Source organism: Anguilla rostrata, chromosome 5, assembly GCF_018555375.3.
Source record: "Anguilla rostrata isolate EN2019 chromosome 5, ASM1855537v3, whole genome shotgun sequence".
In the NCBI taxonomy this organism is placed as follows: Eukaryota; Metazoa; Chordata; class Actinopteri; order Anguilliformes; family Anguillidae; genus Anguilla; species Anguilla rostrata.
The window spans coordinates 49,541,446-49,685,624 of NC_057937.1; the positions used below are offsets into that span (position 1 = coordinate 49,541,446).

At 40.9% G+C, this 144,179-nt stretch overlaps 5 protein-coding genes and 2 long non-coding RNA genes across 18 annotated transcripts; 2 read left to right on the forward strand and 5 right to left on the reverse strand.

The window, feature by feature from the left end:
* Nucleotides 1-1,365: 1,365 nt before the first annotated feature.
* On the reverse strand, nucleotides 1,366-9,643 carry LOC135255543 (uncharacterized). Its single transcript, XR_010330183.1, has 3 exons — nucleotides 9,509-9,643; nucleotides 9,232-9,297; nucleotides 1,366-1,505 (listed from the first exon to the last, which is right to left on the reverse strand). It is a non-coding gene; the product is annotated as an uncharacterized LOC135255543 (long non-coding RNA).
* A 12,839-nt stretch (nucleotides 9,644-22,482) lies between these two features.
* Nucleotides 22,483-40,877, forward strand: LOC135255544 (basic helix-loop-helix ARNT-like protein 1). 8 transcript variants are annotated; one of them, XM_064336861.1, is made up of 20 exons: nucleotides 22,483-22,635; nucleotides 26,092-26,233; nucleotides 29,043-29,117; nucleotides 29,519-29,666; nucleotides 29,952-29,972; nucleotides 31,298-31,336; nucleotides 31,841-31,876; nucleotides 32,415-32,572; nucleotides 33,068-33,147; nucleotides 33,361-33,453; nucleotides 33,605-33,722; nucleotides 34,392-34,541; nucleotides 35,299-35,545; nucleotides 36,830-36,936; nucleotides 37,403-37,553; nucleotides 38,387-38,475; nucleotides 38,943-39,051; nucleotides 39,411-39,504; nucleotides 39,990-40,083; nucleotides 40,186-40,877. In XM_064336861.1, the coding sequence occupies exons 4-20, from the start codon at nucleotides 29,527-29,529 to the stop codon at nucleotides 40,341-40,343; spliced, it is 1,884 nt and encodes a 627-aa protein (XP_064192931.1). In that variant the 5' UTR covers nucleotides 22,483-22,635; nucleotides 26,092-26,233; nucleotides 29,043-29,117; nucleotides 29,519-29,526; the 3' UTR covers nucleotides 40,344-40,877. The 8 variants fall into 8 exon arrangements, with proteins under 8 accessions (XP_064192931.1, XP_064192934.1, XP_064192937.1 ...); XM_064336864.1 differs by having other exon boundaries at nucleotides 26,092-26,166; XM_064336860.1 differs by lacking the exon at nucleotides 22,483-22,635 and adding an exon at nucleotides 22,740-22,888.
* A 1,392-nt stretch (nucleotides 40,878-42,269) lies between these two features.
* Nucleotides 42,270-57,228, reverse strand: btbd10b (BTB (POZ) domain containing 10b). 5 transcript variants are annotated; one of them, XM_064336871.1, is made up of 9 exons: nucleotides 57,061-57,228; nucleotides 56,165-56,312; nucleotides 49,766-49,962; nucleotides 46,586-46,892; nucleotides 46,337-46,439; nucleotides 44,721-44,841; nucleotides 44,102-44,299; nucleotides 43,799-43,909; nucleotides 42,270-43,330 (listed from the first exon to the last, which is right to left on the reverse strand). In XM_064336871.1, the coding sequence occupies exons 2-9, from the start codon at nucleotides 56,263-56,265 to the stop codon at nucleotides 43,005-43,007; spliced, it is 1,464 nt and encodes a 487-aa protein (XP_064192941.1). In that variant the 5' UTR covers nucleotides 56,266-56,312; nucleotides 57,061-57,228; the 3' UTR covers nucleotides 42,270-43,004. The 5 variants fall into 5 exon arrangements, with proteins under 5 accessions (XP_064192941.1, XP_064192940.1, XP_064192942.1 ...); XM_064336870.1 differs by having other exon boundaries at nucleotides 56,165-56,317; XM_064336872.1 differs by lacking the exons at nucleotides 56,165-56,312; nucleotides 57,061-57,228 and adding an exon at nucleotides 55,043-55,627.
* Nucleotides 57,229-58,631: 1,403 nt separating this feature from the next.
* LOC135255546 (uncharacterized) lies at nucleotides 58,632-59,487 on the reverse strand. Its single transcript, XR_010330184.1, has 3 exons — nucleotides 59,349-59,487; nucleotides 58,983-59,083; nucleotides 58,632-58,771 (listed from the first exon to the last, which is right to left on the reverse strand). It is a non-coding gene; the product is annotated as an uncharacterized LOC135255546 (long non-coding RNA).
* A 6,520-nt stretch (nucleotides 59,488-66,007) lies between these two features.
* On the forward strand, nucleotides 66,008-68,968 carry si:ch211-176l24.4 (uncharacterized). Its single transcript, XM_064336874.1, has 3 exons — nucleotides 66,008-66,258; nucleotides 66,973-67,052; nucleotides 67,220-68,968. Exons 2-3 carry the CDS (start codon nucleotides 66,978-66,980, stop codon nucleotides 68,621-68,623), a joined length of 1,479 nt encoding a protein of 492 aa, XP_064192944.1. The 5' UTR covers nucleotides 66,008-66,258; nucleotides 66,973-66,977; the 3' UTR covers nucleotides 68,624-68,968.
* A 687-nt stretch (nucleotides 68,969-69,655) lies between these two features.
* Nucleotides 69,656-69,940, reverse strand: LOC135255549 (phosphatidylinositol N-acetylglucosaminyltransferase subunit Y). Its single transcript, XM_064336876.1, has one exon. It carries the CDS (start codon nucleotides 69,938-69,940, stop codon nucleotides 69,725-69,727), a length of 216 nt encoding a protein of 71 aa, XP_064192946.1. The 3' UTR covers nucleotides 69,656-69,724.
* Nucleotides 69,941-70,015: 75 nt separating this feature from the next.
* Nucleotides 70,016-70,883, reverse strand: LOC135255548 (protein preY, mitochondrial-like). The gene is made up of 2 exons (XM_064336875.1): nucleotides 70,561-70,883; nucleotides 70,016-70,160 (listed from the first exon to the last, which is right to left on the reverse strand). The coding sequence occupies exons 1-2, from the start codon at nucleotides 70,776-70,778 to the stop codon at nucleotides 70,016-70,018; spliced, it is 363 nt and encodes a 120-aa protein (XP_064192945.1). The 5' UTR covers nucleotides 70,779-70,883.
* Nucleotides 70,884-144,179: the final 73,296 nt, after the last annotated feature.

Sequence of the window (144,179 nt, forward strand, 5' to 3'; positions counted from 1 at the left end):
GACTATCTTTCTAGTACGAATGTGAGTATAAAGCAGCTAAGTGAAGTAGGAAGTGGTTAGTAGAAATGTGTGTGAATATATGTGCGCATGTGTGTGCACACACGTGTGTACATTTGTGTGTGTACACGTGTAGATTCAGTAACATGCGTGTGTACATTTGTATGTGTACATGTGTGGATTCAGTGATGAGTCATATTTAAATATTAAAATATTACAGCCAGACATTGATTCCCACATATAGATGCAGGAATGGGTGGGAAAACAGCAGGGAGCAAAGAACTATCTGGAATTTCAGCACTCTCACAGAGAATTCAATCTCCTGTGCTCTACAATTTGGCACTTTAAGTCGGTAAACAGAAAAGCCCAATTCCCACATGCCCAAATGTATATGTCTTGAGCCTGAATAGCAGTGTGAAAAATAGCCTTCCATTCTGAAATCTCAGAAGGGTCTGCCAGAAAATCCTTCTCGTGTCATTCCATGAGTCATTCTTTGAAAGCAAGTCGCAACCGTAAACCAGGCGGTGATGTCAGTGAAGAAGTAAAATCAAACTGCAGGTCTTGTGTTCGAACAGGCAAGAGAAGGCTACCAAACATTCTGAAAGTATACAGTCTGCTTTTTATCAAGCTCTGCAATCTCTAGAATGCTCTTCCTGTTGTTTAGTCAGTAGCTGTTTTCAATCCAAACATTAAACACCACTGTGTCAGCCATGCATTAAATATCTCAAAATGGAAAATGATCACTCTGGAAAAGCCCCCCGGGGAATGTGTCAACATCTGTTAATCCAGAATTGCTAATAAAGTCAGTACAGTGGTGTCGAAGATAGTATAGGTGGTGAAGGTGATGTAAGTGATTGTGGAGGCGATTGTGTGTGTGTGATGGTGCAGATTGTGGTGTAGGGGATGCAAGTGTTTGTGTAGGATAGTGTAGGGAATTGTGTAGGTGATCAAACACAGTGTTCCTACTGTTCGATGTCCACTGTCCACTGATAATCTGCTGAAGAAACACAAGCCGGGTAAAGGAAAAGGCATTTGCTTCTTCTTTACTGTCTTAATTTCACTGAATGCAAAGACTGTCTGCAGTAGGCAAGTAGAAGATTTTCATTCACAAACAGGAAAAATGCAATTGCCTAGCAGAGCAGCAAAAAAAAAAAAAGATTTAAAAAATCAGGTTTTAAACTCCTCGTTATCACAAACCATTGCATTTATACATGTAAGCAGGAAGCCATTGTGAAGTAAGCATGTGCAGCCAGAGGGAGATATCTCCAGCATTCACTCATGAAATATACAAACCCAATGCTATCTCCCATCTGTAATCTACATATGGAGAGGAAGAATGGGACTTTTGTTTTATGATAATGCCTCTGTTTACACAGCTGGGGTGGGGGGGGGGGGGGTTTGGGGGGTTTGCTTTCCTCTCATTAAACTTTTTTCTGGTTGAGTTCTTGTCCAGTGGCAGCAGTTTCATCTGCATGCAGCGGTCACCACCAGCTTTCTCCCCAGGGCCTCTGCTCAAACACAAGAGCCACAAGAGTTTTTGTTTTCTCTCACGACACACAGTCATCTTTCATGCTAGGCCACACAACTCTTGCATTGCATTGTCTTGACTGGACAAATAATCCTGAAGATGATTTAATGAGAGGCCAGATTTATGAGGGCATTACCTATGACAGAATTAGCCAATCTAGCTTTTACAGAAGGACATTTACTCTGTGTGCTGCCAGCTTTCTCTCCACAGGTAGCGATGTGTTTTATCAGTTAAGGATCCCTCAGAAGACTAGTCCTGAATGTGTCACATCATATGAACAATGTGTTTTCCTGGTTCATTTTGCCCAACACACTCCACTGTGTTTCCCTATTTTACCTGCCTGACACACTCCAGGTATTTAAATCCATTATTGTGCTCAAAAAATCTGCTTTTTTTCTTGTTTTCCCCCTGCCTGGTTGATGCCTGCATCTCTGCTAATTTTGGTTCTGTAATGTTGGCATTTATGCACTTAGTACTTGTCTCTCTGGAATAAGACTTGGCTAACAGTCACTTGACAAGACGCTATGTCAACGCAACAAGTGTTAACAATAATCCTCATAAAGATCAGGTGTCCTCTACACTGTTTCAAGCCAATGCTAAAGGGATAATACTGTAGCTTCCAAACTCAGTCTAAAAACCACCCATTACTGAAGCCAGCATACCGAGTCTGTGTGCAGATTTATTTTTAAAAGGAAATGAATAACTGGCTTCAAAAAGTGCTTCCAGCAGTTCAGCTCATCCAATGAAATATAAAAGAATTTTCTAGAAACTCCTAAATCCGGCTTTGGAAAGACTTCCTTCCTTGTTGACATTCAGCGTGTCTCCAGGCGTGCACATTAAACTTTTTACGGAGTTGCCATTAGACTTCCGCGGGGATCAGCGCTGTTGAAAAGCAGGGCATAGGGGAGGTATGCTGATGGAGCAGGACGCGGGAGACCACTCACTGCCACCCGCTCCACGGATCAGGAGCCAAACAGATTAGCAGTCAGTGCAAAATGAGGGTTTACCTGGGAGTGTAATGCAATAATGACAGCGCTGGCGTTTTTGAGGGATGACGGATAATCCGGTGATGACAGGGTTGATTTCATTTATATTCAGCAGGAGAGAGAGGCCGGCTTTGTAGTGGAAGCCGGCATTAAATCTTTTTGGTCGTGTACACACAACCTAATCTGAGCCAGTGCTTACGTCAGTTCTTATTTAGGTGTTCAACTGCCCACTCAAACTGTGCGTTTAATACTTAAAGCCAGAAAGTTTGATCGTTTTTACAAGCACTGCAGTATGAGAAGTTCTAATAAAAGACTGAAGCCTGGAAGCTTCACAGATTTACACCTTACAAAGCTCATTCTTTCAGACTGAGAACTCATATTCTCCTGAACAATGATCCTGTTAAATTTTATGAGCCTGACAGTACTACTAGCCACAGCCAGCACTGGCATGGCAAACAAGTGTGGACTGTACCAGTGCAGGATGTGGTTGGTAGCCCATAAGCGCAGCGTATAATAGCACTCCTCGAGGAAAGGGGGACTCTCTCTTGAAAGCACCACCAACCCACTCTGCTAATTTGGGTTCAGATTCCCTGTTATTTTCTGTACATCAAAAGGCTGGGGAGACAGTCACAGCACAGCATTCAACTGCCCAAATCACACAGCAGTGAGAGCCAACATAGGAGTTTCCACCGGTGAAAATGAAGTGTGTCACAGGAGGCTTCAGTAACCACATCACAGGCACACTGTGCTTTTGAGTGTCCAATCACTACTTTTCTCCATATCTCACTTTTATCACGGGCGATAACATATGACAGTATGCACATTAGCTCTAATGATTGACTGCTGAAAGTTAACTGAGGTGAGCCAATGTTGCAATGTTGTACACAGATAAAATGGATGCTCTTAAAGGCTTTGCATGATAACAGCTAATGAATGCACATAGTAGAGGCTGGTCATAACAGATCAGCGCCTACTTCACAACCTTCCTTCACCCTCTGAATGACATGAGAGCTTTTGTTCAAGGCAGACAGGAACAAAACATTAGCGTGGCAGGCCAACTGTTGCGGCATCTGAGGACAGGAACTGTGCGAGGCAGAGATTACATGAAATGGGTCCTTGGTCTGAGTCCAAAAAAGACACTCATCCACCCATCCAGCTCAGCATTTACTCCAGCTGCAAGTTTCATTTCACAAGCCCAGCACTTTACAGCGAAGAAGGAAAGAGTGGTCTGGCCATCGCGTAGCCTGGTTACAAACAGGAAAGAGTTTCCATTTCAGGATTGGTGAATATGCTGATGCAGGCAGGGTAGGGCATTTGAAAGCTTTTAAAATCCACCCTGTTGGGGTCACCTTTTGGGAATTATATCGATTTTGGTTATTAAAGATATTAAATGGAAGCACTTGAGAAACTTCATGGACAGGGTGCACTATGGGATATGTCATGTGCGCTGAAGCCACCAACACTTACAGGTTATTTTTAACTGAGTGATATTGTACCCTGGAAACACCTAAATCCATGTATATCCACTGGAAGTAAGTAACATGCTTTATCATTAGCAGTTGGAAGTCAACTGATACCTAGACTGACTTTGAATGAACGATGCAGTATTATGGGGGATAACTCTTTCACCGACACTGTAGGTTTGGCACAGATTGATTGAAGCAATAAATGCAGATCTAGTATTGTGTGCTGAACACTGTACTGTGTGTAGCTCTTTAAAAGTGTCCATAGAAAAATCTTTGCTCCTTTCTGGCTGAGTGAGAACTATCCCAAACAAGACACCACACAGTGAGAACTGACATTCTAGGAGGCATGGGTAGTGTTCAAAAGTAAGTTTCATTGTGTTTAAACACTGTATAGGTGTAAAACAGGATAACAGGATAATCCCAGAGTTCAGCACTTGAGCTCAAAACAAGAAGACAATACGAAATGCTACTCTGTGCTGCCCAGTGTGATTTGTCACCGTAGTCCTGTGCCAGACAGAAGATCTAAATCACAGGGTATCACTGCCACCATTCACCGGGCTCTCAACAAAAGCACACAGGGAACTGCCAGCCTTACTGAATAAAATCCCAATTATATGATTTCTAATATAACAGCAGCAATGATACAGTCTCTCAGTGAAGGGAGGAAACAATAGTGAATGTGCGAGCTTCAGGTCAGCACGCAGGATACAGCATCAGTGTCAGAGACAGCCTGTAGTGCAGGGTTAACCATTTCAGCCCCACCCTCCTTGTTCAGCAGCATTGAGTTCCACCGGCAGGAAGTGGCTTCCAGTGAGCTACGATACCTCAGCTGCCCTCTTCATCTGATAGGGGGAACAGCAGAGCTCCAAGGGGGCAGACGCCATGTTACCAAAGCTGCCATTAAAGAGACAACATATTACCTGTTACCATTGCCTGGACAAGCAGCATTAAATCACTCTATGCTGAAACACTGGCTAATCCGCAGCATATCCGCAAACCAGAGTTAATTCAGCACATGGTAAACAGGTGTGCAGGCAGTGAGGATGTGCTGGTCACCAGGGTAACTTGGCACACGGGCTCTGTGGGAACCTGCATCCCCCCTTATCTCAGCCACTCATCACTTGCAGCTAACAACAGCTTCTTTCAGACAGTCTGCGCATTGCGGATCACAACTGCGCAGATCGCCCTCTGTCTCACTGTTCACCCACAACGAGGACAATAAAGAGGACAAAACCGCACCACAAACGCCTGTACCCACTCCTGAAGTGACTCTGGAAAAGCGTTCATTCGAGATAGGGGTCGAAAAAAAAAACCTGGTTTCAGATTTGGGCTTGTTTGCCCGCAGTGTAATCAGACCTAAAGGTGTGTTGTTTGACAGCATAAGTTGTGTTGACATAGCATGCATGGGGGAAGGAGATGGAACTGATAAAAGTAGAGTATATAAAGCTGTATGAAATTACAGATGAAATTTAGAGTTACACAACATGCTCGTTGCCAGCTCAGTATTAGACTGAACAATGAATAGCACAATGGGAGCTCACTATAGTGGCTGCTGTTGAACAATCTGGGAGTCAATGAGTCTGGGAGCAGGGTGGATATTAGCCAGCAAATCAGAAAGCTGTATAAGTTGTAGGCGGGACTTGGACCCCAACAACCAGCCAGAGAAATGTGCAAAAGTACGTAGTTGTTGTAATCACTTATATATCTATTTAAATCTGAATTAACTGCAACTATTGCTGGGAATGGACTGATTTTTCAAAAGCTAAATCCTGCTCCCCTTTATATCAGTTATCTCACAGGCAAGACGTCCACGTGGAGGGAACGTCCTCTCCATTGTTCTCAGTTTAAAAAGTAACCACCTTCACAGACAGAACCGTCACTCAAATGTAAAAAATGTGAGAGGATTTCTGTGCATCTTAGTTCCTCTACCATCAGTGCTCTGTTAGAAAGCCTGAACCTTCTGTTTGGATGGAACATTTTTAAGCTTCCTGAATTAGAGACCCTCAATTGCTGTAGTATAGAACATTATGAATAATCAGACCTTTATTACTGATTGCTGATTTTCAGTGAGCTGATGGGTTCTAGCATACACAAAGAAGCAGAAATGACCGAGTGAAAGACACACACACACACACACACACACACACACACACACACACTTAAGGGGACCTTCTGAAAGCATGCTGGAGCATGTGGACTCTCTCCCACCTGTCCATAATTTCATGGATGGGTGCTTCCTGTATTTGCAACATGTGTGAGGGTAAAGCACAGACCAGACTGGATAAGTCACTACCATGGCTTTCTTTGCTTTTGACTTAAGTCCTAATTGCAGCCTTGATGCTCGATTGTACCATACGCTGATCCCCCACTCTGTGAAACGTTACAGCGGGAACAGGTGCAAAGACCACACAGGTACCTGGGGCATGACATTTAATTTAAAAATGTGATATGCCAAATGTATTTGGCTAGTAGTTAAAACAAGGTCTTCTGTGCCAGGATATTGTGACTATCAATCATAATAATTATGATGAATTCTTGATAAATTTGGGTTTTGGGTGTCAAAATCCAAATAGATTCCTCATCATTTATAATACTTGACACCAATTAGCTGCCCTGTGTGTGAGAGATGGTCTCATTTTGCATTGCTCTGCACTGTATGGGTGTTTTCCCCCTGTGGCACTAGACCTCATTTGCAAAAGAGAGAGACAGGATGGTGCTTATGGAAGTGCAATTTCATTCCTCAGTATGCAGTGCTATTCTTAAACTCCTAATTGTGAGTCAGGAGATATACTGTAAATTATGCTGAAGGTTATGAGAAATCATAATTTATAACTATATTCTATCAACAAATGCCTGAGTATAGCATAACATCCATTGGTTAAGGCTTGGAAGACAAGAAGGGCAAAAACATCTGAGGTATGTCATTAGTCACTAACAAAGAGCAATGAAGAGCACAGATATATAATTTTTCTGTTTATTGTATACTAATAAAAATTTTATGAAGATATTTAAATCTTAAATCGGATTTATATTAGGATGGATTCATTTTCATTTGTATGCTCAACAATAGTCCAGATTGAATGCAATCGTATGACTCATAATCCTGCTTTTGAATGATGTTTCAAATTAAACTGGCAAACTGAAGAAAAATGACTCTTACCTCATTTAACCTATACTTCATATACTACTTCAAAATATATAATATCTCTAAATATTAACTTTACTGACTTGATGTTTATGGCAGCTGAAAGTACACTGAAAGGGCATCCAACTCAAAGTCATTAAAACAGAGAGAAGAATGAAACATAAAAAATAACTGCATTGCTCCCAGATGACCCATTTTAGTGCAGCCTCAGCAACCTAAAATGTTTTTTTATATGGCTGCTGTTTATATTACTGTAAGATGGAAGTTTAACTGCTCTGAAATGTGCCACTGAGCAGAACTCATGCTCAATAAAGTATTAGCAGCCTCCAAACATTCTCACTCTTGCAGTTCTGGTCGAGATGTGGCTGGAAACACATTAAGCTCAGGGCTGAATGGGCCTTGTCTTTGACAGTTTGTGTTCCTCTTGCTGGGGGAGTCCTCCTTCTAGAACAACAGGCTTGCCAGGGGGCACTGATGACTCAATGGGAGACCCCTCCCCATCAGCCCCCCCCCCCTTTGTGTCCTTTCTCCTTGGCTCCTCATCAATCAATCACGGCTGCAGCGTCTTCAACTGATGACTAGCTATCAGCTGTCTGGCTCAGAGGGAAAAGATCGATCACTAGGGCTGGGAAATAGAAACTCCTCCTAGAACTCAGTTTCCCAGAATCCCATCATGCTCTGGTCTGCATTCATACTGTCGTTCACCAAGAAAGTGATTAGATGGGATTTGACATTCATGCTATCTGATGATACCCAAGCGCTGTGTGAGCAAAGTAAAATGAATCTACCTGGCCTTTAGCAATACGTACATGCTTCAATGTAGACAACTGGGCAAATAAACAATACTGTTGATAGATATCCACTCTGTCGGATGCTGTCATTAAGATGTGGTGGTCTTTTTCAAAATCTCCCGGGGAACTAGGAGCCAAATGTCATCTTAGAAAGACTAAATGTCTGAATCTAAAGAAAATTTAGTTCCATATTCTACTGTACATAAACACTCTTATACTGCTTCTTTTTTGCTCTAAGGAGGCTGCCTCTACACTCTAGTCACCAGTTTCATTGTCATTGGAGATTAAAAGTTGTAGCACGTCTCCTGGGCACTGGCTCATGATTACATAACACCTCATAAGTCCATTAATCATAGTGATGAGATCGGGGGTACACTGAAGTCCTCTCCAGAGGACAGCACTATAATCAAGCCTTAGTATCAAGCTGCTCACACTTCCAATGCACACAGATCCAAAGTCAAGCCTTATTAGCACATTATAAAATGGGGAGATGAAAATGGCAGCAAAAGACACAATGTAGGCAATGACAGAAAAAGGTTTGGTAGCCATGGTGCTGCATCCTATGCAGCACCCAGAGAGAGAGATATGAAAGTAAAATCAGCTAAATTTGCACACAGTAATTTGCCAGGTAACATAACAGAATCATTCTTTTTTCCTACCATTTTCAGGAATTTTCAGTGTTATCACTGACGTCTTTGTTACCATCATCATGAACATAGTTGTGACCAGGTTGCCCATAGAAATGAATCCTATGATTGTTAAATGAATCATTTTGGAAACACAAAATGACACCCTGAAAAGAACTTCTATTTGACAAACATTTCAGACCTTATTTACCATGCCAGCCAAACTGCACATTTGATGCAAAATGCTGGTAAATTTCAACAAATGACCCCTCATTTGACTGAACAGTGTAGTCATGTGAGGACCCGTATGGGGGAGTATGAACTGACTGCCATCATAGGATTGTTGAAGTCGATACATGTCCGCTCCTATTTCAGAGTGCCATTCACCCATGTCTTAAAGTTCCCCCAGACCCACCTGGGAACCGCATAGATAATTCTTCTGTTGTGGAATTTCCCCTTTCTGACATTATCCTGACTAAGACTCAGACTAAACCCATTCTCTCATCACTTGTTTATCCTGGGCTAACATTTACTGAGTTTGTGAGAACCATAGTCAACCTTCAATTTAGCACAATAAACCTAAAATGTCAAACTACGAAAAAAGACCTCTTTACTGCATTTGTCTAGATAAATGAGACAGCAAATGCAGCTTCAAGCAAAACCAACAAGCTCCAGCTAAGAAAGGAACTCACAGGAACTCTTGGCGCTGGAAGCCCTTCCTTTGGTGACAGAGATACACACCAGCGGTACAATCCCAGCTGTGGAGCAGGAAAGTTAAAGGGAATAGTGAGCTCTGTGATCAGCATTCCTTCATCTCATCTTACAATTCAAACGCAAGCTCAACAAATCAAACTGCCTTTCACTCTATAGGCAAGGGCCACACCTATCTCAAGGTAATAGGGGAAAAACAACTGCACATTTGATTATCCACGGATGAAAAAGATTCAGAGTCCTCAAGCAGTTGCTTACCTGAATGGGGTGGGGGTCAGCACATTCCAGTGCGCCATTTCAACCATGGCAATTTAACGGGATACAACTGGCATGCGTTCAAGTCTGATACGTGTCCCGGGGACTTATCAAAGCAAGCCCAGTGCGCTGCACCTGCATAGCTCTTAAGGCCGATAAGCGCATTTTGATCTCAGCCACAGCGTCAACAATGAAGGCCCCTTGTGCAAAGCTCTTTGATAATGTCACGTTTCAAAGAAAAAAAGAAGAAGAAAAAAAAGAGACGTCGGCGTCGCATAAAAGGCCTTCGGGTGCGTCCGTGCGTTCCGTCAGGCTCGGCTGTGCAATGCGGGAATGCGAGCGCGGGCCCCCATAATGCACCAGGCTTTTGCTTTGGCCTCACTGTGGGGTCACCCTTTGGGTTTTGGCCCTTGAGGGAGTGTCCATTACACCCCTCTGCAGCATGTGCAGCCAGGCAGTAAGGTCACCAAGGACACCGAAGGACAGGTAAAAGGACACAGCAAAGGTCATATCCTGTATGGCATCTGTGTACGGTGGGGTACAATGAATGGCTGGAATGGGTGGGTTGAAAAGGTAGCATGCTGTAGTAGCATTCTCTCTGTTGTACAGACAAAGACCATCTGCCTCTGGGGATTTCTTGAGCACAGAGAAATTTGTGCGGTAGTGCACTAGAAGTGAAAAACTCAACTTTTTCTACCAGGACTGGAGCAGTTGTTGTGGCATTGTGTTGTGGTTGGTTTTTGTAATGTTCAGTGTGAACATATGGCTACTTCTGGGTTTTTTTGTGTGAAAATTGATGTCTGTAGGGGCCCTAAGTCTCACCACCTCCATCTTAAAGACAAGGCCTTACAAATTCCAAGACTGAGGAATAGACCTTTCAGTTCATCCATAGACCTGTCTGAGAATATTTTTTAATGAGTGCTTTTAATGAGTGACAAATTTAATTTCAACAACTGGTACAACAAGCCAATGGTGAAGTGTGATGCTGTCACAGAAACGTGTGGCACTGCAGAATTCTCACCAAGGCTTTCCTTGTGATGATGATGAAAACAGAAAATATATTGTAGCAAGGCGTGCTGGGAGAACTCATTACCCATAATCACATTTGAGGACAAGGGAGCCCCTACGCATCTAACCTCTGACCTGGTCAGGGCTGTTTAAATCTCCTGGGGTCAGTTAATGCACCAGCTCTCAGAGGGAACAGAGCAGAAATCAGAGATGACGGGAGAGGGAGAACACCTTATCTAATTAGTCTGTACTCGTCTTCTGATGGTGTGGAGACGGGGCTCCCGGGTGAGTTGCTGTACCTGTATTTTGTGCCTTTGAGAGTGGAACTTGACCTGAAGTAAATATATACCCGTATAAATGGATAATGCATAAAACACAATACACAGAAACAATATAAGCTATGTAAGTTACAACAGCACCAGCGCTTAAAAAGAAAGGATGGCACAGTCAGACTATGTGGGCTGGGTGTTGAATGATTTCAGAGTCTGTATATATAGACAAGTAAACAATTGTGCAGGGCTTCAACACTGTCTGTACAGGCATCGATTTACTACCCCCCCCCCCCCAGTTTCCCCAACCAACAGATTCCTATTGCTCTGTTGCCATGGGCCAGACAGTCTAAGAAGATGACTCATGAGCCAGTCTGAGGAGAGTCTCATTGAGAAACATGCTGCTGTGCCCCCCCCCCCCACCCCCACTCCAATATGTCCACACTGATGAGACTCTAACCTTCCCCCTCAGCCTCCCCACCCCCTGCACTTCCATGGAGCCTTCCTGATAGTTTTGATTTGTTATGATGCCTGTGACTCATGTGAACAGTGCGTTTGATATTTCATCATGTCTTCATTAAAGATTAAGCCATGGGGAATTTGGGTTAAATATTCAGTAACAAAAATGTCTGTGTGTGTGTGTGTGTGTGTGTGTGTGTGTTGGGGGGGGCAGGGGTGAGTTCAGCAAAACATTCTCTCTCTCTGGAAAAACCCAGACGCACAGCAAAGAAAGTGAGATCTAAGGATGGTCTTTCAGATCTGTCACTGGTACATGCACAGGACACAGAGCGTTACATAACACCGCTGTTCATTGTTCAGGAAGAGAAGGATTTCTTTCATTGGGAGAATCAATACTTTAAGTGCTTGAGACAATGCCAAGAAGGCTACAGTATGGTTCTGTAAGGGAATACCTCAGGTTTTTAATATGGAAGGGAGAAAAGTTCAAACAAAGAGACATTTCCCACAGGTCTGGCCTAGTTCCGCCCTCTTTTTCTTTAACCCTAGTGTTTTCCTCAGTTTGTAATGCTCACACATAGTAGTATTAGAAGACATTTTTCATTTCTTCAATGTGCTCCATTAAATCAGGAGTGTACAGAAAATTCACATGCTCAGATCTGCCACCTATTTACACTCTGTAGTCCACTAGTTGAGCTGCACAGGTATTCTGCTGGCACAGAAAGATAGCAGTCACCTGCCCAATCAAAGGAATCCAGAGGTGCAGGATGAAGTAGAAAACCCCATTGACAGAAAGCCTCCCTGCTTGGGCAGTCCTACAGCCCCAGTGCAGTCCTGTGATGCTGCCAGACACAATCAGCACTGGCATGATTCAGAATTCTATAAAAGAGTGCGTGGCACATCCACACACTGAGCATATTAACAGGATGAGCCTCCCACCAGCTTCAAGTGTAGTCATCATCATTAACAACCTACACATTGTGTTCTAATGTCTGATCCCTTTACTCTAGGGCTTGTACCACGTGGTCAGCAAAGGGGGACAGTAGACAGAGTTTTGAGCTGCTGTAGATGACCCAGAAAAGTACTGTTATCCAAAGACCACTATAGTTGCTTTCATTGATTTGCAATCCAACCAATGAAAGCAACTATAAAATTTTATTTTATTTTATTTAATTTTTTTTAACCAATTGTTATTTATTGTCTGTGGTATCTTGTAATCTTGTAATGGAGGCCTTATTCACTGCATTGCTTTCTTGTTGAACTTCCTGCCATCTTTTATCAAGCCCCTCTTGTTAAAGAGATTATTATATCTCCAGGGGGCAATTTGGTTAAATAAACAAATCATAAATACATGCACCCTGCCCTTGCCAATGAACCAATGGGATAAATGAGATCAATAAAAACATCAGAAAGGAGTTCTCTTGATATGGAGGAGGTTTAGGGCTGGTCCCAGCCAATAGGGACAGATTTGCAGGGCACTGATGCCAGCTCACTCGGCTGGCAAGACGGGCATCAGAGATGGGGCAGCCGAAAGGAAGAAAAGGCTCATTGTCGCTAAGCAGCTGAACAGCAGATTCAGTGAAATTCAATCTTCCCCTTGAAAGTCCTGAGGGGTCAGATCCATTGACGCCTTGTTTGCATCTAACTGGACTCAATGTTTCTTAATTTCCATGGGCTGCAGAGGCTGTGGAAGGTGTGTTGCTGCAGACAGTTTACTGTCACCGATACTAACACACACATACTATGCTAATACAATGCTAATACAATCACAGACACACATGTGCTATATTCATGCAAACATAAATATGTACACACACGAAAATAAACACATGTACAAGAATGATACACGCACACACGCACACACACACAATCACAAATACCACAAGATAAGAACAGGTTTGGGAATATTGTGAGCACTGAAGGAAATATACCTGACCATGTGACCAAAAGGCAGCAGAGAGCAGGGTCATAGATACAACATCATCCCTGGGGTCCACACAAGGAATAGAGAGTCAGCATTATGACATCATCCCTGAGGTTCATTCAGTTCAGTGGAGTTTCCTATGGTCACTAGATGCTGATATGCAATCTCTTGATAACAAAAGAGTTATCTACACATTCTACGGAAACCTTTTTCCTAGAAAACATAATCATATGCAGATTATAGGTGTCATAAATAAGGTACCAACCAAAGAAGGCTGCACCTCTCCCCACCCCTCCCTAGCCTCTAGTTTAGCTCAATGTACATAGTTAGGCTAATGCGATCATGTTAGTTTTGTATTTGGCAGGACTGTTTTGTCTGATTCTGATTAGGCAAATGTGATTTCAGTGCTAGTTTTGTTCTTGGCAGGATTGTTTGCTTGTTTGCTGAACAGGTTACCCTACAGGGTGGGAGTCCTGATCTGTGGTCACTTCTGGCACTACGATCTTTACTTCACTCTAGTGTGTTTTTCTGCACCTCTGCACCTTGAACTAATGCACTTGTTGTACATCGCTCTGGATAAGAGGGTCTGCTAAATGCCTGTAATGTAATGCAATAAAGAAGGCAGACCCTCATTCCCCATTCGACTCATTTATACATCTATAATTGAACAGTTTGTTTTCACATTTGAAAAAGGACTGAAAATATATACAGTACTTGTGTCCAGAATATAAAGTCAGTGTCGGCAGTGTGCCATTCACATAATGCTAAGATTTAGCATGTATAAATGTCAGAAATGGGCCCAGTTTTAGACCCTTACCATTCCTGTCCTTTTCCGCCTTCAATACAGACAGGCAGGTAAAAGAAAAAGAGCGAAAAACAATTATGGCTCCATTTTCAGTAATAAGCTCAGTCCTTAAAGATTGGGCCCATAATGGGAGCTGAATGAAAGGGGGTATTGAGGCCCCTGCGCTCTACATGCGGCCATTCAGATGTCCCGTCGTATCGAGGGGCGCCCTCACACGAGGGGAGCGCTGCACTGGGACGGGTAAGAATGGGAAGAATGGCACAGAGGATGAGTGCGGAAGACCAGACCCCCTTTTCTCCGAGCTGCATCCAATGGTGACACTCAAAGCAAACAATCCCTCTTTTCTTTTGATTGACTTGTTTTGTAAACCTCAAACTCCCTTTTAAATAAACTAAAATAAAACCCAGCCAGGCTTCAGAGGATCTGAGTGCCCAACAGACCGATAGTGCTATAGGGTATGCTGGGGGTACAGTAGTATAGAGAGCTGAAGCACCACATTTTACTGTAACCACTGTCAATTTAAATTTTTTATTATAAAAAACATGTGATGGGAAACATGGCCATAATCAGGCTCTGAACTGAAATATCACACTGTAAAGATAAGGTCAGAAAAACAGTATCATGTAAAATCACATCTAATTGAAACTATAGCATAGATGCCCGTTGCAGGAAGCGCTACCGTATCGACTCTTTGGCTGTCACCAAACAAAAATGGGTCCTTTTACAGAAGGACTGTCAGAGCAAAGTAGCAGGCAGTTAACAAATGAGCTGTCAACTCTTCAAGCAAAGTGGTGAGGCTGTGGGGGGGTGGGTGGTGGTGGTGGGGTGGGGGGGGGGTGGCAAGCAGAGGGAGGCCTCGTCCTTCAGAATCCCAGCATTGTAGTGAAAAACAGGCACAACCCACACTGCTGACAACTGCTGAAAAGCTACACTTTCATGCACAAGAAAGAGATACTGAGGAAAAATAGAGCAACCAGAGGGGCACAAAAGTTCTTAATCAGCTCGCTAAATCAAGGTGCTTCACTTTTCCCCTCAGTCTAAATACTGGATCTCGAGAAATAAGAGCTTGTCCCGATGCAGGTTGTGGGAAAGACACAAATATAAATAATATGTATGTGTAGCATCTAAGCGAGTTCATTTAGTTTCTACAGGTCATGCTTCCTCTAGGACAAAGTCTTGTGAAATTGCCGAACACCTATCCAGGCCATTCATTCCTCTCAGAGAAATCACTGTTTGGTCTCAGCTGAGAGAAGAGGGGCATGCCCGACTCAATGTGCCACCAGTACTGCTTTTAAAATTCCAGTGATCAACTGGATTAGGGCGAGAAAGGACAAGGCAAAGAGGTTATCCTTTATGGGTTTGCGGATTTCAACAGCAAACCGTGATAAAAGCACTGCTTACACAAGATAAAGGGGGGCTGAAAGCTGCTCAGTTTAGAACGTTCAATGTGAGGAGAAGGACAGGAGGATTTATGGCTTTGATCACTTCTTTTTAAAGGAGAACAGAGCGAGGCTACAGATAGAGATGGGACCACAATCGAAGACCAGGCCGCACAGTGGATTTGTATAAGGGTTATATGCATTATGCTTTACGCATTTACCAGATTCTGTTCTTCAGAGCAACTTGCACAGCCTCTTTACACACATTATACCATTGTACAGGTGGATATTTTCTAATGTCATTCAGGTTGAGTACATTGCTCCAGGTTACAATGGCATTGCCCCAGCCAGGAACCAGTCCTACAGCCTCGAAGTTACAAGCCCAGGCCTTTAACCATGGTTTTACACTGGTTAGAGCCACACATTCTCCCCCTTCTTGGTAAGATCTAAGGACGGTGATTTAAAAAAAATGTTAAAGGACTTCAGGAACACCACAGGGTCATGTCATATAATAACTGCATTATCCCTGGGATCTTCCCTGCACTTTCCAGGGAAGGGAAGATTTGATGCGTGGTGAGCATTCTAGCACAAAATGGCAGCTGTCCATCGACCAGGTAGGTGCTACACAGTGGTGGTGGTTGAGGACAGTTTCCCCCTCATCATTGTAACATGCATTGAGTGTGAGAAAAGTGCTATATTATTGTTATTAACTGCAGTGTCCAATCGGGAATTTGATGCTACAACCACTTGATCCAGAGCCAAGATATACCACAGGAGTCTCACCTCCAAGCATGGTCCTCAAGAACGGAATTATATATTGAGGTTCTTATCTTTAAAACTGCTACCCAGACAGTATAAAATACACAAAGATATTGACAGGCTTGAATTCATCCAAGAAGATCCAGGAAGAAAATTGCATCTGGTCCTAGGGGGCTATTAATGTTTTTGCGTCTTTAAATATATTGTTTTCATTAAATTTGTGAATCATTGTGAAAATATAGATTGTAACATCTGAGTATAAATACAGTTCCTACATCAGCCACTGAAGGGTTACTCCAACACTTAGGCTTAGACCTTGGTTACCATTTCTGTGACGTGTAAAACAGTGCTTTTCATTTGTCCTTGTACATGAGAGCCATGTGTGAGCACAAATGTGCGCATGAGATGCATCTCTGAATATATGTGACGTTACATTTTAAAATGGTGTTGTGCAACATCTCTGTCCTTCCATGAGACAGTGCCTGTGCTTGTACAGTATGTTCATTTGGGGTTAATTATACATCTTAGCTTACTTTGAAGACACCTAAGGATGCTCTAAAAAATAAAATAAAAAGATTATAATCAGCAAAAATGAAATTTCTTTCTCAGAAGCCAGGCTGAGTCACAGAGTTGCCCAGATGGCAATCTGGCCAGCACCTAACCTGGCTTCTGGCTTCATTCTCCAGGCTAACCTGGGATAGCAACAAGGTGTACCCACTGATTACAGATCACATGGGGTGGGAACAAACGATATCGATAGCCTACATAATCTTAGCTCTGCAGCACAGAGGTGATGTCAGATGGGGCGGGGTTTAGGATATGAGGCGGGGTCAAAAGTCATGTTGGACTCATTGTCCAAGAAGAGTTGTTTAATTTCTTTGGAAGAGGGCACCTTTCTTTAATTCCTGCACCGTGGAGTCACGCAGGGTGCTCGCCGGAGCAGAAGGGTCAACAGGGGTGTAATCAGTGAAAGGCAGGACGTCCTCTCATACGGCTTTATATGTGACCCCCAGGGCATGCCCCACAATGGGGGAGCATGGCACTGTTGCCGTAGCAACTTGCTGAGCCCCAAACCACAAAAACACCAGATTGGAAAGCACTTCTTTAACACAAACACAGAGCGACTTTGACACACAGGGACGGTGATGAGAAGAACTCCCCCGTGACTACCATAAACCCTCAAAAATGGCTCTGAAGCATTCAAAACTTTTTCATAAATAAACTTTAAATTACCTCATGAATAACTACAAGAGTGGTGATATAAAAAAAATGAAAACGGTAAATGAGAATAAAAACAGATTTTTGGGCAATTCTGCATGAGAAAACTCCCTCTATTCCAGTTGGGATGGTAACAGGAATAAATAAAAATTGCCCACTTTGCATCAGACTGACATTGTTTAACTTTTCTCACATTTTAGTACCCATGTTTGAGGGTGGCTTACAGACAGGTGGACCATTAATCTCTACAGTACAACAGTGTAAAACAAGGGGGTAACCTGATAAGACACTGTCAAACAGTGATAGGACAGTCAGTAATGGTTCTTAGTTGGAACAATTGTGGTGGCATATGACAGACACAACCTCGTGTCAGTAACACATGAGCTGCCTCAGCAAGTGCTGAAATATTTACCACAGTTTTACCGCCGCACGTCCTCCTCTGCCCTCAGTTGATCCCCTTAGGGAAGGTGGTGAGCTCATGCTTAGCTTCAATTCAAGTATAAAAAAGGATGGTGAGATTTTAATGAGCCAAAGTGCTGGGCCAGGCTCGCCACACATTGACTGGTTTAGGTCCCACCACACACGTTCCAGGCTGCTCTCTTGTACTGTATGTACGTCATTACATGTTTTTGAAGGCATGTTTAATTATCCATCCATCTCCTATGATTATGTGCATGACGTGGTTTTGTTTCAGACTTTCATGATTCAGAGGGGCTCAGACTGATCTCAGTGCTATTCACTGCACACTGATAACCATATCCATTACTCTGGCTTTTTTCTATTTGACTATGAGTTCGTTAAAAAAAAAAAAAAGATTAAAAAAATGGAAAAGAACAAATAAAACTACATTGGGAGATTTTTTCATGTTCCAAAATAACAACAACAACAACAACAACAACAACAGCAACAATAATAATAATACACTTTTAAAAACAGACATATATATACTATCATGTTTAAGTGACTCATCTGCCATGAGCCCTAGTGACAGAGGTAGGATTCCCCCAGATGCTGCTGATGATCCTTCCATGGGTCATTTTTCTTGCACCCTATAAGACCACAGTGAGTGGGAAGTCAAACACATAGACCCCACTTAGAGGCACCCCACAAAGAGAGGCCGTCACCCTGCCAGACCCCTGCCTCAATGGGGGGGATGATTGATAGAAAATGGGAGAGCAGTCTATCGGGGTGATTGGCCCACTGGTGTGTGACAGGCCTGTCTTTGGGGCCCATTGTACTAAAGGTCTGGATCAATAATCTTTTGTTGTAAGACTGTCCTTTCACCAGCACTTCCTGCAGGACCTGTTCTCAAGATGAATGGCATTGGGAACGACCATGGAGCGAGAACGGATACCTCAGTATCTCTAGTACTCCAGCTCCAGGCCACAGGCATCCACTGTGTCCATTTTCCAATTGGAGGCACATAGGTTAGGTTATATGATTAAGTGCCATAATCCCTGGTGGAAATGAATCCTCACCACAAAGAGAGAGGCTAGCCCCACCTGACCCACTTAACCTGCTTAACCCTACCCCTCCCTCCAGTCCTAACCCCAACCCAGCTCCAACCATAACTCTATCCCCTCCCAGATCTAACCTCAGCCACTGACACCGTGTGAAAAAGAGTCTTCCTACATTTCCACTCATCCTGACTTGAGGAAGAAACAGCGTAGCACACAAGTGGTATAAGCACCAGTGTGTGCCGCTTTATTTTTTTAAGTTTCATTTATGTTTGTTTAATTTCATTGTCAGTCAACAACATTCCACCAGTTACTCTACAATGCTTTCATTTCTAACATCTTATGTTAACAAATATGGCACCCATCGCTATGCGTGTATGTTCTGTACAATATTACTGCTTTGTTTCTGTAAATTAGCAAACGTTTGGTAGGGACAACTTCCGACTTCCATTGTGGTCAGGGGCACACAGAAGCGCATGTCTGCTCCTCCCTCAGTTTAGAATGTGGAGCGGGTATAGCTGTGGAGGGATGTGGGGAATGCAGGGGGGCAATGCTATGGCAGAATCTTTTATATCTTTTTTCATACCGTGTAGATGTCAGGCTATAGAGATATAAATATTTTCTTTGTATTTATTTTATATGTTTGGTATTCACATGGAAACTTTGCTATTGATATATCAGCACATTTCCCCTCCTGTCTGAATGGGTTAGCCCAGGTATGGGTGGTGTTGCAGGTATATAAGGACACCAGTTACGTTTAGCAGATCAGATTTATGTGTTTACTTATTTATTTCTTGAGCGAGAGGATAGTCAGTTGCAAGGCCGAAGTTAGATGCAGCTGTTTTTTCCTTTTCTGTTTGATTGCTTGGTGAGCATAGTTTTTGCAAATGAAATCCACCCTTGCTTCGGAACTGCAGGTATCATGCATGTTTTGGTTTTTTAAATTCACATTTAGATCCTGGATCATGCTAAAATCATACCTGTGGGCCGTCAGCACCTTGCGACAATTTCCTTTTTCCAAAGCGGGAAATAACATGGAACGATGATCAAGATTGAAGCAGGAAATGTGACCATATACGGGTCTGCCAAATAAATCCACCAATCATGCTTCTGTTGCACTGTGTCTATTTCAAACAATTAAATCAAAGCAGTGAAGGTGCTGATCATAATACCTAACATGGGACATTAACATAGTGAGCATAATCCACTATAGCCTGTTTTAGCCAGTGAAGCCTCATGTCAGGGCTCTGCTGAGGGCAGATAAACCATGGTAATACACAATGATGTGCTACAAACAGGGGGGGTGGAGTGAGAATACAGCCTCAGACAAGGCCCCATGGGTGGACAACATGCACATTCCTAATGCACGAATCAGGCTCAGGGTGCTGTCTGGGCTAAAGTAGCAATGTCTGTCCAAAGCAGGCACTCTCCAGCTCGTCTAGGTTCTCCTTCCCTGTGCCATAGGTTCCAGTAACAAAGCCTTCACCGTTAGTCAAGCCAGGCAATTATCTTTTATACATAAGAGTGCTAAGGAATAGGGAGATAATTATTTTTGAATCAAGGAACAGGTGGGTCTTCTGTCTCCATGGGAAGATGGGAGATTGCGTTTCTCTCTTTTTTCAGCTGAGATGTTAGGTAGGATTGCTAAAATTGTTCTAGCCCGCTAGGCTTCTATTACAACTCATGGAAAGTCTAGGTTCAGCAACAGTGTTTGGCTAGTATGATCAGGGAGTGCCTTGAGCCACATCATTGGCTGAAATGCTAAAAGGCATTTTGCAGAACTGTTGGTTAATAAGACCTTAGTTTCTTTGAACTTGTACTGCACTTGTAACCAGACATATCCACTTAGACTATCCTTTGTCAAGCTGCCCATGAAAAGCAATCACTTCAATAGTTGCATATGAAGCTATGTGCAATCATCCATTTCATTATCAGAGGATTATTACTCATTGTATAATGTTCTAGACATTGTTCACTCTGCAGATACCGCTACAACAGGTATGAAACAATATAAGAGGTCACTATAATACAAAAAGGAATTTATCCCATTTCAGGTATCTCAGACTATGATTAAATTACGAACAGCCCAGGGTAAAGCCGAATAGAAAGAAAAAAATTAACCACTGCTGCCCTCTTGTGGTCCCTCTATACACATGTCAAAAATTGGAACGTCCAATTCAACCCTTCATCCACACATGGACAGTAGCGGAGAATAATTTCAATTACCTTTCAAACAATAATTCGCTGAATTGTGGCAAATACGACCAGATAAACTTATTGTATGAGCATCACTCCTCTTCTTGAATAAATAAAGCATTTCTTCATTAAAAAAAAAAAAAAAACATTAATTTAAAACATTCTTCTAGTAGATACTTTCCACTGAATTGCATTTATCGGTAGCTGTTTCAGGGTTGCCTGGCATTCACAGTTCAATTTTAAAACACCTTGGAAAATCAATGGCAATTAAATGTGGCTGCAGTTTAATTAGCATAAGATGTAACAGTGGCTGCGTATGTGTCTTGATTATCAATACAGTGATTAATTCAAGAAATACTTAATACCATCAGATATAGCCAATTCTCAATTGGACTGTTCGATGAGTAGATCTAGTAGGTTAAGGCCATTGATCAGTAGGAAATTTTTCTACCCCACCAATTTTTAGCTTACCAACTATAGCCTTGTCATAGACTATAACTTTATTTTAACAATACTGTAGTTTTTGATTCGATGAGTAGGCCTAGCCTAGTCGCACACTCAAGAACAAACCTCTTGTTACATCTAAGCCGGCGCTTTTTCTGTGAATAGCTTCTTATGAAGTTATAAGGCCTACCACATTGGCCTACATATAAATACAATTGAATTTGATATTGGTGTGGCTTATAAAACATTAAGAAATGGTCAATGCAATGCTATTTGCCAAAAATAAAATAAAAATGTTGATTTACCTTGGATTTCTACATTGAATCCAATTGGCAGAAAGCTCAGTAGCGACTTGTTCCAATTACTTCCTAGTCTTCTCTGCCTGGCCCCTGCTACCCTCTCCAATTCCTAGGTATACTCTGTGGTCGCTATCATCATTGTGCCCATTGCTGTGACTGAATTTGTATTGAACTTTGACCGCATCACTGACTCAATTGTCATGACAATATTTATATAGTCAAGAACATTCTCATCTCCTGCAATTTTGCAGTGAAGTGTATCAACTTGCCTAACCAAGAACTTGGTTGAGAATCAAGGGTGACTGTTCCTTTACAGTCAGGGCCCTGTGGCCCTGACCTTATTATTATTAAGAAGAAGAATCCTAGCAGAAAAAATACAGGTCCTATATTGGACTTTTGGTGAATTATGATTTCATTTTACTTTATTGTGTATTTCAATATTCTCATCTTTTTCAGTGCAGTCTATGTTTTGGTGTAATTTTACCATCATGTGTTATTTTGGTTTTTGTTATCCTCTTTTTTGTATTTGTTTTGGAAAGCGCTTTGAGCACTATATAAATGAAGTTATTATAATTTTTACTTCGCATACTTGACCCCCTAACTATGCTCAGCACAATATAAAAACCTTTGTACGTCTGATCTTTTCAGGAATGTGAGAAAGGTTTTTGTATAATCATCGAAGTGAATGTTCATTCAACATTCCACTTAAGTCAGTAAAATAAGCATAACCGGGTCACACGGTTTCGTAACTAAGATGTCCGTTGAGTTTGGGTGTGCACCGCAGGCTATATAAAGGACTCGTATTTAGTCATAGCGATTCGAGGAGTAGCCTATCGTTGCGCAACCACGAGGGCTTCTTCATTAGTCTTTCTATATTGCCATTGGATGGAGGCGTGTTCAACTACGGAGTCAGCAAGTACGCACACAGTGAATTTCATTGGATTTTTTGTTTTGACCGTCGCTATTTCCACTGGTTACTTGGTTCCGGTGTGTGTGTGTCTGATTGGCTATCAGATTTACGTAGGCTGTTCCAGAGACGCAATTGGCTGAAAAAGTAGGTTAGTGGTGCGATAGACAACACAGAACAGAAAAAAGTAGGTCATAACCTGCAGCTGTAAATCACATTATTTATTAGATAGGGTTTACACGTGGTTTCCCACCTTTCCCGCGTAAGTAGGCTTTTCTGAATTGTGTTTGTCAATGGTAGCCTTTAACTGTAAATTGTTTTAAGATGTTGTGTTATATTTTGTCGTGCTTTCAGTAACTCCCTAGCTACAAACCTTTACTGCCGTCTTTTGCTCGAGAGGAGGGGCAGCCCATGACTGTACTACATAACTTTTAAAGGCGTAGGGCAGGATTTAATGTCAATAAATAATCGGGTTTGGAATTTTATCCCGATCAAGACCACGCACCAGGATAGTCGGTAGGCTACTGTCTTTTTTTTTTTACAACGATTTGACAGTGTCACTGTAAAGTAATGTTGATGTTCGAAATGGTCTGTGTAAATCGTGTAAAGCGGCTGTTTTCAGCAAGGTTAAGTGTTGCTTAAACAAATAAGGAAGTATTATTCTAATTTCAGTGTAGTCTATATTTAGCTAGATTTCTGTTTCAGTTAATGATATTTTGCTAGTTTACAAATGTCGTAGGTATTTGACAGCTGTCAGTTTAACTGGATGAAACGGTGTATCATGGTGTATTGAAACCTTAATCGTTCACAACCTCTTGCCAAGGCAATACGCTGTCCTTGGTGTTAAAGCTATTATTCTTCATGGGATGATTTTTTTTTTCTTCAAGTGTTTTACTCAGACGTCTCGTGTAGGCTACAATGAGAATTTCGGAGAACCAGAAATCGCTGGCTATACTAAAATAATCTGTAAGGCAATGCGCAGAAAATTGTATTCCAGTCGTAAATTATATGCATGACACGTTCTGGTGCAGATGTGGGTATACCAGTCTGAGGAACAGAAAACACAGCTGTTATTTAAAGACGAATGTGCCAACATACACAGACTCTTAAATGAAAACAGAAGCCTGAAGTCGGTAGCTTAGTGCTGATTCGCTGCTCTGCATGAAACAAGGATAATAAGAATACAAAGTTCATGGAGATGGACGCATTTTTAAACCATCTTACTAGCGATTCTGACACATGTAACGTAATTTTGTTTTTAGAAAGAGATGCAGGAAATGAAACATCCACATATGTAGCCTACTTTTTGCTACCTCTCTAACAAAAGTCACGTTTCAAAAATGTAATTGATAATAATCTATACAAAAATGTAAAAGTAGATCTCACTTCATATAATGGTTAGACTGCATGTTCCAAAGTAGGCCTACAAGACACCAAACATTTTGTCACATTTTCCTGAAATACTGCAATTTTACAACATGCACACTAGACCGTGTTGTGTTTTAATTTTATTTGAAGGGTCTGTAAATGTTGGCTAGTTAACCAGTTGTGGTAAAAGGCCAATGTACACGAACAAGTAGGGTAGAGAAATTAAGAAATGCTTTCCCCTATACGTAATAGTTTCAGTTTTAGTCTGAAATGTTACATGTGTGCCTTTGGGGATTCTTGTGCCTTGTACATAGCCTAATTGCCAAAATGGCTTCAGGTAGTTATTTATTTTTGTCCAGGTTAATCTCCCAGAGTACTAGCCTACCTTGTCAGGCTCAGCAGGAAATTTTAAGGCACATATACATTTGCTGGCGTGTTGGCCAGCCGGGACCTTGTGCAGATTTCTGCTCCCTCACTGTGTGCGCATCATCATCCCCTTAGCCATTAGTCATTGGAGGAACTGAATCTCTCTCTCCTCTCTCTCTCTCTTTTTACATAACGTTTGAATTTTCTGCCCAGAAATGCAGCCCGACGTGCCAAGTGGTTCAAATTTCTTAGAGAAAATCTAAAATGGAGTGGATTTTTTTTGGAAAATTAATTTTGTTCATAGGCTGAAGAGCAATCCTCTCTTGTTCTGTTATGTGCTTGTGGTCAGTTTGTAAAGAAAAATCAAGACATGACATAGTAGAGTGTGTCTCAGCTAAAGCAAATGTGTTGACTAGTTTCCAGTGCACTCATCTATATTTTAATCACACTAAAAGGTGAAACTGCGGAACTCGCTGCAGAATGAGGGTACTGGCGCCGGAAAGGTTGACCCAGTTTGAAGTTTGGTGTATTGCTGCGCAGTACAAGGCTCTGTTTCTCCCCCGGCACTCCCCTGGTTTTGAGTCCCACTCTCTTAATGAATCGGAAAAAACGAGGTTAGAAATTTTGAGGAATGATTCCAGGCTAGCGGTGAATAGTGTTTCCATACGGAAAGCTTTCATGGAATAACAAAAAGAGAAGGATTGATGTCCATGCACTCAAACCATATTTAAAGATAGAAATGAAGAACGCCACAGAGAAATCTGATCCTGTTATGCGTTTGACATGGAATACGGTGCTTATGTATTGTATGGATTACCTGTTTTCCTTGTGACATGTATGGGTGCTGCCTCTCCTCTGAGGTTTTCACATTGTGAGCCCTGGTTATCACCATGCAGGCTGACACTGTGACCACCAGTCCTTCCTGTTGGCCTGCCTTAAACCAACAAATCACCTGTTAATCTTAACTGCTACCCTACTTCACATCAACATTTAAACTTTCCCGTTAGCCTACTTCAGATCCGCACGTTAACTGCCAATCTCTCGTTAGCCTACCTCAATCCGACCCATCAGCATTTCATCTTTCCTTTTTGCCTACCTTTATTCTTTATACTTTTTTTTGTTAGCCATGATAGTACAACCCCAAGCAGGCCAGTGACTCTAAATCAGTTGGCTCCAAATTTTTATTGGATTCAAGTCGGCAGTTTTGTCAAGAATGGTCTGTTAAAAACTCTACACAGCAGGATTCCTGAGTCGGGTTGCTGTGCCCAAACTGCTCATTACATGTGCATGTTCAGTGAGCATGGTGGTCCAAAGGGCATCTGTAATAGACTACCATGCAATGGAGAAATATGATATACAGTGTTATGAAATGAAATAATAATTTTAAAAATGTGCTTTGTGACAAACGTGCAATAATAGAGGAAAAAAGGAAGGGGCTGTTGTGGGACTGTAGTCAGATGAATCATCCTTTGCCATGTTATTGACAAAGGGACACTTAGAAATGGCACACACACCTAATGACGCCTACAGTTCTGAATGCTTTGTTGCAATAATCAAGGTGCAGCCAGGTTTGTAATGATGAGAGATATATTTTGCTGACTTGCATTGGGTGCAAGGTCAGTGTTGTTGGTTCAGTGGTGTTAGGGGTGATACTGATGGTGGACACAACAAGGCAGTAGGCTACTGCTTGTCATTCGAGCTTCACGTGTCCATCACTACTTGTCTCCCCAGATCCCTGCCTGTCTTCTCATCCCAGAAGAAAACTCTGGATCAAAAACAGGAACACTGCCTTTCTGGTTTCTACAGGTGTGTGCCACAAGCCATAAGAACATTCTTCCCACACCCTGCCACTGTTCTGCTACAACTGGGAAAGGTGATGATAAACAGTCTTGTATTCCCTGTGTTTGCACTCTGGAGTGTAAGAGAAAGCCCAGTTGGCTAGTAGGTTGTTTGGTATCTAGGTGAACGTTCTAAAGATTGCACAGTCACATTGTAATTTTTAAAAATAAGTATAAAGAAGCATTTGTGCTTTTTGCTGTCTGCGTAATCTCTCTAGGTATTTGTCTCTTTAAGTAAAATTCAGTAACAGTCATGTACAGGCCTACGCAAAGTTCAAAGCTACTCTCTGTGCTAGTGACGTTTACTACTTATCACACACACATTCGCTGGCACACATTATTGAGGCAAGGGCACTGACATGTTCAAAAAGGAAATCTCAGCTGCACCTTTAAGAAGCGAGCATTTTGCATCCTGTAGGCATAGGGAGAGATTGCCAGGTCTGATCCACAAATGAACACCCTATAGAAGATGCAGTACAGATGTGGTGCAAATCTGTGGCACGAAAGTTTACCACATGAGATAACTCTGAGGCAGAAGGGATAACAGAGCGTTGCGTGTGTTGTGTCTTTGATCAAAGGTGTAGCTTCCTGTAGTCAGAAACACCCTGAGGTTTGTTTGAAGCACCGTTATCTCAAAGCATTGAAGACATTGGTTTCGTACTTCCTGAGTTTAAAGAATAAAAATGAAATTAACAGCATCCAAGCAAACTGTTTTTGGGGTGGCAGAATATTAGGTGCTGTTCAGTGGGCAAGGATTCGGCTGACCTACTTTCACCCTGACCTGAATTCTCTCTCTCGCTCTTTCTCTCTCGCTCTCTCTCTCTCTCTCTCTCTCTCTCTCTCTCTCTTCTCTCTCTCTCTCTCACACACACACACACACAGACACGCACACAAAGTGAGGCTCAAGTGGTGAAGACAGTGGCTGGGTGTGTGACTGTACAGAGAAAGGGAATGAGCAGTGGCATGCTTTTGCATGTGGTATATGGGCAGAGCCAGTGTTGTGTTGTAGCTGAGTAAGTGGCCTAGTGGTAGGGAAGAGGGGTGGTAGTTGGTGAAATGGGGGTACTCTGGGTAAGTGCAGGTGCTTGCCCTCTACATTACACTGCAGGACTCATTTTCAGCCGGGGGGGGGACATGGGCTTGGCATCCTGAAGACCAGAGCACCACTAATTAGCTGATCAGACCGCCCAATTGTTTTGTGTGTGTGTGTGCTTGTGTATATGTATTCTCCTGCTTCTGTGTACCCCACGATATGTATCCCATTGGGAATGTTTATATTCAAGTGGATGTGTGCACAATTAGTATAGTTATGAGAATATCAATAAAAACCAAGAGATATGTCTGCCTGGGTATCTGCATTATGGTTCAGGTTATTACAGTTAATGAACCAAACCACACGGGCACGTAGACTGTGTTTAGGCTACTGCATTAAGCTTCCATGATTCACCTTTGTTCAGACATGTGATTGCGCATGAATATAGTGATGTCATATAGCCTAGACCTAAGCAGGGGAGGAAGGAGCAGCATAAAAACAGACCCATGTAGAACCATGGAAGGAATTAGTTCTGGTTTGGTTGGAGAATCGGGGATGCCACCGTCATTTTTAATGGTAGTGGTGATTCTTAAGGGTATTTTTTGAGGTTCAAATAAAAGATAAGAAAGTGACTGTTTACTTTGATTCACTCATCTATTGATTCCTTTTTGAAAAGCACTTTATGGAGCCAGTGTAAATGTGGCATCCAGAAGGACCTCTCGTAAGACAGAGAAATTGAGAAGGACATTGTTTTTCGGCATTTGGTGAAAGGTTTCCCATAGAAACGCGATTTTTGAGTAAAATGAGGTTCAGAGAACATGATCTGGGAGCGAGAGACCCTTTCAAAAACAAGGCAACTTGGCCTTATCACTGCAAAACCAGAGTCTTGTTTTTAGTAACAGGACTGAAAATACATGTTTAGCTAAAGCCTTTTTCCTGCTGATTCAGTTTCATTAAATGAAGTAGGTAACCCAATCCTTTGAACATATGGCTTTTCAGCAGCTTTTATCCCATTGCCTTCAGATGGGCAGAAGGCCACACTTATCCTTAGCTTTGGCCTAATAAATAGGCCTATAGCAAATAGAAAATCATTGGTATATTTTTTAAAAATGTGTATGTTCTTTTTTTTTTTTATCATTGCAGTGTTGTAAAGTTCTTGTGCAGCTACATATTGTAAAAGATTTATAACCCAACGACTAATAAAGTTGACTCAGTCCTCCACACAATTAAACCATAAAGCTGTGTTGGTAAATCAGAAAAACAATTTTCCCTGTTCCTTTTTCCGGTTCCCATTCTTGTGGATTTTTGGAGATGTGAGGTTTTTTTTTGTGACACCAACTTTTAAATTTTAGTTAGAATTTGGGCCCGCTTAACTTGCCAAATTGTGTAAGGTGGAGAAAATAAAAGGCATGTATTTGTATGTTGATGTTAAGTACGAATGTTGGTGGAATCCAGGCCTTCCACGTCTCCTTGATGTGTTTGCTTCCTGTAAATCTTCAGCAAACTGAGCACTGACACATCGAGCTGCAGAAATAATGCATGAGTCACAGCATGACAACCTGATCCACAGTCCTCCCTGCAGCCCCAGCTGGGAGGCCAATATCTCCCATGTAGGTAGAATTGCTTATGCAAGATCCGTTTAGGTAGCTTCTTTATGCAAGACCAGTTAATGTTACCGGTAGATGTATTCTTGGATCATATTGCAGAGTAGGAAATCGGCAGTATTTGCTGGGTTACGACATGCTGGTTACCTAAGCAGGCCATTAAGGTTCAGGCTAAAAGCCTGACCCGTGCCCTGGCTTCCTTTCCAGACTGGAGAACCTGGGAACAGACGGACTGTTCTCAAAGAGATGCTTTGAGAAGAACCGCCTGAACGAACATTTGTGGTGAGTGTCCAAACCTGCAGGCTCTCAGTTTAGTGATATCTGAAAAGCATAGTGTAGATTTTATTAATTGCATAATTTATGATGATGATGACACTGGTGATCATGGTTATTACGATGGTTTCTGTTAGCATAAACTGTTTGTTTCTACAGTTACTGCTATAGACAGCACTGCAGCAAATAATTTTGCATTTCAGGGAAAAATACACTAGTTATTATATATGTAAACTATCACATATGTCTACAGTATAGTTACTGTATGCTGTACATAAACTACTATGTAAAGCTACGGTATAGCTACTAGACGCTAATATATGTAGGCTATGTATACCTAATGGCTTTATATTTTCAGTAACTCAGTGGACCAGGATATATACAGTATTGTATGTTCCTTGCTGCCGTAGGTGAACTGATGGCAGACCAAAGAATGGACATTTCTTCAACGATGAATGAGTTCATGTCCCCCGGAGCCACCAGCCTGATCAGCAGCTCCATCAGCGCTTCAGGCATCGATTACACGCGCAAGAGGAAGGGCAGCTCCACAGACTATCAGTAAGCCCCCTGCCCTACTGACACAGCCTTTCAGATACCGATCTTCACAGAGGGATGCCACAATGCATGACTTCCTTTAATATGACATCCATCATTACAGCAAATATTTTCTTACCCTGTATTCTTGAACATAATGCCATAATCAGCTTTTGATTATTGCACAATTATGACCTGAATGGAATATGTGTTCTATTACATGGCAATTAGGATTTACATTGCTGTTGACACATTGACCTCTACGTGCCTGCTGAAACCATTAACCAGTCAATGTCCTTGCTTTTTCAGAATTGATGGATTTCCTTTTGAGTGAGTATTAAGAAAAGTGTTTATTCATTTTAGAAATTTTTAATGTAAGCAATGTATCACTTTCCAGACTCTAGAGTATTAAAGCAAAAAACATTTCCTTATATCTTTCTTTCCTTACAATAACCAACATGGCCAAAGACTTTGAAAACGCCTTCATTTTTGTGCTTTTACATGCTATAGTACCTTTTTAGTTATGCTGCAGAGAATCTCAGAAGATATTGGAATTAAAGCATCATTCGATTATACCTGCAACTACAATTTTATAAGTCACCTATTCCTTCAATGTAAATAGAATTATGATTCCTACTGAATATTAATTAGGTTTTTGAACTTTATTTTTGACCCCGAGGTCCGCAGATCCTGTTTGTTACTGTAAGATAAATTTGTAATTATATGTTTGTTCCTTGCTAATATACCAGTACACGTGAGTCACTGTGAAAGAGAGCTTTGTCAGGGTTTGATATGAATACACCTACACTAACTGCTGGTCAGGTCCCTGGGTAGCATAGTCAAGTGCCCTAAGGAAATGTATTGTATAAGATAATCTTAAATCAGATTTTTATATTTACTGCAGTAAGCGATGGAATCCCCAGCAGGCATGAACAGGGTCCCACTAAAGTTATATGTTATTCATATATATGAAGCAGGAGGTCTCATTGATGTTATCTCTTTCGCAAGTGAGAGCTGGGGGAAAAATTGACTGAATATTCAGTCTGAAATGAGGTCAATTCCCTTCTGTACCTGTGTTGCTGCTTTGCCTTGTATCCTTTTTAGCTCCCCTGGAGTCTTAACACGATATCACATTGCAGTAATTGGCGCAAACCCAGAATGAGTTAGATATCACACACATAAATGCTTTTTTATGTGGGATGCATAGAGCAGAAGCACTACACAGAAGGGTAACTGACTTAACTGTTTAATAAGTGCTTGGGTCAAATGAGTTGTTAGTATATTAGTAATGATAGTTTGATCAGCTTACCACCAGCTTAAGATCGGTGTCTATCTGCTTTGTTACAACATGCTAGGTATTGACTTTCCTCAGAGCAGGTGGAATTGCTTGCCTGGTTCCATTCTTTTCAGGACACTGGCTTATCATTGTCATTGTCAGTTTTATTTGACGGCAGTTTATGGTGTGCCGATTTTTATTTCAAAATGTGCAGGATTTTACATGCTTATAGTGATAGGTAGTGATTGTGCTACTGTAACATGCTTCGTCTTGCCCTGGATATAAATTATTAACTGTAATGTGCGTTGGTTTTAAAAATTGCATTCTGTGTTATCTTTACATTTCTTGCAAGTAACTCGTTATTTTTCTTCTTTTGAAGGGATAGCATGGACACAGATAAGGATAAACAACTTGGAAGGTAAACTCAAAAACTGAATATGGATCAGTGCGATTGCAGTAGATCTGCACATTATAGCTGGCATTAAATACCAGAAATGAGTCTTTAATTCTGATGCGTGGTTGTGTAAGAACTTATTAAACCAACAGTGAAAAACTGATGGCTGCGATGCAATGGGTTGTATAAGGAAGAATTTTCTTTACATAAGACGTGTCCTTATCTTAAATCAGAAACCAGTTTCTGTTGGATGTTTGTGTTTCAGCATTGTTATTTTGCTTCAGGATCAGTGTTCCTGGCTGTTCTGTTCTCATGCCCTTGTTGCTCTTGTTATATCCAGTTCATGTATCTTGTAGTTGCCCTGTTAGGTTTCTCTGGATAAGAACATTCTCTGAATAAATAATATTGCAACAACAATCTACCGTATACAAACCCTGTCTTACTTGAAGTACCTCTTTCCTAAAGTCTTATGCACTGTATGGGAAAGACTTTTGCCCCTGAACATCTCTCTCTCCCCCCTCTCCACAGGGACTGTGACCAGCCTGGCCGGATTAAGAATGCCAGGTATTGGACACTTTTCTCTCAGGGAATATCGGGTCTCTTCCTCTACTTTTTTATAATTTCTCCCCTTTTTCCCCTTCTTATTTTGGATTTTAAATCATGCTTCTGGAATCAGAGCATGTGCCACAAATCAGTGACTACTGTCCACACCCCAGGCCACACAGTCCTACAGGAGAAAGTTAGCACTGACAGGAGGAGAGACATATCTCTCACTCATGGCTATTAGCACCTGCTGAGTAGCAGGGGTGCTCATGTAGACTCAAATTCACCATATCCCTATATCTTAAGCAAAATATTTCCATAGTTACAGAATTTGTGTATCTCCTCTACGGATGTGGTACTCTTTCACTATGGGTCACCTACTTGCAGGATTCTTTACTTTGGTCTTTATGGCTGTGAGTTTTCATTCTCAGTAATGGAAGTGTCTTGTTTACACTGGGACTGGGAAACACTTGTTCTTGTGTGCATTCTCTGCAAACGCATCAGCTGCACATTTGGAGGGTAGGGTTCAGTCCCATTTTCGCTATTTGTTTTGCGACAGGGAGGCCCACAGCCAGATCGAGAAGCGGAGGCGGGACAAGATGAACAGCTTCATCGATGAGCTGGCGTCGCTGGTGCCCACCTGCAATGCCATGTCCCGCAAGCTGGACAAGCTGACCGTGCTGCGCATGGCTGTGCAGCACATGAAGACGCTACGAGGTGAGAGTCGGCCGTCGGTATCCTAGCAACAACCCAGGGTGCCTACGGACAGGAAAATGTATCCGGCAGAAGGCTTACACCTCACTGCGTATGCGTACGGTGGGGGTATAGTGAGTGGGCAGCACAGAGGGTGGGAAGATAGCCTGTGAGCTATATTAGTCGCTTTCATTTTGTTCTGTAGGAAAACCCACCTACCTCAGGGGACTGGTTAAGCTTGAAGGCTCTGTGGTTTTTCAGCTCGGACTACAGCAACTGGATCTAGCTGTGCTGTGTTCTTATGGTCATCACTGCCATTTGCCATTGGATTGCCCCCACTGAAACTCATGATATCTGCTGATTTTTTTAGTGTTCATGAATGTGTCTGTGTGTAGGGTCCCTAAAAACTCATTTCTGTGTTTTTCATGTTTGTGTAGGAAATTAAACATTTTTGAAAGTAATAGGATTGCAGCTGACGTGTTTAAGCTGGAGTAAGAAATGCACAATTTATTTTCTCAGGAGCTGCAAACCCATACACAGAGGCAAACTACAAACCAGCTTTCCTTTCAGACGATGAGCTGAAGCATTTAATATTAAGGGTAGGTTTGCTGTAATGGCTTTGTGTGTGTGCGTGTGCATGTGTGTGTGCATGCATGTGTGTGCATGCGTGTGTGTGCATGCGTTCGTGTGCGTGTGTATGTGTGTGTGCGTGTGTATTAAGTGTATATGTGTATATTTAACCCTGCTTCATGGCTTGGCAGGAAGTTAAGATAACGCATGTGTACATGACACCCTCTCTCTTCTCCCAACAGGCTGCTGACGGCTTTCTGTTTGTCGTTGGCTGCGACCGTGGGAAGATTCTCTTCGTGTCGGAGTCGGTCTATAAAATCCTCAACTACAGCCAAGTACGCCCCGTCCCAAGGCTACAAACACCCGTTTTTATGTTCTCATAATTAGTTTCTCAAATAATAGTGAAAACATATAATGTACAGAAGTGTGAATTATGTCATTTTTTTATTATGTTATTTATACTTCTCTCTCACTCTCTCTCTCCAGAATGATTTGATTGGACAGAGTCTGTTTGACTATCTGCATCCGAAAGACATTGCCAAAGTCAAGGAGCAGTTGTCCTCATCAGACACAGCACCACGAGAACGACTCATTGATGCCAAAAGTAAAGGCCCCTTAGAGTAGTAATGCCAGTAATTATGCAACTGTGGTAATAGAGTAAGAGTGTAAGAGTAGTGAGCAATAATGTAACAGTGTAAGAGAAGTAGCGGCAGTGAAGATATTAAGGGTATAACCGTAATATGGACAATAATTTAACAGTGGTAAAACATATTTTAAAAACTGAATTGTGGATTAGCTTGGTTGAAGAATATCCATAAATGTGTGGTTGAACATTCCAACACAGCACTGTTCCCTTTTCATCAGTTTGTCATCAGTGAGGATTTTTTTCTTAGTTTTCAATGACAATTTAAGTACTGTTATTATGAAAATAAGTGGTGCAGTTTTACTCTGTCCTAAATATGGTCAGTAAATGTTCTTCATGTATTAAATTACAACTGATTTAAAAAACATAAAGGAACACATGTTTTTGCTTTTAGCTTTTCCCTTCTGTCCCCCCAAAAATCCAAAGCTATCAACAGCTTAGAAATGAAGGTTTTCACTGAACGATGGATTTGGAGAACTATTACACCCCTAGTAACAATACAACAGTAGTAATGGTGGTAATAATATGAGTGTAGGCATGGCAGTGGCTGTGTAAAGGCGATAGTGGTGTAACAGTGATAATGGAAGCTGCAGTGCATGGTGATAACGGCGTGCTGTACTTTGTCTGAAGCTGGTCTTCCCGTGAAGACGGACATCGCCCCCAGCCCGTCCAGGCTGTGCTCGGGGGCCCGGCGCTCCTTCTTCTGCAGGATGAAGTGCAACAAGCCCTCCGTGAAGGTGGAGGACAAGGAGTTCCCCTCCACCTGCTCCAAAAAGAAAGGTACCTACCCCTCTCCCCCCCCCCCCCATGCTGTTTATGCTGCTTGACCCATATCGCAGCTTGGAGATTTTATTACAAGTGTACTACTGGAGACTTATTCCTATAGCAGTACATGCAGTACATATACATAATTCCTAATGTGTGACATGAGTGACACATCTAATATAGCTATGTACACCTGATATTTACATCATTTATAATGTGACACAAGTGACACATCTAATATAGCTATGTACACCTGCTATTTACATCATTTATAATGTGACACAAGTGACACATCTAATATAGCTATGTACACCTGCTATTTACATCATTTATAATGTGACACAAGTGACGCATCAAATATAGCTATGTAATGTACTTCATCCCTAATGTGTGAGACTAGTGACACATTAAATATAAGCCATCTTTTGCATTGAGAATCTGAGCTCAACAGATCATTAAAAGCAGCAGTTTATTATTTATTATTGTATGATTTAGCAAGTTCATATGAATTTCAATGCACATTTAAATCATGTGATGGCCTATGACCTATGAAGCGTAGTTTTACTTGGGGACTTGTGAAGTGTGTACATGTTTGTGAAAGGGTTAATAATGAATAATTTTGTTGGGAACAGAACTATTCATCATTAAATAATTTTTACTAGTCTGGCGGATGTTAAGTGGTGGCGGACATTTGCTGTGATGCGCAGGCCTTTTGCTGACAGTGGGGGAACGTGTGTGTGTTTTTGTTTTTTTTCCCCCTCCAAAATGATAGCTGACCGCAAGAGCTTCTGCACCATCCACAGCACAGGATACCTGAAGAGCTGGCCGCCCACCAAGATGGGGCTGGACGAGGACAGCGAGCCCGACAACGAGGGCTGCAACCTCAGCTGCCTGGTGGCCATCGGCCGGCTCCACCCCCACATCCTCCCCCAGCCCACCCACGGCGACATCCGCGTCAAGCCCACCGAGTACGTCTCGCGGCACGCCATCGACGGCAAGTTCGTCTTCGTCGATCAGAGGTGAGGGGACTCGTCGAACAGTGCTTCTCTCTGAATTTATGGGAAGACCCATTTTTGGTGGCTTTCTTGGCACCTTCAGAGATCTGGTGTATTGTTTTGTATATTGTATTTATGTAGTGCTTCATATATGTGATTGGAAAGCAGTCTGTTGGTAAAGTATTGGGTAGCCTTATCATATATCAGTTAAGTTTGGAACATACACCCCAATGATGAGTTGCAGTGGAGCATTGGACTAAACAAATGAGGAATGAGCTTTACGCAAGCACAGTCTTAACACCAAAGTTATATATGGATTAGCAAACCGACATTTTGACTGGGATAACGATTGGGGAGATCATGAGAGCAACATAAACTTAAGCATCGCACCAGCAGGCGCATACTGTCTCCCCCTGATGCTCTGTGACCTGGCCCCAGCTAAGGGTGGTTTGAGTCGTGGCCTCTCAGCGGAATTAACAGGCTTAGTTTTGAGACCCGTGGATATAGCGGTGCGAGTGGATGAGCCTGGAACCTGGAGAGAATCTAGGCTTTGGCCTGGGCACCATCCTCAGCCTCCTTAGCCGTCTGGCTTTGGAATTAGAGCCGCAGCTTGTGTGTGGGAGAGATCTTCCAATTTTAGCCCTGGCCCAAGCTCCCCGTCGTGGGTCCAAGTGGAGCCCCAGCATGAGATTGAATGGGACACACAGGCTAAAAATACCGGGTTACAAAAGCACTCTGCTCCTGTAACACCCCCCCCCCCCCCCCCCCGGGCTGTTCCAGTTAATTCAGCGGGTGGATGTGACACATTTTCGATGAGTCTTTGTAATAACTGTTGATTCAAAGCTTCTAAAAATGAATTATTTTTTTTGAATTCATTCATACCTCTGTGTTTTGGCAAAGCTAAGTCACTTGAATTCCTTGCTCTTGAGTGTTAATCGATTTTTGGTATAGTGGAACTTTTTGGTTTCCCTCCAGACCATCATCTCTCTCTAGCTCAGTGCCAAAACACCTGATTTCATGACCAGTATAAAAGGACTTGGTTGAAGACCATGATTCATTTAAGGCCTTTTCCTCTAGAGCCAAGTGAAGAATTGGTTGTCTTTTTTGAGGGCACTGAGGCTTAGAGTGCTGAGCTAAGTGTCTCTTGTCAAGGAGCTGTGTTGTGAGGTCACGGAGTACGTGGACTGCACCAGCAAAATCATGGAAAAATGTACAAAAATGGAGCTTGTTGCTTTTAATTGTGTCTCATAATGGATTTCCACTCCTCTTGTTTTCTAAAACAACACATGCTTGTGTCTCCACGTTCAGAGCAACTGCGATCCTGGCCTATTTACCCCAAGAGCTGTTGGGGACGTCGTTCTACGAATATTTCCACCAGGATGACATCGGCCACCTGGCTGAATGCCACAGACAAGGTACAGGACCGGAAGAGATCTGTTGGGCTGTTTATGGCATGTGCCGTTCGATAGGACAGTTCCCTTTCCGTTTAACAGCCTTGAGTGGAATATGTGAAATTAGACTAACACACAGGGATACAGTCGAACAAGAAGTGGTTCAAAACGAGAAGAATATTGTTGATGATATCCAAGTATTTGACACAACTAGTGAGAAAGTTACTGAACCAGAAGAGATCAAGATCGGTCGTTAATGTTTCCCTAATTTCTTAGTGGTAAAGCTGATCACTTATGACCCCGAACAGTTCACCTGAACTTCTTCATTAAGCAGTCCTCTGTAAAAAGTGGAGTTTATAAAAATGTACACTATTTAAGCAGGTGGCCTAGCATGAGGGCATTCGTTGGGAAAATTTCATTTTTATTTCACTAAATAAAAGTATGTATGCACACATAGATCTTGTGTGAGCTCACAGCCTGAAATTCTCAGTTCTGCAGATGAGGGAGAAGATCAGCACCAGCTGTTACAAGTTCAAGGTGAAGGATGGCTCCTTCATCACCCTCAGGAGTCGCTGGTTCAGCTTCATGAACCCCTGGACCAAAGAGGTGGAGTACATCGTCTCCACCAACACCGTCGTCTCGTAAGTGTCCTCGTTCCCGCCTCCCAGGGTGGTTCATAGACCTGCTCTCTCTTTCTGGACCAAGCTGAAAAAACTGCTGTAGGACAGGCTGTCTTTCACAGGACTATGAACTTGAGCTCCTGACTCTCTGTGGTCATTTCAGGTCCCATAGCACTTAACTTAACTTCCCAGCCTGGCTCTCTCAGTCTATTCCACCAAATAACTGAGTCAGTAATCGTTCCTCTCCAGCTCTGATGCATGGTGAAGGGCCAGCAGAGGATTTTTACCGCCTTTTTTCCTTTTTATTGCAAGTTACAATTTCTCACAGCTGTATTGCACTGATAAGGGCTATACTTTTCTTAATACAATTTTTCTTCCTCCATAACCTTTTCTTACATTTTTATTTCTCAGTCTTGGTGAGAGTAGCTACCTGTGGCTCACTTGTAGAGCATTGTGCTATCAATTCAAGGGGGACTATATGTACTGAAAAATGTATATATCCGTATACCATATGTTGCTTTGGATAAAAGCGTCTGAAGAAGCGTATATGCTGTACAGGATGAGTGTCAGGAGAAATACTGCAGACCTTTCACTGTACACAAATCACTGTACCGCATTGGTGATTATTATATTCTGGCTGCAGGGTTGTAAAATCAGTATGTATGTGATTTATTGTAGTTCTTTTTTGTTTTATTTTGGTTCCCCCTGCATTATGCATGGGGGGGCTCCCTGTTAACTGTGGCTACAGGGACATGGCTGAGTGGCTGTGAGCTGAATGCTTATTGAGGTGTGAACTAAAGTACACTTTCCTCTCCCCCTCCCTCCCTCCGTCTCTCTCTCTCTCTCTCCTGCAGAGGCAGTGCGCTTGACGGCACTGAGCCGAGCTATCCTCAGCTGACCGCGTCCCCGCAAAGCATGGACAGCGTGCTGACTGCAGGGGACGGTGAGCCGTCCCCCCGAAATCTGTTTCAAACGACTCCGCGCCTGATACGTGTGTGTTGTGACAGCGCATTAGTGCGCTGGTAGTCATTAATGTTTCATACAAAGATGTGAAAGATGGCTGCAACCTTTACCTCAATGGGCATCTTTCACATCTTCGTATAAAACATTAATGACTACCAGGTGCATTAACCTCAATAGGGCTGTGGGGGTTTTTTGTGCGAACTGTCCAATTAAAGAACACTTTCCCTTGAATTACCGGTCGACAGGAAGTGATGCAAAATGACCCACGGCACCAAGGCTATCAGGAGCATAGCTGATGTCATGTTCTACTAAAAACAGGCAGCTGCATATGCTTTGTTAAACAGCATTTACATAAAAAATGCATTTCATTAAAACAGCCAGCTAAATGGCTTCCTAGCTACCTGCAGTTAATTTATGCTCAGGATGACGGGCGTTCTTTTGGCACAGGCACCGGGAAACGGGCTCTCCAGACTGTGCCTGGCATCCCCGGGGGCACACGGGCAGGGGCGGGCAAGATCGGCCGCATGATCGCTGAGGAAGTGATGGAGATCCAGAGGTACGAGAAGCATAGTCCATCCTGCGTCCATCTTAATTACTCTGCTGTCTGTTTATAGTATATTACCTTATTTATCTTTATTTAATCTCAAGATTACCAGTTTAATTCAATATTTAATAACATTTATTATGTTATTGTTGTAAATCTTCTTCACATTATTGTAAATAGTTTAACTTCTTCCTCGGTGATAAGCTGTGTATTCATACTTGGTCAGTAATTCTGCTAGCTAGTAAGTCAACAGTAATCCTGGCCTACATTGATATAGTACATACTGATTAAGTTCAATGTAATAATCGAGCCAGGTGTATATTTGTAAAATGTGAAGCGTAACTGTTTTCAACGGGGTCTCTACCTGGCAGGATTCGGGGTTCATCGCCCTCTAGCTGTGGCTCTAGCCCTCTCAACATCACCAGCACCCCCCCACCAGACACATCCTCCCCAGGGGGCAAGAAGGTGAGGAGCACCTGTCTGTGTGTGTTTGTGTGTGTGTGTGCGTGTGTAATTGCACACACACAGGGTGCATTCATTATTTGATTAACTGTTTTTGATGTCGCTTGGTTCACAGTAGCACCTCTAATGTAACTATCCATTTCTTATGTAGAAGTCTGGTTAAATCAATTAAATTGGTCAATTAATCTATCAACTCAGTCCAAAATGTGTATTTGCTTCATTGTAATATTGGTTTTATTTTGTGTGAAATGTTACGTTATAGTAAGGCTGTCTGGGTGGATTATCATGTACATCACTGTTTTTGCACCAAAAAAAAATATTGCTGTTTGTATTTGCAGAGCCTTATGGTTAGTCACATGGGGGTTTTGAAATGGTTTTAATGAGTTCAGATCGCAAAACTAAATTAAGTTTTTAAATAATTAAGTGAATGACAGATTTCTGTGTGACGTCAGTGACATACTGACCCACTGCCCTGCTTGACCTCACAGATTCAGAATGGTGGAACTCCAGACCTTCCATCTGCAGGCATGATCCCTGGGCCTGACTCCATCGGGTACCCCTACTCCAACAACTCCCTCACCAGTAAGCCTGCCGCCCCGTTTCCTGTTTATAACACAGCTAATGTCCAGCTTTCTTCCCCGCCTGCAAGTCTGAGTTTAAATAATTGTTTTTCTCACGCTGCAGGTGAGAACTCTCACCTGAGCATCAGCATCATGGACGAGCCCGGGTCCAGCAGCCCCAGTCACGACGAGGCCGCCATGGCGGTCATCATGAGCCTGCTGGAGGCTGACGCGGGGCTGGGGGGCCCCGTGGACTTCAGCGACCTGCCCTGGCCCCTGTGAGAGCCCGCCACGCTCTGCCCTGCCAACAGAGGGCGCGCTGGAGAGACCGGACTCAATGGGCTGGGGTGGGAGTCTTGGGATAGGCCGGAGGAAGGACTGGACGCTCTTATTGTGAGAATGAGCAGGACCTGTCCCGGCCTCACAACGGCACTGCCAGCCAAACGAGGAAACTGATAAGCTCTTTAACAGGACTCGCAAAGGATTCTGGGATGGATCGTTTGGCATTTACAGCCCCCTCACAGGCCGGGAGCAGCCAAGCGTCACCGCTTCCGTTACTGACCCAGTTCTCCAGGCTCTCTGGGCAGTTAACGTGCAGCAGGATCACCTGCGGGATGTCATTTTCTTTCACGCGTGCTGTTCTAGTGTTTGAGGTTTTACACACTACACGTCTCCATGTTGAACATTTCCTTCTGAGACTTGTATCATAACACGTTTATTCAATCATGTAAGAAATCTTTTCTCGAAATATATGGTTATTAGTGTATTGTATCGCCACTGAGATATTTTTAAAATAAAATGTACGTTTGTCTCTTATCTACTGTAGTATGTACTTTCAGTGGGTGATTTGGTTTGGCGAAGGGAAGAGCTCAAAAGAGAAATTTTACAGTTGAAGGAGCAGAGCATCATTTAATTAGTTTCGCTCAGTTTCCTCAGCTTGTGTGTGAATCAGGGATTTTTGTGTTCTACTGCCCTCCAGTGGCTGCTTGGTAGACATTTGGAGAGGCAAATGGTAGGCAGTTTCAGAAGCGGCACCAAGAAAATATTTTCAAACATAAGCTAAATGCACCATACTGCCAAATTACATGAAGTATATAGCCTTTTAATGCTTTAGCACCACATATCCGATTTATGATTATTATAAATTTGTATATATTTTTTTTTGGTCGGGTGGGGGTGGGGGCAGGAACCCAGCATGACTACAAAGTAAGTTATAAAATCTCAGGCTACATTTGCACTCTTGAACCTAAAGACATCAGTGTAGCCTGCAGCTATAGTGTCTCATTAAAACAGCCAGCTAATTAGCTTCCAGTAGTGCATTTATATTTGAAGAACCCACAGGGCCAAGTTACTTGAACAGGGCCCTGTTTCACAAAGCAGGATTTAGCTGGATAACTGCACCGAGTAAAACCTGGGACACTCCCAAATCTGGAACATGAACTGCAGTAAAAAAGAAAGGGCTGCTCTGGGTTTTTCTCAGCCCAGTTAACCAGCAATCTCAGTATTCCTGCTTCGTGACATAACCTCCATGGAAAAGGCTACAATGACTCAAAGACAGCTAAGAGGGGAAGAAAGCCCTCACTGAGCTATACTGGAGGCCATATCCCCTATTCTCCCCACCCCCCTCATTTCAACAAGGACTGTTTTCTAATCTGGCCAATCCCAGGGGACAGAGGTGGCTTCCTGTACAGCGGTTGCTAGGAGACAGCACAGTGGGAACACAGCGTTGTGTCATCTTCAGGGTGAAATCTCTCCACGTACGCAATCTGCCATTGCGTCAGTCCCGCTTGCAAAACAAAAACCGCCTCCACACAGGATGTCCAAACAGGAGAGGCTTGTGTCTCCTTGGTTGCCCCCCAAAATCATGTGGTGAGAGGGGCAGCCACAGGTAATGGAAGCCCGGAGTGTCGTTCAAGCTGTGCCTCCATCTAATCCTAACAGCCTGTATTCAAGATCAGATCAAAGGCTGCTTCCAAAGCTTTCAGACGGTCGGTCCTGTGGCCGGCATTCCCCCTGGTCATCAGCCGGGCCTGACGACAGCACGTACTCCACACAAAACCACGCCACCACTCAGACAGCCCATGGTGACTGGATCCTTTTACCGAGAAGAAACGAAGACACAATGAGGAACACACTGAGCTCTTCCCTGTACAAGCGCTACAACCGGAATGACAATGCGGTGTAAAAAAAAAAGCTGAACACGGTGGCTGTGATTTGAAAATCTTTATTAAAATAACGGTTCTCGAGCTCCGAGCGGAGCGGGTCGAGGCGAGAGGAACTACAGCGGTCCGGTGTGAACGCGGCTCGGCCGGAGAACGCGCCATCGCCGCAGGCCGGGCGGGGTCGTTTCAGAGTGAGAGCGAAAAAACAACACAGTGCGACAACCCAAACTCATCCAATGAGAAACAATACAATGATAGTAGCAATAATAATAACAACAATAATAATAAGCACGATTTCAAAAAGAAGTGACTTCCCTAAAATTCCTTTTCAAATACCTGATAAAAAATTAATTTCCTTTGGTTAAGTAAAAAAAAAAAAAAAAAAAATACAATGTAAAAGGAAAAGGGGGGGGGGCGTGTCCACCCTTGCCAGTGTCCTGCATCCCCCTTCAGGCCATCAGTAGACCAGGTCCTTCAGAGGCTCACAGTAGACCAGACCATTCACAGGTGGGCACAGAAGACCAGGCTCTTCAGGTGGTGACAGTAGACCAGGTCCTTGAGGCTTTTACAGTAGGCCAGGTCTTTCAGGTGGTTACAGCAGGCCGGGTTCCCCAGGCCGGTGGGAGGAACGGGTCGTTTGAGGCCATCGGTAGACTGGGTCTGTGTGGCTCTAAGGCAAGGAGGAGGGGCCAAGGCAATGCGGTCGCGGTGCCACTCTCGCTCCTGGATGCAGCATGCTGTGTGGGGGGGAGGGGGCGGCGCGTGGGGGCGGGGCCTCGTCTCAGATGGCCGGGGAGGGGGCGTCGGGGTCGGGCTCCTGGTTGCCGCTGTAGCTGTGGCCGGGCGGGGGGTGGTTGGGCAGGATGTCCAGCTCGTCCACCTGGGGGCCCGGGTGCAGCACCACCAGCTGGTCCTGAGGAATGTCGGCGGCGGCGGCCGCCAGGTTGGTGATGGACTTGCTCTTGACGCACTGGAAGTCCACGTGCCGGCTCTTGCCCTCCTCCTTCTCCCAGGACATGCGGATGAAGGGCCGCTGCACGTAGTTATAGATCACCTCCGGCCGGCCGCCCGGACGCTTCTTCACCTTCTCTTTGTACGTGGGGTAGCCTGCAGGGGGCGACGGCGAGAGAGCGAGGTACTTCAAAACACCATTCAGCTCAATGTGTTTTACAAGGTAATTTAAACACTCCATTCCTAATTCCTAACCCAGCTGAACCATTAGTTTATTAATATAAAATTAATTAAAACTAGACCCTGCTGTACCAAATCAATTCATGAATCTGGGTGCCGTTTTTGGTTGAATATCCTGATTTTGGGTTGATAATCCAGTCTCACTTTTATGGCAATTCAACTCTTTACATTTGTAAGAAGGAAATATTCAGCAATGGGCCAGGATTCTTTTGTTAATGTATAAGATTGAAATATAAAAACATACCTTCCATTAAATATATGACTTTTTAGGAACATATATACAAATATTACGTGTCTTTTTAGAAAAGTTTAAAAGAAAATGTTTTTCATACATGCTTTATTGTAAATATGTAAAGAAAATAATTTTGGTCAAGAATAACTCACCTTCAATACCTAATCTGATTTTCTTCAAACCCCTGTCCTTTAAAACCGATTTGGCAACATCTCGATTTTCTATGTACTTGAAGAAACGGTATAATTTTGTGCTGTAGATAACTGCACAGAAAAGGAAGAAAATGAGTCAGACAATAAAAAATAAAAATGAATAGGAAAATGCCACTTTGAGCAAACCAAAGAATTCATATTCAGTTCCAGTCTATTAAAAGCTGCCCCAGACTCAATGAAGCATGGAGAGAGAAGCTGTCGATGCGTTGGGGCAGGGAAAGGCTGGCGGGTTTTGGCGCTCACTCTGCGAGTACTCCTCGCCCATCTGCGGCGGGTACTCCTCGTCCCAGTCCACCACGTCGTCGTCCGTCAGCACCACGATGTGGCACTCCCTCTCCCCGCTCTGCGCGCTGGCCACCATCAGCGGCAGGATCATCTCCTCCAGGTAGAACTCAAACTGCTGCCGCGCCCCGTCGTTGGACAGCTCGTGCATGAGCGCGCCTGCGGGGGAGAGGGGAGGGGAGAAGGGAGGGGGGCAGAGCAGGGTCAGCGAGCTCCAACGCCACCTACTGGACACGCGTCGTCGTTCCACCAGACACTTATTCATAAGCAATGTCCTGCTCACAAGCAAACAGATTTCTTATTGAGCATTTAAGAGGGCAGCGTTTTTGACTCCACAATCCATGATCAGGAAAACAGAATCAAAGTAACCACTTTTTAAAAATCTTAGATCTTACAAATAATAACAGACATGCTTACTGTCTATCAAGCAACAAACCTCTCAACATGCAATGTCACAGCCTGAAGATCACAAATACCCAGCAAACGGTAATATGCAGAGTTCTGAACCCTGACATTCCCAGCATGCACTCAGCCGGTGCAGCTGCGCGCTGGGCTCAGAGGGAGAGGGGCCCATACTCACTGAGGTCCCTGCACTTGATGGTGCTGTAGTCGAAGGAGATGCAGAGATAGTCGCACGCCTCTCTCAGCTCCGGGATGGAGATGCCATCAGGGCAGCGGATCATCCCAGATTTGTAGTAATCCTGTCAGTCGATTCAGAGGCACACAGGAGAGAGGGCACCGGCCATTACGGATCCCAGCTCAGCCACCGTCCCTGCCTCCACAAGCAAACGGCAGCTCTGCCGAGGATCTACTGATCCGTCAGCAACACACGGGGGCTGCAGACAGCAGGCTTTTCTTTTAGTCGCCTTTGGAACTTTAGATACCGTGGACGCTGTTTTAAATGGCCGTTCTGTTGTTAAGGCCACACTCATTTGTGACAAACCCTGTGCTTTCCATCTCTTGCACACCCTTTCACATCTGTGACTTCCAGCTGTTCGCTGTGACTCAATCACAGTGGTGCGAGAGGATGAGGCAGCCCATGCCTGTTCTGCTATGTAAAAAGTTGTGTAAGTCGCTCTGGATAAGCACATCTGCTAAATGCCTGTAATGTGATGTAATGTAATGCCTGTGCCTGGTTTCTACCTTAAGGCTACATCATCTTTTTTAACCCACAGGGGTACATATGAGTCACGTTTTTTAAAAGTATTAATCTACACCTCATTTTCCTACACAACAGCCTACACACAGATGTGTCAATTCCAGACCAATCCTTAAAAGCACAGCCACATTCTCCACAAGAGTGACAAAAATATTTTATAAACTGCAGTGCGCCATGTTCGTAAATAGCAGAAACAATATAAAGATTATTACCCAGCTATCCGTTTAGTCTCAATGGAGCGCCATGTCGCACTGGCACACACTGAGGCAGAAATGAAAGCCTGGTCTTACAGTACATCACATTATCTCCCAACAGGCCTGTTACATCGCACAGCACGGGTAATCCACAGCATATCCCCCCGTTTTCACACACAGCCAAACGCCAGCAAGACGCTTATATTGGAATCTTGTCCGGATAAACAAATACGAAGAATGAAACTTATTAAACGGAGATTTAGAGGATTTATTCACTGGGATTCAGTATCCAATATAAGAATTAATACAGGGACTATAAACAGAAGAACACTTGAATCAGGCAGACAGGTGGAGTGAGAAAACACTCATACCCGAGCGCTCTCATAATGCTCCTGAGTTTGCACCCCACACATATTTAGCACAGGTGATAAATGCATATTACACAGCTTAGGTGCAAAATGAAAGTCTCCTGGCCAACATCTCAGAAAAGAAGTAGCCATGACTGAATTTTTCACATTTGCACAAGCTTCAAAAACCAACTGGAAAACTGCAAAAATATGACGCAAGTGTGCGTGATTCAATCTTACTACAAATAGCACTTCCTTGACAGTTCGTGAACAAAATTTTGCTTCATTTCAAGCAGAAATAATGACAGACTGAAGCATGAAATGCAGTAGCTAACCCTGCGTAAAATATGTTACATAAAGCAAAGCTCAAGCCGCTATGTAGCAGAAACAAATCCATCTAAAACAGCGCCCGGAGGGCATGGTTAAAGATGCAGGGAGCTCAGTCAGCGTGTGTGGAATGGTATGTTAATGCGGGTAAAACGGATAGCAACATTACCAGGATGGCTCTGAATACTGTAGAGCTGATTCCCTCGGCAACCTCAAATTCTCCTTTCTCATTGGGCCGTGTGAAATTGTGCTCCCTTCCAGACCCAAACATTCTGCAGGAAACCAGAAAAGTCTTTAATGTCCCATACAAATTAAAATTAAAGTAGCAGTAAACACACGCGCGTGCACACGAACACGCACGCACGCACGCACGCACGCACGCACGCACGCACGCACACACACACACACGGTGCAGTACCTGCCCAGCATGGTGTTGGGCTGTGCGGTGAAGATGGACGGGTCCACTATGAAGCGCGTGTTGTCCACGATGAGCGTCACCCTCTCGGAGGTCCTGAGGCTGCGGGCGCCCTCCTTGGCCCCCTCGTAGACGAACACCATCTCCCCCACGGCCACGCCCTTGCAGGGGCCCTCGCCGCTGGACAGGCTGCTGGTGCGGCTGCTGGACACCCCGCTGCTGCTGCCAGAGCCGCCGAAGCCCATGGGCCACGCCCGCTGGGGCCGGGGGCTGCTGGGCCGGGACGACGAGCTGGGGTCCCGCTCACGGTCTGTGGGGGAGAGGGGGGAAGCGGGAGGGTCATGAGAAGGGACGCACCTGGCAACCCTACGCTATCTCTGCTCCGCTGAGCCGATCTCCCTACAGCAGCATGGCTGTGTGTCTAAGCTCTGGGACAGAGAACACTCTGCTGTGCTGTTGTTCCCTCATCCCTAGACTGGAACGCCCAGCCAAGGAGCGTCTGGAGTGCACCCTTAATCCCACTTTGGACACCTCTTTTTAAATAGGCTCATAATGATCTGTCATAAATTCATAAATTAATTATTTTAACTTATTTAGCTTCAATTGTATGAGGTTATTGTTTTGGCGTGTATGAACATCTTTCATTTTTATGGTGTCTGTATAGCTTTCACAGCAACTTTTAGTAGCGTTTATGATTATGTTTCTTTAATAATTCTGTCCCCCTTTTTCTCTGTGCACAGTGCCGTGGGTATGAGAAAAGCACTTCATAAATAAAATGTACGATTATTATTATGCTAGCTACACTATGCTGGCTATTACTCCAATTCAGAGGCACAAATCTGCCAGGCTTCAGCTCCCAGCTCAGGAAACACAAAGCAACAGCAGTCACAATGCAAATGAGCGGCTTAGCCCGGCTCATGAGCTGAAGCTAAGACGCACGGCAGTCGGCACGGCACGCATAACGGTAGGACAGTGAAGGACATGTGCAAAGCCCATGCAGTCCTAGTCTAGATGAATAAAAACATGGTCTTTTTTCATTAAATGAGCCTTGTTTAAAATTATTAGTATAAGATGGCACAAAACTGCCCAGGGTTCTCTTTGTTTTAAAAGTTGTTGACAAATGTTCATACTAGGCAGTAACAGCGTGCGTGGAGTCGTGTCTTGAGACATGAGGACCCATCTCATGAGAAGACCCATCCCTAGAGTAGAGGCTCTAAGGTGTATCGTGCTGGAACATTCTGGCACCACACCTGAGCCTGTGCGGTGAATCTGGCAATGCCCTATTGGCCATCTCTAGCCTCAGCTCCTACCTTCTAGAAGCTTCTACATCTCCCCGTACATTGCGGTCAACCTGCCTGAGCAGGAAAGACAAAACCTGAGCTTACAGCTTCTGCTCATTCTACACATCATCAATACCACTGACAGCAGCGGTTAATGTAAGGAACTGGGCTTGTAACCTAATGGTCATAGGTTCGATTTCTGGCTAGGACACTGCCATTGTACCCTTGAGCAAGGTACTTAACCTGCATTGATCCAGTATATATCCAGCTCTACAAATGGATGCAATGTAAATGCTATGTAAAAACACTATTTTATTCTATTTTAGTTTTATTTCCTTAAAATTACTTTGAATCTGTTTGCAAATACTTGTCGTTTTCTCTAGTTCATGCCAGAAATCGAACCCATCCTGGTATTCGCAGGTAGGTGAAGACGTGAAGTGTGCTCATGGCACTGAACACTGCAAAGTGCAGGACTCTAAGATCTTATGCGGTTATTAAGCCGTTATTGACCCGTTTCTACCCGTTTAATGTGGAGGTTACATTACCGCGTAATGTAAGACATCATTTACAAAGCGACCCTCGTGCGTAAAATCAAGCAAGACACCGATGAGGTGGGGATCATCTGAGGTGCCCTTCAAGGAGTGATCGATACCTTCATCGCAACGAAAGCAGGTGCATTATCATCCAGAATCGGGGGTCGTGTTTCTCCTGGCAGACTGGCCGACGGGTCGGCGAGCCAACGGCACAAGACCGACGCATGGGAGTGCCGGCCCGCGAATCCGCCCCTCGCCGGCCCAGCCAGCCGTCAGAATTTATGCATGAGGCCTGCTCATTCACGCAATGACACTGCACCAACTTTAGCTACCTACCCGTATACTGTAGCGCGCGGTATTCCCTCGCGCTCATAAATCAGATATAAATAACAGCGCCCGTTCCAAACCTGCAGTCACCGCATCAGCATGAAATGTAAATGGCTCAGCGCTTACAAAGCATCGCGTCTTATACAGATCAAGTGTGTCAATTAGCTTAATAACAAGTGCCCTTCGCGAGCCATGTTGCAGCGAACGCGAGGCACTCTAAGCCGTCGGTGAATGCAGACTGGAACAGCGCCAGCGTGGAAGGAAAAGCAGAACCTGCAGGATATGGACGCATCAGGAATGAAGGTCATTCATCACGTGAAGAGCATGCTTGCATCATGCGAGAACTCGCTTTCATTACGGTGGCAATGGGCTGCTCTCATTTGCTATCTTTAGCTTCAGTTAACCCATAATTAAACAAGCAATCATTAGAGCACTGACTCATAATTTTCAATAAGCAGTGACCCTCTTTGGCCTCCAATACAAAACGTTTTATTTTTGTTCCCTATCCTTCTTTAAATCAAACCTTGTTGATCCTCCCACACTGTATTTTTTTTAGCATTAGTGCTAAGACCCATCCCTTTGTCTAATTTTGATATTCCAAGTTTTTTATTTATTTTTTTTTATCAGTGGAAGGTCTAACTCTTAATATTATGCTCACATTTTTTACTAAGGGATAAGGAGCCAGATAAGGCATAACTGCACATGTTATTTCTGGTCTCACACCCCGTTCAGTTGCAGAGTCAGTCAATCATTCTGAGGTTCTCATTTCTGAGGTTCGACAGCAGCAGTTTTCAGCCTTTTCTGATCCAGGGATCCCATCATAAATTAAAATGGGTTTTATTTAATTTTTTTTTTTTTTGAAAAAGGTTCTATATATTTTTTATGTTTTCTTAGATACAGTTATTGCATATCAAGTCTGGCCAGGGAGCCCCTGCTGAAAACCCAGGTAATGCTGTACATACAGTACATGTGGATGTGTATAAATGTAGCCATACATCGCACATGCATTCAGCACTGCTGTGCGTGCGCCTGCGCTCACTCACCGCTGTGCTGCTGGCGGGTGGGGGAGGTGACGTTGCGGATGCAGGGGGTCAGCTGGCCCTCGCCCCGCTCGTGGGAGGAGTCTCGGGAGCGGTCGCTGGAGCGCCGGCGGTCCCGGGACCGGTCGGTCCCCGCGCTCGCGCCGTGCAGGCTCATGGTGACCGGGTTTGCCTCCAGACGAGAGGCGCGGGACTGGGCACTGCAAGGGGGCAAAAGATTTCAAATTAAAAGCACTTCAGATGCAGCGCCGCAGCGCATCGCACGGCGAGCCCTTCCAGCACATCAGCGCGCGCATCACCGCAGCCGAGCTCCTGCAAGGCACACACGCCGGCAGGGAACTCATCTGACCCCCTCCGGAAAAGAAAAAAAAATAACTACGCAAAAAAATGTATTCAGTGCGCTGCCGAGCGCAGCTCAAAGAATGCCAATAAGAAGCAAGCACTTTCTGGCCTGTGGCTGGAAATGGGAGCAAAAAATCAATCGAGCCCCATGAAAAAGCGGAGCCTCGTGGATTTATGCGCGGTCAGAATCAATGCGTACAACCAAAAGCTGAGACCTTAAAATGGATCATCTGTGAAACAACACTGGCACAGTAAATAATACATGCAAGCAGGAAGCAGCTTTTCCCAGAATAGCACATAGCAGACCTCTATATGCACCAATTCCAGTAAACTTTCTTTCTTTAAGGACATGTGGCCTCTCAGGACTTGTAAAATGGTACACTCGGCAACTGAACTACTTTTAGAAGCGTTAAAAGGTCTTCTTTAACCATGTAAGCGAATATGTTTCTTTTTTTTTTTTTTTTAAACCAAAAACACCACGGTCAGCCTATGCCCACTGTAGCTGAACATCAGAACCAAAACCCTTTGGTTAACTAGCTCCTCAATGCGTACCCTGATGATAGTGGGACACATTAATGGCAGCGTGAATGAGCGACAGTGTTTAGTTTTAGTCAGTGTTAACAAAGGCGGAAAATGTTAATGACAGTGAGAAGAGTCAGTGATGGACGTCTGTGTAAAACACAACTGTATGTGCTCGTGACAGGTGTTAGTGACAGCAGCGAGTGTTAATGGAAGCAGTGTGTGCTAACGACAGCTCAAATGTTAATGACAGCGGTGAGTGTTAATGACAGTGGCGAGTGGTGAGTCTTAATGACAGTGGCAGGAGTTAATGACAGTGGCAAGTGTTAATGACACCGGCGAGTGTTAATGACAGCGGTGGGTGTTAATGAAAGTGGCAGGAGTTAATGACAGTGGCAGGTGTTAATGAGTGTCAGTCGTTAATAACAACACTGGGTATTAGCCTAGATACTTCTTGTTAATGGAAAGGCGGCTGCCTCCCCAGGCAGTGTGATAATGAATGCTAAGGCCAGGGAGGGGTAAGCAGCCCGGGTGTGACGGAGGAAACGAAGCTGTGAGCAAGCTCCTCGGTGGTGGTGCTGCCCCCGGACGATGCCTGCGCTGTTCACGCCCTGCCACTGCCGTCAGCATTATCAGCGGCGTCCCACGGCAACCACTCCCTGCACAATACATCAGTACCTGTGAGGTCAAGACCTCCGCAGCCGTTTCAAACGCATTTTATTTCCAAGCCGGTCTCCTCGTTTGAACACTGCCCGCATAATTCCTTATAGCCTGTGCCTCACAGATGTTTTCTTATGTTGTTAACCATCCCGCGTAATTGGCGGCCGTGCAGTGGAGCTGGTTGACTGGCTTGTTGGTAATGAGCGGTTACGGTGGAGGTTACCACGCACCGTTCTGCTCCGGGCCCACGCTTCATTACCGAGCTGTCCTAAAGCTGCACTCCGTTTGATTACACGCATGCACATCAATTAAGGGCATTTCATGCACCACTGCACTCGCCGGCTGAGGTAAAGGAGGCAGCAATGCTTAGAAATCGCTACCTTTATTGTCCTATAACAAGGAACCAAGAAGGGTGGGGATCTTTATATAAAGGGTAAGGAAGAGATGATGCATCTTTGGTAATCTCGGGGTGAGCCATTGGTCAGGGGTGTGTATGCGGTTCAGCTCTGAAGTTCAAATGCCATCAGTAATAATGTGGTTTGGCTCTGTGGTTCATTCACCATCCCCAAGAGCGGCCACGGTAAAGCCGGATTCTGCTAGTTTTACAGGGAAAAAATACACTGCGTTCTATAAACGCAGACATCCCAAGGTTTTTATTAATTTTTTATTTATTATTAAAACAGGCAATGAACCACACCTGAACTACAATAAGTGTGTGGCGTGTGTGGTTTATTGATCATAAAATTTACACAGCTGGTGGTAGCACTGTTAGATTTAAGGAGAATGCTTTAATTGTAAAAGGACAGTCAACAAGGTGTCCTTATAGCTACCTTGCTCAACATGAATGAATTAAAACTGAAATTGCTCCAATGGTTTTTTTACTATTATTAGTAGCCTGTGTTGCAAAAAAATTGTTCTGATCAAAACTCCAAAACATTATTTGTAGGTTATTTCATCCTGGTAATCCCACTATTTCATCCAGCTTCAGTTACAAGTGTCACAATAAAACACAGAATAACATACATTTACGGTGTTATTATTTCAAGTCTGCAAAAAAATAGCTATTGCTATCAGAACGCAAGTGAATTAGTGTAAAAGGCAGATTTTGAAATGTCTTGTGTTCCAAAGACGCCACATTCCATGAGCTAGCACGGCGAATCATGTGGTCTGGCTCAGTGTTCGCATGTCATCCCCAATCATGTGATTTGGCTCTGCGGTTCATTCCCCATTCCCATTCAGTGGTTAAGCTCTGCGGTTCACACGCCAGCCGCCAGTGTCTGTGGTTCAGCTCAAACTCTTTTCCCCCGGCTGTCATTTCAGCCCGTGGGTCACAGCCTTATGTGCGGCTGAGGTGAAACTCGAGTCCTCCCCTCATCCACCGTAACCAGAGAAAAGCACTGGACCCAGCCGGGAGACCGCAGCCTGGCACAGCATTTCCATCTCAGGCTAATTAACACAGCACAGGACATGCCGATGGCCAGTAGAAACAATTGGGACAGTGGACATGATTCACTTTAAACGTAAACATTATGGTTTCATAAGCTTTTCATATATTTTTTATTCAAATACAGCCAACAGTTGCATTTAAAGCCTGCATTTGGATGAATAAAGAAGTAGCCCTGCTCATTTTCACAGTACAGGTTTGACAAACAAATGCACAAATAACCTGTGAAGGTCAAATATATTCTAGCTGCTAATGATCTGGCCCATAAAGTTAACAGCACTGACAATGGTGCTAGCGAGTGGTTAACAATCAGTGAAAAAAGCTAATAGGTTTAGTCTATTAGGGATGTTGCTGTGTGCACCGAAAGCACTTCATTATGTTAACTAACCTTCACCATGAATTAGTCAGACATTGCAGTGCAGCTGTTAAAATGCTGGTTGGAAGTGAAAGTGGCTGGTCTGATTATGTTGCAGGCTGAGAGAAAGAGGGTTAACACCAGTCATCTCTATACAGTCTAATCACTGTCGGTTCATATGGTGATAATGATGGAAACATACTGTCTGTTTTAATTCTGCTTTGTTATGAGTGCATAATCTTGAACACATTTTATATCCTATACTATCCAACCATTTGTAAAAGGGAAATGCAGGCTTTTCCACAGGCAGCCGCTCCTCACCCCAAACCACACCTGCCGGTGAGGGGCGACGGTGTGCGGTGCACGCGGCGTTCCCGTGTGCGGCCCGGCCGCGAGCCGGGCCGTGTCCTCACACGCTCGAAGCGTGCCGTCGCCCGCGGGGCTGCCAGCCGCGTCTGAGGACGGCGCAGCGGGGAACCGGGAGCTCGCCGGAGCAGACCCGCCGTCTGTCACCCTGACTGACACGGACTCCGGCGCCGCCCCCGCCCCGAGCGCACGCCGAAGGAGAGGCGAGATTCCAATTCCACAGACACAAAGGACAGGAAGAGGAACGGAGAGAGAACCGATCCCCACACCGCCACCCGCCCCCGGATTAGAAACCGAGGGACCGCGAAGAGTCGAGCGCAGTACAGGCAGAAGCTGTAAAACCGCAGCCTTTCAGAAAAGCCCATATCCTGCCACTTCTGCAAGCTGCATTTCTTCCCCCTGTTACAGCAGCCCATTCATACAGTCTACAGACAATCTGCCACCGTACATTTGTTCTAACTCCATAAATATCATGATGCCTGGTTCCATGGTCACACTGCTAAACAAGCTTTAAATATATCCCCCTTTCCCTTTAAATTTAAAACCTGCTGAAGTGCACACAGAAACCAATGACAGAACAAATGTAGCAAAAAAGAGAACACTGCTTCGAGAAAAGATTTCATTAATAATTCATAGTGCTGACACCATTGTTCTGGCATTAAACAATAAGGATAGCAATAGGCTTCAGTTTGATTTCAATTTGTTGGTTCAAATATATACTCCTGCTACAAGAATACCTTTTCCTAAAGAAACCTTTTCCCATACATTTCTCGAACGGCATGGTTACACACTTCTTTAAACTTTCGCATTGCAATAGTCGCAGAAAATAATACAATAAATGGCAATATATCATCCACATATCAACGAAATGGCAAACATCTGCAAATTACGCGGACGGAGACAAATTACTGTAGAACAGATAAGAAAGCACGAGGGGTACCTACCCGCCTGCCTCTTGCGGTAAGTTAAAGACAAAGCAGCACGGGATGAGCCGGAGAAAGAAAGCGAGGAACACTCGTGCTCCTCCGAACAATGAAGCTGTGCCCGTCCGCTTAGCATCATGGTGCATTACTTTCTAAATTCAGCATATTTCGCGGACTCCGCTAATCACATAGGCTGCGTTCACAACCTCAGGTTCCATTGCCAGAAATGTATCACCTCTAATGGAAAAGCAGCATAAGAGGGAGGCGGCGGAAGGGCCATTCAAGTTCAGACAGGGAAACCCCTAGCTGTGAATGCCGCGAACGCGTCTTTATCCACGGCCTAGAGACAGACACGCAGTGCTGCACTGCTGACGCAAGGAAGTCGTTGCTTTTCTCCTCGCGCAACACGTCCGATGATCTGTGACTGGCTCAGACACGTTCCGAGGAGCTTCTAAACCAATCAGATGTGCCCTTTGTCGGCAGTAAGGAAAACAACCGCCTCGCAACCAACACCAAACCGTGTTTGGTGAACAATTAACACTAGACAGAGTGGCTAAAACAAGAGCGTCAAACATTGCCCGAAAAATCGGGATGTGGGTGCGGGTATTTGTTCTAGCATAGTACTAAAAAACCTTACTGAATTAATAAAGGTCTTGATTGAAAATGCTTACGCGCACACTGAAGACTGGACTGAAATAATGCAATGGGGATCCACGGCGTGGAAGTTTCTCTACCAGGATTCTGGTTGCGCCATGGAGCGAATATTGTCTTTGAATTAAACATTAACGGAGGGCTTCTCTCTCACTAGATTTCGTAGAGAACTTGGAGGACTGAAAGAGCACAAACGCCATTTTGGTTGGCATTCGCGGAAATTAAATAGTGCATCTAGTTAGGCAACCTCACATGCCTCAATTTATTCACAGTGCATATGTTAACAGGGTTACTGTGTAATTTAATGCGCCCCGTAGCTAGGCAGTTGCATTTTTTACATGAAGGCTAACCAGTAACGTTGTTGAGGAATGCATTCCTGGAAATTATCCGACTGAACGCCGGCCATTTTCCAATTTACCAATAAAAAATAGACCACAGTGCTGGCCACGTGAATTTACGAATGAATGCTGCCTACACAACGTGTTCTGTAACCCGAAGTGCCGTCATTTCTCAAGACTGACAAGACCTGTCAATCACTGTCAATCAACAGCTCCAGAAATAGTTTGACTTGTTTGAAGTATTCAATAATCAAATATTGATTCCATAAAACTCGAATATTATCTGAAAGTATTCAAAACAAAATTCATGTTATTTGAAAGCAAACGGAATACAAGTTAATTGAACATTTTTTTAATGAACCATTTTTGAGACTTGCAACTGTTATGAGAGTTGCAATTCTTACATGATGGTTGAGGACATCCATATTAGGAGCAATAAGGTTAAAAATGAGATAGTACAGTAAACTTCCTATATATTCCGGATAAGTAGCTGTATGCTAAAATAAAAGTTATAGTAGCCCAATCCAATGTATGACAAGTACATTATAAAATATGAATATAATTTTCAATCAAATTGTTTATTTATTTATTTTATAAATGGAATTATTTGTAGTGTCCCAGAACTGTAGCATACTCAGTTGCGTGAGCGCTTTTCTTGAAGTTTAAATCATTTAAGAATTGCCCACCCAGCTAATGTTCACAGTCTCAGTATGAAGTATCAAAACTTCTATCAAACTATCAACACTCGTTTCTTACTGCAGCAACATAATCTGCCAACACAAAAATAAACTGGCACTCACTCACCTTGAGTGTCTGCAGAGTTTGCGAGGCCGACTGCTGGTCTTCCGTTCCCAGTTCTCTGTATCACTGGAATTGCTGTCGTACGATTGTGGACGTGCTGCCATTACACGTATGCCGATTTCAACACTACTTACTTTTCAGCACCCATAACCTAAACTAGAGCAGACAAAAGAACAGTAAATATTCCGCTTGATTTTGTCCAACAAGTCATCTTCGTCCTAACTTCAATGGACTACGTAAGGTATTTAAAGGTCTACGTTTAGGGACTTGACGGAAAACCTCGTGTCCTAGGGGGTATAGCAACTTTACTAGTGAGTTAAATTATCAGAATCACCTTCACCATCTTTTTGGTGGAGTTCCAGGACGGTTTAAAGATCATAGCTAACACCAACTATCTGAGAGTTAGCCGCGCCATATTTCCATAACATGTTTTATATAGACTAGCTAACGTTGTTAAATTAATACCTGGCTTAACTCAATTCGAGGAAATGTGGTAGCGGTATCTATCCGGGGGAGAAAACATGGCATAAAGTTAACTCAAATGTATTTTCATTGAGCACAGCTAGCAAGTTAACTACTTAGGGTTGCTGTCATTACAGTAGAGTAGATGTGGCTAGCTCAGCTAACTTAACTGGTGCAAATGTTGATGGCCACCTAACGATAGCCGGCTAATTTTGCTAGCTAGCCAGTATCTGCCTAGCGTTAATGTAAGTAGGGCAAATACACAGCATCTAGCTAGAAAGACTGTACACAATACAAAACTATAAACAGACATAGCTTCACTGATCTAGACTAGCTAGCATTGCAGCTATCAAAATATGTGTCGCTTTTTTCCTAGCTAGACCAAATATCTGATAGCTAGAAAACATACCCGTAACATTTGTAAACAAAACATTTACCTCTACAACGGTTAGTACATATTCTTGGAGTGTAGTGTAAAGCCACCAAATACACCAGACAATATCTAGAGGCGAATAAAATACATAATTCGGTCCATTTCCTTTTTTACGCTGGGGGAGAAACAGTTCCCCCTCGTTACCAGTTACACTAAAAATGACAGCTTAGGCCTAACTACTCGCGAGATGTGAGAGATGGCGTCGCGAGAACACCAAAGATCATCTATATTAAACAGATTAGGCTCTGCGGCAGATTGTGTAGCTGTAACCTAATTGTTTCACAACACAGCACAAACCCGTTTGTATAATCAGTGAAAATACGCAACTTGTAAGACGCATTGTGTAACTTTAAAACAAGTGCCGCTGGTTTAAAAAGTGGGCTCCAAACTGAAATATATTATCAGTAGTAGGATAATATAGGCTATGCGTTGCACCAAATATGTCTGGCAGGCTATTGACAAATACGTCGTTTAAATACGAAACAATATTTTAATTGTATCAGCTTTGTTCACACTTACTATTCAATGAAAGCGTTAAGAATATTAACATTGCAGCTCGGTTACTTCAGATGCGAATTAAAACATCCTCAGGAACATATGACCTACAGAGGCCTACAAATCGGATGCGTGCTTTTTTACAAAACATTGGATTGAGTAAAAACGAAATAGAAAAAGTCGACTCAAATTGGTCTTCATAATTCGTTTATTCTGCGAACTTTGTGACACATCAAATAGAAGTGCCATGTTCATTCCAACGGTGAGTAAAATGTGCGGATTCTATGGATCAATGTTAAAGTGCGCGATGCCCTTATTTAAAAAACAAAATTGATTCAGTTGCACATGTCCCCCGTAAAAAAAGTAGAATAAAACACAATATTCAGTGTGATTTAAATATTTACTGATGTTGTTCTATGAAATATTTTGTGCAGTACTGCATAAAAACATGTAAAATCCATACAGTGGTTTATTAAAATAAAATCCGGCAATGTTGTCACAATTATACACTATTAAACACAAAACAAAAATAGTCAATTCTACTTTTGCTGTGCTTTGTTGTTTGTTTTGTAATGATAATAATAATAATAATAATAACAATAATAATGATAATAATAATAACAATAGTAACAACAACAACAACAACAACAAATGGTAATAATAAATGCATTTTGGTCCTATATTCTTAATACACGTATTTGTTTTGTATTCGGTTTAAAATAAATATTGATAAAAATAAATAATCTAAAATGGTCACATCCGTCATTCAAAATTTCAGGAATAAATAAAGTGCTTTTGCAGGTGCATAAATGGCTTAGCGTTTGTAATGCACACCTTTCTTTGAATACTAAAATATCATCTGCCAACAAAATAAACACTATAGATTAGAATTTTGTTTTTAAATAAAAAAAAATAAGGCCATCGTTTTAGACATTTAGTTTCCTCGTTGCCCTTAGACACACATTCAATTTTGCCGATAATTCGGAAACTTTTCCAGAGAGTTCAATATATATTCGACTTCACTGGGTGTTAACTCGTCCAGTACCGGAAAATCTTCGGGAAGGAGCCTCCTTGCTCTAACTCGTTCTCCCCTGTCAGTATTTCTCAGCGACGCTGTGTGGATGTCTTTCAACTTCATCCGAAGCCAGTGCTGTCTCCCTTGCACATGTTTGTGTTCTCCAAGGTTGTGCATGAACTGTACTTCACTTATGGATCGCTTTCTGATGAAACCAAAATGAATACATTTTAGTGTCCAATAGTCAGTCCTTTAAAAAAAGATGATTTAAATGTAAACGGCTATTTAGAAATGACCGTCTCTTGTAAATACTGAATGTATGCCGGTTTTAATACAGTCATCTTTATTTCAATATAAATACAAAACTCGGTGTATTCATTGCAATGTCAAATCGCACGAAATAAAAATAAACTTACCCCAGTGGTTTTGCTTCAGACTTCAAAGAATAACATAACATGGAAAGGAAAATTATTACAATTAATGTGTCCAAGTTCCTCGTAGAAAACATTTTGATGACCTGTCAAGTAGATGAGAAAAAGTAGTTTAGTACATGCCTCTAAACATGGTGACCGTTGTTAGTTTATTTAAAACTGTAGAAAATCTGTTTTGTCTATAACATGAGAATTCGTTCTGTAGACGTCATTTTTCATTTAGTTTAATTTGTTTGTACTGTATTTCACTGTTAAACTCCTGTGTAATAATGTCCATATAAGAATAATCATGGATCACAGTATCCTGATCCATTTAATCAAACTGAACAAGTGTGTCGATAAGTTACTTACCACTTCTTGACTGTCTTGTCTTAGTGAAATTGTGATGTGTTATTTTACTGCGCAGGAGTGTGAACGGAGTTTGTGAATCAGCCTATCAGTTGAGATTAGAGTAACCGTCCAAAACTTCCTTTTATAGTTCTAGTGGTCATTGATGAGCCGCCTTCATTATTGGTGTTGATGTCACCCCCCTCCCCCACCTTCCTCATCCGTCGCCCCCCCCCCCCCCTCATTTCCCTCAACTTGATGGATGCTGGCGTGCGCATGACTGCGCCACTAGCGCTGCCTAATTCAGCTTTCAGCACCTTTGTGAAGCTGCCTGCTAATTGCCCTGTGTGTGAAGTGTGCCAAAATCATTTATAACATAAATTATTTCAACATTTAATTAATTAAATATTTTTATTTATTATTGTAAGCATATGTCATCTGTTTAGTTTAACAACATACATTTCTGTAGTAGGTAGCCATAAGCGTCAATCCAAGAGAGAACGCGTATTTGTTAAAACATTAAATTAAAAAAAAAATAATTAAATTAAAAAAGGAGACGATTGAGGACGATTACAAGGTAAGGCACCTGGAATTGAATACTACCATAAATATCTGTGATACTTAGGTTTTCATTAAATTAAGATACTGATGATAAACGTAGAATCCCCGAAAGTTTCATTCAAGCATTTCTAGTTATTGGTGACGATTGAAAAACTGAGGAATGTGTCTTAAATGCGTAATTGGCAGGTACAAAGAGAGGCTGACACAATGCGACCTATCTAACGAAATTTATGACTGGCTTTGGCTAATTCCGGGTTTCCCCGGAGATCTACAACAATCTTTTACAACAACGCGTTCAAATTAAGCTGCGCAACTGTCAGAATAATTAAAACAAAAAAGGTTTCCCCAGACAATGACGTCAAAGCCGTATTCCAACTTCAGGCATAAATGTTGGAGGCGTACCTACATGATTTCGTCACTTTCCGACGCCCATCTTGAGGGTGATGTATTTTTAAGAGAAATTCCCAGTATTTATAACACAGCGGAGTCAACAGGAGGAGGAAATACGGCAGGAATCCATCACTTTTATTTTCACTTGGACCCATGACATTTCACACCATTAAAGGCTCTTTATTCTTGCACATTTCGGTTCCAGTAAAGAAAGTTCAAATTAATGAACGAACCCTTTTTTATATTTTATACATGCGTTTGAAATTTGGAAGTGCAAAGCCTACTTTTTAAATATGAAAGCTAAGATGGTATTAAAATAGGAGTTGCATTAATGGGTCAAAAGTGATATCATGACCATTTGAATGGACACTAATCCGTTGGAAGCCTTTTCATTTAAATAGTTGCTAAGTTTTGCATTGACAGCATGCTACCTTGCAACACCCCTAAAAGGTAAAAAAAAAAAAAAAAAAAAAAACTCTGCCAAGGTTTAGTTTAGAATAAACATTACTAACCCCCTCAAGTATTTCAGGAGGAGCCCCACCCTCATCCAAAATCAATAATTTATGTGCAGTGACAACCTCTGAAGCCATCTGAACAGAGCAAATACATCCATACTCAGCTGTTGAATAGCACACAGCTCATCATAATCAAACAAACCCATTGGACATGTTGGATTATGACCCAAATTCAACCTTTTTTCTAATGACAGTTGGCCAGTTCTCCAGATGGGTTATACCTGCATCCCTCATAATCCACGGGAGTCAGTCAACCCTGTTCTACTTTTATGGGCCCAAGATGACACATTAGGTAACCATGAGAGACATTTTCTAAATGTGGAAGAGGAATGGCTATGTCATGACACAGGAAAGAAGGTCTGGGAGAGGACCCAAACAGCTCCAGCCTATAGATCTTCCTCCACAGAGCGGTTAGGGTTTCTGTCAGGGCAGTGAGCATGCCCTCTGCCACTCACAGACGGCAAAAAAAAAATCATGACGGCAGGTGGCAGGCAGTCCAGGGCACCGTATGAGGAAACCAGGAACCAGAGCTTGGGGGCGGAGGGTGGAAGAGGCAGGAAGTGTGGGGGGGAGTGGTACAAAATACTGGGGAGAGGGGGAGTCAATGGCCATTTCTTTTTCCGATTGGCTGCACTTCCAGCTGAAGCCATCAACAATTCCATTTGATGCTGAATATGCTCAATGTTGATTTTATTGAAGTTATAACAGTGAGTTTAGTAAGCAGGCAGGCAAAGGCATTTACAGGTTACGTACAGGTACTTTAAAAAACACAAACAAGTGGGGAAGCAATAAAAGCTGTTTACATAGCACATTTATGGGATTTATAAACGCAGCCTGCATTAAGACTGTGCCGCTCCACCTTTCACGTGACAGGGTAACAGTTTTCAATAGTCGTCGCCTGTTTAGATGACACCCACCAAACATATCAACCTTTGCCCTTTGCTTGAGATCCTAAACCCCATCTGTACAATTCCAAGCAGTTTATAGCAGCATGGGGGGTGGAGGACCTTTCAACCCCAAAACTGTCCTTCACATTACCTCATGGCTGGGCATTGCTAGGCATCTCACCAATGGTATGCAGCAGAGAAAGTGTGCAGAGGAATTCAACAGGGATAAAGGTGACGTGCTGTTTGCAGGCCAGTAGATGAGGTTGCCCCCATTTCACAACTGTACTAGCACAGGGAAAAATAATTGAATATCAAATTCATGCTTCCCCAAATTTATACATGTAGGCTACGAGATTAGTGTAGCCACAATGCGATGACAATATGCACCTGCATGTCATGAGCTTCAGCAATCAGGTTAACAAATGAATAGCATACCATTGTTTTCACAGGTGTAAAACAACTTTTGTTACCATACTGTTTGTACATTTGACATTTATTTTCAAATAAATGATAGAAGTGTACAGAACCCTTGCATGGCTTTCCCAATCAGCTAATGTTGTATAAATGTTTCAGGAACATTTAGATACACTGTGGTTTGATTTCTATCACTTTTACTACAAGACAGCTTCTAAAATAGTCTTAGATCAGATTTATTGAAAGGTTCTGTCAAGTTCACAGAAAAAAATGTTACAAATTTCTCACATACTTGATGCACTGCAACCATACCTACAGAAGTTCTTGTCAGGTCAATGTCACAAACAAATTTTAAAAAGCAGTGAAGCAGTCTTGAAATAAATTTGTAAATTTACTCAATAAATTTTAATCATAAATAAAAAAAAACATTACAGGGAGATGCAATGCAGGGCGTTTTTCCTTGCCACTGTTGCTATAGGCTTGCTCCTGTGGGGGTTTAGGCCAGGGTTGTCTGTGAAGCATATTGTGACAATTGTTGTGAAATGCGCTATATAAATAAATTTTGATTGATTTATTGATTGAATCATGTGTTCAAACAAACAAAATAGTAATATAAATTGGGTATCATGTTAATGAGCATATATCTATTATTAGCCACAGCAGGTAATTACCCCTTTTGCTGTGGTTAGAGCCAAAATTGTCTTTGGCCCCCATATGTTAATCATGCTCTTCACTATGCCTGGCAGTAAATGACCACAATGTGACCTCAGTGCTTTGCTCCAGGCATGGCGTTCTGCATGCAGAGCAGCTCCCAGGGCTCACCTACCACCCATTCATCAATGCATATGTAACAAGCCACTGTTCATGGACCTGATCAGCACTAATAAAGTGCTTCACACTGACCCCAAACATGTCTGGATCATGACCTACCTCTTTTGATTTAGAAACATTTTAATTTCCTCTAGTGGCTGGGTTTGGGAAATAATGTTGCCTGAATTTCAGCCGGGTGGCTCCAAGAATAAACAAAAACTGCCACGAAGGTAAATCCTGATTGCTGCGTTACAGGATAGAAATAGAGAACAGAGTCACCTCTTCCATTTAAGATATGAGCCTGTTCCACACCTCAGCCACATCACGAAAAGACCCAAGAAAATGTTCCTTTCTGCACAGCATGAACAATTGGGGAGAAAAAAAAATCATACGGGAACTGAAATACCGCAGACTTTCCACAATGAAGAGCACAGAAAGGAAAACAGAAGCACGCTGAGCGGATATTGAGATGACGGCGTGTTCTCCATGCTGCTCAGCGTGATTCATGCCTGGAGAGAGAAAGAGAAAACACTGCGCTTACCAGAAAGCCACACAGACCCATTTCCTTTGATTGCAGAAATTTAAGTGCAGCAACTAGAGGGACATAGCTGTTCCTCTAGTCACTACATTAAATGCAACCATGCATTTAAGAGCAACCGGACCTGGACACATCTGTCTGCTTGCCAGCATTAAAAATAAGCATCCTCAAATAAGTTATGAATTCAAATTGTGATAGACTCCACTGACAACTTGTCAACTACCTAATTGGACATTATGGTAAATAAGTTAAGCAAGAATAAAACTATGCCAATGAACATTAAACTATATTATAAAAACTGTATTAGACAAATGAAGTGATATGTTATCTCAACACAGTTCTTTTTTTAGATTGATTTTTTCCCCTGTATGCTTTTAAGTGAACTGGAAGGAAATTATCCAGCTATCTGAAAAAATGTAATATCTGATCTTCCTTTGAGCATTACCCATACAAGAGCATTCAGTTAAAACTTGTTACCATTCTACAGTAGAGTAACTTCTGTGGAGACTTACGCATTTGGAGACTGACGTAATGAGATTTAATGAAAGCCATTTTAAAGCATGACCTTTCTCTGGGTTGATCTTTAAAAGACATGCTTGTTGACACCACCTTAGGAAAGGGGAATGGATGTAATGGAGTGTGAAAGCCTGCTACCCTGAGAACAAGGATTTGTGCTGTTACAGCAGTAACATTTGCAATAGCATTAACAGTAAAGCAGATTATCATGTCCAACCTCCTGCCAGTGTAAAACTATGTACACCATAGTCTATGATCGAATCTGTTCCAGCTAATGATCACCTAATTGGTGGCATTTTATTTTCAATTTACATACACAGTGCCGGGAGAGGTATTTGCCCCCTTCCTGATTTCCTCTGTTATTGCATATTTGTCACACTGAATGGGTTCAAATCATTAGACAAAATGTAATTTTAGACAAGGGTAACTGAGTAAACACAAAACACATTTTTGAAATTATTATTTCATTTATTTAATGAAAAAAGTTATCAATCACCCATATGAAAAAGTAACAGACAATCAACCAATTAATCTAATTTAGCCTAATTGATAATTAGATACAGCTGATTGAACACAGCCAGGCCAAAACCACTGCTAACCAAAATAAATATCTCCGCTTGTTTCACATTTGCAAAAATTCATCTGGATGATCCCCAAGCCTTTTGGGATAATGTTTTATGGACAGATGAGTCAAAAGTAGAACTTTTTGGATGACACAGGTCCCATTATGTCTGGCGTGAAGCAAATAAAGCATTTCACAGTAAGAATATCATACCAAGAGTCAAACATGGTGGGTGTCGTGTGATGGTGTGGGGATGCTTTGCTGCATCTGGACCTGGATGACTTGCCATTATTGGCAGGGAGGAAACATTTGCTCTGTACCAGAAGATTATTAAGGAGACCGTTTGGTAATCTGTCTGCGAGCTGAAGCTGAAGCATAATTGGGCTGTGCAGAAAGACATTTATCCAAAACACAGCAAGTCCACATCTGAATAGCTGAAAAGGAACTAAATTAAAGTTTTGGAGTAACGTAGTCAAAGTCCTGACGTCAATCCAATAGTGATGCTGTGGCAGGTCATGAAATGAGAAGTTCATGCTCAAAAACCTACAAATTTGTCTGAATTAAAGCAGTTCTGCAAAGATGAGTGGGCTGAAATAAAAAATAAAAAATAATTTGTTTTGCCAGTTTTGTCGATTTTATTGTTTTGTCAGTGCTGGAATGAATTTCAGTTACATTATACTGGAGAATGAGAAATCCAGAGATCACACCTACTCCTCCATTCCTCCTCCATCACTCATGGTGTAAGAACAGAAGTTTTTCAAATTAACAAGACAGGCTCTAGATTATTTAACATGTGCTACTCAAAAGGGGAGTTTATTTTCATAGTCCGATATTCCCAGCAAGTCTAGGTTAGCAATGTCTTTGACACATTGCTTTCACTGGCTGTCACAATCCTGCTTCTGGGATATTACAAGAATAGACGTTTTTCCCACAGTAGAAAGAGTGATAAAATGAGATTCTGTCTTTGAAGGGTGAAGAGGCATTTCCTTTGCAGCCAGTTTGACAGCGACTGCAGGAAAAAATAGTCATCACTGCAGTGCAAACTAAACAGATTATTCATAGATTAAATGGGTTCAATAAGGTTACATTCCTGGTCAGGGGCCGGCGGCCGCACAGGCCAATTTGATGGTCAGCACAAAAATATTTAAACCTTGGAACAGACTAGTCATTTCCCGGTTACAATAAGGTATTTTCATTGGTTCTGTCTAGCTGTAAAACATAGAGATCCCCTACTTAAACAGACTGTGTTGATACTAAATGGAACACAGTAAAAAGTATTTAGACTATGTAAAAATGTATTACTTTAATTACAAAAGTTATCTCTTGTCCATAGTTGCGCACGATTAAATAAACACGACTATTTACTGTTAAAAACGTAGCTTATTTATGCTTCCTTTACTGACAAGGTATACCAGCACGAAATGCATGTAGGCTATTCGATATGACACACTGTATTGTGTGAACCAGGGGCTCTGCTCCTGTAAGTATACTCGTATTTCTGATAGCTTACTAAAATGGTCGCCGCCTTACTGTTGAGGAACTGTAAGAATCGTTGCAGTTCCTCATCAATGCGGACAAAGGACCACTGTACACCTCCACAACATACGGATTGGTCATCGGAATTGGTCATCAAAATGGGCATGCGCTTGACATCGGAGGTGATAATTTTGCGCGGTCTGAAAACTGAGTTACGGGAGGCCTTCTTCAGCATAGTTCACAGACAGTGCGAGAACATTTGAAGGTATAAAAATTCATCTTTTAAAATTTGTGATGGTTACATTCGTTGAATATTGCCACAGCTGGGCACATGCATACAGTAATGAAATGAGCAGTTTGGCCCTGTGGTGATCCACGTTTCCTAACAAACTAGCCTGCTACCTACTAGCCACGGTGTAGCCTCCTACATTATAGCGATAAGAGCCGTTGTATGTTATAGTGATATTTGTTTTAAATACTATTTGTGCCCCTTCCCTCGCTATGATATAATTCATTGAATAAATTCGTTCATTTGTATCTACAGTGCAGATACTTTTTATAAGTAGGCTAGGGATTCAAAGCTTGCTCAGCTAAGGCCTACTTTGTGACAGCTGATTTCAGGCTTTGATCGACTGTCAGCTATAATTGAGTTGTTGCCAGTGAACAGGGAAAGACATTTTGTCGTGGCCTAGCTGTGGCGAGTAAAATAGTTACTTTGTTTAAAACAAAGGAGTGTTCTAGTCAAATTGAATACATTGTCATTCTTTAATCTGCAAACGGCTTCTTTTTAGAAGAATACTCAAATTACTTGGTAATACTCAAAATACTCAAATTACTTATAAAGGTCAAATTACATTATAATGAATTAAGTGGTGACATAGGATTGAATATGAATGAACTTATAAGTAGTGTTTTTGTTTACAGGCAAATAATATTATATTGCTTATAAAATCATTATACAATACATGTTCCTGCTTAGATCACATGGTTTCCAAGAAGATCAAGAAAAAATACTCCTCATCATCTTTGGAGGAACAGCAGGAGTGGGAAGAGTATCTGGTAGGGCTAATGTTTTTCATACTCAAATAATTATTCAGCATAGAAATATATCTAAATTACAACCAGGAAGTATTGGATTTGTTTGTTTTCTCGTCAGAACTATGCTGTTAGTAACAGAAAATTACAGTAGAAATTATTTCTGTAAGTTTTTTAAATTATTATTACAGAGGAGAATGTGCACATCTCAGACCATGGAGAATGAAGTCTGCTGTGCAAGTGAGACACATTATGGGGATTCAGTGAAGGGAAATAAAAATAAATCAAAGAAACTCAAAAGCAAAGAGAAGGAAAAGCATTTGAGCAGGAAAGCAGAGGTGCTCTTGTGTAACGACAATGCTTTTGAAGCAAATTTGAGAAGGAAAAAGGCAAAAAAGTTGAAAAAACACAAAGACAAGCATCAGAAACAAAAGAATAAAGACAAATCAAAATTGCAAGACTGTTGTCTCCTGCCGCTGCCTGTGAAACTGAGGAAAGACAAGAAAACTAAGAGTTTGGGTGGTTCAAACCAAAGCAACGTCAGCCTCTTACATCAGCGTGCAGAAGCCTTAGCATCTCAGGAGATCATGTTTCCTGAAAGTGGAAGACATGGATGTGGATTATTCAGGCAACAACATCCAGTTTCTGAGGGTTCTCACCTTCTGAAACAGGAGCCAGCACAAGCCCAAAGTCAGATTCACCCAAAGTCAAAGAATGGTGCCCCACGTAGAAAAAGTGTTGTTTTTGACTCTTTGCCATGTTCTTTTGAATGTGTCTGTAGCCAAGTGAAAAAACAGAAAGGAGGAACAGAACACATTCAAGTACCAGAACCTAGTCCCCCTGGGACCTGTGCTAAAGAAATGCAACCCAGGTCAATTCTTGTGTCCAGAAAGGCACACGTAACCTTTGAAGATGAGGACACAGCTCTTTACCCACTGAGGGAAAGTGACTGTAAAGAGTCTGAGGTGACAGCTGAAAACAACAGCCAGGAGCTTTTCATCACTCAGAAGACCTTCCGGCCTATGGAAAGCTCAAGTGAGGAGAGCAGTAGTGTGATTGCATCTTTCACCAAGCCCAGGGATGGGCAGTGTGGCATACTGTGCCCTCAGCTCTCACAGGACCTCTTCCTCTCCAAGTCAACCACTGAGAAGGCCACGCAAACCGACGATTTCTTTAGTTCTCCAGCACTTACGCCATCTCTCAGATTTCACAAGCTGCGTCAGAAGCATGAGTGCACAGAACGGGCGCTTGACCTGAGCGTGCCCAAGAGACCCCACAGGCAGCCCACCGGATCCACAGACTGGCAGCTCGAACAGCAGCATGAGGAGACCAACTGCTACCCTCTCTATCCCAAGCTCACGAGCACAGGTTCAAATGAGCAAAACAGAACGCATGCTGTGACCAAGGCTGGCAGTGCTCAGCTGAAGGTGGTGCAGACTCGGCTGAATGAGTCCTTTTTCTTCAGGGCGAAGGGGGCTGTCCAGTCCCCCAAGCCCCAGTCTCCCCTTTTGGATCACGGCATGACCAGATCAAAGATGGCGCAGTTGAAAATGTTAATGAAAACCAGACGCCCTTCAGATCTGAACTCCTGGTAGCCTTTCAGGTAGTTAATTAAATAACATGTACATGTTGCAATGACAATTATAAGGGAAGTATAATACACAAAACATGAAACTCTGCTGAATAATTTATGACAGTGGTTAGTCGTTATGACAACACTGAGGCCATCATAATATTCTCAAAAAATAAAATGCATATGTATGTATTTTAAATTTCCCCCTGATGTATAATAGATTGGTATATGTTGCTGAATTTCAGTTTTGGGTTTTGACTCATCTCCTGAAGCATTTATATTCTGCATTTAATGCATTAAACACGCTAAATGTATATCTTTTTTTTCTGATCTTGGAAAATATTCACGGATTTCATAATTTCATTTTTTTTTTCTTGCATTTACAGTAGTTAAAATGTTATTTTGAAAATAGCAAGTTCAGCTATATTCACTGACCGTCTCAAGTACTGGCGTTATTAATATGCACGTTATATGTTTGAGCTTACTTTTACTCTGCATTGTGTATCTGGTTTAATTGTGAGATCTGTGTTCTGTATTTGTACAGTTCTAGTCAGGTGTCATAACAGCTGCATGTGCTACTCAGGCCTGTCCTCTGTGCCAGTTCCTGCTGCATTACTTGTTCTGCAACTTTTTGCTGTCATTTCCTCCTACACTCCTTTCATTACACACAGAATTCACATAAAAATATCTGGTCTCCTCTGTCACTACTGGCAGACTTAACTTGTGGCCATCATTAGAACTAATCTTTCATTACTTTGTGCCACTGAAATACCCCCTTTAATCACTTTACATTTCGCTCACACCTAGGATCCCCCTGTCACTTGCATGTTCCTCATACCCTCAGGCAACCTGACATTTTTCCCCCATTATTTTTAGTGCCATCAGCTTTATGAATTGAATTTCATTTTCAAATGTTTTCAGAAGTATTTTACATGTATTTGATGTCAATTATATTTGGTTCCTGTTATTGTCGAATGTGTTCTGAGTTTCAGTAATGTACTTTTGACAACAGAAATGGAGAATTAAACAGCATACACTTCTCCATACGCACGTGTTGTCATAAACGACTGTCTTTATTTGCCATCCGCACCATACAACTTTTAGCTTTTCATTCTTAACAGCGCTAATTGTGTCTGAATAATTTAATTCCCATCCACTTCCACAAGTGGAAGAACACGTAGACTGGGATGGTGACAGGTAATAGCAGACTGTAGAAGCACACACTGCTTGTGCTGGTACACCCCTGCGGAAAACTCTCGTCCACACTCGCAGAATAGAACAGTCCCAACAGTGAGACGATTGGGACCAGTACAGTCACGGTAGACAGTGAAAACACCATAGTGTTCGATTTTCAGCACGTACAGTTTCGGTCCAATAATGATACAATATTCTGGAAGTGTGTTCGTTTTCAGGATTATTCCTTCGTCTGGTTTTCCTTTTCTTCTGAATCTTTCCGAATCATTCTGGCGTCTTGTGGTACCATGTTGGGAATTCCACCGATTACAGGATAAGCTATGCCAAGTTCATCGTTTACCAGTTCATTCGTCGTCTCGTCGTACCTAGACAGGTAAACATCCGCATTAGCCAACAGATCGCAATAGACTCCACCAGTTTATGATGTCAGGAGGAAAGCAAGCTATGCGTGTGCAGTTACGGAAGGATGGCTCAGGTTTAACATTCATTTTTGGGTTTCCCAAACGCGTGCAGATTTTTAGCTAATGATGCAAAAGTTCAAGATCAGCTAACAATAGTTATCGATCTCGGTCATGACAAATTGCAAGATACTTCCTTAGTAGCTAGCTAAGTTAGCTAAACATTTTTAAATTACCCTATTTATTTAATTTAGCTAAACAATATAACTTAAGGACACAGACAATTGCAAGGCCTAATGAACTCAGTTTGAAGAAAGATTAAAAACAATCTGCAATTGGCTAGAAAATTAGCAAATGAAAGTCTTACCTCAGTGCTTTTTTGGATAGCGGACAGACGAGAAATTCCAGTAAGGAGATATCAAACTGGGGTTTGTTGTCTGCGTTGATGTCCTTCACGCCGTCAGTGAAAGTCCTGGCAAACGCTATTTGCAAAGGCCTTGTTGCATGTATCAATGATCCATAATTACTGGCTTTATGAAGATTGCAACTTACTGAACCCAACTTTCTGCAGGCACTCTGGAACATGATCCGAAATAGAGTATACTTTAGTTTGTTGTTTGACGACGACTACGCCGCCTGACTTAAAGCAATGAGCTTCCTGGCTAAGTGTAGATTACGTCAGAAAGATTTGTACAACATCTAAAAATGTCCCCCTTCCTGGTATGTCTAATGAAGGTAGGTTCCAAGCTCTCACTTGGGATGGGCATTTACAATAATCGATTGTGTTAAGCGCCTACACATATTTTATTTGTTACTGGTTAAGTATATTTTGAAATGGAATGTTCAATAAATGTATTCATATTGTTTAAGCTATTTTCTCTTCATTTTCCAAATGTTACTTTTTTGGTATAAATTAGCGGTTACGCTACTTGACCCGAAGATGGCACTGTAGTCCTACATCCATCAACCTTTCTTGTAACTTTTTGGTATCACCTAAATTGTTATAAAACCTTTCCAGGGTTGTTGCAAGTTTATTTGAATCATTTCATATTAATCATTTGTCATTTTTGATGGTCTAGTACTTAATATTTTCAACCTTTTTTTAAACGTTAATAATGACTGTTTGTCCTTCTAGATCTCCTTTGAGGTCTTTTGCTGAAAAACAGGACCAAGGCAGTGGCCAATTTTAGTAAACAATACAGTTGAGGCGTTTATGATGTTTCCATTTTGATTGGTTTGCTTTTGTATTTCAATGAAGAGTTTATAATTACGCTGCAGGTAATTTGAAGTCAGTTAAATCAATCATCTTGTTCCTCTAAAACATTAATTCTTTTACACTGGTCTGTGAGTTGTACACTGTTTCTGTCGTTGAGCCTGAGAACTAACTGAATGATGCTCGATTATATCTGCAAAAACAAGTCTGTCACTATGGATTTAAGCAGAACCTGATGGACAGAAATTATTTCTCAGAAATAGGATTCAGTAGCATAGTAATCAACTAAACCAGTTTTCTTATTTCAGAAGATTTTAAAATACTTACTCTTTAAATAGCCATTCAGTGCAAAACATGACTGAGTCGAAGCAAAACAACCATAAATGGGTTTCCATAGAAACAAAGTTTTTTGGATTTATGTAGCAGGTTCCTTGTACCAGTTAATTACAATATTGTCCCCAAGATGGAGCAAACAATGGACACATTTATGTTCACACAGTGGCTTTAATGAATGCACTTGTTATTCACCCACAAGTGAATGTTAAGAATGGTAAGAATGTAACCCTAATTACAAAATGCACAGAATTAGTTATTTTGGAAGAATGACCACACAAATTATTTATGTGCATATCTGCACAAGTTTTCCTGTAAGAGGGTTTTATCTGTTTAGTTTGTGATATATGCAATATTTAAAAACAACCAAAATAGAAAAAAGAAGAAAAAAAACACCGGTTGTGTGAGCAAAGGAAGTTTTGAATTATGCTTAATTAACTCTGGTTCTGAGATGACACACAACATATCAGATACATAGTACAAAATGAGGTTGGGAGTTCGGTAGTAGTTTGTTCTTTATAAGTAATAACATATATGAAATACTGTAGGCAATCACTATAATATGCATGTAGTAACTATGTAGTCATGACAATAAACAAGTTTGCATTATTTATAAAACAATATGTATACTGGACAAACTACCTTGCTTTTCCTTTTGCTTATTCACCCCTCTTGTCTCTCTACAAGTGGCTATTGTAAAAAATTTCTCTGAAGATTTACGCATGTAATGCCTTTTGGAAAAATGGGAACGTGATAAAGACGACTTAATCAGTGAGGCACGAGTGTGTAGGAATCTCACAAGTATCAGTACAACTTTGATGAGCTGCTTTTTCAGGTTTGGTGTGAGGATCATCAATTTGTTTTGTAGAGAAGCAATTTATGAGGCTTCATGTTAGTCCGAGTCTCCATGCCACTTAATTTTGGTCATGTGTTGGATATTGATGACATTTCTTGGCCTTATTATACATTTAAACAAACTGCATTTTCATAGTACATTGTTTCACAGTAATTTGGATTAACTCCTGTGACTGATGAAACTGTTGTATCATTTTTTGATTGTTTTGCTATAAGTTATAATAATAATAATAATAATAATAATCATCATAATAATCATAATAATAATACATTTTATTTATCTAGCGCTTTTCATCATACAGAGATGATGATGATTATAACATTTTTGAATCTATTTTTCCAAAGTCAGCAGGGGATTCTGGGATTCAACATCAGCTGTTCTCATGGTTCCTCCATAAATGGCAGAAATGCAGCTCACAGAGCTGCTGGAGTTAGTTTATACTCCACAAAGCACTATTGCACATTTTCCCTTTTTAAGTACTCAGATCTGTAAAGGTGCAATGAATGGTTTATACTCCACAAAGCACTATTATACATTCTCCATTTTATATCATCATGAATGACATTTTTTTGTTCTGTCCTTTATTTTTAATAACACTTAGATCATACACATGTGACCAACACAGAATTCCTCTATAAACACAAAGGGGGGACAATGACATTGATTATTGACATTGATAGATGACTATTCCTGAGGGTTGTGACCAAAATGAGTTGTAATATTGTCCATAGTGCAAAGTCATCTTTGCTTTGTGGTCTGCATGGTGCATGTTGAAGTCAAGCTGTATTAACTGGTTCTTGTGTACTAAGTATAGACCTAATCCAAGATGGATATATGCTGGCCCGTGATTATAATAGACCTGGATTTCAGGATGGTAACCCTAATATATCTGCTTTACAGAGAAATTCTTATCAAAGGTATACATTGAGAGATGTGTTTCAAAGAAAGTACAGTTCTCCACATAGCCGCAGTTTAGTGCATTTTATTTCTGGAGACGTGAAGGAAGTTGCTCTTTTCCAGGTGTCCAACATCCAAACCCCACTCAGAACCTGAGGGGCGAGTTGAATGTTACATGTTATAGGCTTCCTGCTGTAACCTTGAGTTCAGGCTATGTTCCCCAACTTCACCTATTGCTGTCTCCTGGGTACTCCAGGGTAAAATGAGGAGAAATAGGTTTTAAAAATGTCATTTCAAAAATGTCAGTTTCATGTAATCAGATGATTTAAAGTCAATTGACAGTCAAATTAAAAAGAGAAGCAATTGAGTCATTAACATTTTAAAGCATCCTGGCCAGGAGTCTGTGGGTGTGAATCATGTCATTTAATTGATGTCATGTGTGTTTTCTACTTTATCTCCCTAGATCTTTCCCTCTGCATTAGGGCACCAACACTCACAGCAAAACATAATGGGAGGCCACTTACAATCAGGTCCTTTCAAGCTTGGAAAAGAAACGCAATCTTCACCACATGGCAGTGTACAGTTCAATTTATGCATAATTCAATTCTATCATGTCCATTCCTGCAGTATCCAACATCTTTTGAGATGTTGCCTGTATGAAAAACTTTTGCTGAGTATACTAACATTCTAAGGACAGCATCACAGCTGTTGCCTGGGGGCTTGTGTTAAATCATATATATATATTAGCACTGATTCTCACTTGTGGCTTTGTAGTGGCCCATACGTCCCTGTCTCTGTACCATGAAGGTAGAGTGTACCTAGCACTTCATGACTATGAAGGCCAAAGTAGTCCCCTGTAATGGTGTCTGTCACATCACCGGCCGAAACATCAGCTTCTTTTGACCTCAGACCAACTGACTGACTGACTCTCAGAGTCTCTCTCTCTCTCTCTCTCTCTCTCTCCCTCTGCCTATCTCTCTCCCTCCCTCCCTCCCCTCTCTCACTTGCTGATGAAGCACTGAAAGCATGCATTGCTTTGCTCCCCTTCCCAATTCAATAACATATACTATTCCAGGTGGTATAATATTAAAAATGGCTCCTCCAAATGAGTCCTGGGGAGCCCTCTTTACTTCTACTTCACTTCATTTGCTCAAGCCCAGATTTCTGCTGAAAACTGGTTCCACTGCTGGTTCCACTACTCTCATGAAATACCTATGGGTGTACTATATGGTTGATATCTTTTGTTGCCAAATGAATGATGATTCACTTAAGACAACGGTGCCATCTGTTCTAAAATGATCTTTGTGTCCGGTTAGGGAAGCTTCAGCATGAATCAGTGCTTTCCTTCTCCTGGAGATGACTCGCATTACCTGACAAAGAGAGAAAATAAGCTATCCAACTTGATTCAGTATCTTTATTTTCATTGGTGGAATCAGGGCAGTTGTATAGATAGTCTTGAAATGATATTTTGTTGGTCACATGGTGAATCCGTAGGCCATGGAGATATTCTCTTGGGTTTCGGTGTTGTGTCGGATTGTTGTTGACTGGTCGTGGTTAGCCGAGTAATTCCAGTGCCGCTCAGAGAAGTAAGTTACTGACATTGTGGATATATATGTTCATTCATCACGGGCCCCAGGCCCTGCAATCGAGCAGCAGAATTAGATTGTGTTTCCTCCTGATACTGCCGGTCCTGTGGTACCACACAAGTCCCCAGCAGCCAAGGGTAACAGGATGAGGCGGAGTCTGTTCTCAGAATAAATCTATAAAAATGTTTATGAGTGACTTGAAACTTTATTTATTCATTAACACAGAGTTTTTGCTTTTTTTGTAAATGTTTAGCATTTACAGGTTTCACCCTCCTCCCCTCTGTCGATATTAGTGAGGGGAAAAAAAGACTAGAATCACCAGCTATATTTTATATTTTAATATATTATTTCAAATGAATGTACCACATATCAAATCTTATTTCAATTAAATATGTATAAAGGGGGCTGTGTACAAAAGTGCTGTAATTTCGTCATGATGAAGCCAAAATGTATAAAAATACCCTTTCATAAAATCTGTACTTTAATCACATGTGAATCGTTTGATTACAAATCAAAAATTGTGGAGCACAGAGCATAGCAACTCTAAATAATAAGATTGTTTCCCAGATACCCAAATACATTAATAATGCAATTTCTTAAAATGTACATTTTTTTATATTCACTAGAAGTAAAACGTTATGATGAGTGACTGACAAATATCTGTCAAGTCAAAAACACATCATGACAGATGCAACCCCTGGGCAGCCTGAGAAACCACTTGCATGTAAATGAAGTATTTCTGACTCTACCCACGTTTTTCTCTGATATTCTCCATTATAATGACGTCTCTAAGCCATCAGTGCACTTTTCAGCTTTAAATACCATCGATCTTTAGTGCTGGGAGGCCCTGTCTCACTGCAGACAGTGCTTGCAAAGAGCAGAAGCACACTGCCTTAGAGGCTGGAGGAGACAGTAGATGGGTATGGGCCACTCTTTTAAATGTAAAGGCTGAAAAGGTCATGTCCACCCCTGTTTAATTTGCATTTGTCCATTAGTGTGCAAATGTGTTAGCACTTTAGGGATGTTGCGTATGTACTCGCTGACCCCGGAATGCTGTCAGCCAGGTCTGGCACTTTTATGAAATGGTGATGCAGTTTTTTTTTTTTCCCCAAGGAGGTCTCTCATTCATGTAATCAGCAAGGTCACACCTACGTGGCTTCAGCTAATTAGAAACAGTAGGGTGCACAGTGGTAAAGCCCCTGGCTAACACGTAGCTTTATAAACCATGTTATCAATTAGGCCGATGTAATTTTTTTGTCTAAATACTGGTTGGCAAAAAAAAAAAATGCATTTAACTGTTTTTCATGAATAGCCTGATGCAATGCTGTTGAGTGTGGACCTAAGCCTTTCATACTGCTCTGTGTACATTCCCTGTTAACTTGACTTGCATATTAATGTGAACGGCATTTTTTAAATTTTTAACAGAATCCAGTTGGATCCAGGATTTGAACTACAAAATATTGTCCATGAATTTCAGGACCTCAAAGCACTGTCAAGATCATCAGGGCTGTCAATTCAGCCCTTTTACCTAAAACAGTGACACAAATTTTCAGTGATTTGTGCAACCAATACACTTTCAGCATCCTTGTCACTATGGTACGCATACCGTAGATTGTAGATATCCACCACTTCAGCACACTAGTATCAATTATTTCATTTGCAACAGCATTTTACTAATGGGACATTGCTGACGGAGAACTAGTCTTCACTTTTTAGCAGCTCTCAACTGTGCCTTCATAAAACATATACTATGGGATAATGTAGCTGAGATTATATATATATATATATATATATATATATGGTTCATTGTTTCAGAGTGAGTTACACTGGATATCTTGAAATCTCAGCTAATCTCTCTGGATGGATAGATAGTTCTCTGGGTAAGTGGGAAAATGCCATTTATTTTTTCATTTTTGGGTGAACTGGCCCTTTAATTTGTCTGAGCAAGGTCCTCCTATCAAGGCGTTCTTATATGGTCTATTATAATATTAATTCCGTCTTCCATTTATCTTGCCGTTAGAGCACAGCAGAACAGTTTCACACAGTGCTAGCTGTGAAGTAATCCTACATTAAACACATGGGAGGGCTCTAGCTATTATGTGCTCAGCAGTTCCCATCATTTGAGTTCTACACAGCAGAGTCTGCTCAGCGCTGACTCGAGTGAAAAGTTCTGCTGCCATATATCACTGCCTGCCATCAAGTTACTTAGCAGGTACATCTAGTCGTCTTGTTAACCTGTGCATTTAGCCTTATGTCTGTTTTGCTTTACACAATACACCGGCCCCTTCTCTGCTGTGTTGCTGTGTTTTCTACTTAGAAATTATTAGTATAATGACAATGAGTATAGTATACAGTTAATGAGAAATCAAATGCAGTTAGATGTGTAATTTATTCATTTACATTTTCTTTACCTGGTAATATGGTTCATTTTCATGTCACGGTTCCATTTTTGACCAACAGCAAATACAAGCTCAAAGTCTAAGTAAACCAAAACAGGAAGTACTTATTTGTCTGCTGTGCTAGTAAAGCTGAACTGATCATGCATTGTAATGTCAGATTGAAAAAAGAGATCGTATTAGAAGTGTGGTTACTATTATTTTGCAGTGCACAGTGCAACGTTGTGCCATGGTCCAGTAAGACATTCATCCATTTTGGTTTTTAGGCTGAAACTGTCTTCTACCTTTCTGTGCACAGAGGTGCTTTAATCCACTGAAGACAGACTTTCTTTCGGGAGGCTTCTCAAAAATTCTAATCAATGAATGACCAAAAGATGGCAGTGTTTTCTCTCCTGAAAAGGAGATCTGAAAAAATCTGTGGTTTAATCTAACACCACTCTATTTTCAGGAAGCTTCCTTCCTGTTATGTTTGATGGATCTTTATGAAAGTTAAGATGCTTCAGAAAAGTGGAAATTCATTTTCTGTCAGAAGTCGTCTAAAGTACTTCCGATACGCCGTAAGATGGCTGCACTGACGAGAGCTCTGAGTCAACTCAGCAAACCTGTGCTGAGCTGACCTGTTTTCTCGTCCAACACATTTCATTGTACCGTCGACCCTGTGTTAACCTACATATGACTAATAAAACTGAGCTGAACTGAACTCATCCTAAGTGGCTTTTGGCTGCCTGATGTGTGCATCAACAGCAGCACACTATATGTTTCAAAGGACCGGCGCTGTCCCAATTGATCTATTAGTGTCAGCTGTTCTTTGGGTGTATTGTGTATTCTCTAGGATGAGCTACTGCTGAGCTTGCTGAGTGTTCAAAAGGAACATAAAAGATACATGAGAGGAACTTGTTGTTTTGCTTCAAGACATGCAAGGCATTATATTTCCTCCGATATTTCGAAGAACGATATGGCCGCTAATAGGGCATAATTAGCCAGCTAATTAAGGACTCATTATCTCTCTCTCTGTCTGAACATTTATTCTTATGTGTGAAAGTGTGGTGCAAGTGGAGTAGATAATATTGTCATCTATTGTGTTTAAATCCTTTCAGTTAATGAGATTTAATCATCTTAATTATCAATAATGATAAAATAACTAAAAGCATTGTACGTACTTCACAATGGTAATTCCATCCTGAATGCTTCTGATGATATACCCTGTCTGGTACTTGTGCTGATGTGTTCTCTTTGTAGATAAAGTGTATCCTCATAAAGGTAATAATATCAACCCGGAGTGCAGAATTCTCTGGGAGAAATTTGCTTGTAAAAAAACAGCTGGACAGTAATGGTTAGTGCAGCATAGTCGCTACAGCAATGACTGGGGGCGAAACCCTGATTTTTAGTGTCTTTGTGTCCCATAGGTCTGATCCATGTTGATGTCATTTCAACAATGTTCCGGAAGAAAAAGAGTACATATTGTATACCGTAATTAGGCCTCAATCACCTTTGTCAGACATCATTGCTTGAGCTGTCTCCTGGGTGTCTTCGGTTCACCTCAGGTGAGAAGGTGTCACGCCAGGTAAGAATAACATTTATCAGCATAATGACAGCAGCATCGCTCTTAATTTTTCGAGTTGACTGCTCGCAGTCATATTATTTCAATCCCTGAAGTGCCATGTACAATGTCTTCAAACTAGAGTAGTTGCAATCTGTCATTTTAATTATTTTTCACGGCTGGAGTTGTTGTGCATTTAAAAAAAAAATCATATTACATTGTCATCCTAGATGTTCAGTAAAAAATAAACCTCAGATGATTTACATAATTTTCATTCAGAAAATAGGTCCCTGTGGCACAAGCTATATTGCAGCTTTGCTATGACTCAGTGTTTCCAGATGTTAATAAGTATTAAGTGCTGCTCCCCATTTACTGCTTTTCAGGGCAGTGTCACAACTCTCTGGTGAATCAACACCTTTACCTTTGAAAGGAACCTTATGGATAATAAATGATAATTAAAATCATATCATGCAGGTAACCAGTGATTTGTTTTTGTTTTTTTGTTTGAGGACCGTTTTCGGGGACGCGGTATGTCTGTTAAACATACTTGTTGCAGTTGCAGTGTTGACCGTTTATTTGGAATAATCCGTGGCCAATGAAAAGAGCTGGTTTCTCTGAGCTCATTGGCATTCCCTGGAGTCACACGGAGAAGGGCCCTGACATGCTGAATAACCCATTTCCATCAGAGACATATAGCATGCTGTCACATGACATTCAATCCATAATCACAGAAACCTTTTCCTACTCACACCACAAAAGAATTTAGAATGCAGAACGTGGGTCATTTGATCATACAGGCCAGTCTGTGTTTTTTTGTCTGCTTTGTCCTTGTTTTTTTTCTTAATGTTTTAAACATTTCTATTTTAAATGCTTTTTAAAATATTTAATTGCTTTTTGTTTGTGAAGGACCTTGCAGTCTGGAGATATGGTAGGCATAGATACTTAGCCTCACTACTTTTTTTCAAAGAACAGTTTTTGTAGAGGGCATTCACCAAGATATACAGTAGAAGTTGTATCTGATGACATTTAATTCTCAAAAATGTTAGTGGAAGTTTTACTCCAGGTCACCCTTGGCTTTAATATCGTGTGTCCTCATATTACTGCTGTGCCAAATAATCCTGTTCATTCATAGATGTGAACAGATGCACTCTCATATAAACAGCCCTCACCTCAGTTCATTTGATTTAATGACCGTTTACAAATTAGGGCCATATCCACGGCCAGACACCTTTGTTAGGCTGATGATGGGTTTTAGATGGAAGGCTGGGAGTGTAGATTAATAGAGATTCTGTCAGGGGCCGGAGCAGTGTCCTCTAGGGGAAGTGGGCGATGCAAGGGAATGGTGCGTGGAGAATGCCAATGAGCGTTCTGTGTGACAGCACCAATTTTCAGATGGAGAGGACAGACTCCCTGGAGCTTCCACTGAGCTTTGGTTCTGCAGTGCCCTGGGACTTGTTTCTCAATGTGATTAGCTTGGGTTGAAGTTGGCTCTACTGTTCCGTCTGACTTGCTATGAGTGAAGCCCTGAGGTTGCACTGGAGCCTAATTTCAATTGAACTTCAGTTAAACTTTAATTTTAACTTTTAACGATAAGGTTTCGACCCATATATGAACCCCATTGTGTGGTCAGGGGTTTGATTCCCTACCATGGTATTTTCTGCACTGTGAGCTCCCCTTTATCCTGCTTGAATAGAGTGAAATAACAAATACAAAGGGTAGACTGTCCGGTCTCCTTTTAAAAATTACTTCCCATCATGCTGGTTCAGCTCTTCTACTCCTCACTGGATAAAATGGCTTGTCATTATTCCTTTTCTGCCATGTACAACATAATAAAATGACAAACCAGTTAATCTTTTATAAATCCTGTGCTAGTGTAGTTCATCTTTCTGTAGATGCGCTTTTTTAAAAACACATTGTGGTTGTGTGCGAGCATTGTCTCCCAGATCTGTGCAGTGGTCTCTGAGGTCAGCTTTTGGAAATAGTTCTTGAGCTGAAACAGTTTAAATTTATTTAAAATTGGTATTATACTGTTAAATAATGATGCCAAACACATATATGGGCAATTGACCTATCAATGGTAATTGGGAAAGCAAGCAGAACGTATTTACAGTGAAATGTTTTACATATCTTTATTTGAAAGATTTGGTCAAAATATGAACAGGCAAAACATTGATGCTCCTGTTGTCCCTATCTTTAAGAGCTCTTTCGTGATGGACCAAAAGAGCAGGTGACTAAGAGAGATCCTGCTGGGAACAGCTGGCCAGGTAAGCGTTTGAAGCTTTCTGTCCTTAATGCTGAAAGATAAATGAAAAGAAAACCAATCTCACAGAGAACGGCAAAGAAATCAAACTGCAAACTTCAACAACATATCACACCTGCACCACATATCAAAGAAAGACTATAAGTGCCAAGTCTCAATACAATACTGTTTTTGGCCAGACGTTTTGGAGGGATATCACCTGATAGCCAAACAATTCCATATCACTAGATTGAAAAAGGAATGCTAATGATTTGCTGCAGGAAGTACTATAATCAAAATAATGGCCTCAATAAAATTACATTTTTCTCTTATTATAGGTTCTGCAATCACATTTTAAATCATTAAAAAGAATCAGGGTAAAGAGGAGACAGTATAGTTTAGGATATAATAATCTCAATCACATATAGAGATAATTAGACTCTTCACTGCAATCCCTCACCTGTCTGCACACACACACACTCACACAGACACGCATGTATGCACAAGGATGCACACACACACACTCACACACACACACACACACAAGCCTTGCATGCACACACGCATGCGCACATGCGTAATCAGAACCGCGTTGTATTGTGGGTAACCGAACCTGTCCTTGTGGAACAATGATAACCGCTCCATTGTGTCTGAATGCAGCCTCTTTCTAGGCTGTTACTGAAAGGAGGGACAATCTGATTGGTCCTGCTCCACTCTTTCCCGCAAATATAAAACTCATCTCCTTGCTCATACCTATAAAAACAGCAGAATATGCATCCTATTCAAGAAAAAGCCATTAGGTCTGAACAATTAAGTGAAGCCTGAAAGGAAACAGGTCTGCTTATAGCATAACTCAGCCATTAAAAATATTGTGGTTTAGTGAATTACGCATTCCATTCTGTCAGTAGTTCTACTGTTAAGTATGTGCATTATCTTTCTATCAAATGTGCCCCAATTTGAATTTAAAAGAGGAGTACTTTGCTTGCCAAGCATCTTACCCATGGCCTATGATTTCTCGGGAGACCCTTGAAGTCTTTAATCCTGTATTCTTTATGACCTTAAACTTCTGCAAACATCTCCGTCTTTTCATGCCCCATCTATGAGTGCAATCGGGTTATTCCTGAGTGTAATGTAATTGGCTTCTGCCTCCTAGGAGTATATTGCTATCGCAAGTGGTTCTTGGTGCACTTTAAGCTTCAGTGTTGAGTTTTTAAAGTCTTAGTTTTGACTTCAGGAGTTCAATTTTGTCAAAAAAACTTTTCTCATGGTTTTGTACAGTTCAGAAGGCTCGACGTGGCTTGAATATTATCACTGACTTAAACACCTGAAGTTAAAATGATGAGAAGAGCTCTCAGGTCTTTCTCTGGAGGGGGTGACATCTCCTGCCACAAGCCTGTCTGGTTGAAGACATGTTACCTTTAGGTGAGCAGCTGACCTGACATAATCATGTCTGTTTTGACTATATTCTTCAGACCTAACACGAACCAGTAGACTTGACTTGTTGATACTGCAGTAAACTGCAGGTTCTGGCTGTCAGTTCAAACAGAATAACTGATTGTGAGTATGTCCTGGGATCTTCTTATTATTGGTAGGTGCTGCTGTACCGCAAACACAGAATCTGCTGAAGGCGGACGGTTTGTTGACACTTCAGTTCAAATCCAAACAGCAACTTGACAACCTCCGTGCCTCGTAACCATGGTATAACAGGCCTTATAAGGAAGCTGGTTGTCAAATGAAAAGGTTTAATGAAAATGAACCTCATCTATAATCTGTCAAGTCACTGCGACTGTGTGGTTATGATGAAATAACTGTCTCTCCATTGCTTCTCTTTTTTCCCTTTTTGATGATACTTAGTGGCCGTAAGGCATAATTGCCTTTGACCTTGCTGTCAAGTAATCACCATAGAAAATTTGGGGATGCTAAATCAACAAACAGGTTTAATGAATTCTATTGCGGACGCCTGGCTCCTCACAATTATTCGTCCTGCTCCCAGCTCACGTACAGATACCCTCTGAATACCTTATTTAACATTCTGTAAAGATTCATTTTCATTTCTAGCAGAAATAACAGGACTTGTTTAAAGAATTCATTTTCCTTCTGCAGTGGTATTCTAGACAAGCCACATTTAGCTCTCTCTTTACATCTCTGACTCTACTGGAAAATGTTTCTGCAATTATTCAAATCTCTGACACTTGAGAATTTGATAGTTCTGATTTGCATGTTATTTACATATTTGTTTCATTTGGTGTTTTGAGGATGTTGTGGACATACGCAGAGCAACATGTGGGAAAAGTGTAATTTTATAGGCAATGGCAAAAACTCAAAAATGAGTAGTAGGCAATGTTTCCAGTATGGTGAGTGAAACTGCTGAAACTTAAATTAATGACTCGGCTCATAAAGACTGACGTGGACGGTTTGGATCTTTACTGTCAATACAGCCCCTTAAAATTAAAATTATTTACTGTCCTTTCACTTCTGCCTAATGGTGGAGAAGCTTGCCTGATCTAGTGCAGAAAACACGGAAAGACTGTATATATTGTCACCGATGGCAGTATAGATATTGTCCCACTAGTTCCCACTGAGGGAAATAAGTATTTAATGTTCTTCTGCATTTTCTATGTTATACAACCAAGCCACATTCACTGCAACATCCTTACTGTGCTAAGGCACCATTGCTAAATCAGAGGTCCAGGCTTAGATGCTGTGGTTATTATATTGAGGTGTCTGAGGTAAACACGCCCTCCCTCCGCTATATGGAAATTGTATTAGTGAGATAGGTTAAAGGTGGATAATACCATTTTCTATGGGCCAAGAATTAAATGCAGAGAGAATGGGTGTGTGTGTGTGTGAGAGAGAGAGAGAGATAGAGAGAGAGAGAGAGAGAGAGAGAGACAGAGAGAGACAGAGAGAGACAGAGAGAGACAGAGAGAGTATGCTTCTCTATTACTTTTGGTAGCAGCTTCTAAATTGATTTCCTATAATTGAATGAATCATGGCTAATGAATCATGGTGTGATGTGAACAGCATGTGAACAGAAATAAAGAAACACTTAACAATCAAGCCCCCACCTTTAAATTCTGGGTTTGTTACCTTCTTTCTGGTAGGGTTTTTGTTACCAGCTATTGATGGGGATGTAGGCTCGCGAGGGATATTTAAGATATCTTCACTTTCATAGAATGTCTGTGACTTCAAAGCAAATTACGGTTTCGCTGACAAGTGACTTCCTCCCAAAGACAGGAAAGAGGCAGAAATCAGCCCCTGAAGAGACAAACATGGCACTCAGTTGTGCCTATTGATATTTATTGTATATAAATAAATCACAGGAGAACAGATGAAATTTAAAAGCAGCAAAAAAAAAGTGTGAAGATTGATTTTTTTTTTTTTTTGACCAAGTAAAATGAATGCTTCTGGAGGAGGCTGAGCAATCACCCTTTCTGAAATAGCAATTCATAACAGCCCATCATAACAGTGCTCTTTCTTGTCTGTCTCTCCTTTGAGCGAATTCCTGCTGTGATGAGGGCTTCTTCAGGTCAAGCCTATTTGTAAAGACTGAACCCGAAATGCGTTTCCTGTGCATACTTGAGCTTAAGGTGCTCCTCGCATGCTGAGTGGAAAATAAGTGGTTGTCGGGTGGTCTGCGGCCTGAAAGAAAAGTCTTTTGTTGTCATTTTTCTGAAGAAATGGGCACTTTTTTCAGCTGATTCCAGCCCTGAGCTAAAGTGACCAGGGGATGTCTTCCTCTGACTGTGTCTTTGTGAATGTAACTAATGGGTTGGGGTGTGAAAAGAAGCCAATGTGATATCACCTGTTTCGCAGAACATCTTTTTGTCTCCTTTCTCCAAACTGATACAGCTCAGTGATACAGTAATGAACACAGACACATGAATTACATTGGACACACAAAATAGACATAAAATAGCTGTGGAATTAAATAAATATACATTAATATGTGTCAGGAAATGCACATATACACTACAAATTGTGGATCTCAGGTGTGATAATTCTGTTTGAAATTAAAAAATATAGCAATTAAGGATTTCATGTATTGGTTTCACAAGGTCAATTACTGCCAAAGGAATATCATGCATAGCTACACATCATACTGGCTAAGAATATTTCAAATCTTCAAAAACTTCCAAACCCTCATTGCACAATCATTAGTTAATGCTATTGTATCAACAAAGCAAATGAGGACATTGTTCACAATTTCCGGCCCAGAACCTGACAGTCGAGTTTGATTCAGTGCCTCACAGTGAGTCTCTGTGTAACCAGACTGTAAACCCGCGCCTGGATGAAGGACCTCTGCATTGTGTACCAACACACATACAAGAGATTTGCACCAAAGCAAAGCGCTGCCTTTGCAATGCGCGCCTTGGCTTTCGGGGGCTGTCTGCATCGCATCCTGAGAAAAATGTCCTTTCGCACTTCATGCGGAATTAAAGCACTAAAGAATGGCTGTGAATGTTTCTGTGTTCTCCCTGGGGGAGGGAGCAGTGCTGTGATGTTCTGGGCCAATGTGGAGCCATAGTCAGGCAGTGGGTGTCCCCTCCTTCGGTGAAAATAACCCTGCTTTTTGATCAGCGATCAGCATGCACGACATGCTGCAAGAATGTGCAGAAATTGCGCCTGCATGTCTAATAATGACCACAGAGAGATGCCATTGTCTGGACGTGTCGAAGCATTACCCTTTTTACGAGGCCCAATAAATCGACAGCAATGGTTTTGGGGGAGGTGGGCAAGGAATGTAATTTTGTCCATATTTTATATTTTTAAATTGCACAGTTTCTTGATGGACAACAGTAATTCATTAATTGCTCAGACTGTAATTGCAATGAAGAATGAAGGTGTACTGCAGTTGTTGAAAAAAGACACATTTTTATGTATTTTAAAAAAAGACAGCAGTTTAAAGTCATGTCTGTGATGGCTTCACTTAGGTGCCTGTATCTTCTTTTTCTTTGAGTCTTACACCCCTAATGCTTCTTAATACTGGTAACTAGATCAAACTCCTTATAAGATGAAACTTCATTTTCTATTTTTAGGGGCTATGGTTCTGTACTCTTGTTTGTGTAGCAAAATTTGTGTTGTTATTTGTATAACTTTCATATAGTTAGTGCAGCGTTGACTAAGCTAGCTACACTTTCCCCATAATTTCCATAGGGAAGTACTGTACTTCGATCCCTGATCTTTTCACTTGTGTTTGCAATGTAAGTCACTGGATAAGACACTCTACTAATGTGTAATATAATGCACATGTGTATGATAGACCCATTGCCTGGGAAGCTGATGTTCCCTTTTGGATGGCTACCAATTACTCTGCTGGGGACCCATTAAAATATGAAAATAGGAAATGCCCTGCATATTGAATGAAGTTATTTTTGAAATAGAAAGAACATAAATACAATCGTATGTGGAGCCATTTTGAAATTATGCTGCATTAATTTTATTATTCAAACAGGAAGACTCTTTCCTGTGAGAGATTTCCATCATTTAAATTATAGCCTAATTCATACATTGCATTTATGTATATTATGCTATGTAGCATCACAGCACTGAAATTAGAGCTTTAACTGAATGCTCCACCGGTTTTCATTTTGTAAACTAGGCAAAGATTTCAAAATTGTCCCTTTCTCCATCCTTAGCACTGCTGTGCTCTGCATGCCTTATTGATTTTGCTTCCAAATGATGAACAATGATTGGCACCACGGCTAGACTCGGATGAAATTCAAATGAAGAAGTGTGGAAAGTTTGCCGGCCTGGTCCCCCTGAGAGCCCTGCCTTTCTCATTCCGCGTGCCTCTGTGCAGTCACTGTATAATTAATTTCACCCAGCCCGCTTGCCTTAGGAAACAATTTGCTGTGGCTCAGATTTTCTTTCCCCCCCAAACTATAGCAACCATCCCCGAGTTATCAAGACCATAATGGAAACTATGCTGAAGAGCTTCTGAAAAGAAGGAATGTATCCATAATATGGAATCCATTTGTTTGGGTAGAAATTGGACAAAAACAAATTACCCCACATATGAGTGGTGGGAATAAGAATGAGCTTGTCATTCACACAGTGGGGATGAAAGGGTTTTAGCGTGTGAGGGAGGTATTGGTTCAGTCTGGCGGTTTTGTTCCGATGAGCACAATTAAAAATTGGATACTGAGTGAGTTAATATGATTTCACAGTACAATGGCTCTGACTTGCGAGGACATCAGCAAGACTGGGCTCCCAAAAGGCTCAGTCAGTAAAGGCTCTTGCTAAAACCACAGGCTGGATAGTTAGGTAGGTAAAAGCTCTCAGTGTGAGTTTTGACATTTTGTTCTGCACATTGAGTCTGAGTCTGAGTCTCACCTTTCCAGGAGTACATTGGGTTAGCTCGCAAGGCTTCCTAGGATTACTATTGCATTCACAGTTCAAATGTTCAGCATTAATTTAACAGTTTTTATGAGTCCAATTACTCATGAAAACTGTTAAAAGACAAGTGGGTCCAAATATACTACTCAGAGTAGAAGCTGCTTTATCAGAGTTTATTTCAGTCTAAACATTGTATTGTGCTCGTTCCTTCCAACAGAGGGCTAGACTCCTATAGACTACCAGATGTCATCAGTGAGAGATTCCCTGTGTGCCACCCCTTCAGTCAGCATTGGCTTTGCTGTCATGTTGTGTGAATTGCACTCCATCAAATAGTTTTTGGCTTACATGTTTTGTGTGTGTGTGTGTGTGTGTGTGTGTGTGTGCAAATGCGTGCGTGAGTGTGCGTGTGTGTGTGTGTACGTGTGTGTTTGTGTGTGTGTGCGAATGCGTGCGTGAGTGTGCGTGTGTGTGTTTGTGTGTGTGCTGGGTGGCAGCAGTCACTTAATTGCTGCTTTCAAATTGAATTATTTTTCTCATGAAATGTGATCCACAGCCTCTGATACGTCCTTTTTGCAAGCAGGTGAATTACACAATCATACTGAATTTGTTCATTTTTATAGGTAATGGTAAAATGTCTCTATGGTACATTGCTGGATACAAAATGATGTTTACCTCTGCAGTCAAACACAATAGACAGGAGCAGTGATTACAAAGAATTGTGTAAAATACCCTTTGCTTATTAAACCAAATTGAATGAATTCCCAAGCAGACTCTGACACCTTTACTTTCACATTCTGTTTTCAGTTGTTATGCATATCCCCTCTCCAGCCCTTTCTTTCCAGTTTTTTTTTTGTCCTTATTGTCCACAGGGGGTCCCTAACAGGGATAAAGGGGTTGAAGTTATAACAGCAAAAACATCTAAGATAAATACAGATCTAGTCCATGGTTGGATTGTTTGTGCTCCAGTACAGTGGAAAATGTCTCGGTATGTTCAGGCAGAGGTGCATCGGTGTAATCTGAAGGTAGGGGGCGCAGTGTGCCTGCAGTTTAGCCTTTTCTAGGCATATAAATCTGACAGCAGGTTGTCTCTAGGATGTGTGTGTGTGTGTGCGTGTCTGTGTGTGTATAGTTATTCAAAAATGCAGTAAGTACTACCAAAGAGGGATTTATGTGATATCTAGTGCTGACAACTGAATCAACCCAAATTGAACAGTCCCATTACCAGTAGAAAAAAATCTCCTTTCATTTGGTAAGACTTGATATTCACATATTGCATCCTGAAGATGCAGAGATGTTTAATTTGGTAATGGCTTTTGTGATGGGGCTTTGATACTGAAATGAAATTGATTTTTGTCTGTGCTCTCCAGGGTTAGTTAAATAAGATTTTCATCTTGAGTGTCAATTTTTGAGGCTGCGAGACCCTGCAGCATTCAGAGATACAGAGGCAGGTGCTGAGCTGGAAGAAAGGAGCACTCACTGATTGATATATCCACAGATCGATTCAGACTCTTAACCCCAAACCTCTATAGCAGCGGAGAGACCAGGGTTCAGGAAGTCTCCATCACATTTCAGGCTCTTGTATTTCCTGTCAGGCAGAAGCAGAAGTGGCATGGATTGCAAAGTAATCCATTTATGGTAAGTCAGTCTTATCGGAAAGCTAATCAATGCTCCAAGCACAATACAATCATGAGATGGATATGATGATGTTGACTATGATGAGGAAGACCACAATGATTACTATCATTCTTATTGTTATCTTTGTTTCTCGTTAAATAATGTACGAGCAGGCCATAGAGCATGTGGAGTAAGCTCAGTGTAACATCTGCTGTTTTAAAATTCTGCACAGGGCAAGCAGGAAAGTTAAATCAAATCAGCTTTAAAAGTGGCAAAGGTGAATCCCAGAGCTCAGGCGCTAGCTTTACATAACAGAACACATTTCAGAGCAGGCTCTTCCCTGCCCCTGTCCCAGTGTGACCCAGTCTGGGGTCCTCTCCTGGAGGCTCACTGTTTACCCCTCACTGGTCTACCAAGCACTCTTTCAGCCACAGCATAATATTCCCAGGAGATGTCCCGTCCGAGCACTGTCCAAGCCCGGCTCTGCTTAGCATCAGCTGTTTGTTGTGAGAAGGCTAAAGGCCAGTATGGCTACTGACGAATAATCTGACATGGGTAATTTACATAAATGATAGCATGTTTCATTCTAACGCAATGGTGATGTCAAATTTGTCCTTTTTTAAGGACAGCTTAAAATATTGAGTTGGAATATTAAACAGTGACAGTGTAGGTCAAAATGCCTTGTGAGAAATGGTTTGCTTTTATAAGATTATAATAAACAGACATACAGTAAGACACTAATGAACTTTGAAGTCTGACATTAGCTATTTGCAGTGTAGCCCATATTCATTAATTTTTTTGTCATCTGGAGTGGTTGCTTCAACCTTATTACATAGCTTTTGAAAGAGCAGCATACTCGACAGAAACAATGGAGATGATTATCTGTTTATTCCTAATGGAAATAAAATGCTAACATACACCTCTTTTGGGACAGATGGCCTTTTTCAGTATCTCTCTGTCTCGTGTTTTTGTCTGTAGAAAACAGGAGTGAACTATAAATGTATAGACATGGTACATAGTTAAATATGTCAAAGGGAAGAATCATACTGTAGATGTGTCAGCTGTCAGGGACTGAGTTGCATCATGGTAATCCACCAAAGAGCCTTAACATTATGACTACTGTGCATTGTCATACAACTGCTGCTGTACTTTTATTTGCATAATTAAGTGAATGATGAAGGTCATATTTCACTGTGAGTAGTGTTTTGGCAATGCGAAAAAATTGTCTAAGCTGCTTCATATTGACTCATAAATTTAAAAAATAGTGTATATATTTGTATACAGCTACAACTGAGCACAGATAGCAATATTTCTATGGACTGTTCTATGTATTAGATGGTTGCCCCCACTTCTGAGTTCCAAGCAAGCTGTCTAACTTGGTTTTTGACATTGGAAATTTGGTAGAAGGCTTGATGACAAAGTCAGTTAGCAGATACCAATAGTTTGTTATTCTGGGCAGCTTGCTATCAAAGACAGCTGGCTACCCTGAGAGCGAACATTAGTCACCATTCTGATTGACAGCCTCAGATCTTTTTCCCGAGGCGGCAGCAGCGATATGCCTATCGCTGGAATTGACTATTGGCTCATATGATTCAGTTTTCAGTTGTCATCAATGTCAGAGTCAGTGTCATTTTCTACATAGTTCTCCATGTTCTGCTAGCTAGCTTATTATGGCTAGTGTAAACCCATTTAGTTGGCTGTCTATCAAAGCTTGTGGATAGGCTATTCATTAACCTACAGAAGGATCATCAGTCCTCTAGATCTGCTGTTCAGAAATATTTGACTTCCAAAAGATTTTTTAAAATTATTTTCTAATTTATAATTATGCATTTATACATTGTACACATTTTCTCATGGCTTAATGAACAATTTAAATACATGAGAAATTAAGTTAATGAAATGAAAAGTGTCTGCTTGTGGTCTTTAAGTCATTTAGGCAGATAAAAGAACAAAAAGGAGAAGAAACAGAAACGTGGCCCTAGTTTGCCCTTTCTCTCTCTCTGTCTTACCGAGGTGCTGTTGAAACAGAGCAGCGCTGTCTGCTGCAGCAGTATTGATCAGAGAAGCACAGGCAACATTTGGGTTTGATAAATCCCACAGCATTGTGAGCGGACCTGAGAATCATCCTCCTCAGCACCTGAGTGCTTCGGCTTTTTGTCACTTTTGTCAATAACCACTCCCCTCGGGTAAACACTTGAAATGCCAGACATTATTGCATGTCTGTTGGCTTTTCATTACAAAAGTTAGCCTCAGGTTTTTGATTTTCTTTTTTGACTATTTCGATTTTTGCCTCTTGATTCAATCATGTTTCATGTTAAGTCTATTAAATGTATGCATGTATCCATGCTAAGTTTAATTTAAAAATGAAATGTAATTTGAATACCTTGTTTGCTGAGATAATTATGAGTATGATAACCCAACAGTCTAGACTTAAGCTCAACTTCTTAAAGCAATTTTTTTAATAACATTTAGGCAACTTCTCTCTAAAAAGATTGCACAAATAAACTAGGGCTCAAGAACACACAGTTAAAAAAGAAAAATATTTTCAAATGTTCTCCAGCAGCACAGTGTGTCTGCATAGACCTTGCATTTCTGTGCACTTTCACTGTGTTTGAAATAGCCTTGTTTTTCTCTGCAGTTGCACAGCAGTCTGAATGGTCTCGTATTTCTCTGTCCTGCCCAGGATACCCTTTTAAAAGTAAAGCAGTATTTCTCCTGCAGTTAGGAGGTAACCAAGCAACTGGTGGACTGCAGCAGTTGGCGTCATACATTTACCTGTGCTAGTTTGTTGTATTCTTCCAAATTGATGGAGGACATTGCAGTGATGGTACAGCTACCTTTTGATCGTCCGAATTAGGGGGGAAAATAATTCAATTGAATGAAAAAGTTGTTTTTAAAAAACATAAGGCAAAAAGTTATTTATCGAAGCGGCAAAATGTAGTTTGATCCAGGCAGAAATAATGACCTGCCTGATTGCGTGATAGTGTTACTCATGCTGCATCTTGTTTGTCAGATTGTTTCAGGCGAGCTGTGAAAGTAGGGCGCTTAATGTCGTCCACTTCATTACCCATAATACTGCCTTGTGGACATTCTGCCAGGGAGTGAAATTGCTGCTTTAATTTAAACTCAGTCTCTTATCGGTGAGGCTTTTGTTTCATCAAACAAGGACCATACTTTTTTCATATCTATTCACAAAGTCAAAGATGACAGGAGGGATTCTGAGCTTGCTGTTCAGATGAGATGTGCTGACTGTATGTCCTACTGTGGTAGTCTACATCATCATGTAATTATAAATGACTCTCATTTAGAGGCACTTGGGATCACCTCTGCCATCTGCAAAGAAGGAAGAGAGGTGGGGCATGAGGAATAAGGGAGATTGATGGTTGATGCTGATCTTCACCTGGTATGTTATTTTTACCAATCAAATATAATTATGAAACAACTTTATTTACTGTGGAGCAGCAAGTTCATGGGGACAAACTATGTAAAGAAAGAGGTTTCCTGTTCCCATGGTGTACACTAGCACACTGTTTGTTTTGCTCATGTAGCTGCAGGGCGTCTGTGTATGAATGGGCCTTGTTCAACTGCACTAACATGGTCCGACCTTCATTTTCTGTATTAGCTTATTTAGTATGTTGAGATTTGCTGAACTGTACAAGCGTGTAGAGTACTGCCAAGTAAGAGTGAGAAATGTTTGGGCTGTAGTCAACCGCCAAATGCCGTGAGGGAGAGCAAACAAATTTGGACAGAGACGTGTGTGTAGAAAATGTCCCGTGTTTGCCAAAGCTTCATGTTCCCAGCTCTCACTGAAACATCTAGAGCAAGCTGGCTCAGTGCAGGTGGAACAAGCGGTTTCCATATTAAATTGAATGTGGGGTGGGTTGGTGGGGTGGGGGGCTTCAGAGGGCCCTTCAGACCAAATGTCTGTTTTGGTGCCGTGCAGTTTTAGGAGGATCAGAGCGTGATTATGCTGAAAGAGTCATTGAGGGGTAAAGAGTGATTCTGTGTTTACATCCACAGAGTACACTGGCCACACCTAAGAAAGCTGACATTTGGGGAGAAGTGATTTTTCTGTTAATTAAATATATGATTCCTTATGTGGTGGGTTAAAAATCCCCAAAGCAAACAACAACAAAAACTACTGAATAAATAGCTGAATTGATCCATTTTGCCAAGCTCCAATTTTTCTCATTAGGTTTTTCTGTCTGTCTCAGATCACAGCATGAGCAAACATTTATGTGTAAATATAATTATTCTAACGAAGTGCGTCTTATTTTATAAGAAAGGTTATGAATTATTTTTTTTTTAAATTAAATCTCTCTCCAAATAATGAAAAGCTCATTCTGGAAATGAAAAGCTTAATTTGAAACATTTAATTTTCTGTTGCAGGACTATACACATAATTAAGGAAATACCAGTGTGAGTTTAATTATGTTTAATTAACTGTTTCACTTCCTTTTGCTCTATGCAAACTTCAAGAGCAGTTGAAAACATAACTGGAACCTACCCTTCAGTATTAACCTTCAGGAATAAATAAATAAGCCATTTTTACACAAGAAAGCATATATTTTAAATAGAAACCTTCTGTTCTGTCAAGCTGTGCCAATTTAACATGAGCTCAGTGGCCCATTTGAAAAGGAGGGGAGAACGCAGGGGCGAAGTCTGATGTGAAAGCCTTTATATTTAAAAAGCAGCAGCTGGGCATCAACTTCAAGCTTCACAAAAATGTTTTGTAGCAACTGCATGTGTGCCAGCGTGGCAAGTGTCACAGACGGCCATTACATTACACAATACAATCATTGGCAGATGCTCTTATCAGTAGTGGGGGACATATCAAAGTTACTCCCAGGAATACAAAAATGTGGTATCAATCAGTCATCAGATGAAAACAGCCGTGTTTGAGCCTTTTCAGTCTGTGGTGATTACAGTTTGAACACTGGCTCCATTGGTCTGAAAGATACCAAAGAGAATGGCATGTATGAAATAACTGCAAAAACAGTTACTGAATAAATTTCATTAGGATGCCAGGGCCCGACAGTAATAAATGCAGATTTATGGTGTGCAGAATGGTAATGAGAGAATAGAGGGAGCTCAGGGGAAGCACGCAGCTCAAGGCTGACCAGTTACTGAGGCAAACAAAATGCTAAAATAATTACAATTAGAAAAAAAAAATAGGACAAGCATGATATAAGCATAAAATACAATGGGCACAGTCTGCTGTCACTGCATTTCCTGTGTTTATTGAGTAGCAGCATCATCAAAAGATGAATAACACCTCATAGAGGTTCAATGCATTAGATTGTATTCACGGTCATATTGAATGTGTTATTTTACTGTTAGGAGGCTATTTTATTATTTTTATGCTTTAGATGGATTGGTTAATTTTGGGGAGCAGTAATAAAATAAATAAGCAGTGGCATGATGGGTAAACCTGTAAGTGGCCAGGTGATTTAGCAGCTGTTTTTAAAGAACCTACCCTACAGGACACTGGCCACAAAACAAGGTGCGGGATTCATCTTCTCCACCCATGATGGTGCAGAATCATAAACATTTTTTTTTGTTAAATATTCAAGCTTGCTTCTCTGTCTGCTGGTGAGAAAGAGAAGGTAACCCAATAGACCGACCTGCTGAATATGATCTGTCATCCTCCTCAAACTGATGAACCTGCTGCATGCACTCCATTGGAATAAGAATTCATGCCGAAGAGCTGCTGGGACTTCAAATGAAAGGGCTTGTAGTATCAAGGCTTCAAGGAATTATGTTTTTATGTCTGTGCTCATACATGCCAGGTGGATAACTGCAACCTGTTAATTCAATATCAGTTTACATTACGTTATTTAATTATGTTCAGATGTATTTCCTTTTAATGTCTTTAGTAGTAAAGTGCCTGTCTCTTGAGATTATGTGGCACTGTTGGCACAATGCAAGGCAAATTTCTGAGCAATCAGACAATGAAGTATCATCGTATCCTCGTATTGCATCGTATTGTACATGCTATTGCTTCCCTTGCTATTGCTATTGTTTCGTCCACATGTAGGGCTCCCCAGTAATTTCTCACAACTTCAAAGGCTAATTGGTCTGAAACCGAGTTAAGTATTGATTCTAGAGCCTTTTTAATTCTCATAGGAGTGTGGGCATATGCAGATGTGTAAGTGTGTGTGTGTGTGTGTGTGTTTGTGCATTAGGTGTGGTGATGTAGGTGTGTAACTGTGTGGGTATTTGAATGTGTTGGTGTTGTAGGCTTATTGTTACAAATATGTTGCTGTTTCTGAGTTTTAGTGTGTTGCCGTTGTAGGTGTATTGTTGGTGCGTAGATGTTGTGGGTGTGTAGTAGTGTCTGTGTTTTAATGTGTTGGTGTTGTAGGTGCATTGTTGTTGTAGGTGTGTGGTTGTTTTTGTGTTCAAGTGTGTTAGTGTTGTAGGTGTGTTGGTGTTGTAGGTGTGTAGATGTTGTGGGTGTGTAGTAGTGTCTGTGTTTTAATGTGTCGGTGTTGTAGGTGCATAGATGTTGTGGGTGTGTAGTAGTGTCTGTGTTTTAATGTGTCAGTGTTGTAGGTGCGTAGATGTTGTGGGTGTGTAGTTATTGATGTTGTGCTTGCTGAGTTTGTCCTAGAGACAGCAGTGAGCATGCAGAACTGGTGCTGAAGTGAGACAGAGGAGGAGACAGTGGTGAGTCACACATCTGCTCTGTGTCTGTCTCCTCAGAGCCGCGAGCACAGGCAGAGTGTGGTGTGTCTGCACCTGCATGAGCTCAGCTGGATGCTGTTCAATAAGTGATTTACTGAGATGGATGGAGTTCAATAACTGATTTACTGGGGAACCTTTTGAGAAATGAGTTCTGTCAGGGATTAAAACTGACCTGAGATCAGATTCCCATTTTGGGGTCCCTGTTACTGCTCACATCCAGGAGGAGTGCAGTTTCTTTCTCTCTTCATGCAGTTTTATTCTCTTTACAAAGGAAAACTGATTGTAGGCAGAGAATAACTTCCACCGCCAGGCTGAAATGGACATTTGGGCCTGGAGGCTGGATGACTGAGCCTGCCTGAAATATTAATAGGAGGGGTAAATGCCCATGTTCCTCTTCTGTGCACGCACCCACACTTCCCACAATCCCCCTGCACCAACCGCCAGCACACGCTCACACTTCCCACAATCCCTCAGAACCAACTACCAGCACACACTCACACTTCCCACAATCCCTCAGAACCAACTACCAGCACACACTCACACTTCCCACAATTCCTCGGAACCAACTACCAGCACACACTCACACTTCCCACAATCCCTCTGAACCAACAACCAATACACACACTCACACATCCCACAATCTCTCAGAACCAACCACCAATACTCACATTCAGCCTTTCCACAATCCCTCAATACAATACCCAACTGCAGATATATATATTACATTACATTACATTACATTACAGGCATTTGGCAGACGCTCTTATCCAGAGCGACGTACAACAAAGTGTATAACCATAACCAGGAACAAGTATGACGAAACCCTAGAGAAAGTACCGGTCCAAGTACAGGGAAAACGCATAGTTCAACCTGGACCCTGGTGGTTAAACTGATTAACACTAACAACGAGCGGCAACAACGCAATCTATGGAAAAATAAAAATAAATAAAAATAAATAAAAATACAAGTAGTCGTTAAGACTGGCGCATCAACTAAGTCACCTATTAAACAGCTGCCTAGTTACAACCCTAAGTTTAGTCATTTACAGGGGGGAAAGGGATGGGGAGAAGTGCAGCCTGAAGAGGTGGGTCTTCAGTCGTCGTTTGAAAATATACTTGAATATACTTTCATAGGTTTCAATGGCCAATATATCCATTACTCTGAATAATCACGAAGGGGCCAGGAACAGAGATGGAAGCTCACTCTTTGCACAGAATCATAAATGTTGTAACATTAGTATATGATTCAGGACTCAGGATGAGGTTTTATGTGCAGAGCCTAGACAGCCATATTGTACTATTTTACACTGTATATATTAGGAGTCTGCTCTGCGTGCAGCTTCAGTGCTCCTGCCTGTGATATAGGAAGGTCAGGAATTAATCTGTCATCAAATGGAAATCAGTTTTGGCAGACTGGTTGAGATATTCCTTTGAAGTCCCAGAAATCATTGTAACTCCCTGATGGAATGTACCCATGGAAATGTCTGGGCCCACCTCTCCCGTTCGTAAGAGCTGAGATTAGTGTATCATATGCCACGGTTGCTGTCACAGAGCAGTGAGCACAACCTACAGCCTGCCTAAAGGTTTATTTCTATACCAGACTGTTTCACCTTCAGCTCAGGGAATAGTATCTGTCAGTGGTTTTAGTGGCCTTGTAAAGTCAATTTGTAATAACATAATTTAAATAACTGTAATTGTCTAATGTATGACAAAGGTTTATTTTAGTGACATTTGTAGTAAATCTTGAAGTTGCAGCAATATTTGAGTTAACACTATCACTATAGAGTTTAAGCCTTTTTTTTTTTTAATTTTTTTTTTAACCTCTCTAGACTATATGTTCCCTCAGTAGATGGGTAGGCTGCTGAAGTGGTCACATGGTTTTGCTGTTTGAAGGGAAAAGGTGGAATGAGGCTGCCTGTTTCAATATACTGATGATTAAAGTAAAAAGAAACAGGATAATTCAGTAAATTCTACTGTTCATTTATTCCTCATCTGTAAGTTACTCTAGCATGCATATCTGTGCTTATTAAACAATATATAATAACATATGAAGACACGCACACAGAGAAATTCATTCCTGTCTTTTGGAGTTGGCAGGCAGAATGATGTGCTCCTTGACAGGCTGGTGCGATCTGTCTAATGAATGTCTTCTTCTTGAAATGTTATGAAATATGACACTCAAGAAAAGCTTTGCCAGAAAGGTCATGCTGACATTACAATATTAGAATATAATCTGTTTCACAGCCTTATGAATACAGATAGCAGCTACATTTAGCATACAAACAAAGCTCTACAATAATCTCACTATAATTTAGCCGTGGTAAATATATCCGCTTGGATGCACAGAATGTAGTAGAACAATATTAAACCCAACCACTCATGTTTTTAGCGAGATGTGGAGTGAAAAAGTGCAGTTTGTACAGTACAGTCGTAAGTATTTGGGCACTGACACAATTTTTGTTGTTTGGCCTCTGTATTTCATTACGTAGAATTTGAAATGAAACATAGAATATGAGGTTAAAGTGCAGACTATCAACATTAACCTGTAGGTCTCTACATCTATGTTGGGTGAACCCAACCCAACTCATCTGTGAAACATGATGGCAATAATGTTATGGCTTGCGAATGTACGGCTGCTGCTGGAACTGGCTCGCTTGTCCTTATAGAAAAAACTGGAATGTTCTTGGCTGGCCAAGCCAATCACTCAACCTGACTCCAACTGAACATGTGTTTTCCTTGCCGAAGACGAAACTGCAGGTGAAAATCCCTTAAAACAAACTAGAAGTGAAGATGGCTACAGTACAGGCCTGGCAGAACATCACCAGGGAAGATTGAGAACATCACCAGCGTATGGTGATGTATATGGATGTATATACTTCATGTAGCCATTGAATTCAAAGGATATTCAACCAAGTACTAAATATTATGACTTCAAAATTATGTTGATTTCTTTTGTTCCCCTAAAATGGTTGGACTATGTATAAAAGGGGCTATAATTCCAACATGGTAACTGGATATGGATGTAAGTACCCTTAAATTAGGCTGACAGTCTGCACTTTAACCTCATATTCATTGTTTCATTTCAAATCCGATGTGCTGGAGTGCAGAACCAGAACCGCATACAAATTGTGTCACTGTCACAGTACTTACAGAATTCACTGTAAAGGTCTTGGCACGAATAGAGATATGCTTCATTGGGAGCTTCCCGCTTGGTGATGAGCTAGGGGAGACACAGGAAGGAAAGATTTGTTTCATTCCGTGGCTGTTATTGCCGGCTTCTTGTACAGCTACGTTCTGAAGTCTGTTGTCCTCTGATCACATTTAGAATCTTTCCCATGCCTAACTGACCACGTAAGGAGCATTTAATGTCAAAATGCATTTGCTTTTGGTCATGTATTTTACTTCATTTTTAAGGGCATAAGACCTGAAATAGGGCACAGTATGAGCACTGTCAAACTAAGGAAGTAGCTTATATTTACATAATTTCCATATTTTTTTCCCCCTTTGATGTAGCTGATACATTATGTTGCCAGTCCCCAGAGGTATGTTAATCTGGATGTTTTTACCTGGTTCTTCCACAAGTTGATTCTTGATCTTATTTTTATTCCACTGTCTTCAGAGCTGCACGGAGAGAGTGGCAGCTGAACATTGATGTTCATAAACATATCAAATACAGCGCCTGCCTTTTCCCCTGTGATGCTCAGTAACTCAGCACGCACACCATGAACTGCCAATCTAACACAGGAATTTCAGTCTGAAAGATATGCTTTGTGTCTCTGAGTTAACATTTCTAGGTCAGGCTTTGGTCTTTTTATATTAATTATCAGCAGCTAGAAAAAGGTCATTGATAACCCTTACAGATTAATTAACATAATTCAGTTAAGGCAGTTTAAAAGGTAAATAACAGTATTTTTACTAAATGTATTTGACTTAAAGCATACTATGTTAGTGAGATTACAGCACTTTCAACAAGATGTGACAATTTACATTAGGTTACTTGCACATTTAAACCGCCTATACAGTGTAGTAACTATCTTATAATTTCAGGTACAATATACCTTTCATTTTTCCTGGACATAATATATTTTGAAATAACACCATAAATTATGCCACTTGAAAATATGCTATAAACCATTGCACTTAAACATACAGTATATTACAAGTTCACAGGCACAATGATTTTCAATTTTTTTAACAGCAGCTAAAGTCAGAAACATGCCTGTATTAAAGAGGCAATTCTCTTTAAAAATGTTCATATTCCAGAGGGACTGGGCAAGCAATAGAGAGGTGCTTTTCAAACAGAGGGATTGTGGTGCAGTATTGGTGAGATTCCTGTTGCAATCAAATGGAGGGATTTCGGTGAATTATGGGAGAAATGTTTGATGGGGAACCTAGTGGATTATGGGAGAGATTCCTGCTGCTACCTGATAGAGGGAAATGCAGTAGATGCAGCACACAGGTGAAAGGACAGTGACTTTTCCTGAGCAAATAGGACAGCAAGTTAGACTAGGCATGTTTGAAATGGTAAACTGTTTATTTTTTCCATAAAAAAATATTTTAGTTCCCTGTAACTTTTCTGTGCCAGGCAGGTAAAGATAAACAGGAAGGGGTGTTGCTAGTTTAGGGTTGTCAGACTGTGAGGAGCAATCGTTTCTGCTAGAAGTAGCACTGGGTATCCAGTAGGGGCCACTGTTTCCTTCAAATTGCAGTTTAGTGACTTGCAAAGAATCCACAAAAAGTTTTCTCAACGTTTTGTTGTCCATTTTGTGTGGTTTATTTCAATTTTAATATGAATGCATTTGCTTTTATGCTCCTAATAATTAATTTTTTTTTTTTTTGTGATCCAGCATTTGAAATTCAAATGATTTCCAAATTGTCCATGGCCACTGCTCTCTATTAAGAGGGCTAGTCTTGTTAGCCTAATTACATCAATGCCCGAGGTTTCACAACACAATACAATTCAAATATCATGGAAATTATTATGGACAATGCTGGTTAAAACAAATGTTTTTTTTTTTTCTTTTACTGAATAACCAAAAGCATAAACTGAATCTGCCAAATCCTTATGTTTCAGGTAAGAGAAGGAGCAAAGCAAGCAGTGTCTGTTTTGGGTGAATCATATTTCCTTTTCCCCTTTTTGGTTTATGAGTGCCAGCATGTTCCACATTCTTTTATAGACTCACACACAGCTCAGCTTACATCCTCTGTCACATATAATTTCATCTGTATGCATAATGCACAAATTAATGTTCCACCACCTATGCACAGAGCTTAGCAGCTGGACCATTACATATTTTCATAGGGTTTCTAAGAGATCTAGGAGAAGATCATTGTGATAAACAACATTCACTGCAGTGCTTTCTTGAATAAATTCAGCTGAAAGGCATGATGTTGTCACATGTTAGACTGTATGGACAGAAAGAACAAAGGATGCTTATAGTCAAGGTTTCTACCAGATATAGTACCAATGATTTGATTATGAGGAAAAGGTGAGAGAGGCTGTTTGATATAGAGAGCAAACAGGCACTCAAGCTCTCCATAAATCTGAATAGTCAGTGTAGGAAATTCCTCAAGGCCAGAATGTTCAGATTTGCGCTCATGCTCTCAAAGTATTGGATCCTTCACCTAAAATAACAGTCAATAGGCCCTCTGTCATGACTATTGGACACATTAATTAAACGGAAATCAGTTATATGTTACATAATGAGAACAACAGGCCATTCAACTCATCTAGGCCTGACATTCACCAACAAACTGGAGATTAGTCAGTACTGTGACAAGTCTTGTGGGGACATACCACGAGAGTCTCTGCCTCCGCTACATGACCTTGGCAAGCTCATTTATGTATTGAACACGTGGCATAAATACTTTTCTTTTCTAATTTCCCCCAGTCGGTAATACCGAATAGGTAGGTTGTAGAAAGTTATGGAAATTATGTGTACTTGTGATTTGTCACAAACAAATATTTTTGTGCGGAAAAAAGTATAACTGTGATCTTGACCCATTTACAATGCAGCCAGAGCTATACATAAGCAATAATTTATCTGACATCCGTTGAATTGTCCTACAAACTATATTCACTGTGTTCCTGTAGTCGTGTTTTAATCCAGTTTCTTGGATGTCTTGAATGTTATCTTTAAGTCACATGGAACCCTACAGGAATGGCATAAGAACATGATTCAGTTTTGTTATGCTAGATAAATATTTGAATTGTAGATTTATGTTAATCAGGAATGTTGGCAAAGTTATGAAATCTGCAGCTTCAATGCTTTCACATTTAGAACATTCCTGAAATGCATTTGATGGGTATCCACCATTTTATGTTTTTTTCATGACTGTATGATAACCACCAGCGGATGTGGCCAGTTAGTTTGCATACAACATGCCTGGAATGGTTTTCTGAGACTAAATCCATGCAGCTGATACCGAATGCAGCCGACTTGTCTACAATCTTGTCATCTTCTCGACTCAATTCATTGGCTGCTTGTTACTTACTGGTCTCATAAAGTTTGAGACCTTGGTACAAGCCTACAGGAACAGCTCCACCATACTGGCAGTCAATCTTAAAAACCTACACGCTGGCCAGACCTCTCTCTGCGCAGCATCCTTAGGGCTATGCCATCCCTCCATCGTCGCTCCTCCTGGTCACAATACCTGTCTGTAATCACCCTCCAATCCCACCCCCTGTCACTTTTCTCATTTTTTATTTGAGTTATTGATGTTTTTCTTGTTATTGATGTAAGCTGTTTATATTCTGGGTTTGTATTTTGGTTCTTGCTTTGTATAGTTATTTTTGCATTAGGGCTTAATGATATTAAATATATACTTTCTTGCCTGGGTATGTTGTTAGACAGGCCTGGCACTATGACTGATGTAAATCAGGTGAATCCATTTGCGCTTTTCATTGTAAGTTGCTGTGGATAAAAGTTCCTACTAAATTATTAATGTAATGGAACATAACGTAGGAAAGGCAATAGAATCTGCACACTACATTAGGAGGTCTTAAATAACCAAGAATTTAAAAGTTAATTCTTTTAAATTCTTGGTTATTAAAATAAGAAATGCTACAGAACTGCAGGATGAGGACACTGGTCATTATTTTCTAGTTCCATGTTTCCTCTTGGGCCCCCATTTCACCTACTTTTGATACCTGCCCTGGGTAACTCCTCCCTCAGAAATGGGCATGAAACTGCATCAAAGCCTCTGCAATTGTGCAAACATTCTTTGGTGTGACACCAATTAGGGGAGTAACATACACCCATTTTCTCTGACAATTTCAGTGGAGAGAACCTTTTTTTGGCCTGAGATTCTGTAAATGCTTACTGTGACTGTGAAAGGTCTTTGACATTTGTATGCTGGCTTCTCAGCCCAGTGCTGTGCATCACTGCTGAAGTAGGGCGCTCTGTGCTGTATAACTGTAATTATCAGTATACATATAATTTTAATGTGTGACAGGCTGGTTTTAGAGTTGCTCTCACTGAGGATCCTTATATTGTGTTGTTATGGTAACAGTAACTTTCTGGATGTTTTAAACTGCGTTCCAAATGGAATTGTCTATCCTAGAGGTTTGAAAACCTAAAACAGGTGAAATGGAAAACAAACATTAATGTGATTTGACAGGAAAAGGGTGTTTGGAATATAGCTCTCCATTTCCGTTTCCTTTTCACAGCTTTGCCATAATAATTAACTGAAGTGTTCAGCATAAAAACTGTCAGCAAATAAACCATATGCATTTTCACAAGGAAGTCTCACTGAGGTCATTTGTGTGAATATGTACAGTATGTGCACTATTGTCCGATAAAATGAACAATCATTAAAAATATAGTTACAGGATGTGAAGTCGCTTTAAAATAATTTTTAAATGAGCTTTGGATTTGGACTGTAGAAAATGTGAGAATATAGGAGTTAATTCTGAGAACATTTTCATTTCAGTCTTACATGATACTGAGCAGTATAAATTTGGTATAAATGAGTGGTATAAATTCAAATTTCATGACATGCAACCCGTAACCATGCATAGATTAGACACTAATGTGATCTGATGTGTGGAAAACTGATTCTGTTGCGTGCTTCAAACCCCAGGATTCTCCCAGGTGGAAAATATTAAAAGTGTTTTTCTGTCAGGCACAAAGACAAATACGTCCTCTGGTTTTTGGCCTTGAGAGAGGAACATTGGCTGTGTGTCCATCTGTGCACCTGTGCCTGTATGTGTGTGGGTGTGTGTGTGTCTGCATGCCTTGTGGGTAAGTCCATGCATGTGTTTGTATTTATGCACACAAACTTGTGCATGTGTCAGTGTTTGCTGATGCTTGTGTGTGTTCATGCACACGTGTGTGTGTTTACATGCATGCAATAATGTGCACGTGTCTGTGTGTGCATGAGTATGTGCGTGCATACACGTGTGTGTGTGTGTGTGTACAAGATTGTATCCCCATATATTCTGGTTTTTGTTGAAGTGGTGATTGCATTTTCCTATCTGTCGCAAATTGTTGAGAAACTGGTCACAATTTAAAATTGATTAACTAACTGACTGAAATCAGTGGCAGAGGCTTATACCATGGATGTAATTCCTGTGACCACACAGACCAAGCATGTTCAAAGAAATTCAATAGTGGGATGAGTTATGGAGCTCCAATGCTGATTTGCTTTTTGACATTTCAGTGTCTCCAAGCATATTCTAGTTATTAGAACAGACTACATGTGCTCCAGATAATATCAATTGGTGCTCACATTGAAGAGTTGCTACACTGGCAAAGTTCAGACTTCCAATATATTCCTGCCTGAAAGGTCACATGATAAAAATTAAACAACCCTATGGTGTGAAAAATATATCTTTTTAATTTGTTTGTTTGTTTTGTTTTCTTTGAAGAATTCCGATTTTTTTAAATTTCAGAATATTGAGTATTTCTTTCCAGAATATTGCGCTGTGATTCAAAAACACATCACCATGCATTGTAAAGCTCAGTGCATTCCAGTGTATTACTGTACATGGACAGTCACTAGTTACATGTGGGGATCCCACTGAAAGAGATACGGCAAATTCCTCTATTGATGTCAGAACCTGGCCGTTCTATATTCATGTGAAAATGAGCCTCTGGCAGCAGTCACTTTCGGAAGTAAATAGATCATTAAAATTAATAGCAGATTGCTAATTCTGAGCTAATAGGCAAAAATTAGCTGGTGATGAATGGAAATGGAGCAAATCTGGGGAAACCCATGGCTTGTCCTTCTCTCATTAGCGAGTGTCATGCGGAATTTCACCCAGATATTAAGAAATCATGATTCACCGGACTCTCTCGTTAAATATTCTCCATTCATCAAACACATTTAGATTTGACTGATGAACACACGCTAATGATTTCTCTGTCTCCATTACTGCAGACTGTCACAGCAGATTTTGGTTTAATTTGAGCAGTGCAGTACACAAATGCAGGGACAAATGGATGGCGCAGTTTTCTCTCACAAGTGTTTTTTTTTTTTTTTAAGTATAATTAAATCAGTTCCCAACCATTTCTGCTGCATGGACAGCTGTGCACAAATAGCTCGGCAGCGAGTACAAAAACAGAGACACCCAAAAGGACTTTAGTGCCATGAATAAAATATGATTGAATGTGTCTGCCCAGACTGATGTTCATGGACAGTGTTCTTGGCTTTGGCTATCACAGGCAGAACAAAACTGAATGCTTTTTGCCTCTTACTGCATGCTTGTGCTTTGTGATTGGACGTAGAATTCTTTACGAGATGCATTGTCTCGATTTTTGGTAAAACAGCTCATTATAAACCAGGCTAAATTATCTTATGAAGAGGACAAGGGTGTGAAAATGTAATTTCAGACTGGTGCAGAAAGGCTATGTTCTGTTACACCTTTGTTATCACACATGGGTTGGGCAGTAATAAACAAAAAGTGACACCACACAACTGCAATTACCACAATAAACTACATGCTATGACTACAGTGTATATGATGCAATAAACTACACACTGCATGGTGCATTATACAACAGGCACTTGCAGTCAGGACTAGTGTTTTCCCACTTAGCGACTAACATTGTTTTCTAGCCACATTGAGGGTTTTCACGCATAGAAGCTTATAGCATTTTCACACTTAGGAACTGGTAATATTTTCAAATATAGTATTTGCATGTCCGCCTGGAGCATTTTCACACATAGCAACTGCAGCACACACTCCCTTGGATTTTTCCCAATTCTCAAGTTTTACTATTAAAGCTTGTGTGCCAGAGAGGCTATTGCTAGAATCCATTAAAGTACACTCTTGATTTTACCTTTTTATTATTTTTCAACAATTAGTGGAAAATGCAAAAGGATTTTAAGGGGACTTCATTGAGCTTATATTTTCCTGTTCTATTCCAGTAATGAATGCAAAGTGATTTGACATTTTAAAAATATAAACCCTTTAATGAAGATTTATTCGAAGATCTTTTTTAGGATCTATTTATAATTATAATTCTATACATATGTAACATGTGTTTTCACCTATAGAAGATATAATTATACAAATCCAATTATACAAAAATGCTCACATCCCAGCATCTGCTACAGGCTGCAATGCCTATTTACCACAAGTTTACATAAAAGCAAATATAAATTCCCCTGGTATTATTTCATAGATCTATATGACATCCTGTTTTTTATTTTTAAATAAATATTTTCACTTCATCGTAATTACCAAGGGTGCACATGGATATGGGAACCTTACTGTAGTGTGAAATTATCTATAGAATGAAATCATTTATGGAATATGGAAATATTACCAAAATATTATTTGAGACAAATCCCATTTCCAGAGGACCCACTGGACTCATTCAAGAGGCCCCCAGGAGCCCGAGTGTTGGACTCCTTGTTCTAACAGGGGGTTATAGCTTTGAATGCTGGGTAACACTATGCCATTGTAGCCTTGAGTACAGACAGTACTTACCATGGATTGCTCCAGTAAAGGCCAAACCATATGAATGGGGAATGAGCACACAACAAATTACAGCATCAGTCTAGGATAAGAGTTCCTGATTAGCTCACAGATAACATCACGACTTGATGTAGGGAAAGGAAATTGGGGTTTAACCTTTGCAACGAAGCTAGGAGCTCTGAATTTTAGATAACGGATAACTTTTGGAGAGATTAAATGTAGTTGACTGCGATGGAAAGAATGTGTTGATAAAACAAAAAGGGCTGGAATTTAACGCATGCAGATCCAGGGGTAAATCTTCCTGCTATTATTTAAGCATTCTTAATTATTCAGTCATCTTTAATTTAGTGAAATCTGAAAGCACAAGATTTTGCCAATGGCATCATCACAATAATTACATCTTGTAAATGACACCTCCACTCCAAAACTGTTCAACTGAAACTGTTAAATACAACTGTTAGCTGATTCCAACTAACTTGACACATCTCTCAATACTACCTAATCTCCAAGCACATCTGGAGATTTGAGAGAGACCTTTCTTTCTCTTCAAATTTAGCTGCGTTTAAATTGCAGCACACATTTTCCTGTGACATACACACACACACACACGCACCCACACACACCCACACACACACACACACACACACACACACACCATCTTACCGTGATGGAGGGTAGTGGTAATAACTGGAGAAACACTCAGGAGATACCTTTCCAGACAGGCTTTTTTGGTAATACCTCATCCTGCTAAAGCCACTGGGACACAGATGGATTTGGCGGGTGGGTTCTAGTGGGAGACTTTAAAGGTTCATTGAAAGAGTGCAATCTCCTCAAGATGAAAGGAAAAGAACAGCAAGCAAATAGGTGACACCGGGAGCAAATTGTGTTTGCTGTAGATATGAGGCCATTGACCTTCTGAAGTCTTCTTCTGGAGTTCACGAGTGTGTCCTCAGTGCAGTTCTTGTGTGCACAGGCAACATTATTAGGTGATTATTTTCAGATATGTCGTAAAATTTTGGTATAAATATATAAATAAAGTATATCTGTATAATATATATATATATATATATATATATATATATATATATATAGAATATAGAGAGAGAGAGAGAGAGAGAGAGAGAGAGAGAGAGCCACGCAGACAGAACAGACTATAGTCTTCAGCCAGCCTTACTATTCACTGCAGCATGAGCTCATTGTCTCACATCTTGGTACCATTTAGGCCCTGTATGGCGCCATAATTACTGCACCTTGGTGCTCCTGCTGGGAAGAACATTAAATTTAATGGCTGGTGAATTGTTGTTTTATGCTAAGTTTACAGGCCCTTCTCTGTCGGCGTAGCTGGGAGCTCACCTGCCGGAGTGTAAGTTCATTAGTGCAGAGGAGAGCACAGCAGCTGCATCTTGTTACGCCATTAACCTCTGCGCATTTGAGATGCTACTCCATTACAGAGGAGAGCTGGGGCTCAGACTTACAGTAGCACATTTCCCTCTCCCCCTGCTCATCTAATCCCATTGCAGCACACCCACAAAGGAAGATAGGCTCTTACTTCAATATTCATTGAGCAAGGCTGATATTCAGAGGGGAGAGATAGTGTGTTGAAAAAGGAAATATCATCTAACATTATATAGTGCCTCAGTGATGAGGGGAAAAGAAGGACACAGAGAGATAGAGAGGAAAAGAAAATGTAATCAAATTTTGAACATAACCTTTTTGAACAACCTTCCATTTCCTTAGCAATGACAATGCAGGAACCTTGTATTTGGCATCAAAAGTGTAAGTTCCGTATGGCCACTCACAAGTATGTTAATGGCACTTAGCAGATGCTCTTATCCAGAATGGCTGGATAAGCTTTTTTAATTTCTTGCATACTATCCATTTATATAGCTGGAGATATATACTGAAACTCAGGTTATGGATGTACTTTGCATAAAGGTACAACAGCAATGTCCTACCTGGGAATAGAACCTGCAAATTGTCTGGTGCTTTATTTAAATGACTCAAACACTGAGTTGCGTGAATGGAGTGCTCTTTCGTGATAGTGATAGTTAAACACGTTTTGTGACATATGAATGTTTTGTCTTGTAGGGAGGTTCCATCCAGAACAGGAAGTCAAAGCGATGCCTTGAGTTTGTGGAGAGCAGTGCAGGTGAGTTTGGGTACCAGTTGTCTCTGCCGAAGTGCTCTTATCAGACAACAAAAATCACCTGCTGTCTGGCACCTCTTTATGATCAGATCTGAACACCTGCCCATGTATTGCATTGGAACAGATGAAGCCGTCAGACTGGAGAGGCACTTTTAACATTCTATTTTTATTTTTTCAAGAAGCACAAAACATCAATGGCAATACTTCAAGTGTTTTCTTTTCAACATTTTTTTTAATTATTTTTTTTTACCAGATTACTTCAACTGACAAATGTGGGGATTTTTATAGTACTTATGAATCAATTAGTTGACTCATGGTATTTTATGTAAAATTTGATTGAGTTCACTTTGGGTAGCAGTGGTCTGTTCCTGTGAACCATGTGTTAGCACAAACATTGTGTCCTGAAGTGACTGTTTTCTATTCTCAGGTCTTTGTTAAATTTATGATGGAATCGTGCTGCACAGCTTTTGTGTATTTTAGAAAATATCAGACTGAAGATGTCAAGGTACATTCTAAACTTAAATGGTGAAAATGAGATTTCCTGAACTGACAATGACTCTGACACATCAGAACATGCTGTGCTGTACCTGAAGAAAATAGCTGAAAAAGTCTTCAGCAAGCTGTAGCAATGTTGTGCAGTGATAATGCATCAGTTTACAGTTTCAATTGTTAATGTACCATATCCCTCACAAGGATGATTGCCTTTTTATTAAGAGTGGGAGAGCATATCATGAAAGGATATGCAAGCCATTCTAGCAGGAGAACATATTTGTTATTTGATTATAAATTTTTCTGAATGCTTAGCCTCTACAGGGAATGCTTATGTTTGTTCCATTTTACAACTGGGAGAAAGAGGACTTCTTTTTTTGTGTTTGACAACTGCAAAGAATAATTGAGCAATTAAGTGCAAATACTATTGTGCTCTCTACTTGGAGAAGTGTCAATTTCATGCGGATGCTTATAACGTAGTTTTTTTTTTTTTTCTAACTTAGTGCGCTCTCATTGTAATCTCCACAAAATCCCTTCCCTAATCCTGCCATGTGCGCATTAATCTTTAACACGTAGAGACACTTATTTTGCGGCGGCCTCGCTCCCTTTGGTGTTTGTCGCCTCGGAAACAGACCGCCGGTCCGTGCCATAAATCACCGGGCCTCGGAAGCCAGGAGATCTGGAGAGGCCTGGTGACGGCGCTTACTCCGGCAGCGATAGGCATTCCGGAGATGTGCCAGCCCAGACCAGGGTCAGATTCTTAAAAGGGTTGTCAGTGGAGGTGTGACATATGCAACACATGCCTGCTCACGTTCGGCCACTTCCCTGTGTCTCGCGGTTCGTGTTTGACTGACTGGTTTGAATTGTCACCTTCACCTTAGACCTGTTTTTATTGAGTTGATATGTGTGTTTAGCAACCATTGGTGTGTTGAAAATGGGTGAGCGTATTGTGAATTGCACGGCCTTCCCCGTGCTTAAAGTGGAGAGGTATGAGGAAGGCACAAACGACAGAGGTCAAGGTTTAATATCTCAACCGATTGATTGAAAGTGCTATATCAGGGCTTTCACTGAAATTCATGGGCCTCCCTGTGTGTTCGGTTTTGCTCCAGTCAATCATATGCTCAATAAAAATAATTGAAAACAAATGTTAAAGGGCTTCTGCAATATTTTCCTTAAATTGATTATATCGTAATCCAAATTTTGTTAATTGCCATTTTCTTTCCCTTTTGAAAATGGACTTCTTTTTACTGTATTTCTTTTTAATTCCTTATTTTATCCCATTTTTCACAATCCCGAACTGAACCAAACTGTTGGTCTTCCACCTGCAGCCCAGCCTGCCGATGTCAGGAGGAGACTGCAGGCATGTGACTCCTCTGATTCACGTGATGACCATTCTCGCTACTTTCCACACTGCGGACGTACCACCAATCATATACTGCCCATTTCATCGGAGGATAACGAGGTCAGCATATTCTCGGTTTGTGTGTCCACAGGCCGCTAGCCAGCGATGAGACCAGTGGAATTACCCCCAATCATTCAATGGCAAGGAATGCTATTTCTGTACTTCTGAACGTTGTCTACATCTGTTGCACACACCAATTTTCTTCCTTGAATTTTCCCAAAATTAACATATTGCTGTCCATTTTAACAACCAAACCAGAACATTTTCTCACTTTTGTACACACTTCATGTTCTTTTATATCACACTTCCGGAGAGAATGTTTTGAATGTTGAATGAGAAAATGTTTGTCTCACACCTCCAATATAGCTACATGGCCACAAGGAAAAGTTTGTATCTAGGGAGCTTGCATAGAGATGAGAACATTTACATGGCAAGTTCTGGGTTTATAAGCGACAACATTGATGTGAAACTCAGCATTCTCGCAATTTATGATTAAATCTGTGAATGCAAACATTTTATAAATGCACTCCATGGTTGGCACTGTATATCTCCTAGCCTGTTCTCCTGGATCTGCCTTTACAGGCTGAGTCACTCCTCCTCTTGGTGCCACAATTCTTTAAAAATATTCATTTTTTATTATTATTTTCAATCAGGAAAATTTGTACATACACATTCCAAACAGCTAATTTTTTGTGCGCTCATCTGGTTTGTGTCTTATGTGGCATTTGAATTAATGTTCGCTTTAGCATATCGTTAGCAATGGGCTAATAGATCAACTGGCTCACAGTGAATTCGGGGTGATGGAGACACAGGGGCAAAGTGAGACGTAAGTAACGTGGTGGGCTGCAGCCGAAGATGAAGATGCAGAGAAACATCAATATTTCAGTAAAAACATTGCATCTGGCCTCAGAGAAAGGGAATTTAGTGCATTGCTATCAGAGCATGGCGTTCTTGTGGAAGGAAATGGGGGGTTAACTACTTCTTTGTCTTGTCAGTAAGCATATGGCAAGGGAGAACTCATTAAATTGAGATCTTTTGGATAAGATACCTTCAAAGGGTATTCATGTTAAATGCATTAAATTGCTTATATGAACTTTCAGCTGGATCACCCTGACAAAGGTGCTCTAGTTATTTAGAATGAATCTTCAGATAAGATCTGCCCCACAAGCCTAGTTCCCCACCTTATATATCGACCAGTGATAAATGATGAATGTGTGTGACAGGCTAAAGCCTGACTTTCCCAGTGCTGTTCAGAAAGCTCAGTGTTCCATGTAGACCAAATCATTTCTGAGATCCATCTGAATGTGTGTGTGAGACAGCCAGCGTTATGACTGAGACAACCTTGACAGCTTGACTACAATGGCCCTCATAACACTCCATTACACAAGCCTCCACAAACCAAACTATAATAACAGCCACAAATTTTTCAGATTCTAAACAACGGGTCAATCTGCCAGAAGGTCATGCAACATTTACGATGTCGTTGAGTTCATAAAGAGGTTTTTAACATTGATTTTTTTTTTTTGTGTGAGCGTGAGCACACTTCACCTGCATCTTATAGACATCATAAACGGTGCCCTTGAAATGAACTATGGAAGCATGATCCAATTCTAAAAGATAGGGGCATCATATTGACATACCAAATTGCTTGCAGCGGACAAGTACCACACATGGACAGATTGCTTATTTTGAAATCGTAAAGCTAAAGGCACTGCCAAGAGCATGGATGCCATTGTGCACATACTTTTCATAAAGGAACATAAAGTTTATCCAAGTAATGACGGATCTAGAAATGAGTTGTGCAGGGAAAAAAACAAAAGGAAATGGGTTTGCCTGTGCATGCACATTGCATGCACACGTACACACACTTCTGGGGGTCCCCTGGACCCGTGAATGCCCCCGGAAAGCTTTCTGTTATACCCCCTTAGCTCCATCCCTGCTTCCAACTTCTGTCGTCAAGTTCTTTTAGGAAAACCGTTTTCGAGCAGGGTATTGTGTTAGCATTATTTTCTGCAGATAATAGAAATCCATTTTTTATGTTCTTGAAATTTTTCCTTTAATGCTGAGGCTCTAGGGCTGAGAGGCATTTAAAAAAATCTGCTTTTACATCCACTGTATCTACCACAACAGGAACAAAGGGGGGGGAAAATTGCTGCTGTTAATATAATATCCCCTTCCTTCTCAGTGACCTTTTAAGCACATATTTAATACCTCATACACTTATAAACTCATAAAATGAATCAATACATAGATAAGGATGATGTGTTACAATCTCCTGGATCAAGCCCATCTATAAATATCTTTGTAAAATAATTAGGAATCTCCTTTATTTGGCACTTTTTATCACACGATTGCTTTATCATCACAAATTGCTTTACAGAGAAGAGGGAAAACTCATCTTCACCAACTCACTTACCACCACTTGGCTGATGCAAGGCAGTGGTTTTACACCGGACCTGTCACCACACATTAGCTGAGCAGAGAGAGAACGAAGCATCCAGCCAGCTAAACTCTGATTAGGTGGCAAGCTGAAAGAACCAGGATGGAAAACTATTCCAGACATCGCAAAACCCCATACACTTTCAAAGTGTTGTATTACATTTATTCTTGGCAGGTTTAATCATCCATAGTGCTATGATTCTAATGTCGCTATTATTGAAACTAAGTATGAACAAATTATAATTATAAGGTATCACCCTTAATAAAATCGGAGGTTTGACATGCTTTCTGGATGCATTGAATGAATATTTCTGTTCTATGAAGTTGATTAAAAATGATTTGTCTTCAGGTATTACAAGATAGTATGATCTTTCCTTATTTTAGAAAATATTACTTTAGTTGTACACACTGTGCTGGAACATTCCATGGGTGAAGCAACCAATCAGAGAACAAGCTTGTATATAAATAACCACTTGGTGCAACTGTGCTCAAGTGGTATTAATAAAATATATACTTGAGCTGATTCAGGTAACCAAAAATGTGGTGATTTGTAATTCTTACACAAAAAGGTGTCCAAATGAAATACCTGCATTAGCATCTCGCTGTTAGAGAATAGTAAAAAAGAAAAGGGAAAAAAAGGTTGCAGAAATGGCATCGCCTTTTAAAATGCTATAAGCAAATGGGTGAGGTCTACATAAATGTCATGCGAAGTGATTGGCTTTCCCTATCCTGCTGAACTGTCCCGTTCCCCTCAAGTGAGTTCCAAATGAAAGCCTGGATTCTGCTGCTGACATTAAAGGCACAATACCTCCTCCTCTTACATTTCAGAACCTTTGATCTCACACGTCCGAGCGCAATCTCCGTTCCCCCTGTCCCAGTTCATCCAGCCATCCCATGGCATGCACCACACACAACTCAAATACAACACGGGGCTTTCTCCAGCACTGAGCTCAATTTCCCTGGATATCACAAATGCCAGTTCCTGTGACCCGGTTTTACAATTTCATTTGTAGCACATATTTGCTCCAAGTTTTACATGACCCTATTTTCGAAGCTTTTAATAGTTACATTTATATGGTAATGCAACTGCAATTATTCAACTGTACTAGACATACGTATGCGAAAAGCTCTTTTACATATTCTTCCTGTAGACTGCATTTTGCAAAGTAAATATTATGATAATCATTCTATCGATACTGGTAGTGACAATTATGATGATAAGGAGGATGATGATGATGATGATGATGAAAAAAATGACAGTGATTATGGTGGTGAGCATTGGTATTGTAATGTTATATATTAGAATAATAAGCCATATGCCGCGGATTTCATTCTTGTTATTAATTTATCATTTAATTATTGGTATAATCTGGCATCCCAGAGGATCATTTAACATGTAATTGAGTTTCTACAGGTCATTCTCATTTGGAAATGAAAATTTGCTATAAAGAGGGAAAGAAGCAGAATTTATTTTCTGTAATTTGGGGCCACTAATAGAAGAATATGGCGAGCCACAAAGACATAGTATGACCCCTGTCTCAGGTGATAATGGAGTCAGAATGATCCGTGACTTGAACATTTTGAAAGCATTTTTGATGTCCCCGTTCATCAGGAGACACCGCCTAGTGTGCTTCACATTCCACATAGAGGCAGTCTCTCTCTCTGCTCTGATTCCCAGGGGCAGGGAGAGAGATGCTGTGGTGATTAGCAGCTGCTGGCGTTAGGTGTGGCACCTGTCTCCACTCATCAGTTACATTGTCTGTCTGCCTGAGAGTGCTCCCAAGAAAAAGTGATTAAGAGTTCAGAATATCAATGACACAGTCGCAAAAACCCACTCAGGCAGTTCTTTTATTAACTGGTGCAGATATTATATGAGACACAGAAATATGGCAGGCAACATTCATGCATTGTGCCAAGTAATAACACACAAGAGAGCGTAGGTGACTGAATTAAAGGCAAATTTCACATTAATCAGTATGAAGTATTTTCTCACAGACTTGTTAAAGCACATAATAGCTTACCAGGCATTCCAATGGAAGCCTTTGACCCTAGGGTCTATTAAAGATCAGGCTCAACACAATTCTGGTTCCTGGAGAGAGCTGAATTGCCTCTTTGTGCAACAAAATATTTCACTAATAAACCGTTAAGTTTTTCATCTGTTATTATTCGAATTTGATATGGTTTCAGTGTTGCTCCATTTAAGAAATATATCTGTATTTTTACCACACAGAACGTCTTCTCGGAGTGAAGAGCAGTTGAACTGTGTGATCGGGACATTTGCTGTTAAATGTTGTATGCAATGAAAAATGTAAGATGCTTCAAATCCCTTTAGTGGGTTGCAAGAGTAGAGATGCTCAGATTTTCCTGCCAAGGTTAGAATGAGGAAATGTTCAAAGCAACTAAAATGAAGACAACTCCAGGGACACGGTTGCAGAAAAGAACAAGAAAAACTCTCTAAAACCTAACAGTATTGCTGTAACCGTACATTTTTGCTAATCTTTAGCTGTTAACCATTTATTGGTATGCTTCACAATTGTGAAAAAATAAAATAAAAACAACCATGTGTGCTATAAAAATCGCAAATGTAATTAAATATACAACATAGACAATCAACCATATGACAAGGCTTTTGTTTAATATTTGGGCACTCTTCATATTAAATGACTCAATCAAACAGAATCTGTGCATTGTTTTCCATTGTAGACTTACATCTCAATATATTAACAGCTTTCCCAAAAAATACTGACCAAAACCACAACAACACTCCTACACTGATCATCACTACACAGAATAACAGCATTGCTCAGTGAGCTTTCTCCCAAAACACACCGATGCACCTAAGCTGGCTGCTCCATGAAGCGGCTCTGATCGTGGCTTAGATCACCTCGCGCTAACTCCCGCCCTTCCCGCAGTCGCAGCTCCCCCGCAGTGCAGGAGATCCGGCCTCCCTAGCGCTGTCAGCCCTGTTTACACCTTCTCCGCTGAGTCTCTTATTCTGCAGCTCCCCAGACTTTAAATTTCACAGAGCGTTCACATTATGTCGGCGTGGAAGCGCTGTATGAACGTGGGGCGTTGTTGCATCAGCCTGTTCATGACGACGGGCTGGATCTGGATTTGTGGCTGCTCATTCATTAATGCACCATCCACTCCTTCAGAATTATCAGCTCACGAAGCATAAATGGATGTCAGTGGCATGATTAATTTAACAGCACGGTATGTGTACCGTATAGTTTCTGTATTTTGATGTAACAGCATTTTCCACCCAACATCCCCCTCCCCTGGAACATTAGGTATATGTATTATTTAATATTTCAGCATTAAATTAGTTGACTGCAAGTGCGGATGAAGGTTTTGGAGTGGTGTATAATAGATTATAGATGGTACAGGGACTTAAAGTACAAAAAAAAGAAATAAATGCATTATCTCGAGAGGTTGACTTGATTTGATGAAACTTTTTGACTCTGCCTTTTATTTTTGTAAAATAAGGACCTTAACCAGAAATCCTGACATCATTAACTTCGTAATGATCTTTAAATACAGGTGCTGCTGTACCTTTAAGCAACATGTATCACAGCAGTTGTACAAGTGGACAATGAGTAATATTTCAGCATTTTTAATGGAGCCTGTTTCTGTCAGGACCACTGTCATCAAGTAGAACTTTATTGACAATAAAGGCAATACAGTTATGTTTGGCGGTATGGCTCTGTTCTGGAGCTCTCCCGCCAACCACGCAGCCCGCGTGGATAAGGCCGGGAGGCCAGCAGCCAAACCCCCCTAGAGGGGTACACACAGAACAGATCCAGCAGCAAAAGCAGTTTTTATCACATATGAATGGAGCAAATACAATTTCTTAAACACATAAGGATGGAGCAATACAAATTCTTAACACATGGGAATGGAGAATGCAAATTCTTGACGCATGGGGATGGAGCTGGGGTGGTGGAGGGGATTTTTTACGAGCAACGTGCAGCGCTTGCATGCAGGAGGAGCAGCCGAATGAGTAGAGGGAGGCTGTTTAAGTAGACCGCCCTGTTAGTGAATGTACTGTGATAGGCGAACATCACTCAGCTGAGCCGTCAGCTGATTCGGCCGGAGCGCTTGACTCTCGTGACCTGCCAGAACTACGCGATGCTCCATGTGTGTGTACGTGTGTGTGTATGCTTGTGTGTGTGCGTGTTTGTGTGTGTGCGCGTGTGTGCATGTGTGTGTGTGCACATGCGTGTGCGTGTGTGCGTGTGTGTGTGTGCGTGTTTGTGTGTGTGTGTGTGTGCGTGTGTGCATGTTTGTGTGTGTGCTATTTTTCTGTCTCTGTTAGTTTTTGTGTAAAGTACTGTTGGTGTTTCTGTAAACCAGGGAAAGGCTGAGAGGGGCTCTCAGCTGTTATTTGTCTGTGTGCCATTCTCTTAATAAGTTCAGACCTGCAGTGTCTGTAACACGATTAATAGAGACTGACTCTCCTCGGTGAGTCAGTGATCCCTCTTCCTCTGACTGCATATTGCCATGGCAGGCACGTCTAACCGATTAGCAACCGCAACACCACAATTTACGTATTTATGTATGAGGGATCCTTGTGATTTTCCGCAAAGGTGAGCCTTATATGAGTGCATCCACCAACTTATATATGAGTAAGGCATTTTTATGAATTGTAGATATTTTAAAAAATAAATAAATACACTGTTTCCTAATGGTTTCATGGCTTTGTTAAAACTGGGAGTTTGTTATTCATAAATGATTGAAAAATGTCTGTCTGTGTGTCTCTGTCTCTGCATTTATTAATATTTATCTCACATTTAACCAAACTATTTTTTTTTTCACATTAAAAGACTTCATGGTCACCAGCAATGCCTTCTCTCCATCCCTTCAGCATTTCCAAAGCAAATGTATTGCTGCAAATATGTGGGATGCTTGTGTATTAATGGCAGGTGGCAGCCATTTGTAGTGTTGTTAAAGATAGTGTGCTAGATGATGAGCGGTGTGTGTTTCAACTTTGGAACTGCCAGGAAATTGTAGCAATTACCCATAGTGATAGTGCGGCTTGTTTGTTTGTTTATGCATTCTGATGAGGCATAGATAATAATACAGATAATACAGATACACATTTATTAGGTGATTATGAATGATTCTGTTTGTTTAATGCCACAAAACTTTTGAACATTAAAATTAAATAAACAAATAAGCAAACAAGTTACATTTGCATAAATACCTTGTAGTCTATGCTATAGTGATCCTATTCAGTTCAATACAGTTCTGTTGAAAGTCCCTGAAAGCAATGCTGCAGCACATGATTCTTGCTCCCACCCCCACAGTAGACAGGATGGAAAGCCCTTGTTTGCAATTCATTGTTGCTCACATATGGGACCTTGATGTACTACTCATCTCTGGCATAGCCGCCTAATATACATTTAAACCTGCTGCCCCAAATTATTTTTTCCATGACTTATATAAACATGGCCAGCAGTTTATTTTTCTTTTACATTGAAACTGAAATCTGAATCATGTTGGCAGAAGAGTTTTTTATTTATTTATTTTTTTTTATTATGACAATTATGTTGTATGATTTGAAAAAAAAGTAATTAAAAATCTTATTTTAATTAAAAGTGCACAGGTCAACATGAATATTTAATTTCTTACACAAAGAGTAAAAATTGTGTAACTCGGGTAAATCTGCCTGATGAAATGCACTGTATTTGGAAAAGGAAAATCACCTCCTGCTGTACAGACTGGTGTCCCTGTAGGTGTCACACTGGTGCCAGCAGTGGTATAGTGGGAAACAGATGCAGACAGCATGGAGACTGCATGGAGACTCCAGCTCCTGTGAGCGCTACGCTGGTGTCCGTGCTGGTGAGAGGGGCTCTCTTTGAGTGCAGAGCAGCTGCAGCTCTGGAGCTGGTGCCAGGGTCTCTGCGACCTCTCATCTCACAGCACTGCCATCTGTTAGGAGCCCCATCACAGCCCACATCCAGAATATAAGCACTGCAGACACGGCCAAATCAACCTGCACAACGAGGGGCCAGTTCCTCTATAACAGTGTTGTCCAATCGTGTGCCATGGAGGGGGGGGGGGGGGTGCTGAGAATATGCAGGTTTTCATCTCAACCAATAACTAAACCTGCTGATTTCACTAATTAACACACCTTCAACCAGAGAGGAGAAACTAATTAGTGAAATCAGCAGGTGAAGCGAGTAGTTGAAATGAAAATACTGCATACTGTTGGCCCTCCCTGGCACATGATTGGGTACCACTGCTCTATAACAAACTTTCTGTCTCAAGCCAGCAATCAAACCAAATCTTACATTCTGTCCAAGATTTAAACAAAACCCTGTCTCAAGTTTAAGCCAATCAATTGAACAAGCATGGGTCCCCTTTCTCAAACTCCATGTCTCAACCCAGTTTCAAGTTCACCTTATCTGCCAGGCCATATGGAATCGGGCTCAGCGAGGCCAAGATATTTGTCTTTATTTGGAGACATTAGAAACAGTCTGACTGGCTTCGCAAGGCGCATGTATCAGATCAAGTAGGGAGACTCTAGTTTCCCTTTCCTATTGTGAGCTTGATTATGACCTGTATAGTTGTTGGATGAGGCACACATCCACATTCCACATACATTAAGGGTTAGAAAAACCTTGCAGACTGCCAACTCTCTGCCAGCACTGTACCAGGGGGTGGGGGTATGGTGGGGGGGGGGGGGGCAGTTGGGCAGTAGTTGAGCAGTAAGAGTTAATTACTGTATGGTTAGTATCTGCACCATAAAGTGCACAGTACAAGAGTGTTTTTATCAGCTTTCTCCAGAGAGAACCATGTTGTTCCGGCACATTCTAGGGCCCATCTGTTCCACTGATACTGTAGGTTTGCCTATACGATAGAGTAGAGTAGAACAGAAAATAGCACAATTATTCAATGCAATTACACCTATTTGCTACCTAGCTCAGGATTACTAAAGTAAATGTTATTGTTCATATTCAAACATTCGACTTACTGGCAACAGGTGCACAAACGTCCACACTGCTGCCCTGTATCACATGAACTATACTACACTGCTGCCCTGTAATACAAACTACCACACTGTTGTCCAGCAACATAGAACTATACCACTTTGCCACTCTGTCACACCTAATTTATGCTACGCTGCTGCTTTGTAGCACATAAACTATACCACACTGTCACTGTGTAACACATATACTATACCACATTGCCACACTATGACATATAAACTATACCACATTGCCACTCTGTGACATATACACTAAAGCACATTGCCATTTATAACACAAGGAGCAGAGTTCTAATTATCACCAAGCGATTGCATGTTCGGGGCTTTTGCACACATCAGCAAAAAAGTGCACAACCTTCATTGGTCAGATGAAAGCCAAACATTTTCCATTCCTCTGTGTTTTTCAAGACTTTCCAAGTGATCTATTTCTTTACTTTTATTTTTTTTTTAAGATTTGCACTTGCATTTTTGTGCATTTTTGTTTTGAAAAATTGCTTTTTGGCAAAGTTCCTGGCTGTGCATCAGAGGCACTGTGTTTGCCAGCTGTGTGAAGGCATTTAAATTAAAATTAGGCCTAATGACTACCTTAGGGAGCCAAATAATACAAAAAAGGCAGTACAAATTGGTGGGTCCAAAAAACCAAGAACTGTGAATCTGGGGCAGGATTCACTGCAAGCTATGAACCATGCATTTGGTACAGACAAAGATGCTATAAATGACATCACTGGTGTAGGTAAAGGCGCTATACTGTATGTCTTGCCTCTTGTACTCTGAGCACCAAATGCTTTGAAATAAGCTGCAGAGGATTTGAAGGAGAGCCTGTGCATCATACCATAGTCCACACTCTCTCTCCCCACAAGATGACAGAAGACATTTGAAGACGTAATGAGATAAAGGACACTAAACATCTGCCAAAGAAGAAAAAAAAAAACAGCAGTAATCTCTCCTCTGGTTTATGTTGTCTTTATGGCTCCAGGGGCAGAGCCATTAAGTCTTTTACTGACTTTACTTAAGTCTCTCTTCTATTAGTAGAACCTCTTTGGGATCTTTGGACAGCAATTGATTCAAAGATAAATCAACATTGTTCTGAAATGGAGAACTTACCAATGTAACTACAATATGATGATAACTTTGAAAAAGGTTTGAAAAAACATGTCACCCTGTGCACAGAATCAGGAATCTGTTAAAGAATCTGTACTAAATTAAACTTCCAGACATGTGGTAAATTAGCTCAAAATAGACTTGCAAATGTCAGATGAAAATTAAATACAGCATACTGTCTGAGATAACAAATGTGAGCCTGGTATGAATAATTGGTGCATAATTTAAATATTGCACCCTATATATTAATTTTTTATTATTTTGCAGGCGCCGCTATCCAGTATGACTGACATCCTCTCAATTATTAATTTATATAGCTGCTTAATTAACTAAGCATTTCAGTTAAAGTAAAAACAGGTTTTTTTGTTGGGTAAAATTGAAGTCCCAACTTGAGATTCAACACTGCAACCTCCAGCTCCAGCTAAGCACTTTGCACCAGTGGAACCTCATCATATCATCAGTGCAGTTGTTTCTGGAGGCAAGGGAAAAAATACACCCAGAGGCACAGTTTGGCCCTTTCTGAGATAATGGAGCTGATTTTCATCCTGAGGAAGATAAATCACATTGTCTTGAGAACCACGCAACTCACTAATCATTGATATATACATTAAACCTCAATGGTCAATTTGCTGGATAAGTGAAATGTTAAGCACGGTGTTGTGATGAATACAAAAGGAAGCCCGCCCTCTCATATACCGAAGAATGGTAATCACTGGGTCATTCAGAAGTGCCATCCACTCCAAATATTTTGTCAAAGTGTTTTTCCATACAGATACTGAATCCCTTTTTTTACTTTCTGAGAAATTAGATGCTTTTTTTTCCCCCCTGCAATCTCCAGGTGATTAATGAACATACACCTATTCATTCTCTTGGTAAAAAATAGTATGTATACATAGAGTAGTTTCAGCTTTCTGCTGTTAATGCCAACATTGAAACATTTGGGACCTGTTTAAGTAAGATGCAAAGGATGCAATCTCAAGGAGTTTCGGTCGTCTTGGCAACAATATTAATGGGGGTTATGGGGGGGTTGTCGGCGACAGCGGTCCAGGGAACCTGCGTGAGAACAATAGCATCGAAAAAGCTATTCGCACCCTGTGAATACTGCACAATTAAAATGCCTTTCAGAAAAGGAAAAAATAAAAGAAATTTTTAAAACCTGAATTGTGTGGCCCATGGATAGCTGTGGCCCTAAATGACCTCATAGACTGCTTATGCCAGCAGCTGGCTCTGACAACACAACTAATGCCCCACTGTGAAGGGGGTCCAGTCCTCCGGCAGGAAAGAGACTCCCCTTATCTTGTCAAGCATAACAACTTTTATTCCTCTTGGAGCTCTAAAGATATGTTGTGAATGTGTATAGTGTTTGCCTGTGTGTGTTATGCATAATACATTAGCTGATGTGATAATGTAGCAAACCCTTAATGCAAATTTATGTCACAGGGGGAGCAGAGGGTGGCTACTCCTATTTGGCTGCTACCTCTATTAAAGTTTGGGAGGCCCTCAGGACCACAGACAGCAGCATTTTCTCCAACAGGTGCTACAGGCAAGCTCAGCTGAAGCAGGCCAGTAATGAGCCTAGCTGTAGCTCATTACCTTTGCCAGAGTTGCATTGGTAAAGAGGAGAGACGCCGTGGTTGTGTGTTCTGGCACTGAAGTCCTCAGGTAGGCCACCAGTGGAGCACTCACCTAAACTGTGGCCCTGCTGTGTTTTTTTTTCTCTCTCTCTCTCTCTTTTGCATTTTACCTTATTTTTATTTTGCTTAAAATCCCATATGTGAGAAAATAAAGCAGCCTCTGAACTACTGAACTGTATGTTCTTGTTCTTGTTCTTGTTGAGCCACAGTCCTGAACAGTGTCTGCTGACATTGTGCCACAGATGTATAGCGATAAAATCATTTTAAAAGCTTCTTTAAATGCAAATGACTTCCTGGAGTGATGGGCCCACTGTTCCCAGCTGAAAGGCAACTGTTCACTTGTGTTGCTTTTCTGTGGTCAGGGTGTCTTTCTATTCTCTCTGCCTTTGGAGGAAAAAAACTACATTAAATAGACTAATTTTATGACCTGCATTAGTTTTAATTACAAACAGATTTATACCACTGCTGCACTTATTTTTGATAATTCTACAAAACAGGAAAAAAATTAGTGTTCCATTTAATAAAAACAGCACAATGACTGCTTTTGCTGCCACCGGGTTAACCAACATACTTTTTAAACTTTGTGGATTTATATTTTGTATAAAAATGTAAGTAAAGTACATCCCTTCTAGACCACCCTCTAAGAAAATATCCAATGGATGAAGAGCAGTTTGAAATTAATATACTGTGGAAAATGACCTGGGAAAGCAGGTCACTGTGAAGGTCTTTGGCAAGAGAGATGAAAAGAAAGGGAGTTAAATCATAAATTTTCCATAACTTGCAGAGAACATTTTCCTCTCGTGTGCTGTTGACTCAGGCTCAGTTCACCTTACGTTCATCCCGAATTCATTTATGGCTTTTGATGAAGCCTCCTTGGGCCTCATTAATCAACAGCACGCACACAAAATACTGCTGGAGCTCTGTGGGCAGTCAGTGTTTTATTGAAATGTGGTGCCAACGTGGGGCTGAACTGTGAGCCCAAAGTCTCACTGAGGCTTTCCTTGATGTGATATGATGTTACATGATGTTATATGATGCGATATGATATCATTTTGTTTCCTGCCTGATAGTTTTGCCAATATTTGCAATGCCGCTGCCTGAACTGCTAGAGAGCCAGTCACACAAGTATTTCCGTATGAGATGCAGAAAGACTCATCTTATTTTCTTTTTACTGTCATACCCCATATTTAATTGAAGAAGAGCTAAAGAGCAATTAGCTCTTTTTAATGGATAAATTACTATCCTACATGAGGCTAATTGAGGGGGTTTTAGTTTTATGATTTTCGAACAATCAATTGGAAGGAACCTGAACATGTGTAGTGAGTTCTTCTGTCCTCGTGAGCATTCTTTGTACTATGCAACTCATGAATGCCAAATTAGTATACCTCAGTTGCATGATATGACTGATATGTCAGGCGCCAGCATTTACATCCGCCAGCTGTTACTGGGGTCTCGCCAGGCAGCATCATTGACGGTAAGTGGTTTCATTACTTCCCCAAAGCCTCATCTGACATCTGTTTGTTTTCCAATCGACAAACAGTCACGGTCGTTTGCCACCGGTTTTGACCAGATGGGAGGAATTCTGGGAAGGGACGTGCGAGGCACTGATTTTGCACGTTATCTTTTCGCTGCAGCTGGGGGAACAAACAAACAAAAGACAAAGTTGAAGGGGAAAAAAACAATCACTGATTACACTGCATGCTACACCCTAGAGAATCCTCCCCTATACATCGGGGCACTAAGGTTCTCATTCACTCACACAGCTTCATGGTGATTTGTCACTCCCAGCCTCTGTGGGAGAATGCGAGCTTTTCAGAAGGGACAAGCTCAGTTTATGCCCCATGCTGAAAACTAACCCCAAATTTCATGGCTTTTTCACTTCAAACTGACCTAATGTCATAGTTCATAGACTCCACCACCAAAGCTGGCAGAAGATTTAGTTTGTTCATTTTTATTTATTTCTATTTTATAAGTGAAAGAAGCTGCTAGCAACGTTATCGGTATGAGGTCACAGTTTCTTACAGATGTTGCACACTGTAGCATGTGATGCTTCCATGGGTGTGGTGCTTTTGTCATACCACATACCACTTTTCACAGTGGTGTGGCAGACAGCTTAAGCAGGTAGCTGATAACCAATGGCCTGAAGCTAGCTATTGGTCTGTCACTATTATGGGGTACTTGGCAAGTTTGCTAGCTCGCATAGCGCCCAGTTAGGTAATTAGTGCTGGCTACTTAGCAGGAGGATTTAATCTTGTCCTTTATTTATACTTTAAGTTGAGATAAACAGGATATCCTTACTGTGGAGTGCCTCTCATGTGTAAAAAAAAAACAAAAAAAAACCCTGGAAACAAACAAGATACCCTGTGCAATCCTGATCATTTCTCTGTTATTTCCCGTTAGTTAATACCACTTCCTGATTTTAGGAAGAGCCCTCATTGTTTAGCAGTTCGCACCAGTGACTACAAGTCATGTGTTCATACCCACAGCTCCACAGACTTTGATTAAGTGCATCTACTGTAGTCAACAATTTAGACCAAAAAAATCCTAACCTTACTCTAATCCTGTTGGTGTGGCCCCTAGAGATAATGGTTCCTGCATTGGATGAATAAAAGATAGTAATTATATATAAAAGTTAGAGTCATGATGAATGTCTTCTATATGTATATACACCTGGGCCGTCCTGGAGAGTTCTCTCCTTTCAAAGTTTTATTACTTTATTACTCAAAGACACAGCACGCCAGAATTATGTTCCTTTTGATTTTAAGATTGAATGCAATCTTTGACATTTAATTGAAATCATTGGTTGAAAATCTTTATGTCTATACAGATAATCAACCTTTATTTTTAAAAATCTGCATTTTTAGAAGTAGTTCTGATTTCAAGCGGAAACCAATGTGATTTGGTTTCGTTACTTAACTTCCTTTCCCATTTCATGTTAGAGCACCCACTAGTGGTACCTGTAAACTACAGCACTTTAAAACATGTACATAAAATGTGATTATATTCACAGCATGTTTCTGTAATCAGTCCAGGACACATGGGGATAAGATTTGCCCGTGACTAAAAGGCATCTCTCACTGATCATTGAGAATTTTACATTGTACATCTAAACTAGAATACCAGTGCAGTACTGATGAGAAATAGCAGTACATGGTACTGGCTATCCACAGATTACATTAATATACCCATATAAATCCTTTGACGAGCTTTGTGATTAGATTTTGAGTGGCAAAATTGAGTTAGTGCTATGATTGATGAGTTGGTTAAAATCTAAAACCCAATGCTTAGAAATGTATAATCCTGCCAGAGCCTTAAATTTGATTCATTTCTCCCAAATACAGTTGATACTGTATGGATACACGCTGATGAATGTCCATGGCTTATGTTTGTTTAAAGGTTTTATGTAATTTCTAATCAGATTGTTCAGATGAATGAGTATTGATTGGGGACAAAAATGATGAATGACAACAGGCAACAATGAATCACAGTGCCCCTTTAGTGTAACAGGTCTATTAATGCCAAGGGGATAAATCTTTAAAGAACATTGACCCAGACTACACAAGTGAGGAACAAATGAAAAAAGCAAACATGAATAACAATTACTATGATATTGATATTTGTTGTGATTTAGACCAATGTTCAGTTCATAAAATCCAAAAACATTAAATAATCAGTGGCAAGGAAAGAGTTGAATGGTTCGGAGGTGAGGGAAATGTTAGATATTGAGGAATCTGATGAATGTGCTGGATTTATAACTCTTCAGAAAGTATCTTCAGGCTCAGAAGCAAAACTCAGTTTCATGCATAAGCCTTGCATCTCCAAACTATGTAATTCTTAGGAGAATTCTTATGAAGAAAAGGCGTATCTCTCACTGATGGCAACTGGTAGCCTGCAGTAACTAATAACCCAGGGAACCATGGTTGATTTAAATCCACCATATCACTGGTGATATGAGACCAACTGTGTCCCTCCACAAGCAATTTCCAGTCCCAATCGGCTGATCACATAGCCCAGGTAGAGACTCATGCATGTGATAACAGGATCCTCTACTAATCTTGGAGTGAACTGTAGATCCAGGCACTCAAAAAAGTAAACGGAGGAGATGAATTAAAAAGCCTTTATTACATCACGGCTGTACCAACTCATAAAGACCAGGTGTTTCTGGTCAAAACATGATGGAGTTTGTGGCGCTTGTGTTCGTACAGCCGTGATGGAATAAAGGCTTTTTAATTCATCTTCTCTGTTTACTTTTTTGAGTGCCTGGATCTACATTTCTCTTCAAGATTACTTTGATTCCCGGGGATTCAAGAGCACCTAGTACTCGTGTTTGATACTGTTGCTCCCATGTGAGCGCTTGGGTGTCCTCTCCATTGTCTAGGATCCTCTACTACTTGAGCCACATGGAGGAGGGAAGGTGCATCCACTATGAGAATAATGATTTTTATTCTGCTTTACAGCTGACTATGAAGTCGGTAATAGTACAGTAACAATGCTAGCTTGCAATTATCAGATTTTTTTTATTTTTTTATTCTGCTTGGATTGTTCAGTCAGTCAGCCAGTAAATTCTTACTAATTTAATTTGCTTCTGTCATGGTTAATGAACTATGGGACTAATTTTCAGAATGGCAGACACCTGCAGTAGTCAACCTGTATAGAATGCTAATGCATCAGGTTACTGCATTTCGCAACATCGAGCTGAGCTGAAATGTGTGTTTATATGCATACCATAAGTACCTTTTTGCATGTAGATGGCTTTGTGATGATGAAAGCAGAGTGTTCTTGTTTTTCATACAGCAATGTGTAGCGAATAATTCTGTGGTAAGTTTCTTGCTCAGGGATACAACGGTAGTGTCCTACTTTCCATGACTTGAACTCGTAAAATTCTGGTAACTAACTAAATTCCCAGAGCATCATGCCACACTAGCAGCAGTGCTGAGAAACAATAGGAAAAAATATGATCCATATTTACATAATTGTGAAAAAAATAATATATATAGAGAGGTTTTTAACTATTGCATTCCTAAACAGGGTGTTGATCTAATTAAAATTTTTATCTGTATTTATTATGTCACAATAAAGGACAACCAGAACTGTGTGGGACAGTGGCAGGGAAGGGGAAGACCTCATTGTGAAACGTATCAAAGTGGCTACTGGTTCTCTCAACAAGACACACTTCAAAATGTCTCTCTAAATCTTCCTGTTCTGTGCAGATTTGCCTGTTTTAAAGGTCTGTCTTTACTTCAGTTTTCCCACAATATACCTCTCCCTAAGTCACTTGTGTCAGCCCTATTAAACAGAGGTGGCCAGGTCATTATGACATCACCTGACCACTGACAATAAGACATGACCAACATATTGAGGACAAGAGGTGCCAATTAAAACCATGAATATTATCTGCCTTGTTAAATAAGCACATCGCTCATCTGTGCATAACAAGGATCCTAGCTCAAAAAAAAATTGATTTCGCTCTTGCTCTCTTACTTGAGATGCTTTCTTCGGCTAAAAAAAAAACTTAATTAGACCTTGAACATGCACCGTCAAAGATATTCCCATGGAAACCAAAAAAGAGACTTACATGAGAAGAAACAGCTACAATATGCTCTGCATTTGTGCTTGCCCTATGATTTTTTAACATTCATTGTGCATACTGGAAGATGACAGTTGAGCAGTTTCATTTCCTTGTTATTAGGCCTTGTCCCTGTGCTTGCGAGAACTTGTATTGTACTGAGGTTATATTTGCCCTGAATCAGAAGTCAAAAAAATTTTACTTGCTACATTCGGGGCTCACAGCTATAATGCTACAAGCATGATATAAAATCTTCCATTAACAACATGAATTGTTGGTATTTTCACAATTATTCATATTCAGTAAGTTTCAGTGAGTTTAGTTGTCAATAAATACTTTTTTTCAATATTTTAATGTGTGTCATCTCAGCATTATTTAAATATGTGTGGCTCTACAGAATTCTGATCAGGCATTTTTTCTAAACGATGTCTCAATTCAATCAAACCGCACTACAATACACATTGTGTTGAACAAAGAATGATAATGAACTAATTAATTAAAAACATTGCATTGCACCACTCTTGAATTCGATAATTAGAGTCACAGTATCTGAAAATCCATTATGACTTCTGTAACCTCACAACACACAACAAACATTCAAGCCATTAATCGAATTTCCATCTTCATGAAGCATTCAGTCTCCCCAGAGATGGTCTCTTTTTTCTGTAATCACAAATAAATTATACCAATACAGAGCATATTTCTTCTCCTTAACTGTCAAACTATTCATCTTGTGTTTCCCAAAGTAGTGTTTTATTTCTGTATTTAATTTTTCCTTCTTGGAAAACATGCTTCATTCTGCAAGCAAGGTAGTAAGGACCAGCATGCAGTGAACCCAAGTAGGTTTTGCTTAGATGAAGTCACAGTAACATTTAGATATTTAGCAGATCCTCTTATTCAGATTACTGTCCCGGTAATCTTCTTAGGTGTAGGCTACCTTAGTAGTTTGGGATGGAGAAGAGGGGGATTGGGTTCCTTGCAATTGACTTCCTCATATTTCATACATATCTCTGGCATTTGCACCCACCCCTTTGCTTCTGATGCATCCTATGAAATTCTGCAATTGAATCGACAAAGCTGGCCAATGAAGTGATTTCTAGGTGCTCCAGCGCAGTAATATTTTAACAGGACCAATTCAATGTCATGCTTTGCTTTGGGACTGAGGAGGGCTGGTGCAGACGGATGTTAAATGGCCCCCTTTACTCCCACTTGAGCCAGATGGATCTGTTGACTTTTGTAGTTTATGTCGCGCAAAGCACAAGATAATGAATCTCACGGAAGCCAGGCGGATGCAAAACTGGCGAGCTGGCTTCTTAACTCGTTTATCAAAGTGCTGCATTACGTTGGTACACAATATGCAAGATTGCTCATTCACCCTCACATTTACTCAGAATGGAATTCAGTCAGAATATGGACATAATGAAGAAATGTCTGCTGAATCTGCCACTGATAGCAGTGAAAAAATCTATAGCAGCTTAAACGGGACCTTTTTCACTCCGGAGTATAAAATGATAAAACAGAGTCACTGCGCTTGTTGAGATAGACCAAAATCTACGTGTGTGTGCGTTAACCAAGGTTTGTTGCAAATGGAACAGAACACATCCATAAACTTCTGTGAGTGTGATACACAGAGACGTTGACATACAGAAGAAACATGGGCCAAAGCCAAACACTTCTCTGTGGAGTTCTGCTTTGATACAACCAATATTCATCCTACTTTTGAAGTGCACATAAATGAAAATTTTTTTTCTTTTTAGCCTACCAAATATTGAACTCACCAAGGTCTTGATGCAGAAAAATAAGTTGAACTTGGAAAAAATGTTTTCCCATTTACTTATACTCATAAATCCTTGTTGTGCTTACATGTGCTGTGTTTATGTATCATCCATCATCATGCAATAAGCACCAATCATGTGGGAAGTGGACACACAGACGTGCAATATATAAACTAATCACAAACCTCCCACTCATATTTGTAATTCAATACATTGTAAAACAGTTGGACATCAAAACAGCTGTTATTATTCTGCTGTCTTTTTTCTCTTACCATCTAACATGAATGTACTGCTGGGCTCCTGAATCAGATTAGGCAGTAGGAGAGTTGTTCACTTTCCTCATCCTGAATGTCAGTGGCTGTGTCTACAACAGTGTGATATCCTTAGCGTGAGAATTCGAAAAGAGCAAACACTTCTTCATCTATTCCAGAGGCAAACATGCCACTTATGCTTGGGAAAACAGAGAGGGCAGCAGAGTTATCCAAACCAAACAGAAAGGACATAGATTTGAATACTACAGCCTAAAGCTACAAAAATCAGCTCAAATGAAAATGTCCCATATTTCTCCAGGGTAAATCAGCTGTAATATTATCAACATGCTGATAGGATGTATCAGCTGTTTAATGGGTTACACTTGTGAACATGGCACTATTATAAACATACATCTTTGATTGAGTATACTGGGTTTGTATTCCAACATTAATGTGCATATTACAGTTGAAGGCCTGTATTTACATATTGAGACATATGGTGCCAATACTGTAACATTCAGTCCCATCTCAAGAGTGAACCTTGTGGGGAGGTTTGTCAATACAGCAACCTTTATCTCCTTCTTAATAAAATAGGAATAAGGTTTTTAGTAATTGGTCACTATAATATTTATATATTGTGACAGAGCTAGGGTCATGGTCTTGGAAGGCAGATACTACACAACAACTTTGCTCCAGGCACCCTCGTGGACAGCCCCGCCCCTCATTGTGAACAGCTGATTCGAGTTACCCAATCAGCAGGGGCGGGTACAAGAGAGGGTGTGGTTGAGGTGGTGAAGAGAGGACAAACTTTGTGTGCACTGATGGACTGGGCGAAGCACTGCCGCCTGACCTGTCGGGAATCTCTTTCCTCCTAGTTTCCTGCCAATGACGTCCGACAGAGGGAAACTACGGATTGGCTCGTTTGAGGGTTCAACTTCATTATTTGGACTGTTTGTGTACCCTTTGTTGTGGCCGGCAAGCAGCTTACCTGCCTGGTTTTAGATAGAACCTTCAATGCTGTCAAATGTGAGGTACAAAAAAAGCTCAACTTTGAGCTTTTGTTTTCTTTGTTTCCATTTTTTCTTTGTCTCCACAGACCGATTTTTCAAAATAAGTCACAGCATTTCTGTACCAGAACCTGATCTACTCTGGCTGCGTTGATCAGTGGCACCGCTCACACCCTCCTGGGTGAATGACGCAGCATTGGGTCACAATATGTAATGTTGTTGACCAAACCCATTCATCCTCAAAATGTGTGTAAAGTACAATAGCAAAGCCTAGAAATGTAGTGCTGCTATAGCCAGGAAGATAAATGTCTAACTTGGTGTACATGCTGAGTGTGATGACCAACCCAAATCGGTGATGAAGTGAATTCACCCTCCCTTAGGAAGCTAAACGTCAGGCCAAATGACCCAGCACTGTCTTGGTGCCTGTCATTTTAATTTGGTGAGGCTTATTTATTGTCAGGGTCAAGCAAAAATGATGAAAAGTCTGTGAAACTTACAGGTAAGCAGTCACTCTCAAAACGAATGTGAACGTGTTCACCAAACAGCAATGCAGATTCACCCTTCTAAGTCACAATTCACAACAAACACATTTCCATGTACAAATACCCAAACCATTACAAAATCCAAATTTAGTTACTTTCTCTATCTTTGTGAAGTCCTCCCACTCATGTACGCAAGCTCACACCTCACAGTGTAATCACGCTGCAGTACATGCCCAAAATGAAACTTTGCAAGTCATATTTGTATGACTGTAATCCAAAATATATTTATATTGTTGGCAATACACACATATATATTGTATGTTTATGTTGTCAACTAACATTCCTTCGGAATTTTTGGAAAGGGCTGGATTTTTTTGTTTTTTGTGTGTATTGATTTTTATATTGAAAAACAACCTCAAGCTCCTTTTCCAAGTGCTCTGTGTCCAGCTATGGCATTGGTGGGAGCACAGCCATGCCCCGACCTTGGGCAGATTAATGCTATAGTCAAACCTGACCTCGATGATGAGGCGTCTGACTGCTCCACAGATTAAAAAGAAAGATGAAAAATTGGTGCACCAGTGAGCCTCTCCTTCTCAAACCGTAGACGAGGTCAGCCGAATTACTGTCAACATTTGCTGCTCAAGGTAGCTTCTCCAGCCTTCTATCACTGCGCTCCAAGTACCAATGATGGCCTCTGTTTTGCCAAAGTATTATGATCATGTTATCATTATAAGAACTACCATTATTTTTTATTTAGTGTATTTATTAATTCATTTTCTATTCTATAAAATAATGCAGTTCTGCCATTTACAATAATGTGATTTATTTGATATTAGTATAAATCGTTTTATATTATGTGACTCAACTCAAGTACAGAAATTAACAATACTTTTGTAATAAAAATACACGTAAGTATTTAGAAAAGAAAGGGGGCCTTTTTAAAAGGCTGACAGAAAAGGCAAAAATGTTATCCTTTGAAAGGTCACTGCACAAGCAGTGAATAGTTGATACAGCCTGAAGAACCAGATATTATTAAATTAGATGTTTTTATGCCACCAATATACTGTCCAAATGTTAAACAGCCTTATTTGGCACAGAACAATGGTACGGAATGCCGAGATATCAAAAAAAAAAAAAAAAAAAAAAGTGCCAAATACCAGGAGAGACAGACTTGGCTGCAGATGACTGCTGTCTTGTTTGCCCAAAATTGACCTCCTCTGTCCCCAATCAGTCCTCTCATCTCTGCCAAGGAGGCTCATGAATTTGCCCCTCCTTGTTTGTGGACAGACCACAAACATTGCGAAGACAAAGGAAAATGCTTTCATCAGAAGAAAATCATACATGGATAGCACTTTAAATCAACCGCCATAAAATTACAATACAATTATGCTATTTACATGGTATGCTGGACATGGCAGCCAGTACAAACGTCTAAATAAAATTACCATATTACTTTGAATAAATGTGAAAGCCTATTTAGGGCTACTAACTATTGGCAGTAATACGGTAGCATTAGCAGAATCCTGTGAATGGAATGCATCACATCGTGATTTTGGTCTCTGAGTTATATGATATAATCTATGGTGCAGCCTTCAGAAGCTCACTCCCCTCACAGGTTATGCATTTTCAGGGCAAGAAAACATTTCTTCCCCTTATGGGAAATCCTGGTAATTAATCAAGGAAAAGGATAAAGTCGTAAAATCCCTTCACTCCTCAGTAATTGTGGCCTTTGGCACCTTTCAGTGAACCAAATGTGCTGGTTATTAAATTGCCCGACTTGATGTCCGCAGTGCTGTTGGACAACTCTGAGGGGGTCGGAGGACGTTTTCAAAGCAGGGAAAACCTTGGCAACCCACAGAGAATTATGTCATCAGAAGGTGTATTGTACATTTGCAAGCACAGCCTTTTCCCTTGTACAACAGAATATAATTCAGTAAAAGAAAAACTGCTGCTTTTCTGTGTTTGATATTTTAGTGCATCTATTCAAATGAAATCAGTTTTATTTGTATAGCGCCTTTTTAAAATAGCGGTAGATTGGCTGTAGCAAATATATAATAAGGGGTCAATCATAGCAAAAGAACTGGATTGGGCAGGTTACAGTTGACATAATAAACTGAAGTAGCAGAAGTAAAATTGTATGGCTCAATATAGTAGAGTTTAGAGGGTCAGGGTAACACATCTGGAGCTTCAGACTGGGAATGAAGTAAGGGAGGAACATGGATGCAGCAGTCCGCAACCAAGGAGTGAGGGACAGAGCTGGAGCGATCCAGTGAACTCAGGGAAAGGGAACAGGCAGGAGCGGTCCGTGAACTCAGGGCGGGGTAGTGACAGGAGCCTCAGGGAAGAAGAAACAGTGAAGATGAGGTTAGGCACTATAAACATTGTCAACACACTGAGTAAATGTAGTCTCTGTGCCGAAAACCTAGAATAAACTCTTGGATGAAAGCTCCCTCCAGCTACTATACAATCGATGGGCACCAGTGAACAACCTATGATGGTTCAGGCAGCCACTACGGAGAGCCCTGCTACTGGAGCCCCAACCTGATTTTAATTTAACCTTGCAGGGCTAATTGTGAACATACATTCATGGACAAGGCCAAACTACCTTCCTCCCTCTGTGCCATAGCCCAGGACAACACCCTGGGCTAGGCTGATAAGCGAGCATCTGGTCCCGCTGGCTTTCGAAAAGCAAAAACAGCAGACCACTGCAGCAAGAATAGTTAATAAGAGACCAAATAATTATTCATGCAATGTAAATTCATGGAAATAGTAAAACAATAAAAAAGTTTTTTAAAAACTGCAATACCAAGTATTCATATACCGATTTGTGTATCTTTTTAAATATAATTTTTACGTAATATATTAAAACATGAGATTTTCTTCCTCCTGATAATATTTTAGACCTGTTCATTCCTCCCACTGATCCGGGATCAGGCAGCAGCTGACCTGAGGCGGTTCTCATGGCTGTAGCTTGAGCCCTCAGGCAGTGTCACATCTCTTTATTCCACATCACCTCTCATCATATCACCTCAGGGAAACGCCAGATTACTGTGTCTCAGTCCCCCTAACCCTCTTTTCCAGTGGCGCAGGTGAGCGCGGACTGTAGCACACATCCAAATGAGTCTCACCAGGCAGACTGTCATGTCAACATGCCTCACAGGTGTACAAGATAGTGAAATAAATAGATAAAGTCATACCTCTGTAAAAAAAAAATATTAATAATAAAAATAAAAAACATGAACACCTTGACCTCAACACTGCCTGCTTCCTTAAAAACATAATTTGCTCCTCTCGGTAGAGTTAAGATGATCTGTCTCCTCTTTGCCATTTAGGGTCTCTGTCCTCTGTAGCATTGATAGATTCTTGTTCTTCGAATCTCAGACTGTTCAAGCAATGGAGAGTCTTGTCTGCCAAGCTCAACAGTCTAGTTCAGACACTTCAGTGCCGCTCCTACATAAATAAACCAATCAGTGTTGCAGACTGTGAAAAATGCATCAGACACAGTGCGTTCATACAGATGCCTTCCCTAAGCACTTAATAAGAGAATGCCCAGAGACGGGGTGCAACAGTTCCTCATACTTGCAGTTCAGTTTATGGTTTTGGTGTCACAGTTTCAGTTTGGTTTGGTTCTGTATGTTTTTGATAAAGCAGAGAAAAAAGTGCCATGACCCATGGAAATCTTATTTTAATTTATTTGACAAAAATGCTATTAAACTGGTAATCAAAATGCAATCAAATAATTATCAAACACTTAAGAAAATGTTTTGATATTTTCAAATAGAGAAAAATACCCACATTATAGTCTGAGGCCACAACATACAATGCAGCATAAACTGAACCTGCATTATTCTATGTAAACAAGACAAGAGAAAACATTCATTAATTGAAATCTCAGGTTAGAGATTTTCCATTCGTTAAAGGTAAAATAAAAAACAATTTCCCCCTTCAGATTTCATTGCAGCATATTACTTTATCAAAATAGAACATGGTTGCAACTTTCCTCTCAAAAGAAAAAAAAATCTGCTTCTTGTGCTTGTTATGGAGACACCAGGGTAATGTTGAGGTAATCGACATCACTCTGGTTAATTGCAATGGTAACAAAAGTGAAATTGTCAGTGAGGATGAATTTTGGAAGGGGGGATGGGATTTTGTTGACTGGGGGCTGGGGTGGTAAATGATTAGGGGCAAATGATAGCAAGGTTCTTTATGCACTTCATACAACAGCATGACCATTAAAAAGGAACTTAAAATTTTAATCACTTTTCTGAACTAATTAGTCATTTGCCTACAGTGAACTCAGGACAGAGTTTCCCTCAAAGCCAAATAATTGCATTTATTAATCTTAGCAATCTTATTTAGTAGTCACTTATACACCTCCCATTCAACCCCTCCCTTTTAAGTTTCTGAAGAAGGCAGCATAAAGAAATAATGAGAGTGCTCCAACTCCATAACAAGAAATCATGCGAGTTAATCCATTGTTTGGCAGATTAATGGGTGCTTTCATTCACTAACAGTGCAAGAAGCAGATTAAGATGAGCTGGGTAGTCAGAAGCCACTGCCTCCCTTCCCAGTGCTATATGTCATCAAGTTTACTTTACCTTCATTGTGCTTCAAGTGTGACAGTATGAGGAAGTCAGAGGTTCTTGCCAAAGAATATTAGCCTTCACTGACTGGTTCATACCATGAGTTATGTCTGATTGTTCAAGCAGTAGTGAAAATGCCTAATTTTTTTACTCCATAGTACTGCAGTTAAGCTTGTGCAGAAATTGAGTTAGAGGACACCATGGATAGCTTGTGCAGACAGCTTTCAGGAACCTGGCCAGAAGGGGTCACTGGTTTCGCTGACTGAAGTGTCTTCCATCCTGTGCAATACTCAGGCAATTATGTGCCACTCTGTGGAGAAGCGTGCAGCTGGAACCAGTAACATCAAGCTTTAATACCTTCCACAGGTGTCTGTTGAACTTCCCACTGAACCGTTTGCAGTGCTCATTGTCAAGTAATACCCACAACAAGATGGAAGGACAGTGCTTAAAGGTTCTGCATAAATCACCACACTTCACAATGTCAAACATTTACCATTTTTCAGCTTATTAGGATGCAATTTCAAAGCAGAAGAAGAAAAGGTCATTAACATATACACATATGCAGAACTTTCACATATCTGTGTTCTATAATGGATTTAAATTTTTCATTAAAGATGGACTACAGAGTCGAACTGTCATTGGGTTATAGTCCTATGTTACAAATTACAAGCCGTTACAAGAGAGAGCTCTTGCTTGTTTTGGTGGCTAGTTGCCTTAGATTTTCATTTAAGCATAGGAAACACATGTTCATTTGACTTCAGATCAAGTGAATGACTTGGCCAGTCAAGAATTTTACAGTTTTTTGCTTTGAGAAACACCTTTGTTGAATTAACAGTATGTTTGGGTTCATTGTCTTGCTGTAGGATGAAGCACCATCCAATGAATTTGGAGGCATTTGATTGAACTTGAGCAGATAAGATAAGACACTTCAGAATTCAATATGCTGCTATCTCGCGATGTAGCCCCTGTAGTTTTGTTTGTGAAGTCTTTTATGGACAGTGGGCACTGACACATACAGGCTTGCCTCTTGAAGATTATTTCTGACCTGTCAGACAGTTGTTTGGGGGCTTTTCTTCATTATGATGAGAAATCTTCCTTAGCCTTCCAGGTCCTTTGTGATTTGTGAGCTCACCAATGCTATCTTTCTTCTTAATGATGTTCAAACAGTTGCTTTTGGTAAGCCTAAGGTTTGGCCTATATTTCTGGCTGTTTTTTTTTTTTATTATTATTTTTCAGCCTCACAATGACCTCCTTCACTTTCATTGGCACAACTCTGGTCCTCTTCGTTTATAAATGCCTATAACAGACTCCAAAGGCAATCAAAGGCTAAATACTGGAAGCTAGATACTGAAAGCTCTCTTTTACTTTTACTGTACTAAGAAAGCAATTAAGCACACCAGTTTAATCAAAAACACCTGTGATGCCATTTGTCCCAAAAGTTATGATGCTCTGAAATGGGGAGACGATGTAGAAATTTCTTCATGGCGCTGCCAAAATACCCTTGCATAAAAGCTGAGAATGTACACTTTAACCACATGTGGATTGTTTGATCACAAATCTAAAATTGAGAAGTACAGAGCCTAATCAAGAAAACCTATATACATACTGTACACATATACATATGCATGTTCATATGTATACATATTCAGTCCGCATAGCTAATACATTCTTAATGACAGATGTGCAGAGGAATATTTTGTTGAATGCATGTGGTCTGCATTTCCAAGTTATTTGTTTAGAAAGTTGTCAACCAATGTATTATTGTTGGTAGTCCTATGACAACTACAGCCCATACAGCCCTGAAAGGAATATTTAGATGTTTAGGATAGTCTAAATGGCTGGCATAAGGTGGGGGTAATCCTAGTGAAGCTGTCTTTTCTTTGTTGTGTTTTTCTTTTAAAAGCCCTTTAACACGAGTTTCTCTGCAACTAACTTTGGAATTACTCCTGGATATTCTGATCAGAGCCTGTTAGTTTTGTCTAGTATTTGCTCAGCCAGGACTTGTTAAAAGCCTTCTATTCTCCACCATTTTGTCCAAGACCAATTACGGAGAACCAGTTGGAGAAGAATGCACTCTGACAAGCCTTACATCTGTTACATCCAGGGACCAAGTGAAGCAGGAATCTGGACCAGCACTGAAAAATAGGAGATGCCACCTTTAGTGTATTTAAATGGAACTTAATGGACAGGCACTTTCTTCTAGATGAATGTAGTTATTTACATGGTTCATGCAGATGATTTTAATAAAGTATTATCAAACCTATTTGATTCATTTTAAAGTTGATGCGTGCTGCACTGCAAGATGAACATGCTTCTATGCACATAGTGGCCCAAAATTTCAATGTTGTCCTGTGGAGAGCAGGGCTTCCCAAATTGGTGCCCTAGATTCAATTACATGTAATGTGCCCCCAAAATGCCCTAGAATTTTAAAATAATTTCTTATAAAATTAGGTAAATGGAAGTTGTTTGGGTGTAATTCCAGAGCAGAACAGGCAATCACTCTGTGCCGGAATGGAATGGCAAGCCTTCCCAGCCTAAATTAAATTATAAATGACCCATTTTGGTTTGGTGGTGGTGATAGGTAATTCATTATTGAGCTTTAAGGTTTTTCTGCAGGAGCACTGATAGAAATATGTTTCATGTGCCTCTGCAACTGGAGGTTGCTCTGATTCCGTAAACAGAAGAGCTATGCCCTGACCATGTGCATTAAACGTACAGCTCTCACATTTTTAACATGCTACTAATATGGTGGCTGACACCATATTACAATGGTAAAGAAAGTAGTACACCAGCTGCACCCGGAGAGCATGATGACGACATATAAGCAGGATGGTTCATCTGATGGTTTTTAGATTCATGCTCTCCTCTCTCTATTGAGCTATGTCTCTTCACTCTTTACCCTATATGAACTATAGAAAAGAATTTGACGCACACCGGAAAAGTTTCCTATGTACCCTGGACAGTCTGTCTGTGGGCTATGAAGAAGAGGAATGACCAGAGGTAGACTTATTTATGAGACTAATAAGTCTCAATTTCTCATCACAAACTCAAATGAGCTCATCTATTACAGGCCCTAAACCAGAACTATGAGATTGAATATGTCTTAGAATATGTGTATGCAGAATAAATCAGTGCCCTGTGCCTCAGCTCCACCCCCTCGTTGTGGTTGCCACGAATGCCAGTGATTCTTTTGATATGATCTATCCTCTGATCCTGGCTGCACTAGGGGCCCACATGAAATCTGTTCTGCACTTGCTCCCCTCTCTCTCTCTCCAAAAACAGCTCCTGAGACCATTTTGCTCTCCCACAGGCTCGAGCAGGGTGCCCGAGGAGTGATTCTGTTCCTGTGAAGGAGCCGGCAAAACTGCTCAGTCGTCATGGCAATGCAGAGGAAGCAAGCAGGTGTGCTGACTGGCTCATTGGGCGAAGGGCAATTTAGCCACCTCCGCATTCACACGGATTGCTGAAAGATTATGCTCCATTTACGGGTAGAGAAGGAGGCATCGGTATTGCTTCAGGTGTGAGCTGCTTTGATATCTGTGTGTGTGTGTGTACAGTATGTGAGACGGGACTGAGAGGGAGATAAAACATCCAAGCTATCGCTTCTCTTCTTCACATATTTTCAGCCAAGCGCTTTCCTCTGGTGTTCATTAGCCTGGACACAAAAGTGACAATGACTCTATTCTCAGAGTTCTGCAGAAGGTCAGTACCAGCACACAGTAGTTTAATCAGTTTGAATGCCATGCTGTGAACTCATAAAGCATATTGAAGCCAGGAAGGCGCTAGGCCCCACAGCTGGCAGAATAAAGCATTCCAATGACTAGAGCCTCCGAATTCACAGAGAAGTCTGGCCAGCCTTATAATCAGCCTGGGTGCCTCTCCCATTGTGGCTTCAAAGCGCATTCTCATTAGTGTGCTAAGGAAGGAAATTCATTCATTCAACTCTAGATATATTAACATCTGATTGTGAAGAGGGCTCAGAATTTCCGTACAGATAATGCAATTACAAAAACAATGCCATCATAGCAAAGTAATTAGCGGGAATAAATGCACAGTGAACCCCTTTTCTCCTTTTCTTCCCCTCCTTTTCCAGATGATAGCTTTGTTACCCTTAGCTAAGGCCTCTGGGCTGTACATTACGAAGACCTGATTCCCTCTCTATTTTGATATCCGCCAACAACTCCAAGTAACACATAATTCAAATTATTCAATTCACACCAAAAAGTACTGCTTCCAAAATCCAAGGTTTATTACTCACCATTACGACTTGATTAAGGTCTCTGTCTGCACAGCGTTTTTTTCAGTGCCCAGGTTTAAACCTAATGTTTAAAAAGAAGAAATGCATGCACATTCTGAATCACTAACTGTATTATGTTCTTGAGTCATGACTGTGATAACTTACCACTTATTCCATCTGAAACACTAGGTAGGTAATAATTATGATTATGGATGTAACTTGGGGGACTGGCTGCGATAAAATACCAGTGGCAATATATTTCCTTCACCCTTGTAATTAAATTACATTTATGCATTTATGTACAGACGCATACATAGTGCATATACTACATGAACGCAGTCCATCTCAGTAAGACTCGTGTTAATAGTTCCTGGGGCTATGTGAAATCAGGCTTCTTCATGGAAATGCTCTGGTCCTGTGGGAAACAATGGTACTTGTGGTGCTCCTTAGCAAAGCAACTTCATTTGACATAGCGTGTCCTGAATTCGTCATAAAACATTCTTCTTCAACTGATAAGTTTGAATCCAGTCCAAAAAATAGTTGCATTGCAAAATGTAAAACATTACTTATGGAGGTTTAAGGATCTTCCAATGAGCAGGCCTAATATTTGTTTTGGTGACCCAAATGTCCTGGTCCTTAAACATCTGTATAACCAAGTATCACTATCAACTCTGAATGGAATGGATTATCAGGATGATAATGAGTTATGCTCTACAGAATTCACTTTGGAACAAACTGTTGGAGAAAGCTGTTGCTTAGCAACTTAGTGCATACCTTAGCTCAAACGGTAACCATGAAATATTCTAATCAGGATTTAGACCATGCCACAGCACTAAAATTACACTTGTTAAGGTTACTAATGATTTACTCTAGTCAGCCGACCATAACACTGTGTCTGTTCTTGTACTTCTTGACCTGAATGCAGTTTTTGAAACAATAGATCATGAATTTCTATTGGACAGACTCCAGGCCTGTGTTGGACTTCATGGACAGGCATTCACATAGTTCATACTTAGGTGACAGGAAACAGTTTTTTTTTTTTAATTAAAAGAAGAGTTCAGCTACTCAACAATGAAATATGGTATTCCACAAGAATCAGATTTCCAGTCTACAACTAAATTAAAGTAAGCATACATGGAGCTCATTGAACTGAATTTATTTGCGCAATAATGAATGAATTATGTGGCTGAATACCACTGTTTAGTCAGGGAATGGATGAATAGCTTGTCTCGTTAAGAGATTTCCTTTTGCATATAGTATTTAAACAGAACACAAGAGTAAAATGGTGGGTCTAAAGGTTTAAAAACAAAGCATCACAGTTAAATACTGCATGGGCTATAGCACAAAATTGAGCTCCAGGTTTGAAAATGACAAATATTTTATTGACTGATTAATACCATTTTTCTTGATGATATAAGATAAGAGAGGAGATAAACATTTTTAGGTTGCATGCTATGACAAATAACAGTCTTTATAAAAAATAAAAATAATAATTTAGTGGTAAGAACACATTTCACTACAAAAAGACGTGTTACATAATGTTCCAGAATTCTTTTGTTGTTTATGAGGCATATCATAAGAAGCTAAGAAGCAGAAACAAAAATGAACAGATTTTCTCACTCAGCCAACAAGCTCATTTATAATCATTTCACATTAAATTATATATATATATATATATATATATATATGGCATTGATTCTTTCTTGCAAAATTACACACCATTGAATGTGTACTGCCAGCATACCAAACAAACATTTACATTCTTCAAATATACACTGCTGCCAGTTCAGGCATTATAATCTCCAAAACATTAAGCACACTAATTAGCTTGTTTAATTACCTAGTCATTCATCTCCTTCCCTTGTACACCAACCACAGAGCTTTGGGTCTCCACCCTTGTTTTTCTACTGTATTATATTCTCCAATGGTGATCTGGCATAGTGCACAGGAAAAGCTCTTACTTATTTGGCAACTGTAACACACTTATGTCTGTGCCAGTCTTGTATCGTTCAACATTAAAATTGATAATAAAATTTCTGTTCATTGTGCGAACACTGTGTTGATTCAATGTGTTTTTTAAAATATTTGATAGTGGACACTAGCAACCTCATAATATTATATTATCTACTCATAAGCATTTCATTGACACATTATATACACATACTATATTGACACATTAGTTGTGCCAATGAAAATCTAGGAAGCCATTATGAAGCTGGAAAATAAGGCCAAACCTAACCAAAATCAACTGCTTGGAACATCATCAAGAAGAAAGAGAGCACTGGTGAGCTCCGAAATCACAAAGAGCCTGGTAAGCCAAAGAAGACCTCTACGGTTGATGAAGGAATTCTCACCATAATGAAGAAAAACTCCCAAATAGCTGTCTAACAGAACACTCTTCGGGGCAGGTGTGGATCTGTCAGTGACTGCTGAATACAGAAGACTGCAATAATAATGAAAGCTCTCTTATAGCTGTAGTAAGGAAGCAATTGAACACACCTGACTAATCAGAAACATCTGTGAAGCCACTTGTCTCAAACATTATGGTGCCCTGAATGAGGGTGAGTGCTGTAATTTCTACATGGTGCAACCAAAATACCCGTACTGTACATAAAAGCTGAACATGTGCAGTTTAGCCACATGTGAATTGTTCGGTTATAAATCAAAAATTGTGTCAACAAAAAAAATGTCTTTGTCCCAAAAACTATATAGATATACCTAACAGTATGTGTACAAGCCAACTCTTGGTGGTTCATCATAGATGCTAAACGGACAGGAACTTCTTCCTCTTCTTTTTCTTCTTCTTCTTTATTATTATTATTAGTATTATTATTATTATTATGTCTTCAGTAGAGCTGGTAGGCACTGTGACCCTCCAGTCTCAGTCAGAGAGCTGATGTGTGCATGGTTGCACATTCCCATACTGGGAAAATGATGTTTTCATTTTTCAGGCTTTTTGAATTGGAACGTGACCCACTCCTGTGACTGATCGTCTGCTTGACCAGGCGGAGTCGTTAGCCACAATTCACCTGACGGGAGGTCATTTTTCTTGCCTCCTTAAACCATGCCATTATCTTTTTTCATCACTCAGCAGAAGAAATCAAGTCAAAGGCTACACAATCTGTTACTGAAGGCCAACACAGCTGCTGCTGGACAGATGGAGAGCAGCCCAACGACAACAGCCAGTTTCTCCTGCCAGTCAGATGCTGTAAGGCCAAAGCAGAGCATGGACCAGGCATCCTACGCTTTGTGTAATGTTC

Excerpts from the sequence above, each read along its gene's own strand:
- LOC135255544 (XM_064336861.1), top strand. The coding sequence starts at position 29,527 with ATGGCAGACCAAAGAATGGACATTTCTTCAACGATGAATGAGTTCATG. Across the intron at positions 33,454-33,604 it reads AAATCCTCAACTACAGCCAA|AATGATTTGATTGGACAGAG; the intron begins GTACGCCCCGTC and ends CTCTCTCTCCAG. Across the intron at positions 39,052-39,410 it reads GAAGTGATGGAGATCCAGAG|GATTCGGGGTTCATCGCCCT; the intron begins GTACGAGAAGCA and ends TCTACCTGGCAG.
- btbd10b (XM_064336869.1), bottom strand. The coding sequence starts at position 54,517 with ATGCACCATGATGCTAAGCGGACGGGCACAGCTTCATTGTTCGGAGGA. Across the intron at positions 46,893-49,765 it reads CACCCGCCAGCAGCACAGCG|ACCGTGAGCGGGACCCCAGC; the intron begins GTGAGTGAGCGC and ends TCTCCCCCACAG. Across the intron at positions 44,842-46,336 it reads CAGTATTCAGAGCCATCCTG|GATTACTACAAATCTGGGAT; the intron begins GTAATGTTGCTA and ends ATCGACTGACAG.
- si:ch211-176l24.4 (XM_064336874.1), top strand. The coding sequence starts at position 66,978 with ATGGTTTCCAAGAAGATCAAGAAAAAATACTCCTCATCATCTTTGGAG. Across the intron at positions 67,053-67,219 it reads AGGAGTGGGAAGAGTATCTG|AGGAGAATGTGCACATCTCA; the intron begins GTAGGGCTAATG and ends TTATTATTACAG.
- LOC135255549 (XM_064336876.1), bottom strand. The coding sequence starts at position 69,940 with ATGGTGTTTTCACTGTCTACCGTGACTGTACTGGTCCCAATCGTCTCA.
- LOC135255548 (XM_064336875.1), bottom strand. The coding sequence starts at position 70,778 with ATGTTCCAGAGTGCCTGCAGAAAGTTGGGTTCAGTAAGTTGCAATCTT. Across the intron at positions 70,161-70,560 it reads CTATCCAAAAAAGCACTGAG|GTACGACGAGACGACGAATG; the intron begins GTAAGACTTTCA and ends TTACCTGTCTAG.